At 34.4% G+C, this 121,896-nt stretch overlaps 9 protein-coding genes across 14 annotated transcripts; 4 read left to right on the top strand and 5 right to left on the bottom strand.

The window, feature by feature from the left end:
* Positions 1-591: 591 nt before the first annotated feature.
* LOC124540656 lies at positions 592-4,216 on the top strand. The gene is made up of 2 exons (XM_047118322.1): positions 592-1,082; positions 1,716-4,216. Exon 2 carries the CDS (start codon positions 1,724-1,726, stop codon positions 4,214-4,216), a length of 2,493 nt encoding a protein of 830 aa, XP_046974278.1. The 5' UTR covers positions 592-1,082; positions 1,716-1,723.
* Positions 4,217-6,171: 1,955 nt separating this feature from the next.
* Positions 6,172-32,721, bottom strand: LOC124540690 (heterogeneous nuclear ribonucleoprotein U-like protein 2). Of its 2 annotated transcripts, XM_047118360.1 has the most exons (28): positions 32,438-32,721; positions 30,688-30,818; positions 30,011-30,273; positions 29,357-29,415; positions 28,888-29,063; positions 26,777-26,911; positions 25,740-25,847; positions 25,296-25,377; positions 24,694-24,830; positions 23,594-23,699; positions 21,848-21,960; positions 20,695-20,852; positions 19,730-19,919; positions 19,445-19,636; positions 18,121-18,232; positions 17,518-17,596; positions 16,567-16,687; positions 15,218-15,340; positions 14,140-14,268; positions 13,588-13,756; positions 13,276-13,515; positions 12,812-12,980; positions 12,203-12,453; positions 11,356-11,447; positions 10,239-10,350; positions 9,394-9,596; positions 7,838-7,915; positions 6,172-6,988 (listed from the first exon to the last, which is right to left on the bottom strand). In XM_047118360.1, the coding sequence occupies exons 1-28, from the start codon at positions 32,565-32,567 to the stop codon at positions 6,926-6,928; spliced, it is 3,921 nt and encodes a 1,306-aa protein (XP_046974316.1). In that variant the 5' UTR covers positions 32,568-32,721; the 3' UTR covers positions 6,172-6,925. The 2 variants fall into 2 exon arrangements, with proteins under 2 accessions (XP_046974316.1, XP_046974318.1); XM_047118362.1 differs by lacking the exon at positions 25,740-25,847.
* A 177-nt stretch (positions 32,722-32,898) lies between these two features.
* Positions 32,899-42,640, top strand: LOC124540704 (dynein regulatory complex protein 8). Of its 2 annotated transcripts, none has more exons than XM_047118380.1 (6): positions 32,899-32,964; positions 33,044-33,157; positions 33,260-33,383; positions 34,020-34,146; positions 34,350-34,433; positions 42,546-42,640. In XM_047118380.1, the coding sequence occupies exons 1-6, from the start codon at positions 32,940-32,942 to the stop codon at positions 42,585-42,587; spliced, it is 516 nt and encodes a 171-aa protein (XP_046974336.1). In that variant the 5' UTR covers positions 32,899-32,939; the 3' UTR covers positions 42,588-42,640. The 2 variants fall into 2 exon arrangements, with proteins under 2 accessions (XP_046974336.1, XP_046974338.1); XM_047118382.1 differs by lacking the exon at positions 42,546-42,640 and adding an exon at positions 42,128-42,278.
* LOC124540703 lies at positions 36,082-42,041 on the bottom strand. The gene is made up of 8 exons (XM_047118379.1): positions 41,774-42,041; positions 40,461-40,547; positions 38,931-39,780; positions 38,358-38,431; positions 37,944-38,216; positions 37,436-37,861; positions 37,125-37,293; positions 36,082-37,038 (listed from the first exon to the last, which is right to left on the bottom strand). The coding sequence occupies exons 1-8, from the start codon at positions 41,849-41,851 to the stop codon at positions 36,314-36,316; spliced, it is 2,682 nt and encodes an 893-aa protein (XP_046974335.1). The 5' UTR covers positions 41,852-42,041; the 3' UTR covers positions 36,082-36,313.
* Positions 42,641-43,514: 874 nt separating the features above from the next.
* LOC124540613 (microtubule-associated protein futsch-like) lies at positions 43,515-60,047 on the bottom strand. Of its 4 annotated transcripts, XM_047118279.1 has the most exons (17): positions 59,694-60,047; positions 59,417-59,626; positions 58,805-59,041; positions 58,458-58,574; positions 57,691-57,813; positions 57,165-57,281; positions 56,306-57,035; positions 55,060-55,153; positions 54,060-54,159; positions 49,895-51,347; positions 49,619-49,678; positions 49,472-49,513; positions 45,666-45,937; positions 44,965-45,057; positions 44,818-44,877; positions 44,535-44,700; positions 43,515-44,449 (listed from the first exon to the last, which is right to left on the bottom strand). In XM_047118279.1, exons 1-17 carry the CDS (start codon positions 59,724-59,726, stop codon positions 43,665-43,667), a joined length of 4,692 nt encoding a protein of 1,563 aa, XP_046974235.1. In that variant the 5' UTR covers positions 59,727-60,047; the 3' UTR covers positions 43,515-43,664. The 4 variants fall into 4 exon arrangements, with proteins under 4 accessions (XP_046974235.1, XP_046974236.1, XP_046974234.1 ...); XM_047118280.1 differs by lacking the exon at positions 49,472-49,513; XM_047118278.1 differs by lacking the exons at positions 43,515-44,449; positions 44,535-44,700; positions 44,818-44,877; positions 44,965-45,057; positions 45,666-45,937 and adding an exon at positions 46,099-49,373 and having other exon boundaries at positions 56,306-57,032.
* Positions 60,048-60,702: 655 nt separating this feature from the next.
* LOC124540654 lies at positions 60,703-72,816 on the top strand. The gene is made up of 11 exons (XM_047118321.1): positions 60,703-60,870; positions 60,955-61,161; positions 61,665-61,841; positions 63,292-64,684; positions 66,724-66,864; positions 67,219-67,302; positions 67,906-67,923; positions 69,529-69,644; positions 70,057-70,197; positions 71,368-71,593; positions 71,841-72,816. Exons 1-11 carry the CDS (start codon positions 60,838-60,840, stop codon positions 72,491-72,493), a joined length of 3,189 nt encoding a protein of 1,062 aa, XP_046974277.1. The 5' UTR covers positions 60,703-60,837; the 3' UTR covers positions 72,494-72,816.
* LOC124540689 lies at positions 72,807-76,958 on the bottom strand. The gene is made up of 6 exons (XM_047118359.1): positions 76,660-76,958; positions 75,497-75,856; positions 75,321-75,410; positions 74,269-74,722; positions 73,381-73,718; positions 72,807-72,957 (listed from the first exon to the last, which is right to left on the bottom strand). The coding sequence occupies exons 1-6, from the start codon at positions 76,693-76,695 to the stop codon at positions 72,916-72,918; spliced, it is 1,320 nt and encodes a 439-aa protein (XP_046974315.1). The 5' UTR covers positions 76,696-76,958; the 3' UTR covers positions 72,807-72,915.
* A 349-nt stretch (positions 76,959-77,307) lies between these two features.
* Positions 77,308-89,937, top strand: LOC124540767. The gene is made up of 10 exons (XM_047118475.1): positions 77,308-77,503; positions 77,576-77,785; positions 81,491-81,574; positions 85,616-85,738; positions 86,109-86,319; positions 86,865-86,920; positions 87,532-87,651; positions 87,743-87,805; positions 88,821-88,983; positions 89,741-89,937. Exons 1-10 carry the CDS (start codon positions 77,468-77,470, stop codon positions 89,893-89,895), a joined length of 1,221 nt encoding a protein of 406 aa, XP_046974431.1. The 5' UTR covers positions 77,308-77,467; the 3' UTR covers positions 89,896-89,937.
* A 2,461-nt stretch (positions 89,938-92,398) lies between these two features.
* LOC124540653 (calpain-B-like) lies at positions 92,399-106,609 on the bottom strand. The gene is made up of 18 exons (XM_047118320.1): positions 106,223-106,609; positions 105,667-105,843; positions 104,625-104,743; positions 104,279-104,347; positions 103,330-103,464; positions 101,813-101,981; positions 100,963-101,144; positions 100,351-100,464; positions 100,132-100,238; positions 99,818-99,927; positions 99,442-99,638; positions 98,713-98,820; positions 98,095-98,137; positions 97,879-98,008; positions 95,129-95,256; positions 94,497-94,618; positions 93,646-93,731; positions 92,399-92,587 (listed from the first exon to the last, which is right to left on the bottom strand). Exons 1-17 carry the CDS (start codon positions 106,607-106,609, stop codon positions 93,647-93,649), a joined length of 2,382 nt encoding a protein of 793 aa, XP_046974276.1. The 3' UTR covers positions 92,399-92,587; position 93,646.
* Between the last annotated feature and the right edge of the window lie 15,287 nt (positions 106,610-121,896).

Genomic DNA, 121,896 nt, shown 5'->3' with positions numbered 1-121,896 from the left:
GGCAAGGGCACCGTGGCTGACACCGGCTCCAAATATACCAATAACTATAACTACATGATATAATCGTTAATCGACTTTTAAGTAGTCTAATATTTTTCATTTCATTTAACTTAGGAAGACTCTAAAAAATATGTTGAATACGCAATTATTTTTATTACTTTTTCGTGCATATTCATTTGTTTTAAAATAGTGTTTTGTTTGAAGTCGGTTTTTCTTTTTGTTAAAATTTTATTTATCGAAAGTAAAACTTGTGTTGAGACCATTACGCGATAAAAAAATAATCCGGATATCATACAAGAAACTCTGCAAACCTTCTCTTCCGTAATTCACGTAGGTATATATTGATATCGAATTTTGGCTTTTCCGTTAAAAATATTATTCAATTTTTTCAGCACCGTTTCAGCATTGATGTCAGTGCTGCGACTAAAAGCTACAAGACTAGTGTTTCTATGAAAAAAGTTAAAAATAAACCACTTTACGATCAAGTATATTATGTGGTTATATTGAATATTATTCTACAGGCTTCAGTTCCCCAAAGAGGACGTAGGATGCCTTGGGGATTTTCTGTGCCTTATCCAAAGCCTTTGGGTCAAAATCACCAAGGTGGAGAATTAGCTTTGCCAGGAAATAAATGTTAAAATTTAGTTTATTTAAGCAAATCGTTATTGTAAATATTACTTAACTCTGTTCATATTATCTGTACATAATATTTTATACAGGAAAAGTAAAGCACATTCATTATTATTCTAACAATTACCAACAAAAAATCATTTCGGGAACGCGTCCTTAATAGCAATCTTCAGAAACTAACTTTGTAAATATTCATAAAGTAAAATAAAATGAAAAGTTTTTCTTACTTAATGGCCTACAATTGTATCTTATATCAATTATTTATTGTTGTTATTAAAGAAAGAAAACAAATTAAAGAAAATCAATTGAAAATATTGTGTCCGGCAAAGTAAGCGTCATTTCAGTGAACGCAACTTAAATTCTCGGTAAAATTTCAGTTTTTGAACGTAACCTTTAGTTGTCTATGGTACAGTGATGTGAACGATGTAAATAAACGGTGTGTCGAGAGAGTTTTCGCCAAAACAATTGAAAATAAGTGGTAAGTATCTTTCAATTCAATAAATTAGAGAGCGTACATCAATACGTCATCATACCGGGAATGCGTTTCTCAACTTGGAATATTAAAAAATATGTTTTGTAGTGTTTTAAAACAAATAGTAACCTCAAATATTTTACAATAACAAAGCCAAACATGATGTCAAAGATGGTTGCCATCTAAAAAGGGCGCGTTTATTTAAAAAAGTCATTTCGGGAACGGTCATTTCGGGACCGTTCCTGGACTTGACGGAACGTTCTCGAAATGATGATTACGTTCCCGAAATGACTTTTTTTGAATAAACGCGCCCTGTTATAACAATAGTTAATAGGTTAGTTAATTCAGTAGATGTTGTGCTAACATATTTTATAATATAGGTACGTTTAATCTTTTTTAGCAATATGGAGTCTCCTGTGGCTGGTAAAAATAAAAAACTTCCGAAAAAGCAAGTTAAAAAAAATAGTTCGGCTTACTTACGTCAAAGAGAGAAAGCAAATGCCAGAAAAAGGAAATTTTTAAATAAGAATGACGGAGGAAGAGAGAGAAATAAAAAGAGCGAAGGATAGAGCGTATTATCAGAAAAAAAAAGCTGAAAAGAAAGTTAAAAATATTGATGAGATGACTGAGAGAGAAAAGCGAAAGCAGAGAAAAATTTGGAAAGAAGCTTCAAAAAAATACAGAGAAAAAAAGAAGGCAATATCGAGTATAGTAAACAATACTCCGCCTCATTCTGATGATGAATTAGCTGAAGCACGGTCTTTAGTAAGAAGAACAGTGGGAAGAAAAATTGTTCGGAAGGATAGAGCTAAAGCATACCGTATAATAAAAAAACAAGAGAAAACAATTGCTAACATAAAACGTAAGTATGAAACTTTAAAGAAAAGACTTAGAAGAAAAGAAAAAAGGGAACAGGAAAAAGTTCAGATACCAACAACTCCTAACAGCAAAGTTGACGCATTGATTAAAAATGTCGACGTGCCTCCAGAAGTGCGCAAGAATCTGTTATTTAACGAAGTTCTGACTACACAATTAAAAGAAAAGGTCTGTACTTTAAGAAAAAATTCCAAAGAGAGGGAAGTCTTCCAAAAATGTGTTAGCGGTAACATGCTACGGAAATATAAGTTGCTTCATATGGCTAAGACTTTTTTGCCAAAAGAGAGAACTAGTACATCGATTCTGAAGTCTGATACTAAAATACGTGAGGTTGTTTTGACGGCGGAAGTTCGTGAAAAAGTAAAAGATTTCTTCCAAAGAGATGATGTCAGCAGGATGTGCCCAGGCAAGAGAGATTTTGTGAAGAGAAACGGTGTTAAGAAGCAAAAACGCCTCCTTTTATACACAGTTAAAGAACTGACGTCAAAATTCGTTCAAGAAACTGGAGTAAATTTACCATATGCAACATTATTAAGAGCAAAACCGTTTTGGGTGGTAGCTCCAACATTCAGAGACAGAGAATCTTGTTTATGTGTCAAACACGAAAACTTCGAATTTAAACTGAACAAATTAAAAAACTTACAACAATTTGTTACTCACACGAGTGTAGAGAAAACCATCGAGGATTATAGTTGCGACATAACATCCTATGACTGCATGAATGGTATTTGTGATACTTGTAAAAATCCGAAGCTTGAGTCAGCTGATAATGCAGATTCTGTGACATATTTCCAATGGAAATCTGTTATTGAAGAAAAAATTGTAAAAGGCGAGAATAAGAAGTTCAAGATCACAAAAAAGGCTGCAATTTCAAGTACAGTGAATGAATTAAAAACGGCTTTTATTGAAGATATTCCAGTTATGAAAAAACATCTGTATGGCATTTATATTTATAACAAACTGAAAAAGGAGATGAAAGAAAATCTAACTGAAGAAGAGGTAATGATACAGATAGACTTTTCGGAGAATTATACCACTAAATACGCAAGTGAAATCCAGTCGACACATTTTGCAAAAAATCAATTGTCTATTCATACAGGTGTATATTATACACGCAACGTTGACAATGGTTTAAAATCCACATCTTTTGCTACCGTGAGTGAAAATTTGGATCATCAAGCCCATGCAGTATGGGCTCATATGATACCGATCCTACAAATAATATTGAAAAATAAACATATTAACACCATTCATATCTACTCTGATGGGCCAACGTCACAATACCGTAACCGAACTAACATACATCTCTGGCTACAAACATTAATAAAGGAATTCCAACAGATAACAAAAGCTACTTGGACATACAGTGAACCTGGCCATGGCAAAGGACCCATGGATGGCGTAGGTGGTACTCTTAAAAGGACTGCCGATAAGCGTGTGTTAATGGGACACGATATTAAAACATCCTCAGACTTAGTGGATTTGTTTAAGGAGTCTACTATACTGGTAAAAGAGATTCCTCATGATGACATTTCTACAGCAAAAGACTTGGTTCCGAAAATCATACCAGGTATCATGAATATTACAAAAATTACATGGCAAAGAGGACCGGAAGTTACGATTAAAACATACCGACACGACCGTTTTGAAAAGCAACTAAGAATGTCAGTATTATCTGGAAGTTTATATCCGAACTCTGAACCAAAAGACAAGGGAATACCTTCAAATAAGTCTCCAGAACTAAAAGAGCCAATAGATACAATTAATTTACAAGATTTGCTGCAATTGAAGAAAAGGAGCATTTACAACACCATTTACTCATCATCATCCGATGATGAGGAAGATTTAATGTCGATTTCTCTTCGTCAGCAGATTGCGCAAAAATCAATTACTGTTGAAGCTAGTACATCTTACAATCAAGACAAGGAAAACCTACACCCAAATTTAATATCCCCTGGAACCTTTGTTTTAGTTAAAGTACCTACACAAAAGAAAGCTCTAAATTACAGATATGTTGCCATCTGTAAGACAGGTGTTGAAGATGATGGAGAAATTCTAGTTACGTTCTTGAATTCGGTTTGTAATAATGCAAAAAAATTTAAACTAGATCCGAGTGATGTATCCTACGTTGCATTTGAGCAAATAATAAGTATTATTTCGACGCCATTTCTGAGAAAAGAAAATAATAGAGAGTATTATTACTTTGATACTGATATTGATGTTTATGAAAAATTCTAATGTTTGTTTCTTTTCATTTTATATATTTTATATTCTTGTGTTTATTTAATATTAGAATGCTTGTTTTGATTTAAAGTTTATTTAATATTAACTACGAAAAAGTATAATGTTTAGGTGGTTTGATTAATACCATCATAATAAAAGTTTAATATGATTACTAAGAATATCTAATCGGCTGTGAACAGCAAATTACAAGACTGTAAAGTGATTTAAGTTCCGTTTTTGTTAATTAAGAATCCTTATGCCAAAATTAATAAATAAGTACGACGTACACATTGCTCATTATTACCTAAACCTAAATTGTATCTATATCGTCATTTAGGGAACACACGCATCATTCCGAGAACACCTCATCATTTCCGGGAACATCACTAAAATCACAGATAATAAATTTATTATTCTAGGTATTAAAAAGGGCCCTGGTAAATAATAAAGTAAGGCGAACTTTTTAGACCTACATCATGTTAATTTATATATAAGACACTGATATTTCTCATATTTAGATAATTTATACAGAGAAATTGTCATAATAGATCCACTTTCACTATATTTTGCTTTTTGACGTCTTTGTTGGCAATTTCATTACATTTCTTTAGTTTTTAATAATAAATAACATATATACGCTATCGAACAAGGTAAAAAATAAATACTTATGTAATATTTTAATATTATTATAAACTTCACAAAAACGTTCCCGGAATGATTTTTTTCAGTGATAGCTCACTTTAAAAATAAAATTAAAAGAGTAGTAATCAATTATATGCTCTGCCAACGTAAATATTGTTAAAACACAAGTGTAGTGATCATTTAGGCTGATCATCAAAGTAATAGCTGCTAGGTCAATTTATCAAAAAATGGAATTTGGAATTCGCCACCTTGGTGATTTTGACCCCTTTGATTGTATTCAACATGAAACTTTAACACTATGGAATTAAGAGAATGTGCGCTCGACCTTCTGACTTCTTATCTTACCAATATAATTCAGAGGGTTGACGGTAAAGGGAAAAAGTTTCCTGGTGTCTCAGTTGGTATGAGGATCCCTCAGGGATCAATTCTTGGACCTTTTCTATTACTCTTATACATAAATGATTTACCCTTGGGAACAAATATGATATATTATTGTTGGAGATGATGTTCTTTGGTTTTTAAAATTAATAGAAAACCGGTACACAGTATGACGATGTAAACAATGCTATCTATGATATAATACACTGGTTTAGCGGGAATAACAAATAAAAAAAACTGTAAAATTTAGTACACCAAATGTGCAAAATGTTAAAGCTGATGACTTGGTGATCAATATGGGGATTCGATGGATCCGATTGAATCAACTGAATTTCTTAATTTTGAACTTGGAACAGAAGTTCTGTCTGTTCTGTCATTTTTGATCAAAACGTTAGTTTATTTACCGATATTGATATGGTTCGCTTTGTATATTTCAGTTACTTTCCCAGTATAATGTCCTACGGTTTTATGCTTTAGGGTAACACAGCCGCTATTCATACTATATTTACGCTGCAGAAATGGGTGGGTGGTACCTACCCAAGCGGGCTTGCACAAAGCCCTACCACCAAGTAAACTAGCTAACCAAACATTCTAGAAATCTCCTTATCTCCAAGCTCTAAATCAGATCTGCTCTATATTTACGTTCCGTGAAACTCCATCCATTTTCCATGGACGGATTTGTGATCAAAAAAGCAGGTTAAGTTATGAATATTAAAACTATATTAGTTGCAGCAAATGTTGATATTGGTACTTCAGGAATCTGCATATTGTAAACAAATCAATAAAAATTTAATGTTTTATTTAATATCATTTGGACGACTCATCAAATTGTTCATAATTATATACTATATAGATGGAATCAGGGTTTTACATACATTTATATTTGGTTGCAGTTCCTCGGTTTGAACTAGGAGACGTTCAAACACCAATGGTAGAAATAAAATAACAAGTGACTTATTACTATTTATTTATGAAAATTAAATCATTTTAAAGACATTCAACCTAATCCGAAGTAAACTAAATGTTTGTACACACATACTCCACTCCACTCGCGCGGTTACCTCGGTAACGCAGTCGTAAACAATTAAACCTTACTACGACTAACTAGGGATCAAAATGCTTCAGGTTACCTAGTTTACAAAACTTGTATAACAGTTCCATATATTTAAAAGATACAGAATGTGATATTTACAGTGTAATCGTATTTTCATACCAAACATTGTTTATAATTGTAGTTCAACAATAAAACGTACAATCGTGGCGAGTGCAAGATTCAATATAAAAATACTTCCTCAATTTGATTTCATCATTCTCACGACGTGTTCAAACTAACTAAGCTACTTAACTTTACGCTGACCCGGTTACAGACGAGGGCACACGGTATTAACAAATATACAACGAAATAATTTCTTTGCAACTGTCGCCGTTATATATTATATTATCTATTACATTTTATTTTATAAACAATATTCTATTTTAGAATAATATCGTCGCCTTAGCCTACGAGTTAATATGTGAACGTTCGTCAGCCGAGTGATACTTCGTCTCCGGGGGAGACATATTCACTATATTAAACTAATTCGAATAATTCCAAATTATAATTTGAAACAACAAAACAGTGGGTACTTTAATTCAGTCACTTCCATAAGTATTTCACGCAGTGGAGGCGAGAAGTTCCCTCGAGTGTGGGTCGGCCGGGTCGAGTCACTTCTTCTCGACGGCTGCGTTTGTTGCGTTTGTGTTGCCCGTGTTCGCGCCGCCGTAGTTCTGCAACGAAACGCATCGTCAGGAAAACACACAACACGACACAACAGCCTGTATATTTCCCACTGCTGGGCTAAAGGCCTCCTCTCCCTTCGAGGAGAAGGTTTTGTAAGATATTCCACCACGCTGTTTCAATGCTAGTTGGTGAAATACACATGTGGCAGAATTGCTATGAAATTTGTCACATGCAGGTTTCCTCACGATGTTTCCTTCACCGCTGAGCACGAGATGAATTATAAAGACAAATTAAGCACATGAATCAGCGGTGCTTGCCTGGGTTTGAACCCGCAATCATCGGTTAAGATGCACGCGTTCTAACCACTGGGCCATCTCGACTCTCACGACACAATAGCCTGTATATATCCCGCGGCCGGGCTAAGGCCTCCTCTCCGTTTGAGGAGACGGTTTGAAACATATTCCACCACGCTGTTTCAATGCGAGTTGGTGGAATGCACGTGTGACAGAATTTCGATGAAATTTGTCACATGCAGGTTTCCTCCAGATTTTTTCCTTAACAACCGAGCACGAGATGAATTATAAACAAAAATTAAGCACATGAATACTCAGATGTGCTTGTCTGTTTGTGGTTTGAACCTCAGTTAGTTCCGCTCTTTTTGCTATCTATAAAAAGTCGCAGCTTTAAGAACAAGACACACATACATGGATAACACACTCATTATATAACGGTATGTTTTGCTTCAAATCTATCGAATCACACGAAAGATACACAGGGGTTCTGAACGAAACCAACCTTTAGAGCCGAGAAATAAAATGACTACGTTAATAAAGTTACTAAGACTCTGAGGAGTTATCGCGCTTTCGCCAGCCATAATAACATGAAGATATTCGTACCTGATAGAATTGTGCCCAGGCTTGTGCCGCGTCGGCGGCATTCGTGTTGGTTTGCGGGTTCCCTTGCTGTTGCTGATACTGTAACAACATTATACATTCAATCACATCGAAATAACAAGTAACAGCCTGTAAATTTCCCACTGCTGAGATAAGACCTCTTCTTCCATTAAGGAGAGGGTTTGGAACATATTCCACCACGCTGTTCCAATGCGGGTTGGTGGAATGCACATGTGGCAGAATTTCCATGAAATTAGACACATTCAGGTTTCCTCACGATGTTTTCCTTCACCGCCGAGCACGAGATGAATTATAAACACAAATTAAGCACATATATATAGAGGTGCTTGCTTGGGTTTGAACCCGCAATCATCGATTAAGATGCACGCGTTCTAACCACTGGGCCATCTCGGCTCTCGGAAATAACAAGAATAACCAGAAACTCCACAGAAATTTGTACTTGGTAACAAACTTTATCGTTTCTTGTACAACTTTAGAAATAGCGCGCACTGGCAACTTTTGTCACGGTGACTCAATCAAAATCAAAATAAACTTTATTCAAGTAGGCTTTTATAAGCACTTTTGAATCGTCAATTTACAATTAAGTTTCGTCACTCTTGTCAAATCCGTGAATATGTACAGATGCAGACACAAATGCCACCCAATTGTCACGTCGTAACGTGCGCGCACCTCCATACATATTCATGAACAAGAGTGACGAAACAGTCACCGTGACAAAAGTTACCAGTGCGCGCTAGTTCTTATTGTACATTATATAACACTAATGGTAAATGTATAAAGGCTTTTAATAAACTAAACTAAATGATTAACTAACTAACTTTGAATGAGCACAGTGCTGTTTTAGACCCTTTTGGAGACTCATCAAACAAGTTTCACAAAAAAATATTGTCAAAATTGTCAGCTAACTAATTTTTTTTTTGTATGTTATTATTTTACTATTATTGTTAATTCTTGTCATTTTTAATTAACCTTGATTTACTAACAATTAATTATTTGTAAGTTCGTCATCTCCGACTGTATCTTTGCAAGTGGTATTCACCTTAATAGGTAATGCATTTAGTTTTAAGTTGTATTAAAATTGTATATAGTACGACACAACTTAGATGTCGCATCGGCAAAATTCGTAAAACCGATCACATCCGAATTGAGTACGCTATCCCAAATTATCAATATTTATTTCTCACGCGAATATAATCTTTGCACAAACGTAATAACTTGTAATATCGTATGACCTAATATATTCGTCAATTTGACGCGTCGATTTACATGCACTTGCTTTCTCTGACGCGTGAATCTATAGCGACGAATAGCGTCGAATGGCGCGATAGGGAGCTATTTCTATTGGTTGTGTAAATCAGCAGTAATCGGTTTTATTTTCATTCCATTGCATTTTCCGATGCTACATCTAATTTGTGTCTTACTATACCTTTGTAATGTATTTACCACTGGTGAATCTTAAATAAATAAATAAATAAATTAACTGCAACTCGACCAATAAGAATGCAACTCGACCAATAACAATCGGTATGTGTACAAACCCCTTGCCAGCCTTGCTGTTGTTGCCACTGTTGCCACTGGTACCACTGCTGTGCCGAGTAGCCTCCCCACTGGCCCTGTTGCCCCTGTTGCTGTTGCTGTTGCTGCTGTTGCTGTTGCTGTTGCTGAGGCTGCTGCTTGCCACCAGCGCCCTGAACCTGTTGCTGGTTGCCCCAGTTATTCCAGTTATTCCAATTGCCCCAGCCTGTTTTGAACAATTACATGTTATTAAATTGGAATAATAATGTCATAATGGCGAACATGGTTTGATCGAAATTTATAAGTTTCTAATCTATTCGAGCATAATACTTTTCGTGTAGTTAACTAATTCGGGCATGATTCATGTAGTTTTATTTAATATCTGTGCTCAGATGTGAAGCAACCTCTACCAAATGGGTATCCAACGTAAGAACCATACTGTTCTTTCATGGTAGAATAAGTTTCACAAAGAGATTTTTCCAAGTGACAAACCTTTACAAGCTGTTTCTTTTTTTGCACCACGAACCTTAGGAGCTAAGATGTAACGTCTCTTGTGCCTGTAATTACACCGGCTCATTCACCCTTCCAACACACCCTTCCAAACAATAGTAAGTATTGTTGTTTGGCGGTCGAATGTTTCAGTAGGTGGTACCTACCTAGACGGACTTACACTAAGCCTGCCATCATAAGTGGTTGACCACTTAAGACAAATAATTAAATAAGATTACTTTCATCAGACCTACTTAAGGAATTCGCATTCTTGCATTTATTACAATATGTGATCTATGTGCTGTAGTGACCACATAGGTTCCCAACCTTTGTAGGCACAAAGTTTAGCACAATTATAACACAGCACACACACACATACCTTGGTTCTGATTGTTCCAGTTGCCCCAACCTCCCCAGCCGCCGGCCCATTGGTTCCAGCCTTGCTGTTGATTCTGGTTCTGGTTTTGATTCTGAGGTTGATTTTGATTATCCTAGAAATATTCATATAATTCATTATAATATACCTTATTTTAAAAATTACGATGTGGCTCGGCTTTATTTAAATAGCCCATAGTACATGCAAAATCATCTCTATTGATGATGATTATAATCTCTATAATTATTAATTATTTTCTGTTTATATGATATTACTTTTTATTTAATGTATTAGATTTTTTTTTTTTTAATTGTAATTTACTTGCTCGCATTATTCTATGTATTATTTAATTGTGGAAACTTTATTGGTCAATGATTTATATTTTATGTTTTTTTTTTTTTTTAATTATGTTAATTTGTACTGTTTGTTTCCCGAATAAAATAAAAATAAAAATAAAATAAAAATAAAAAATAAAAATGATAATGTCCTTATCAGTTTTCAACACAACGGCTATTCTCAAAGGCGGCATCAATCTATCTGTGCAGGACATATTTTAGTGCACAAGTTTGAATGTGCACACATAATTGCACTTTATAATTTCTCACTCATAACTATAATACTAGCATAAAGAGTCCCAGCACAACCCACGAAGGGTTTTATACGTCCTTAGCCGAGGTTTGAACCAAGGACATAGAGGGTCTACAGCCTTATATGCTGCCAACTAGAGTTGTGTCATGAGTCAATTTTGATTATATTAGTACTTAAACGCCTAATACAATTTCGAGGAAGAATATAATCTTCTAAGAACGATCTTCCAAATTATTTCACTAGCAATCCACCCCAGCTTCGCACGGTTGCAATGCTGATACTAAATATACTACAGAATGTCTTATAACATTCACAGTTTATTAGACATTAGAAAATAAAAACCACTAAATCTGATCTGTATATTTCACTATATTGTGCATGTATTATACATATAAACCTTCCTCTTGAATAAATCTATCTATTAAAGATCTAAGCATACACAGGGACAGATAGCGGTAAGCGACTTTGCTTGCGAGATACAATCATACTGATATGTTTAAGGATTCATTATCATTGTGTGGTATATGTATACCTGTCTGCTGACTTGCTGTGCGGGTCGCGGGCCACGGGGCTGCTGCTGCGAGCCTCGCTGCCATGAACCGGAGCCTTGGTTGGCGCCTCCCCCTGTGACATACATTTTTGTTAAATTTATTTTTATAGGTTTTATTAAAATATTACCGACGTCTTTGTGACCGAATTTAGGCAACGGTGATGAATCTCGAGCAAGCAATGTAGCGTCGAATTTATTTAATAGTGCCAAGAAGTGTGCAGTTATGTACGCCACTTAACCTTCTTTTAGTGTTAGTGCTTACATAATGCACTAATGTATCCTGCATAAGTAGTATTTGTTCTCTAAATATCAAAACAACTTGCTAGATTGTTAATACATTTAACAATCTAGCTTAACAATTTAACCATATTACTCCAGTGGAAGAAATCCTAAAATGTATATAAATATAGCGTTTGAAAAAATCGTGTGAAATATACTAATGTATAATTATATAATCATACATAAATATCACATACACCATCTTATATCAAACATTACATACATTACTCTGATTCTAATGTAAGTAGCTAAAGCACTTGTGTTATGGAAATCAGAAGTAACGACGGTACCACAAACACCCAGACCCAAGACCACATAGAAAACTAATGGTTATCTACATCGAGTCGGCCGGGAATCGAACCCGGGAACTCGGAGTTTCGTACCCATGAAAACCAGTGTACACACCACTCGATCATGGTTTGGGTAAACAAATACCAGAAATAAGGTTTATTTTTAAGTGGATTCGATGGATAGAAATAGCTAACGCTTGGTTATATCAAAAACATACAGTACCTAAAGTAATATGAGTAATTATATTATAAGTAATTACCTTGGGGAGGTCCTTGTCTTTTGTCATTCTGATGAGGTGGTCCTCTGTTTTGATTTCTGTTGTCACGTTGAAACCGGTCGCCTCCCGGTGGACCTCTAGCTCCCGGCCCCCCTAGCCCTGGACCACCGGGGCCCGCGGGACCCCCTGGTCCACCAGGACCCCCAGGACCTCCAGGACCACGGTCCTGGCGAGGTCCGCCTGGACCACCACGGCCTCCACGGAAACTATCTCTGTCACGACCAAATTCGTTCCTGAAAGAATTTTAATAAATGTTTCATTGCTTTTTTGAAGTAAGTTAAAATTTTAATTTCATATATTTTGTTTTTTAGGCGTTTTAATGTTTTAATGTCTTCTAAAGCAGAGATCGTCATGATTATGCTACGTACTATATTAAACGGTACAAACATGTTATTGAAAGAAAGAAATTTATTATTCCTGATGACATGTTGAAACTATTAGGACGTTTAATGTTATTCTATTACATTAATATAGTTTCATTTGCTACCAACACCTGCTTTACTTCTTTTGTTTTATTGATTAAGTTGCCATTTAAAAATAATGTATGCAATTAATAAAACGGTCGGATTATCAAAGAGTGCTGAAGCTCACCGTGGCGGGGGCGGCGCCCACCCTCTGTCGAAGCGCGTAGGGCCGGGCCCCATGCCGCCACCTCGGTCGCGACCACCCCGGCGACCCCCTCGTCCACCGGAACCTCCGTGACCACCTCCCTGGCCGCTCGCTGGGCCCCACCGACTGCCGCCACCGCCCCACCTGTCCTCTATTCGAGAGTAATACAATAAACGTTAGTAGGGTGTACGTATGGGCGGCATGCGGGGCGTGAGGTACACTGACCGCGGTCTTCGAGAGTAATATACATGAGTAGGGTGTACGTATGGGCGGCATGCGGGGCGTGAGGTACACTGACCGCGGTCTTCGAGAGTAATATACATGAGTAGGGTGTACGTATGGGCGGCATGCGGGGCGTGAGGTACACTGACCGCGGTCTTCGAGAGTAATATACATGAGTAGGGCGCTCGTATGAGTACACATGTCGGGGCGTGAGGTACACTCACCGCGGTCGCGCGGGTGGTCGCGTCGGCGCTCGCGGCGGTCGCGGTCGGGCGAGCGCGCGCGCTTGGCGGGCGGCGCGTCGCGCGAGGCGGAGCGCGATCGCTTGTCCTTGTCGCGCACGGCGCCGGCGGCGGCGGCCTCGCGGTGGTAGGCCTCGACGACCTCGCGCGCCTCGGCCTCGCCCAGCTCGGCGTAGAGCACGTCGTCGAGCCAGGCGCCGCGCTCGGGCAGGCTGAAGTTGGCTGCGGACAGAGGGGGCGGGTGAGCGCGCTTGGCGGGGCGGGCGGGGCGGCGTCGCGGGGGCGGGCGCGAACCTTTCATGTCCAGCGCGGCGGGGTCGGGCACCTCCTTGCCGTCGGCGGCCTCGCGGGTGGCGGCGCGCGTGCGCTGCGTTTTCTCGTCGGCGACCAGCACGACGGCCACCCGGCGGTAGCCCTCGAACTCCCTTAGCTTGCGCCGCTGCGCCGACGGGTACACGTTGGTCTGCGCGTGCGCGTGCGCACAAAACGGGCGGTTATACACTGGCGCGCCGGGCAGACGACACCTCCGACAAGCTCAATAGAGATCCGAACGCGGTCACGAGACGCCGGCTACTTACGTGCGCTGCAGCGGCGGCCCGGGGACACCTAGACCGGTGTGCACTAAAGTAACAAAACAAAACGGAGACGCGGTAGCGTCGGCGCGACTACGGGCACACTTCGCCAACTTCCGGAGTCCAACTATTGCCTCGTGATTCGTCGTAAATGGTCATTTACGACTCATGGTTTGTTGCGGATATTGTTAGCGATCTCGATTGGTCCTGAGCGAAGTGCACTGCCCGGGAAGAGATACATCGATAAGTAAATAAGTAAGTAGTTTCGTCTCACCTGATCGAGTATAAAATTCCTGCGCCTTCCCTTGGCGATTTCCAACATTTTAATGACGCACTTGGCGCACTTAGAGACCATGGCGTCCCACTTGCCCTCGTAGCTGGAGCGGAAGGGCTTACAGTCCACCTAAGATTGACACAGCATACAGTCACACGTGCCCGAATCACGAGCTCAACTTAGCCTAGGCTTATCCTAATATTAATATAATGCAGGCGTATCGATACCAGGGACAATCCGTGATGTAAGGACTCGAATCTACGTCCTCTTCTTGCGTCGAGCCACTGGTATCTTTTTAATACACGGACCACGTGGGTCGGATAATTTTTTTTTTAATAACGCTTTTGATAGCAAATGTTGCTCATATTCACCCTGTTGAAAACACAGACTAACATTAGTATTGAATGCATAGATGGAGCTGAGTCACTCACTTTTCGATATATTTTTGGTATATTTGTTTGCAAACCTCATGGCTGAAAGAAAAATACATTATTTTTTTGTTTTTTGCGTGTATGTATGTATATGTGTGTGTGTATGTGTATTTATTGGAATTCAAAAGTTGTAACTGTCATAACGACTTTTTTAATAAGATTTCTTTTCATTTCATTTCATAAAATATTTCGACAGAAAACGTAAAAAAAAGACATTCACAACATTCATAATTGGCAAATATAAAAAAAATACTTACAAAACTAAAAATAAAGTTAAGCTAAAACTTTAAATTTAAAAATTCGTGTAGTATCCTAATAATTCATTCCATGTTCATTTGTTGATTAAACCATATTACTATCGCCCAATAAACAAGCTCATAAATACTATCATACTTACTTTCACAATCTTTAAAATAATGTCGAAATATTTTAGAGTGGGATTCATAAAAAAAAAAAAACGATTAAGAATTGTCAAGTTTTGAATTTCCAAGTTAGTGCATTATGTGGAATGTGTGTGTGTGAGGTGTCATCCAAAACTACAGCTTTGTGAGTATTTCATGTGTACTTGTTTCTGTATTTGTTTATTCAGAGTGCGTAAAGTGTGCACGCATGTGCGTGCGTGCGTGTCTGCGTGCGTGCGCGCTTACCTTCATCCGCTCGAACAGCGCCCCGGTGGAGAGAATGTTGTACCGGCGCTCGGGATGCTCGGCGCAGTGCTTCTTGGCCCAGAATGTCTTCCCGGAACCCGGCAGACCGACCATCAGGATGACCTAGGAAAACATACGCATATATAATAAGATACCGGAAAATATAACCAATTTACCATTTACAAAATTTAAATATATTATTAAGACTAAATCAATAAATAAATCATACTATTCATTAAAAGAGTACTTTTTAGAAAGAAACGCCTGGAGTTAGGCTCGGGTTCCATCGTAGGACGCTAATTACTGTCAATAACAGCATTGTAAATGTGTTTATTTGAAAAGAGCAACTATGCGAGTTTCTTGCCGTTTCTTCTCGCTAGAAGCTGCTTTCCGAAACGGTGGTAGTATTTGATTATTGACGATTCAAAAACGCTTCATTGTGAAGTTTAGTTGAATAAAATTGATTTGATTTGATCATCTGTTACAGGAACTGTCACCTCGCCAAAAATAATCGATAAGATTAAACGGTTATATTTTTTTTTTGTGGTATAGGTTGGCGGACGAGCATATGGGCCACCTGATGGTAAGTGGTCACCATCGCCCATAGACATTAACGCTGTAAGAATTATTAACCAAACCTTACATCGTCAATGCGCCACCAACCTTGGGAACTGAGATGTTATGTCCCTTGTGCCTGTAGTTACACTGGCTCACTCACCCTTCAGACCGGAACACAACAATACTGAATACTGTTGTTTGGCTGTAGAATAACTGATGTGTGGGTGGTACCTACCCAGACGGGCTTGCACAAAGCCCTACCACCGAGTGAATAATAATAATAACAATTTATTAACACCCAAGAAAAAATGTACACAATTTTGTTATCTAAACACAATGCTTATTATCTAAATCTAAGGTTATTACATTAGCATCTTTTGTATTTGACCTCTGACTCTAAAACTAATATGAATTGTGATATTAGAGTCAGCGATTCCTCAAGAATAAATTGCACACTAGATTTTTTAGAAACGGAATAAATAAATAATAAATATAAATAAATATGAGACAACATCACATACATTACTCTGATCCCAATGTAAGTAGCTAAAGCACTTGTGTTATGGAAAATCAGAAGTAACGAAGGTACCACAAACACCCAGACCCAAGACAACATAGAAAACTTATGGTAATCTACATCGACTCGGCCGGGAATCGAACCCGGGACCTCAGAGTGGCGTACCCATGAAAACCGGTGTACACACCACTCGACCACGGAGGTCGTCAAAAATGCTTTTAAAAGTGTTAGTAAAAAGAAAAGAATTCCACCAAGTGAATTCCGTGGGGCTCACCTCGCAGTCGGCGAGGCTTGCGGGGCGGCGCGGGCCGGGCGTAGGGCTCGCGTGCCCCAGCAGCGAGTAACCGGGCAGCATGCACACCTCCGCACCATCCAATTCCTCCTCCACCGTGTACCTGCCGGGGCAACGCACCCTTAGCTATGGCTACTCGCTAGCCCTCCCCGTATCATTGCCGTAAAAAGTAAAGTATAGTACGACACAACTTAGATGTCGCATCGGCAAAATTCGTAAAACCGATCACATCCGAATTGAGTACGCTATCTCAAATTATCAATATTTATTTCTCACGCGAATATGATCTTTGCACAAACGTAATAACTTGTAATATCATATGACCTAATATATTCGTCAATTTGACGCGTCGATTTACATGCACTTGCTTTCTCTGACGCGTGAATCTATAGCGACGAATAGCGTCGAATGGCGCGATAGGGAGCTATTTCTATTGGTTGTGTAAGTCGGCAGTAATCGGTTTTATTTTCATTCCATTTCATTTTCCGATGCTACATCTAATTTGTGTCTTACTATAACAGCCTGTAAATTTCCCACTGCTGATATAAGGACTCCTCTTCCATTAAGGAGAGGGTTTTGGAACATATTCCACCACGCTGTTCAAATGCGGGTTGGTGGTATGCACATGTGACAGAATTTCGATGAAATTAGACACATGCAGGTTTCCTCACGATGTTCTCCTTCACCGCCGAGCACGAGATGAATTAAAAACACAATTAAGCACATATATATATAGCGGTGCTTGCCTGGGTTTGAACCCGCAATCATCGGTTAAGATGCACGCGTTCTAACCACTGGGCCATCTCAGCTCACTGGGCCATCTCAGCTCATTGCCGTGTATGCTGCAATCTCGGGTATGGCGACACTTATATATTCACTGACCACGCGGTGGTAGCTCGGTATGGCGACACTGACCACACGGTGGTAGCTCACCTGATGACGAACTTTATCCTCTTGTCTAGCACGTGGCCGGTTAGCACCTGTTCCTCTGTGATTTCCTTGACGTCTTCCGCTGAAAACGAAAATAATAATCATAAGTGTGTTGTAATTAACAGTTTGCACAGTATCATAAATATTAAGTAAAAAATCATTTAAAACATCTACTCAGTTTACTAGCCCAGTATATAGTATCACCTATACAAGAAATGTAACATATCCTCTCAGAAGAATTATATTTAGTGTTTTAAACTTCAATTACTATATAAAACTATTCTTACAAGAACTCAAACAGGACCGAACGGAATCACATAAATACGGCAGAACGCTTAGTAACGGTTTAATGTTCGATTGTCTGTCGGTCGAGTCTGTTTGTATCGGTCGTGGTATTTACTGTTCTTACATACGTACACACTAACTAACCGTCTATGTATTGAAATATTCTTGTAACTGATTAAAGTTATGTAGTGATGGTAATTGTGTTCAATTATAAATAAATAAAGAACTGAAAAGTATAGATTAGTCATTTGTGTTATATTATTTTTTTATTTAATTAATCATAGGGTTTGTTAGACTATTATTATATAATCACACACTCACTCGGTTCCTCTTTAACCTCGCCGCTGTCTTTATCGACGGGCGTTTTCTCTTCCGTCTCCATTGGTTCACTTTTTACTTCTACAGGTGGATCATCTTGTTTTTCGCCATTTTCCTTGTAAAGATAAGATAAAACTTTTAAGTTAATATCATTAGTCCATTAGTTTCATGTTACAATATAATTATAGTAGCGGCACGCTATGATGGCCGTTTTGACGTTTGCCCGCTCATGAAGTTTCGTATTTAATAAATAATTACATCAAAGGAAATTGTTGTTCTTTATTGTCAAATGTGACGTGACGTTAGTCATAAAATTTATCGAATGTGATTTCTAAACTACAAATGTTAGGGTACCGCGAAGATAACTATTTTCTTTTGGTTTCTTTTTTGTATCAATATATTTCTTTTATATAATGTGTTTAAAAAGTTATTCATTCTAATTCCAATTTTTGATTTAAATTGATTTCGTTCGATTATATTACTTAAACTTATTTTATATTTTTTTTATTAAACCTTTTTAATCAGATACTACTTGCAACAAAAACTTGAATTAAATTATGTACTTGCATAAAAACAAAGATTTGAATATATTATATCGATAATAAATTTACATTTCACATCACTTTTTTAATGTATCAAAACGGCCATCGTATCTTGCCGCTAGAATAGTTATTGATAATGAACAAAAATATTAACCCTTCCTTATATTGTCAATGCATCAACGTTGGGAACTAAGTTGTTAAGTCACCTGTGTTACGGGTACACTGATCCTTCGCCCTTTACAAACTTTCAAGTTAAACAACAATACCAAGTATTATTTTTTAACAGTTGAATATGTGGGGATTGGATGTTACCACTCACACAAGACCCTATCACCAAGTCTATTAAGTCTATTATCAGTTGTACCATACAAACATGGTGCAATTCGATTTAACTACTTACATTTTATTTAATCTTACTTCCAATGAACCAATAAGAATCAATATGAATCCATAATGAATATCATCAATTCGTTTCATCTCGACCGTCAATCAAAGGTTTCTTTATACTTATTGTCATTTTGATTTAATACTTAAATCAAATTAACATATTTTCACAAATTTGGATTTAAGTGATATTAATTTTCCTTGCTGTTTTTTATTAGGAGGCAGCTTCACAATCTAAGTTATAGTATTATTGATAATTACAAAGTCTACGATATTGTCTATCAAATTGGCTAAGAATATTATGTATTAGTTGTCTTCGGTCTAAATAATATAATAAGTTTAACCTTTTGCTTTGTGCACATTAATGGGTTATTAGTTCTATTTTGCTCTAAGTCTCTTACCTTTGGCTCTTCCATCTTCTCTTCCTCTTTCGCTGCTTCTTGCACGTCATTTTCCATTTCCTCCTCTTTGTCCTTTTCCTTATCTTGTTTATCTTTATCTTCCTTTTCTTCGTCAACCTCCATACTATTATCTTTGTCTCTCTTGTCTTGAGCTGCTTTCTCTTTCCTCTCTTTCTCTAGTCTTTCTCTTTCCTTTAAGATAAAAATAGAATATTATATTTATTTTACTTTATTCAATTTAAATGAATTAATAATCTCCTTAAAAACATTAGTTTTCCAACTCACCTCTCGTTTCTTTTTCTGCCTTTCTTCTCTCTCTTTTTTCTCCCTTTCTCTCCTTTCCCGTTCTCTTCTCGCCGCCTCTTCCTTCTGTTTTTTTATTTCTTCCTCTCGTTTTCGTTTTTCTTCTAGAACTTGTTCTATTGGTATTTCTAACCGTTTCCGTACTATCTTTGTTTTTGTTAACATTGTATATCTACAATCAAAAAAATATTTTAATTAAATATACATGTTTTTCATGGTTCAATTTTAATTACGTGTAATTTAAAAGTACAAAGTATGAAATTTGTTATTTCGCTTGCGATCTTATACGAAACAGTATTCGCACGAGAGTAAATACGAAATATTAATATACCTGCTTCGTATTTGTTATTTGTATTAAAAAAATAACATTTTTAAAACTTTACAGGATTTCAATACGCTTATCAAATCGTTATAATAATTAATTATAGAATAGCTTTAGTACTCTTAGTGTACATGGGCAATGAACTACTTAAGAGAGGGTTCCTGATGAAAGGACTTTTAATCTGATTGGAAAAGAATGGAAGGTTCTTCAAGACTTGCTACCATTTTCAACGTCACACATTAAAATATAAGCACTGATAAATTAACAGCTCATGTAAGATTGTGTACAACAGAAGCAGCCTCAGTTACATGAAAAGGCCTCTGTCATTTCTGACATTATAAAATGTTCTGTCAACCAATACTATGCTATTACTACTATTAAACAAGAGTGGCCCCATTTTATCGGAACACACCAATACAAAGCTATTATTCTAATACACATACACATTCTAAATACACAAGCATAGATACTTTTTTAAACTGTTCAGATCATCATGTCCCTTTCTGACATCATTGACTTAACACTAGAGAGAAAGAGACACATTGCTTCTTGCTTAACTAATCACCCCTAAACAAAACAATATTTGTACATAAAGCCTAGTTAGCATATAAGTTAAAACATTCACCTGTCATATCCAAAGTTGACTTTGTAACAAACATTCTTAGTGAGGATGTGCGGGAACAGAGCTTTGCCTTCAAGCTTTTCCTTGTCAAACTCAAACGCTGTACCGAGTTCAATGCCGTTCAATGTGTAAGATATCTTGCAGGGTGACGATTCTAAATCCTGTAACAACATAAAGTTATTAAGTTTTTGTAAATCAAAAATGTTTTCTGATATATTGATTTTAAAAGGCAGACATTTCTTATTTTGATTATTACTAAAAATATATATGTATTGTATATGAAAAATTGATCCCACTGAGTTTCTTTCGCCGGTTCTTCTCAGGTCTGAGTTGTTAAATTGGTGCTAGATTTTTTGACTCTTAGACATTAAGTACCTTCAACATGCAACCTCATCCAATGGACCCATCCAAATCATTCTTGAAAGATAATAATATTGGTGTACACTGTACACAGATAAGTCTATGTAATACACTAATTAGTTGGGATAAACATACATACTAAACCCAATTAATTAGCAAAAAGATAATCAAATGATGATAATAGGAATGATAAATAGATTAAATAAATATGTTATTCTGCTTGCGATCTTATACACTAAAATAATGCACAAGAGTAAATACAGAACATTAATTTACCTACAAAATGTTTTTGTTACCTAATTATTAAGTAGCAATAATCATATTTTGTAGGAGACTTCTTATACTACTGTAACGAACCATTCAGTGGTCCACTGGAGTCATAGACTTGAGGTGTTTAAATGTCTCAAAAAAAATGATACAACAAACGACCATAAACAAACCAAAGATTATCGATATTTATTATATTGATAGACCAATTAAAGTTGAAACTCGTCTATTTGTCTTGATACAAGCTTTTATAATAACAAATTTAATTTTTACTAGCAACATTAGTGTGTATTTAAATTAGGAGTATTACTTTAAATATCAAATAAACGATAGTAGTTGTTATTTTAAACCACTTTAAACTTAGAACATCCATTTAATCATAAAACTGTCAAGCATAATTTATCTTAGTAACGAGACATACTAATCTTTCTTGACTGACGGACAGACTTGACTAACAGACAGAGATGGAAGATTTTTGACCATCAACTTCCATATTGAATAAAGATAAGACACACTATAGACCACTCACCAAGTATACTCCGAGGACGTCCTTTTCAGAAAACTGCTTCCCGTATTCCTTGAACTCACAGTTGTTGACAATGCGACCCGTACTCTCGTAACCCCAACTCAGTTCACCGTCACCTGTTTCATTTCATATCATATTAATGACATATAGACATATATTCTCTCGTCTTCGTCTCGTAAATTCAAATCGTTTATAAAAAATACATTGGTGAAAAAAGCGTATTATTCGATACAAGATTTTGTAGATGATAAAAAAGCGTGGAATTAATACCTGTTGACTTCCAGGCAGGATATATTAATTTAATAATTGTATTAACTTAAAAATTAACTAACATGACTGTATTTTTTTAAATGTTGAAAAAGAGTAACTACTGAGTTTCTTGCTGGTTCTTCTCGGTAGAATCTACTTTCCGAACCGGTGGTAGCTTCACTTTATTGTTAAATGACGATTCAAAAGTGCTTGTAAAAGCCCACTTGAATAAAGTATACTTTGATTTTGATTAAAGTTATTCATTTCGGGATATTTACAATGTTTTTTATTTTTGTTCGGTGGATCTCGATATTTCGACATTGTCTACGAATGTCTTGTTCACGAGACTCGTGTCACAAAAATAAAAAAAACATGGTAAATATCCCGAAATTAATAACTTTAGTAATAAAAATAACCATGTTAATTTAAAATCTTATATAGACATATAGTCAGGAGGACATATCCTAGTTGTGAACAAGTACAGTCAGAGTAAGAAAACCTTCGTCAGTTTTCAAATTCATTCCTTTATCAAGTCTTAAGCTCTTAGTACCTTTTGAATATAAACATCAAATCATCATCAGCGACGCAACGGTAAGATTATCGCTCATACTGAGCACACGAAAATATCTTAGATCTTAAGGTGACGAACCATTTTTGAATCCGACTGTACATTAGTACAAGTGTTAGTTTATTGACAGACTTGTCAATCTATATAGTGGCAAAAAAATCTCTTGACAATAAAGTTACATATTGTGTTTTTAGAACGAAAAATTCCTAATCTACGATTGGACTATTATCATTTGCAGTTATTTTTATTTTTTTTTATTTTTTTTATTTTATGGTATAGGTTGGCAGACGAGCATATGGGCCACGTGATGGTAAGTGGTCACCATAACCCATAGACAATGACGCTGTAAGAAATATTAACTATTCCTTACATCGTCAATGTGCCACCAACCTTGGGAACTAAGATGTTATGTCCCTTGTGCCTGTAGTTACACTGGCTCACTCACCCTTCAAACCGGAACACAACAATACTGAGTATTGTTATTTGGCGGTAGAATAACTGATGAGTGGGTGGTACCTACCCAGACGGGCTTGCACAAAGCCCTACCACCAAGAGGAAGTTAGTTATCTTCCTTGAAAATAAACAAGTTGCCAAACATGGTAGGCATACAATCTCTTTCCGAACAACTTTATTAGTATTTTCTATATTAATTATGTACAATACATATTAAAATTGATGGAAAACATTGAAAAGTTCAATGTATTTGTATCAAAAAGAATTTTATAATTCCGCTTGCGATCTCATACAGAAATATCCGCACGAGAGTAAATACGAAATATTATTATACCTGCTCAGTTTTCGTTATTCATTAAATAAATAACAAATTTAATACTTTACAGGATTCTGCGAACTTAATAAACTTCATTTCTATTTTTAGTTAATAAAGGATTTTTTTTTACTCATTTTAACATAGTATTTTATGATATTCTTACCGAGATGCAAACTGGAATCATCCGTGGACCAGCCGACCCGCAGTCCGCTCGCTACTGATTCTTTTTCCGTCGTTTCTGTCGTCGTCACTACGGAACCGACACGAACCTGTTGAATAAAAATGGACATTGTAACATAATACTCGAGACATCGACAGCAAGTAATGATGTAAGTTTTAAATCCCTCCCGTAGGACCCTCCGGTCCCTCCATGATAACTATTATAGACACTTGCTCACTACTACCACACCTGGAGCGCAGGCGCACGTCCGTCACGTATAGTACGACACAAATTAGATGTAGCATCGGAAAATGCAATGGAATGAAAATAAAACCGATTACTGCCGACTTACACAAACAATAGAAATAGCTCCCTATCGCGCCATTCGACGCTATTCGTCGCTATAGATTCACACGTCAGAGAAAGCAAGAGCATGTACATCGACGCGTCAAATTGACGAATATATTGGGTCATATGATATTACAAGTTATTACGTTTATGCAAAGATCATATTCGCGTGAGAAATAAATATTGATAATTTGAGGTAGAGTACTCAATTCGGATGTGATCGGTTTTACGAATTTTGCCGATGCGACATCTAAGTTGTGTCGTACTATACGTTGTTTGCAACACTACTCCCTGACAGTCTAGCTACCCCCACCAGTGTGGTACGTGAGACGGTGTATTATATCTACTGTATAGACACAAACACTACACCTCCTATTTACAATAATCGACGGGTCCCAAGAACAAAATCTTATGGAAAAATAAGACAAAATCGACTTTATTGTTAATTATTAATCAGTATAACATTAACTATACGGTAGTGTGTTTTTCTTTTAAATTAAGTGTTTACTTTTTTGAGATAACCAGTAGAACAATACCGTATATGAAAAACATAGTTTTACAAAACTTTAAGCCATCACACTGTAAAGTAGGAATTTGGCAGATACGATTTTGTTCTTGGGACCCGTCGTAATCATTAACCGAAACTAAGATGATGATGATGATGATGATGATGATGATGATGATGATGATGGTGAAGATGATGTATTTTTTTTTAAAGCAAAAGTAATAGAAAATTCGAATGAGGGTAGACTCACCTCGTATACGAGTCGGCCGGCGTCCACGCCGTGCGAGGCCCGCGCGCCCGCCCACGCGTGGGCGAAGGCGCCGTCGCTGAGCGGCACCACGCTGTTGAGCAGCGGTTGCTCCAGGTACTGGTTCAAGTCGCTGTCGTCTGCGAGACACATATTACGAATTTTAAATCGGAACATTACCAAGTTCGTAACTAAAAGCGTTCATCTACCCGCAGATGTAAAACTACCGTCCTACCGTCGAACTACCTACAAAAGCTTAATATATTCAGCCTATACTGAGATGAAACCCTTGCTACCTACACTGTATTCTTTAATTTTTTTTTTCTTCTGTATAATCTATGTTATGTATGTGTGTAGCAAAATAAATGGTTTAAAAGACTCAAAAGAAGTATATCTGGGTATGCAATGAAACAAAAAGTTACAGTCATCTTGTTATATCGGCTAAAACTAGTTTAGCATCTCCTAGTATTAACTTAAAACGAAATCGAGTATCAATTCTAATCATTATTCAAAACATATTTTCAAGTCAACCATGTCTCACTAAATGAAACACGCCGAATTGATTAATGGATAATAAAAAGTTAAAAAGACTCATTCCAACTTACACCAAGATAGCGTGACTTTGTTGTCGTCTAATTCAGGCTCCGGCTTGTGTTCAATCAAATCCTTTTTGTCTTTACTTGGCTCCTACGAGGACAAGAAAAAAACATTAAACACAATAAAAACATATACAGGTATATCGTATATCCGATATATACATATGACATTACTATTCAAGATCATAGCTGAATGGCAACGAAGGCATATTCGGCACTTTGTTGATATAAATAGTCGAGTCAAATATTTTTGCATCTGTACAGATCCTGCCATTGAAATCTACTTTAGACGTAATAAATGCATTAACATATGTTTGGGACGTTTTGACAGCCATATGATTTAAACTTTAAGTCAATTTCGACATATTATTATTATGATAATTGTAACTTGTTTTGTAATTCCGTTTCAATTAATTTAATCGTCGTTAAATATATATTGAAAGCAATATTCACTTCAACAGGAGCTAGCACTTCATTGGTGACTTCTATAGTCTTATAGAAGTTACTCCATCGAGCTTTTTTCTCTTGTTTCCGTTTCAACCGCTGCAATTTAATTGGATCCTGAAACAAGTTAAGATAGCTATACAAAACAAACTTCAGTTTATCATAGACGATCGCGCCATCTATAGATATCTGCTCTAGAGTGTTGTCTATTGTTGATAGCTATCTATGATCCTTTATGTGTGTGAACAGTGGCATGTCAAACTTTAATGAAAATTTGTTTTTTTTATATAAATTTATAATAAGTATTAATATTTATTAAATATTATGCAAGATAATTTCATTAATTTCATATTGGATTTTTAGATAGAAACCCTATTTAATATAAACTGTTTAGTGTTTTGATCAATTTGAAGTATTATTATAAAGAGTTTGTATATTTACATCTGCTAGCATATTTAAGTATTTTTTTCGTATAATCTAGTTATTAAGGTCGATTATACAACTATACTCCTCTTCAACTAAAAAGCTGAACACAATAAATATTAATCCTTTTGTTAAACTATCCCGCAATGGTGCTGTATGATTTTGAGTATAATCATATTATTCATATAGCCTACTCCAATTATAGGACTTAAGAAATACTAAGAACTTTTATATAAAATTTATATAATATTGTTAGTCAAGATGTCGACAAATATGGATATATTAATCAAGAAATATTTGTAGATCATAATATGGCAGAGTTATTAGTCAAATGTCATAATTTAACTACACTTACACTACACATTTAACTTGATAATAAACTAGCCATTCACCATTCGATTGGTATAAGCTATATTACAATACATGTATAATCCGATTGAACCGCTGAGTTTCTTTCGCCGGTTCTTCTCAGGTCAGGGTGTTCCTTTTTCCGAACCGGTGGTAGTGTTTATTTGACAATCAATAAGTAAGTGTAATGCTTTTATATTGAATAAAGGAGTTTGAGTTTGAGTTTTGAGTTTGAACGCAGTGGAACCGCTCGTGTAAGTACAAGTGTGGTTTACCTTGCTGATTTCTTCTAAGCGCTTGGCGTCTTCTTCTGCCTGTTGCTTTTCTCTCTCGAGTCTCTCTTGCTCCTTCTGTATGAGCCTCTCGTTGAGTTGTTCCCATTCTTCCTCTTCTGTCATTTCCCATCTCCGCTGTAATGTAGACAAATTATCTATAATTACTGGGATATTTTAATAATAAATAAATAAATATGAGACAAGAGTCGAGATGGCCCAGTGGTTAGAACGCGTGCATCTTAACCGATGATTGCGGGTTCAAACCCAGGCAAGCACCGCTGATTCATGTGCTTAATTTGTCTTTATAATTCATCTCGTGCTCAGCGGTGAAGGAAAACATCGTGAGGAAACCTGCATGTGACAAATTTCATAGAAATTCTGCCACATGTGTATTCCACCAACCCGCATTGGAACAGCGTGGTGGAATATGTTCCAAACCTTCTCCTCAAAGGGAGAGGAGGCCTTTAGCCCAGCAGTGGGAAATGTACAGGCTGATACTTTACTTCACTTTACTAAATATGAGACAACATCACATACATTACTCTGATTCCAATGTAAGTAGCTAAAGCACTTGTGTTATGGAAAATCAGAAGTGACGATGGTACCACAAACACCCAGACCCAAGACAACATAGAAAACTAATGGTAATCTACATAGACTCGGCCGGGAATCGAACCCGGGACCTCGGAGTGGCGTACCCATGAAAACCGGTGTACACACCACTCGACCACGGAGGTCGTCCTAATAGAAATATACTATTATTTTTTTGCTGACGCACACTAAAAGATCTTTTAAGCGCGCATTTCACTCTTGCACGCCGACAATGTAATGGGGAGACCTTTGTGAGTAAACAAATCTATACGTGCGGTACTTTTATATCGTCTATGCTAAGTACATTGCATTTACAAGTGAACGAACCCCAATATCTAAATTGTTTTATCTCTTCATCTGTTGCAGAGTTCTACATTTTTAATTATCTATTAAACAGATTTGTTATTGTACAAGATAAGTCAATTATATTGTATGAAAAACATGCATATAATTGTTTCAAACACAATATGTAAATCTAAAGGTTTATTATCTTTACTTATTCTCTGAATACAATATATTATATTTTCGTGTATTTAAGCAGCCCATTAATTAAAAAAACCTTTACTATCGTATCTATTCCATATAATATTGTCTGGTATCGATAGATCAAATCGATGATCTAGTGTCGATAGAAGAAATTAATCAATAGATAGAGGTATAAAATAATACTTTTATCAGGAAATTTACATTGCTTCTGTTATACTTTACGTATTAACGAAACGTCCGCAAAAAACGGTCAGGCGTATCATTGTAATACTAATTCAGTATTTATATTAGAAAACTAGAAATTGATTGAAGTATTTTGTTATTGATAGGCTATTTGACTGGTTTTTAAATTATTTAGAAGAGGATAAGGAACCCAGCAAAAGTAGATTTTTTTTATTTCTAGAACATATTTGTCGAACTATATCATTTTAAAAATTCCATATTTAAATAGCGTGCGAAAACGCTACTTGGACAATATGGCGATGCAATGGGGTCGGTTACGTCACTTGCCTGTATTTTCATCTTTATCATCTTTCAAGCAAGTAACTTCATTATAAGTCCGGCCAATCAGAAGCGTTTTGTGTCACGTGACAAACGTTTAAAATAATGCAACTTTATTTATGGATTTTTGAATAAATTAAGTATTATTTTCAACTTTCGTGAATAAATAACCATTTTTAAAATCATAACATATTGACACTATATTTCGCATTGTCAAATAGCCTATTATAATTATTTAATATTCTTGTAATAAAAAAATATTGAAAGTACTTTATTGTTCTTAATAAAATTGTAATTAATTTTGTATCCAATGGTAAAGGAGAACATTGTGAGGTTACCTACATGTTCGAAATGAAACTTTACCCCTATAACTAACTAAGACTTAGTGACTAAGCAGATTAGAGCATGGTGAATTAAACCTTATTGCTCTTCCTCGTGGTAGAGAATCTAAACCCAATAGTGGGCACTTACTGAAATTTTTAACAGTATATTTTCGCGAACTAAATAAAATAGATATTAAAAGGATTCCTTACACTTCGTTCTCTTTCTCCATTGTCACAGTTTTTATCTTTTGCATCATGGTCATCTTCACTTTGGTCCATTTTCTCATCGTCATTCCCTTCGGTCCTTTTAGTCGTCTCAGTTCTTTCAGTGTCTTCGGTTTGTTGATCCGTTTGCTTATCATTTGATTCTTCTTGAGGACTTGGTTCTAAAGAAAAAGGTTTCTTTAAAATATATAATAAAAGTTTCCGATCATATTACCAACAGTAAAAACTAACTTTGATTTAATATTTATTTTAAAACCTTTACAATAAATAAAATAATTTCATTAATTTTCTGTTTGAGTACTAAACCTATTAGTAAGATTACTAAAATTATATATTTTTTTGTGCTATTTATGAAGATATGTACTCACAAGATACATAAAAATTAAAAATTTGTGTTATTTTTGTTTCTATATCTACATAAATGTATTTACTATATTTTTAACAAATAATATACCTTGTTCCTCTTCCTCTGTACCCTCTGCATCTTGTTTGACTTCATCAGGAGAATCACTCCTAAAATAAATATTACAAATTAAAATCAAAACAATTTTAAGGATGTTACCAGTATTACATTAAATGTATCAACACTATTTATATGGACCGATCTTCAAGTTTTTTATAGTCATTTGTAATAAAAATTATCAAAGAGGTTTTTATTTAAAAAAAAATTATCAACTATGTGTCACTTATGTGACAAGAATTAATAAAACGTCAGGTCTTGTTACTGTAACTCAGTTAACATTTAATCATACTATTGATACATAACAATTTCGAAAATAATTATAGTGTCATCATCGAAAACTTTCTGAATTAATTAATGCTAGTAATATGTCTCTTGAAAAAAGCCAACTATAACATTTTGTTTAGAGCCCTTGTATGTGAAAAAACCAAAAGGGTACTCTCTATTCAAACCAATGGGACAGAAAATTTTAAAAACTTAATAACTTTTTACCAATCCAGCTTATCAAGAAGTGTGGTCTAATAAAGCTAGCCTATCATCCAAATTGGAAATCTATATAAAATTCAGTTGACATCTATTAATGAAGCATCAACATCATATACAACTACTATGTTATTTAGTAGTATAATGTTATTCAGTAATACTCACGGGTCATCTATGCTGTAAATATCGTCTTTTGATATTTCTTCCTTTGATTCCACTTCTGGTTCAGGTTTTTCAGTTTGTTGAGGCACTTCAGGTTCTTTGACTGGTTCTGGAACGGGTAGAGGTTCCGGTTCCTTTGCTGGTTCTGGCTCGGGTTCTGGTGGTGGTACCTCTTCCTTTGTCGGTACTTGTGGTACCTCCTTCTTTTTTGGTTCTTCCTCTTTTGGTTCTTCTTCTATTATTTGGGGGGTTTCTTCTCGAGGTAACTGTTGGAGTAAAATCGGTAAATAAGAGTATGTAATTGTAATTACAAATGATGTGTAGAAATAAACAAAAAATTAGTTGTTTATATTAAAAGATATTTCGAAAATGTAAAGATCAATATCCTTTTTAGGAAATATTTATAGTTCTGTCTGACTAGGTACCAACCACTTATCATATATTCTACTGCCAAACAAGTAAAACTTAGTTTTGTTGGTATTGATGAGTGAGTAATCTAGTTTACATACAAGTACATGGAACATTTCACCTTAGTTTCAAAGTTGGCACTAGAATTAAGGCATTAATATTACTTGAATTGCCAATATATATTGTATAGTAAAATCTGGCAGTAACTTACCATCATCGTCATTTGTTATCTATGACTATTTGCAATTTAAAAAAAAGTAAGGATGTATTACCTTGGCGGGAGTGGCGGCCAGTCTAGATGAGGATGACCTGCGAGTAGTTCTCGCGGCCGCAGATCGTCTGGGCGTCGCCGGTTCCTCCACTTCTTCGGATGATGTGTCTAAAATTGATGTATCAGCAAATGCTGAAAATAAACGAAAATAAAATTTATTAATTACAAGTATTCAAACTTTAATTTAACCTTTCAAAATAAGTGCAGCAATTCAGGATGAGACTAATAAATATGCAAAAAGATAAATTATAATACAAAAAAAAAAATTTTGAATTACTATTTATATGAAGATTAAAAAAGTAGTTTAATAAGGGTTAACAGATTATACACAACTTCTATTTCTCACATACATATTTGTATCATTGTACTAAAAAAGAATATTTTATGTAATTAATAGAACAGTAAAAGAATAACAGTACACATAACAAAAATAACTAATACAGTGGTTTTTTAAAAGCATGAACCTAGTTAAGTTGTAATCTTCAGTAAAATAAAAGTATATTTATTGCATTCCTTCCGCTGAACCCATAATACAAAGTATTTCCAATTGTTTAGTCATTGTGACTCAAACAATCTCTATAAGTCTGTAAGTTTGTAAGAACATGTTTAAGCTCAATAGCTTGAACTTTAACAGTAGACTTACCTGAGTAAATCTAATATAGTAGTATGTATAGATATTGTACTTAAAATTGTTGGAACTCAACTATTAGTATTAATAATTAAAACACTTTATGTATGTATGAGCTGGAACACATTATTGTTGCCTAAAATTTAAATCGCTGTGATTCTACAACTTTAAATAAACTATTAGAAATTTAGAATTTTTTGCAATTTGATATAGGGCTTGTGTTGCACAATTATTTTTACACTAAAATGAAATATATATCAATACCCTTGAAATTTTACTTTAAAAGTAATTACCACGCTGTATTACAGACAATATATATAATATATAATAAATAATCATAGAATAGATAATAAATATAGCATTTGGTATAAACCAACATGTTTCAATTTATTAAGTCTTACTCAATTAATATTGTGAAGTTATTTAAACTACATAACTTTAAGCTGAAGAATAAAATAACTAAAATATTTATCTAAGGCTGTTAATAGTAAAATCACATTTAATTGGGACTAGTTCAGATTAATGGAAGTCCCATTAATCTTCAGAGCAATAACAAGCAATGAACATAGAAAACTAATTAAAACTTTAATAAAGTATAGTCGTAGATAAGTCTAAACTTAGCAGTATCTCAAAATGCAATAAATACTTCTTGCTTGAGTTTAATTGAAGTGATATAAAATCCAATAATTCAAAATAAATAAAAATAAACAAAAAGTAAAACGAAATAAATACAGTTAGCGATTAAACAGCATTACAATGTATCCAAGGTTTCATTGAATTTATGTTGATGATACGGCACTCAATAAATGTTTGTGTTTATCAAACTGGAAATTTCTACGAATACGTACTATTAAGTTATTACCAAAATACGCTGTGCATCTTAACAAGATAAAATCTTTGTGTAATTTATACTGCATTTGAAATTAACCGTAAAATTACCAATTAAACCGTTAAATTATTTTTTTTATTTAAAAAAATCATGCAATACGTCATGCGTATAAACATGGCCAAATAAAACATGGTGGAAGCGGCGCTTTACACGTGCTATTGTCAAACCCAAACAACCGTTTTTAGCTTATCATATTTACACAATTTTACGATATTTAGAATATATAGTACTTACTTTTGCCTGATTTAGCTTCTAAAGCCTTCTTTAACCTTTCCACTAAAGCCGGTTTGTTACCCTTAGTATCCAAGCCTAGAGCGCCAAGCTCGGATCTTAGATCCACCACTTTCATCTTAGCTGGATCCATTTTAATTTAAACAAATAGTCACTGCACTACAGTCTACTAATTATAGATCACAATATAATCATATATATTCTTTAAAAACAGTCATTACTCGTAAAAATTAAGAATCACGGAGTGAGCGCCAAGCAAACCAATATGGCGGCGGTGCAATAACTACAGATTACGTCAGTCCTTAAGTTTATGGCAAAGAAATAAAATCATTCAGCCAGTTTGTGTCACAACAAGCATATTTTAACAAAAGCAAAATGATTTCACTTGTGTGGGTGCATCTTTATTATAAATAATAAGTTGCTAAGAAACCATACCGTATAGTACTTTTAGTTTTTAGATATTTTTTACATTTGATATTATTTTGAATCTCATTTTATAATTATAATGGCTAGAAAAGAAGAACCAAAAAGTATTAAAAATTATAGTATAAATATGTACAGGTTAAACACTATCATTCATAATAATTGTGAGCTTTAATTTACTTTCAGTTCAACCTAATAATGACTTAGAAAAAAAGATAATAGAAGCTTTTGAAGTATTCGATCATTCAGGCAAGCAAGTAGTTGATGTTAGAGAAATTGGAACAATCCTGCGCTCTTTAGGTGAGTTGTAAGAGATTAAATTACAAGTAACTACAAAAATCGTTAAAATATCTATTTTTTTTTTAAATTATAAATGTAATTTTTTTTTGAATACGATTGTAGGTTGTTGCCCTACAGAAGCTGAAATACAGGAAGTTATCCTTGCAACGGAAAATAAAGAAGCTACTGGAAATATTCCACTTGTGAACTTTCTTCCATATATGTGCAAGGCCATGACAGAACATAGGTTTGATTCATATTACTAATAAATTCTTATCTTCAGTCCTATAAAATATACAAATCAGAATTAAAAATAGTTACTCTATAATCGGGTGGAATAGGTGCAAGAATGCTATTACTGCATTTCACCTTTGAATCTATCTATCACCAGTGGAGGCGGAGTATTAACCTTTAATTAAGCTTTTTACAGATTTTAACTATTTTTTCTTAGTAAAATGAATATCAAGCAGCATGCCTGATATTTATTTTACAGGGTTACCTTTAATAAATAATTAGATAAAAATATTCCGCTTTATCATTAAAATAAAATGATTTTATTTAGTATGATAAACTCAAATATCCACTGATTTTTTCGATTTTCGAGACTTCATAAAGTTATTCATAGTTTTGACGACCTCCATGGTCGAGTAGTGTGTACGATTTTCGCGGGCACGCCACTCCGAGGTCCAGTGTTAGATTCCCGGCCGAGTCGATATAGAAAGAGTTCAATAGTTTTCTACGTCTTGGGTCTGAGTATTTGTGGTACCGTCGTTGCTTCTGATTTTCCAATTTTCCATAACACAAGTGCTTTAGCTACTTACATTGGGATCCGAGTAATGTATGTGATGTTGTCCAACAGTTATTTATTTATTACATTTTTTAGATTTTATCCAGCTAGTGCAGAAATGTTACTCGCAGCATTTCGTTATTTTGATAAAGAGCAACGTGGTTTCCTTACTAAGGAGAAATTTGCACAGCTCATGCTCGAGGAAGGAGAACCTTTTACCCAGGTTAATCATTATTTCAATTAAAATATTCCAAAGAATAATATAAAGCACTATCTACAGTTTGAGTTTTAGTTTTAAGTGATATGATTATTGAAATAAAATATAACTATATTGTTTTGACATATAAAATGTGATTTATTTTCTTTCATTTCTTTGATTTAATTCACGTAATTTTATGCTGTTACATATTTGAGTAATTTATACAGGAGGAGTTCGATGAAATGATGCAAACAGCGTTAGATCCAGTAACAGATACTATTACTTACGAATATTATATAAATCAACTTATGGTAAGTCAACGTTATTATTTTTATTCCCTTTACTTGGCTTCATTTGAAAAAGGTGCTTTTTAATATTAGTAATTTTCTTGCGCGTAAATAAATCGAATTTAAACATATCTCAGCGTTAACTTTGCATATTAAACAATTTAATTATTTATCACAAGTTTTAATTAGTTTTATGGGGCTAATTCTAGCTGATTACACACTAAATTATAGGACAATTTGTTGATGGGGCCTCGTGCACTCCTGTCTACCCATTCATCTCATCATCATTACACAAGGTTGTTTTATTGAAATCGAATACGAAGCGAATCGGAAAACTTGAGAACCCGAGTTTTCTAATTCAATTTGATTTCCAAAACATCAAAGAATTGAACACACGATTACCCTTGCTTGCTGCTTGCTTGCCTGAATCCATGATTCTAGTGATTAACGTACGACGGCGTATTTATTAGTACAGCTATACATACGTATAAGTAGATGTAACATTTTGGACGAACTCATAAAACTTCTGTTCGTGATGTACATCTTGTGTGAGAAAGACAATTTCATTCATCTTTCAATTAAATGCCGCCTGAAGGCGATCTTTTTATTTCCAAATTAGTTTACGCTCCCTTATTTAAAAGAGATCAATGTAGACACCATATCTGCATCGTCCCCAGTTGCTTGCGATAGGTTTGATACCTATGGTGACTCTGTACTCTCAGCATTTAATCTTAATTTCAACAATGCGTTCTCGCAGGTAGAACCGTAGGGAGTTCATCTCTCTGAGGATCTCTCTACTCATCTTTACTAGACTTTCTCTTACTGATTTTTATCTTCAAATTATACCATAGCCGTATCATACAAATTAAATTAAAATATTTTCATAAAGTAAGTGATCGCAAATTGTCCATAGGCTTTGTCACGCCGCAAAGTTAGGTATTGTTGAAATGTAATGTTTGTATAATATGCCGTCTAGCGGACTTGTTCAAAGCCTTGCGCGGGAATACCGCGCAATCGTATCGTGTACATTATCGAACGTAAATATAATTTTAATATTATTGGAGATTCTCCCGAAAACAAGAGGAATTAGGCAAAACAAACAACTTTGATATTTAAGTGACGCGACATAATTCACGAAAAGATAGCGTTATGTCGTAAGTTATCGGAACTTTGAAACTAAAATTAAAAGCGATGTACGTAGTTCAGAGGGAAAGTGTTGTGTAATAAATAACGAACTCTTAATCAAAAATATTTGTATAATCTATTCCAACCATAATAGGAGAAAATCCGAATAAACATTTGACAGCAAATTGCTACGATATCAGTGGCGAATTTTGAATAGACTATGATATTCTCTATAGATTTGCCGTTTGCGAAACTGGCGTTTTCAACGTGGACGAAACTATAATCAGAATTTTAGAGTATTATGTATGGTATTTTATAAAATAAAGATATTTTCACTACTTACTTTTAGAAGTGCAAAATGTAGCTTGTTAGCAAATCGCACGAAATACGTAAATCTAAGATTTATTGTTTCGTTATACACGTAAAGTGATAATAGTATTTTTTTAGTATTACAGAAATTTTAATTTATTTAACTCGTTTGAATCATATAATGGGAGATTATCTGTATGTACGGGAAATACAGCATGTATTTTAAAATTAAACATCATTAAAATGGGAATATTTTATTCATCTTAATTTAACTTAAAATAAGTTTTTAATGTCGAAATTTTTACCAAATTAATTTTATTTAATCACGTCTTTAAAAAAAGGAAACATGACTAAGGTATTCCAATAATTTCATTTAGTTTCAGAGATATTAAAAAGATTTAGATTATCTCTGATTTTAATAAATTAATCAAACATTAATCTCATGTTAAATAAAAATAAAGACGAGCATTTTAATTATTTTGTGCAAGTCGGCTAGCCCTCCTGGTTCTAATGGTACTTGGGGTAGAACTTGCTATGCGTGAGGAGCTCCTAGTAGGAGTGGCTCTTCCAGATTCCTTTAAAGTATCTTTCATCTTATCACCATCTGCTTTCTCTGGCAACCCGCTGATTTCAGTATTATTCTTTTGCTCCTCACTGAGTTCAGTAATCTTTTCTAGTTCTTTTTGGTTTTTGTCTTCCACTGGGGTTGTAATAACTTTGGTGTCGGTTATTGGTGTTGTATTTTGTTCCTTTTTCTTCTCCTCAGCTGTTTCAGATACTACTGCATCCTCACTTGTTTTTTCTTCATTATTCTCAACTTTGATTGTTTCATTAGCCTTAGCCGTATCAAGCTTTTCTTCAGCTTTAGCTGCGTCAGCACTTTCGTTAGTTTCAGCAGTATTGGTGTTCTCAGTTGTAGATTTAACATTGGCTTGTGTTTTCTCTATTTTTCCCGTTGCATCAATTTTATCACCACTTTTATTTGCATCAGAACCATCATCTGATTCATTAGCTTTCCTGATAGATGTCAATAAATCTGTTATCTGAGTTTCGAGATCTGAACCAAGCAGACTGTCATCTAACAAAGAATTGCTAGCAGACTTTGAAACACTTTCGTCGCCTTCCTCTTGTGATGGTGTAGATTGCTTTGTTTTGGTTACCTGTTCACTGGCTTTTATTAAGATTGTAGCATTGCCTGAAAAATAATTGTCAACATGTAATTTTAAAATGAAATAGGTAAACGATTTACTAAAGTAGCAATATAAATTATTAGTGTCTCACCAACAACAGATTCATTAACTTCAAGTATTTTATCATAGTCCTCCTTATTAGTGAATCCTATTACCAAAAGATTGTTGATACTTTTGTGTTTCTTGATTGACGCTGGTTTAAATTGCTTCAAGAAATCATATATTACAGCTCTGGCTGGCAAATTTGGGCGACTGATCAGCTGTAAATAATTGTATTGCATCAGTAATTACGAAAGATAATATTAAAATGATTCAAAAAGTTGCTTATCTAGATTTCTTATAAAATTTTCATCATTAAAAACTATTTAGCATTATATTTGTTACAGAAAGCAATTATATTACCTTAACATAATGTAAATCATCTGACTTTGGAGGTGTTTTAGGATTAGCTTGTTCCGTAGACGCGTTAGCAGACTCAGTAGTATTATTTGCTATGGCTTGTGGTGTTGCATTTGTAGGTGATTTAATAGGTGATGAGTGTGGGGGTGAAACTAAAGGTTTCCCTGCGTCAGTGGAGTTATCTGTTGGTAAAGCTTTAGTATCCGATAATTTTTCTACAGAAGAATCTGTAGAGGTTTCAGAAGTATTCATAGATTTTTTAACTGCAGCTTCGGGTGAAGATGTCGCAGTCGTATTCGGTGATGAGCTAGTAAATTCCACATCAATATCTTTATCAAAGCTTCTGTTCAGCTTTTTCTTCAATTGTGACATTATCATTGATTTTGTGACCAAAAACTCTTTGTCGGTGAGAATAATGGATAGAAGTGCCTGAAAGTTTAAATGATTTTTATATTATTATCAAATTGACATACATATAATATTATAATTATTATATATTTATAATACAAACATCTTTGAATTTTGGTAAGATTTTGGGCAGTCTTTGTTCAATAAGTTCATCCATGAACTCTCTATACATCTTGACTTTCTCTAATCTCTCATTTATTACTTTGACTGTGTCTCCTTCTCCGATAAGATTTTCCAAATTAATTTTTTCTTTGCCAGGATTGATATGTTCAGTACTTTGGTTCTGTGCTTTATCTTTGTCTACCTTTTTTGGTTCAGGCATATTTTTAATATATTCATCTAAATCTTTACCTTTATTTTGGTATAACTTTTCCAGCTGCAAGAAAATCAACAGATCAGAATTTTACCTTCTACAACTAATTCATTTGTCATTTATTTGCACTTACAATAAGTTTAATATTTAATTTTAAAGAAACAATACTACAAATATTAAGAAGAGTAAAACTTTGTGGCTTACATTCTCAAATATTTCTTCAAATTTGATGTAGAGTGCTTTCAACATATTTTTATTGTAAAAATCTTGGGGATCGTCTGAAAGAATTATATGTTAAATTAAACTGTCGTAGCAAATTACTAACAAATTGTAATTATAAGAGTGATTGTTACAAGCGACATTGTATAATCAAAATAAAGATGTTTCATTTTTTTTTTAAATATTTTATATATTATTTTTAATTTGTGAAATACATTAGTTCGCCAATATAAATAATATTATTTGTATGACAAAATAACTTTTTCACATGAAACGAAAACTTTCAAGTCTAAAATCTATTTTTCTCATCTTAAGTCTATTTTCTATGCCAATAAAATGCTATAGCATTCTAAGCTTAAAAATCCTTTAGTTTTATTACTTTATAAAGATATAAAATTAAACGATTTTACATATCGATTACGATACCATAGCAGACAGCATGTTTATGACTGATATTAATCAATCAACAAGTAATTTATTGACAAAAGTTTAAACATTAATTTAAACTTTTGAATAAATTATAATGAAATATAACTGGAAGAGATTTAATTATATCACCTGATTCTATAAGCTGTGCAACACCGATTGACTTTGAGCTTAAACTTTGGGCGTCTTTGGCTATTTGTACTAATTCAAGATCAGTTTCCTTCGGGAATTTCTTGCGGTATTTAGTAACAATGTCACTAAAGTTGCCAACAACCTGATCTATCATGACACTCCTTATACGTGTTCGAATGGCATGTTTTAACAGACGCTGTATAAATGGGGATTGGAAATGCTCAATGTCCTTTGGGTTAGCGCAATGTTCGTTCTTAATCTCTTTCATGATAGTGCCTAAGGCTAACTCGAGACGACCCTTCATCTGAACCGTAGGTGTTTTATCAACACGCAAGATCTGATCAGAATCAACTTTCTTATCAGCGGTATCTACTTGGGAAACTAATTTCTTAGTTTCCGCAACAGCATGAGCAGAAAGTTTGTTAGGAGCTTGATGAGGTTTAGGCTTAGTTACCTTAGACGGTTTGAAATCTTTACGTGGAACCTGACTTTTGTTTTGAATTCTTTGGCTTATGCCTGGCCGAATGCTCATAAGGGGTCTGATTGACCCACCGATATTACCATTACCAGTTTGAGACGGAAAGGTTTTTCGGATAGGAAATCCCGTTTCTTGACGGGGGTGCGAATTCTGCCAAGGGTTAATTTTTTGTGGAGCTGTGAAACGTTTGGGAGCAGTGGGGGGTTGCCAATATTGATTAGGTGTTTGGCGTTTAACTCCTTGGGGCCTGGTAAAATTACCAGAATTGCTAGGACCATCATATCTATTGGGAAAGTTATTGGTATTGAACTGACGATTATTGGATTCTTGTCGATCGTATGTGTTAGAGCGATGCTCGTAATCATACTGCCTCTGAAATTTAATTAGAAATTCAAATTATATAACAGATGGTATTTTATTGTAGGTATAAATGATTAATCAACTATTATGCCTCCATCAAGCCACTGTCATGGAATTTATGATATTTTTTTGATGGACTTATAATACATGAAAGTAAAATAAGCATCATAAAACATCATATTCTTGGCAATGATTTGTGATGGTGACATTACAAATCGTGGAAATATAACGGAAGGTTATATTTTAGTTAATTTATAAAGTATAGAAATTAAAATTAAATAACATAACATTCATGGCATTAACCTTATATAGGTAGGCCTAAATATAAAATAAAAACATATCATCTTGGGACAAGATTATATTAATGGGAACTTTAAGAAATATTATAACATGCTGAAAATAATGTCAATAAAAATCGAACTTTACTGATTGTTTAAAGATATGTTATTTCAGTTAGAATCATTACTAAAGTACAAAGCATTATAAAAAGCGAAAGTAACAAACATATGAGTTAATTATAAAATCTTCACATTGTAAATACATTAGATTTTTCAAAGAACTTTTTGACTGTTTTTATTATTTTTGCATCAATAAAAGGACTTTTATTAGTAATTTATAAGTTAATAATTTTATATACTTTTTAAAGGGTAAGATAGCAAATACTTTGAAATTATAAATAGCTATAAACCTACCTTTGATGAGAATCTGCTTAGCATTTCTTGTTCTTGTTGAATTATCTCTCGTTTACGTTTTAATAACTCCAATTCAATGTCCAAGTCCTTTAAAATGTTTAGCAATATTTTATTAAAAGAAATAAATACATTTCTAGGCTTGAAATTGTAATATAATTACAGCCTTATGATAAGTATGAGATTCCATATTAATTCAATTGTGTTTTGGTTAATTTAACACTTATACATAACAGAAAAAAAATAAATGCAAATTAAATGTTAAAGGAGAACTAAGTATGAAAGGTACACTTTATCCTGAAGAGATTACTTAGGGATGATTAATGAGAAAAAAAATTAAGACACATATAAAACGTAAAGAAGCAAGTAACATGAGTATTTCAATTAATATTTCATGGCTTTTAAAATTTACTTCAAGTTATTTCAAAGTATTTCTAATAGTCGTCCTTTGTTTATTAATCCTATGCAAAACCATCAGCAGTTGTTGTCTGTGATGAAATTTATAAATAAGTGATATTATATAATATTATATGATTTTTGGGTAAGGTATATATACCTTACCCAAAAATCACTGAAGTATTACATCAATATGTAGTAAAATTGATATTTGTCTACATTTTTTGTTATTACATTTTGTTTGTGGTTAATTTTAGTGTTATTGCTATAACACTTAAATTACATACAGTACTCAGTATTACTTACAGTACATTTTGATATATCAAATAATATTTATCACCATTCTACATAAGATATAATTGACATTCTAGTAACATTTTCCATGATGGTCAAAATGTTTGTATACTTATATTGTAAATATGAAAGTAACCGACTATTACGCTTTTACGGTAACACCACTGAATTATATTTAATGATTTTTTTTGTATGCAGCAAGCTTGAACCCCAGGAAACGCTACTTTTAAATCAAAAACAAACCTTTTTCCCCTAAAACTAGAAATCTATAAAAAGTTAACTTAAAGCTTGAACATTAAAATTTCGTAATAAAAAACGTTTGTTGAATTTTACATTAAAGGTGTTTAAAACGGTTTTATGTAAATACCTAAATCTTACTAATCAAAATTAAATATTGATGAAGACGATCAGTTGACTTCGTAATAATGGTTTTTCAATTATACAGTATGAGTATACTTGAAACAATAAATTAAAAAGATCATACAAGTATACACTTATGCCGTTATATAGATAAGGTTATAAGTGAATTAAGGGAATATGCGACATATTTAAGGAATTTATTATAAAAGGCACAATGAAGGCTGGCGTACGTTTTCTGTTATTGACCTATAATATTTTATACTTACTCGGAGATGATTAGTCATTAGAGGTCCACCGGGAGAAGGCTGATGGTGATTATTATCAAAGTCCCTGTTGCGTCTCATATTAAGTTTTATTCTGTCACAGCGGACCCTGCGTTATTAAATTTACACGAAATGAAATGGCCTATTTCTAAAATGAAACCGTTTATGTCAATAGTGTCAGTCAATGCAAAATGCTATCGATGGAAATTTAATGACGCCGCGTCACGGTCATTGACTGAGACTTGCAATTTGACAGACGGACAGCCATATTTGTATTTATTCATAGAGAATACGGTATTCAAAACCATAGATTAGATATTCTTAAACTCTTTCTATGCATAACTTAATTACATCTAGGTTGCTCCCAGAGATGTTTATAATATAGCGGATGAAGTGGAGCTTGAAAGAAAAAGAATAGAAGCCGCCGCTCCAAAGAAAAGACGGGCGTCTTCCCTTTTGAGAGCAACACAACTATAATCTTTTCAAACTTATGTAACTTTAAAATTGATTTGGTAGAATAATACACTATTACATCGAGTAATTTAGTATTTTTTTATGAAATTAGTTTTTCTTAATAACAATATAAGTATAAATTGATTAATTTATAGTCCATCGTAGCAGTTACCTAATTTTAGTACAATGACCGTATTTTGTTGAATGAATATCTGATATTATTAGGTTTTGTACCACTCATACAAATATATTTAATGTTCTCATTACTTTCAATATAAGATAACAGAGCTAAAGGTAATCGTAAACTAAAATTTTTTTGCAGGTTGACGACGAAGTTGTCGATACCGAGGAACCTCCAAAATAAGTACCATCCTTAAAATACTCAAATTAAACCTCTTCTTTGAAATACTCTTATGAAATTGTAAATGTAATGTAATGTATGTAAAATTTTTTTTCAATTAAATTTATTTTTTAATGTAACTTTAATTTTATTTAATGATTAACGGGTTTTATTTGTGTCAGCTAATACATATATATAAATATATTGTATATACATTTTGATAATGTCGAATCAAAAGTGATCTATAACTTACTAACTAAAGAATAATAAACTAATGTATTTGTTCTTTAACGCCACGAAAAGATAATTTTAATCAAGTTTTAGTCTAGCCGAGATGGCCCGCGAGCATCTTAACCGATGATTGGGGGTTCAAACCCAGGCAAGCACCGAGCATGAATATTCATGTGCTTAATTTGCGTACTCTGCGGTGAACGAAATCATCGTAAAGAAACCTGCATGAGTCAAATTTTATGGAAATTCTGTTACATGTGTATTCCACCAACCTGCATTGGAACAGCGTGGTGGAATGTTCCAAACCTCCTCCTCAAGGGAGAGGAGGTCTTTGCCCAGCAGTGGGAAATTTACAGACTGTTACTGAATAATCTATGAGTCATTATGGATTCGTGACGTAAAAGCTTTTTGAATGTCGGCGATGTTAACGAATCATCGGAAGTTACTTTAGTAAACAGTGTGGATTTATTTCGTGTTTGTGAAGTTCAATCGAGTATTAATATTAAAAACCAAGATATATTAAGATTGTAGTTCATATCCATGATAGCAGATTTATTAGCAAATCGCATGAAATATGTACTTAAATATGTCTATTTTTACACCTTTTACCCGTCTGAATGGAACAGTCTAGATATTTGTTAATTATGTGCATTTATTGGTGTATAATAAGTTTTATTATTAATAAATTGGGAACCCAGAAATATTATTAAAATAAAGTCATATTTGGAACATCACCTTTTATTTATCAACATGTAGTTTAAAAACAAATTACCTATTTATCAGTTTTCTTAGTTTAAAAATGTATCTTGTAATAATTTATTACTTCCTGAAGAATTTTTTTAATCCACTTTAAATCACTTTAAAGTAATGTTATTCATCATCGGAACCAATGCATTCGTCAACAATAACACCACCAGATATGAGAGCTAGTATTTCTTCATCGTTCATTTCATCATTTTCATCAAATTCATTGTTAATTTCAAAATCATTTATATCATCTTCATTAATATTCATATTTTGTTTTATAGCGGTCGCTTTAAGGGGTTTACTCAAAATTTTATCTCTGGAAGATTCTTTCGAAACAATCTTCGGTACCGGTTTAGCTATAGGCCTTTTGATTTTATTGTTTTCTTTTGGCTCTTTGAGTTTAGGTTTTATTTCAGAAGTAATAGCTTTAGTGGTTGGACATTTGATTGTTTTGTTTTCTACGATTTTAGTTTTCTTTCCAGAAATATCAAGTTTATCTGTAGAACTTTTCACTTTATTCATCTTATTAACTTCTTCGATTTTTGGATTATTTTCGGAAGTATGGGATTTTGTTACAACTGTCTTTTTTTGGATTACATTTTCTATTGCTTTGACTTTTTCAGGTAATATACTTTTTTGTGTCTGAGTTATTTCTGACGCCTCATTTTCTCCGATCTTATCTTGTAGCTTTTTCTCTTTAGGTGCATTAGTTATCTTTTCTTCTCGGGTATTTGATTCAAGAATTATTTTTTCTTTAGATGTGACTGCTTCCTTCTCATCATCCTCTATTTCATTTGTTTCATCTTTTTCAGTTCCAACTTGTTCATCTTTGTCCGCAAATATTGTATTGAGTTTCTTAGGACATTGTGAAAATCTATAACACGGTGATACAGTTATTTTCGCGCTTCCTGCAACAAAAGTACAATATGTTTATAAAATTCGTAATTACGTTTTTGTTTAACCTATTTTTAGATAATGATCTCGTTTACCCACCACAGCGGATATCTTTGGCAGAACAGATATTATCAAAGTCTGTTATTGAGGTAAGTCGCGCAGCAAATGTGTTGGTCTCTTTATGAATCCGTTTGAAACCCTTTATCTTGTAATCATCTAGGAATTTTGCGAGGCAGCCGCTCTCAGGTCGACAAGAAAAATGAATCTGTTAATAAAAAAAATTAACGTTTGTAAATGTAGCTATTACTAATACAATAAAGAAGAAAAATGTTCTTAAACTTAATTTTTCGTAAGTATTTATAGATAATTGTATGGCACTTACTTTGACAAAAAGTGGATTATAGACGTTAAGTAATCTTTTGGTAACATTGAGTCCAAGAACCTGTAAAAAGTTTGAGAATTTATTAAAATTTTACACACAAAAAAATATGAGAAGGGTGTTAATTCTTTTTCAATACAAAAGTCATACATTTCTTATTTCATCGCTGGCTTCGTTACGAAGTTTCTCCGCAACGAATCGTTCTGCCTCTGTCGGTGGATCATCTGGCAGTGCTTGCCAGACCTGACGAAAAACAAACATAAAATAACTAAGAGTCACAAATAAATGCCTCATATAATTTACTAGTTAATTGTAATTATTTAATTCGTTTGAATTTATTACGTGTTGTCATTTTATTCTTTAGCTATGAAACTTTTGTAATAAGTATTTTTTATTTTAATGTGTTTACTAAGGGCTAATTCAGAATTGAGAACGAATGATTACAAACGCTAATAGCGCAATGGCTTAGGGGTCGCCTAGCGACGTCAAACATCGCAGGATCGATCCTGACCCTTTGGGCTATTGCCATCCGCTCCTAGCACAAGTGCTTAATTTACATCACATTACAAAATTGGAATATCAGTTATTCCATAATCAATTTAGGGTATTGTTTTTTCTTTTAAATATTCCCTATCGCTACAAGTTACTTGCTCGTTAATACCCGGGGATGGTACTTGATACACAATTAAAAAATATTGTGACATATTATATCACATGAATAGTAACTGGGATAAAATTTCAAACTACTATTGCACAAATAATAGAAGGAATTCAGAAGGCTTCTAAGAAATACACAATCATCTAAGCGATAAGGATCGATGTTCAACTTTTACTTTAATTATAACTCGTACCTCAATCATAATAGTCTTCAACTCTTCTTCCAAGACTCTGGTCATCAGAGCATTCAGTTCAAATTGGCCGCCTTCTTGTTCTTCAGTTACTTCAGTTTCAACGTCGAGTTCTGGCTTTCTCGCTGGTACGGGACCCTTTACTTCTTTTTCGACTGTTTTTTGTTTCAAAGGTTTTGTTTCAGGCGATCTTTGAGTAACTTCCACAGAACGTTTTCTCTCAGAAACTGTATTCATTTTCGGCTTCAATGCTTCACGCTGACTAACGGGACGTTCTGGAATAATAAGAAGAACATTAATGATTTGGTGATATAAAAATGACTAGATCACATAATCATATTCATTTATAGTTTAATGTAGTGTAACGATGAGTTCACTTAATTAAACTTTCTTATAAGCAGAGAACGCTTTTTCAGACCGGCAGATAGGGACTCATGAAAACTGGGGACTGTCCAGTGGATAAAAATCGTAAAATCTATCTAATAATAGGGCGTTAAGTTACCGTGTGTTTATAATTCTTCTTCTGCTAAGTGAATGAAAACATCGTAAAGACACCTGTATATATGTAATGGAAAACATTCTGCCAGACGTATACACATTGGAGTAAAGTAGTGGAATAAGCTCTACAATTTCTCGATAAGAGTAAAAGACGCCTTTGCTTCAGAGGATAAGTTTTGCTTTAGCATTTTTATGATCCACAAATCCTAACCTGTAGAAAGGTTTATACATCTTCAGCTGTATAAACTACAACAAAACAATAATATTTGAATGACTGAAATTACCATATACGACCATATAGAACAGAGAGAATGAGAACTGACTGACAAAATCTGAAAATCCGACGTTTAAAAGACGTCAAATTGAACCAAAGCCAGTCCACAAAAACCGACTCAGCAATACTAAATTTAACTGATACTTAATATTAACAATAAGGAGCTGCGCAGAAACAGTAGAATAAATATTTACGTTTGGTAATTCGTATCCTAAATTATTTTAATCCTGGAAACAAAAGAAATATGTTGGTAGAAGATAGAAAGATCTGATGCAATGTTGATACAAACGAGGTCTAAGCCAAAGAAACTGAAGTTAGTATGAGGAATAACCATTATAAGACTTTTGTAGTATCCACAAACTGATAGCGCAGTGGTCAATGTTAAGCAATATAAAACTCAAAATTAATGTGATACCTAGTTTTTATACTAAAGACATTTTTTGTGAGTTATTTTAAAACTCGTAAACATTTAACAAGATTTGTAAAGCAATTGAGATGAGAAGGAAACTTCGATCAATACGAATGGATAATAAATGAATGTGTTAATACGGAAAACTCCATAAGATCTGATGGAATAAGTCATTGTATACTTCCATAATATTCAAACTAATAGACAATGAGGAGAATTTCTATCCTAATATAATGCAACTATTTAAAAAGATAGTTGAAAAATAAACAATAAGGGGATACAATCATGCAAATGACTAGCAAATATAATCATTAACAAGCCAAGGAAACATAACATGGAAGGTGTATATTATTACAGAAAGACAAGTAATGTTCTATAAGCTGTAAAATAAAATAAAGCATACGACAATCTTGATGAAACAAAACCCTAGAACAACTACCCAATCCGATACTTACAACATTGAAAACAATGCCGATACTGCAGACACAATCGAACCTGTCGGAACTAAAAAGTACGTAATATTGACAGCTAAAGAACCGCTTTTTTAACGCATATGATAAATTAAATTTGCTTTTCAATATTGGAATACCAAAAAAGGATACAGAGGATAAGGATTAAAACAAATATTCTTACCATTGAAGAATACACGAAGGATAACTCTTGAAAACTTGGTATTCTTCAACGCGTAAGAAAGATTTCAACTTTGTATCCAGTCATCCTGAAACTCTTTCTGACTCATCAACAACTGAAGAACTGAAAAATTTTGAAATAGAGATCTTAGATTGTTTTTATTTTTTAATAAAAAATGTAATATTTGTATTTACATACCTTTCGATGTATATCGACGATTACAGCATTTAAAATCAATAAGGAATACCAGTATTTATACTTTTTGTAAAAAGGTTTACGTTGCTGTTTTGGCTATTTAAATGCATATAAAATTTTTGATTTGAAGTCACGATTAACAAAAAAAAAAACAAGAAAACGGTTTACCAAATAAATCCTTTATTATTTAACATTAACAGGAAATGCACAGGACAAAGAGCAAAAAAATCGTATTAGTATCGTAGTGCTAATTCCGAAAATTAATCAAGACAAATAACTTCATCTTCTGAATCAGAAGACGCTAATTCCATATTTGCTACATCATACGTATCAGTCATCTCAGCTCTGTATTTAGCGATCATTTCTTCTACTTTAGACCTAGAAAATTCAGCGTCTACCGTCACACAATTAATGTCATGACCGTCCGCTACGTAATCTAATTGATAATTCATTTTAGAAATAGTTTCAACGGATTCCAAATCCATTTCAACTTGGAATATAACTTTCGCGTTATTTTTAACGATTTTTTGATTTTTCCATAAACTGAAATTAACTCCCTTTACACCTTGATTACTATGTCGTAAACGTTCGTATACAAGAGCTGTGTTAACAGCATAATCTCTAGGTATGAAAATATTCATTTTAAAATACATAGTCTTATTTTCGTCCGCTCCTACGACAACCAAAAACTGACGGTTTATTTTACCTAAATCAATCGAGGATATCCACTTTCTTGATTCTTCATTTTCTGGTAAAACACCAAGATATCCTGGTTGACAAAAACCATATTTAACAAAATCTGTCCTACTCTTACCCTCAAGCTGATGGTACCGAAACAATCTAAATATTATGAGATCTTTAATTCTTCTTGTTGTTACTAAGGACAATGGCTTATTGCCTTTCGCTGCAATTTTAACAATGTTGGGATCGTGGCCTAACGATGGCATAGGAAAGTTATCCGACAAAGGAGCAACTTTTAATGATGGTTCATTCAGACCCGCGTCGAAAGCGTCCTTGTCAATCGCAACCGCTTTGAGGAACACGTTCACTTTCTGGAGTTCGTAGCTCAACATCATCTTGTGTTTCTCTAGAGCCCGGGCAGAAGACGGCGGCATGTCCACGTACAAGCGGGTACCTTTCTCGGTGACAATCTTTTTGACAAACTTCCACTTACCTATATTGACGCCCTCCAATTTTTTATTTTGTAGCTTGAGCTTTGTTAAAGGGTCTATATTCTTACACCTGGAATGACCTGGCAACCAGATAGCTGCACGCTCATACCATAACTCCTCACTTGTATAGACGAGAACATTAAATGCGGTGAAATCACTAAAATCTAAACTTAAAAGCCAATCCCTCGACCGTTCGTCGCGGGTGATTACTTCGTTTCGGTACGTGCTGTTCTTGTTATTGAGAGTGAAGTCGGGAGCCCAACCCTCACATGTTTCCGTGACCTTTATTAGTTGTTGGATTAAAAAGTCCTTTAATTTATCCGTCTCGTAGTCTTCTATTGGCTGAAAATCGTCTCTACACAAATACAAACTGTAACCCTCCTTTTTATTCTCTTCGAAAATCGGTTGAGGCGCTTCCTGGTAAGTCGACAGAAATTGATACTGAGCGGGCAAAGGCACCATGAGAGAAGAATTCATAAAAATCCCTGGATTTGGCACATTAAGTGACATCATACCAACATTCCAATCTGGAACTAATAATAGAAATGTTGACTATACGTTTCCACACTTCACACAAGGTCAAGCTTAAGATGTAAATGATATTTTATACAGTTAAAATAATGGTACTTACTTTGTTGTCCATGTAATCTAGGCGGACTAGGCTCATGTTGATCTGTGAAAGTCAAATAAGCACACGTTTTTTATCATGAATACTCTTAGTTAAGTGAAGGCAAAGCATATACTGCTAAGTAATATTAGTGATAAGATTCTTTCTTACCTTTATTAAAGTTCGGTTCAGTTGATCGCCTAGAATTTTTAGCAGGAACATCAGAATCATCTGAAAGTTAATTATATTTATTATTAATTATATTTTAGATGTCATTTATTATTAGATTAATCATATTCTTAAAATAGGATTAATTATTATTCTATTTATTTTAAATGTATGCATTATATTATGGTTTAGAATACTTTAATATGAGAACATTTTTATTAAGTTTTCCTAGAATAAAAACAATTAAAATGTGAAAGTCGGAACCATTCTTATTCTTACCTTGGGCAACTCGTTTCATATTTCTATAGTGACTAGGCAAGCTAGATACTACTTCATCGAAAATATTTTCTTCGTCCTTCTGAGTGTGTTTTGCGTTAAACTTAATTACCATTTCTATGAAAGAAACATCCTTATCCCCGAATAGTTCATGAAGTTTCCGTCCGAGCGTCCATTTGAGTTCACTTTGAACCCGTTTCTTGATCTCGCTGGGCAAGGAACCGCCATATTTACACAAAATCTTTTCGGAGATTTCGTCGATTGCTTTGCTTCTCTTTGCTTTCATTGTCGGGCTTAGCGCGTGTCGTTTTTGTGCGACGTCAATTTCGAAACGTGGTTTTTGTGCAATGCTTTCGCTTGAGCTCTTAACGTCATCGTTCCTTGAGAATATTTCCTTAGAATATTCTTTACTTAGATCGTCACGATTGTGTCTTTCATCATAAGAATCTTGTTTATAACGTTGTTCGTAGTCGTTAGGAATGTGATCTTCGTCACGACGTCTATCACTACTGTAACCTTCTTTTTTGTGTTCGCCTTTCCTGTACATCACAGCTTTCTTTGTGAAATCGACGGCCCTCTTGTAAACTTCATCGATCTCCTTTTGCAGTTGCTCTTGCTTTTCTAATATTTCCTTTTTCTTTTCTTCTATGCGACCAGAGTATTCTTCTCGTTTGCGTGGTATGTCATCTCTCCGTTCATGATCGGATTTATAACGATTAACTTCACGGTCCTGCCGTTGATATCCTTTATCAACCCTGTCGGAATGTGATTTGCGGATGTCGCCTTCACGGATATAATCATGATGACCTTCGAAGTCTTTCCTCGTGTATTCCTTTTGTACACGACTCTTATCTTCTAAACGAGAAGATGATTCCTGAGGACTTGACAGAGGAAGGGGCTTCCATTTGCCAACATCTTTTCGAACTCTGATTTCTTCTTCAAAATCTCTTCTGTTGTCAGCGGGTGGGTAGTCATCGCGTTTTTTTTCTCTAGGTTCCCAGACGGCGACATGTTTTTCAATTTGACGGTCGTGAATTTTCGATCTTGTTTGATGTGAGTACTCTTCTCTCGCATCTTGTCCTGGCCAGACAGGAGGTGGTGGTGGGTCACGGGCTTCAGGGCTTCGTCGTTTCTCAAGGGCCCAAGATCGCCGAGGAGAGCGGGGCGATGGTGAATGACGTTTGTAACGATCCCGCAATGGCGATCTTTCGCGTCTAGGAGATCTAGAAGTACGAGACCTGGACCTCTTCGATTCCTGTTCTATTGGTCTTTGTTGATCCGACGCTCGTTGTATATCAAACTTTTGAAGTCTCGGTACATCTCTTCTATCTTCAATGACATTCTTAGGTGGAAACGCCTTTTCCCTATCTTGCCAATCTTGTCTTGATACAGGATATTGTGCGTCCTCGCGGACGGTGTGACGATAACCACCTGAGTATATAGCTTCGTCTGACGCCTGTAAATTGAAATATAATATGCAAACACGAAAATGACAGTCCTATTATACATTTTTAAATACGTACAGTATCATTAACATCATTTTATCCCTTCAAAAACATAAGAAACATTGGTACAGTAAAATGTGTACTTATTAAAAAAAATGTAACAATATTTCTAATTGATGTATGGGGTCAGTTCCGTTTTTTGTTCCATATCATTAAGTAAGGTTTTCCGAGTTCCTTTCTGCAGTACAATAATAAATGTACAAGTGGTTGTCAATAAGGTATCGTTTTCTTGCACAAATAATTAATTTAAAAATGGCCATCAAATTAAGTTATTTGGTTTTATATCTTCTCTATATTTAATACCTTTGACCATACTTACTAGTGTGGCTTCGTATAACACCTTCTTCAAAACACGAAACGAAGTGGGTAAACACAACACTTACTTAATCGCTTTGCGTAGTTCACAGACTTCAGATAAGATAAGTTAATCTGCTCATATTAGGGCTCCTTCTAATCAATTAATAAATAATAAATATCTTCATTTACCCTTTATTCGCAAATTTTAACTTTTTAATTAAGCTGTTCTTCAATCGAATCAGCACTATGTTGCCTCTGTGGATCTTGGTTCAATTTATTAAATTTATCTAATTATTTATTTCTTGTAAATTCTTTCTTGTGACGTTTTATCCAATTGGAAGTAAGGATTGTTCCAAACCTTTTCCACAAAGGGAGCGGAGGCCTTTAGCCCAGCAGTTGGCAGTTATTTTACAGGCATCTATTAAAATTAAGGGGAATTGGTACCATAATTGGTAATCAGAATGTGTTTACACTTTTCTCATTCTCGCCGAATGCAAACTATTCTTGAGGATATTTATTGCTGGTACATCGATTCTATGTCGCTACAATACAAGTATTTATTGCACATAGATGCTTTGTTGAGGAATATTTAGCACAATGCCCTTCCTTGTTGTGTCAATTTAGATCTTATGAGACACATATGTTCACATTGATTTGATTCTAATTGTCGTTTATAAAATATATAGTCCGCATTTCTTCTATTATGGTTTTATATTCGATTGTCAATTTTAAAGTCATACTTCCAAAATGAAGATAAATAGAAAAGTCATTGTGTCGTTATTAACTTTGAAGTAAAATATGTTTTAAATGAAGATTGTCATTATTTAAAATATTAATGGCGATTAATCGATGAATCACTTCTACGCTCTTGAAGCTGCACTTAATGAGATATACCAGAAGCATCAACGATAGTTATGTAGCCACAATACCATTGTCATTCGCCATAGATAAATAATCTTTGTGTATCATCATTGAGAACTGTGAGTTTTGCTAGTGCAGCAAAAGCTCCAAAATCCGTTGTATTTGGTATGGAATCGGTGAGATTGTTAAGCACGCCATGAGAAATGGCTTTATCTTAACAATGTCTAAGTACAGAACAATAGTGACAAGCGGGTCTATAAGGACTGATAGTAGACTCGTTAAGTTTAGATGTCAAGTGCTTCCATTACACAAGACACATTTTCACCATTATGAATAAGCAAATATTTTTGCAGAACACTTTTGATTTATTATTAGTCACTCAGTATTAATTAGTTAATAAATCACTTCAAGCTGATTGTATTAAATGTCCAAATGGTAGACTTAACCGTCTATATTTGAAATTGTATCCCTTCCATTTCTTTTTAATTCTCATGGTCACCATACTCTCAATAAATTGGCACCTTTGCAGGTATTTACCAATTTTAGACATCATTTAAAATCTCTTGAATTGTCTGATTTATTGTGAAATTATAACTATTCCTGTACCATCTATTTCTATGTATTGTGTTAATAACTCATTAATTATGAATTAACTGTTATAACAGTATTTCCCAAATTGTCAGGCAACGTCAACCCAATTGGTCTCAAAATGAAAAAAATCTATAATCCCTAGGACATTTCCCAAATTAAACTATACATATAATCAAATATTTCCAATTTCTCAGTACACTTTTTCATTTACTAAAAAATTATAATTGATTTAAATATTCCATTCATTCAGAACTTTACTAATAATAAAAATTATTAGAAAATAATCACCAAATGAATCTTCAAAAGCCTTCATCCTTTCCCCAATGAGCTTTATATTTTTATTAGCATTTCGTTTTCAAATAATATTATATCTATGATAATACTTTTAAAATAAATACAATTTTAGTATGCACAAGTAATCCATAGGAATTCTGCATCAACTCTTAAGTTCCTTGCGCTTTCATTATTTCAATATACATATATCCCAAAACGATAATCTAATAAACATTGCTTGACAGAATATTATCAACCAATTTCATCAGAAAACACCAAATTTTCCTCATCTCATTAATAATCTACTTTCATTTATTAAGCATTTATTCTTGACTGAAGAAAATATACATAGTTGTAATACTTGCTCATATTCTGGATAGATATTAAGATGCTTCTGAATAAAATCATCGGTAAGTATTCTCCCCAATTCTAAAGATTCCATCCTTCGTCTGCAATTTCTTGAATTCACAACAAACTAATTACACAAAACTTAACCCAATTTTCCTTTATTTAACTAATACCCACTTTCAATAATTATAAACAAACTCTGAAATACTAAATTTATTTTAACTTGATAGTTAATTGTTATAGTATATAGGTTGTCTGTTGAGGTTAAGTCGTACTCAATAACTTAGTCTTACTTGTGTTTGAGGCTCGTAGGCCGGTCTGACGCTCTTGATACTGGCTCGACGATCGTCCTGGTAGTCCTGAGTCTTGTCGGGGAGACGTGGAGGTGAGTACCTTCATGGAATTTTTTTTTTAATGTTATAGGTTGGTGGACGAGCATATGGGCCACCTGATGGTAAGTGGTCACCATCACCCATAGACAATGACGCTGTAAGAAATTATTATTAACTATTCCTTACATCGTCAATGTGCCACCAACCTTGGGAACTAAGATGGTATGTCCCTTGTGCCTGTAGTTACACTAGCTCACTCACCCTTCAAACCGAAACACAACAATACTGAGTACTGTTATTTGGCGGAAGAGTAACTGATGAGTGGGTGGTACCTACCCAGACGGGCTAGCACAAAGCCCTACCACCAAATACAGACATATAGCAAATAAAAGAAGAACAAAGAACGGCAAGAAAATTAGTTTAGTTAATTTTCGAATAAATCTATACAAACGAAGAGACACTCCAATTTTATTATATATAATAAAACTAGTTGTCGCCAGAGCGTTAGGTGGTCGGTTAACATGTGTTAGGCAAAAAAAGTATCCTATGTCCTTCCCCGGAGTTTAAATTTGAGTCATACTAAATTTCGTCAAATTCGGTTTATTGGCAGAGAAAGAGCGACAGACAGACGGACAGTTACTTTCACATTTATAATATTAGTAAAGACTGGAGTGTCTTTTTTGTTCTCTTTTTTGTAATATTAAAATAGCCGCTTTTTACTAAATGCATATGTATGTACCTTATACCAAAATAGCACTTTTATACCCAAAAGCTGAAGTCGATTATTTTTTCAAATACGCATATTAATCAAAAAATAGACCATTAGAGTAAAACTATCATTGGACTCTGAGACACGTTCGTAAGTTATTAAGAAAAGTCAAAGCAATGTTGTATTAATAATGATGTTTTTCAAAAAATCTTATACGTTTGGAAAATTGCACATATCCTGTAATATCCTCACCTTCCTTGCCTCCGAGGAGACTCCTGCCTGTGGGGCGCCACGCCTCTCGGAACGACTCGGCTCGGAGACGGGCGGCTGACGACTCGTCTGTCCACTGTTCAATTAGTAACACATTTAGTATAGAAACAAATAGACCGGGAGATGATAATGACAAAATATTTGGTCATCAAATATTGGTTTAATTACGTAAAGGCAAAAAGGAAAATGATGGTCATAGCGCTCGCACCGGCGGCCCAATCGCGTGGGCATTAATCGATGCGTAATGTAATGCGTAAGAAAAATAACGAGTGTCGAACGATTTGTTCCACAAAAATGCTTGTGTTTTCAGATAGTCGAAAAAAAAGAATGAAGGGGTAGCGTAATGCCATACTTCTCGGGTGTGGCTTGCAGACCGCCATACCGACGCGAATACATTAATTTTAATAAAACAATTCAACCATTTGTACCAGGCTAATTTTTGGATAGCTAATCATCGTCAAGTAGCCATTCACGAAAATCACCAATCTGCCATACTTTTCCGAGAGTTACCAATGTCTTATTAAACATATATACATTATAAACGGCATTATTATAACACATAAAATAAGATTTATATTAGTTATATTTTTATGGTATATACAAGCAGACGAACAAAAAACCCAATGGTATTATTTTTATTTCTGAGTTGTACACCACCTCTACCTCTTTCTAGATTTGTTTCTTTCCTCTACCTGAAGGTTGCACGGAAGAGATCGGACCGTGTTTAAGCGATAAGGTCGCCTCTTGTGCACCTTTCTTAAACTTGGCTAAACTACGAGTTTACTGGTAAAGTAAGATTTTGATTTGATTTGATTGTCAGTGGTCACCGTCGCCTATAGACAATGGTGCTGTAACAATAATTAACCATTCCTTACATAGCCAACTTTCGAAACTAAAATGTAGTCCCCCTTTTATTTGTAGTTACGGGCTTGCACAACGTACGAAAAAACATAACGACTTACGGTGTCAAAGTCTGTGGTTTTTTTTTTATTGTGTAGGTTGGCGGACGAGCATATGGGCCACCTGATGGTAAGTGGTCACTATCACCCAAGAAATATTAACTATTCCTTACATCGTCAATGTGCCACCAACCTTGGGAACTAAGATGTTATGTCCCTTGTTCCTGTTGTTACACTGGCTCACTCACCCTTCAAAAACATGACGTAAAAATACTAAAATATACATATTCTCAAAATGTTAATGTCGCGTAAAATATAAAGTTACTTACTGGGTGAGTGCGAAGGCGGGGAGACTCTTCTACCACGCGCATACTCTTCTTTTTTAACTTGCGGAGAATCCCTTCTATGAGATGGCGAAAGCTTCCTTATGGGAGACATTTTTCTGCCCGGAGACACTTGTCTGATTTGGGGAGGTTGCCTGCCGGTTGGTGAAAATCGTCTACTGTGCGGTGATATATGCCGTTCTGTGACCATAATAGGTCTGGTGGGCGGCGAAATTCGCCTACTAGGCGGCGACAGCCTCCTACCAGGTGACACGTGCCTTCCACTTGGAACAATATGTCTAGCGGATGGTGAGATTCTTCTTTCACTTGGGGATATGTCTCTGCTAGAATGCATAGCAGCCCGATTCGATGGCGAACTACGTCTTCCTGGTGAAACCCTTCGACCAGGCGAACGCCTATCCGCGTAGGCAGGTTGTCTGCCTGAAGGGGAAATTCTTCTTCCAGGCGATCTACGACCGGGCATAATATTCCTGCTTGAGTGTGAAACGTCTCTATCTGAGGGTGAAATTCGTCTCTCTGGTGCCGTGTCTCTGCCGTAACCTCTCCGTGGCGGCGAAAAATGCCTGCTCTTATCATATCCCTTGTAGGGGTCTTCTGATTTGGAAGGAATTTCCGGCACGGACTTCATTTGACTCACTTGGGGATACTTCCTATCTTCATATAACTTTTTATCATACGCAATCGTTGAGGGTTTTTCGAATTGCTTCTGTTGCTGCTATAAATAAAATTATTTACTTAAAAAGTATATAAATAATTTTATTATATATTTATTTCATTCAAAGTGATAAGAGATAAAAAATTTTTTTGCCTGTAACATTGTTATGATATATAATTTCTAAATTACCTGTGAGGCCCAGGGCGATGGTTGTATCTGCACGGGATAGTTTCCAGATCCTTGGCTATGAATAGCACCTACATTGTACTGATTGGGGCCTTGGAAGTTGTCTTTCATTATTGTTATCTGATAAATAAAAGCATAACTTTAAAATACGTTGTTCCTGGTGCCCAGTCGTTAGAACATTACATGTTTTAACGACTGGCCACCTGGCTAACTTAACAAACAAATGTAGGATCAAACTTCAAACCCAATAAGCACTACATTTCATAAACATCATTAATTTTAAAACAATCACCTCAAGCTTGGTGCTTGTATATCAATCAAACATAATTAGAACAGCACAGTGTAAAAGATTAATAAATTGACCAAATTAATAAAACAAAAATATATGGCCATTTTTGATGTTCACATCTCAATACAGCCAGACCCAAGACAACATAGAAAACTAATGAAAACCGGTGTACACACTACTCAAGGTCGTTAAATATATGATTGATAATAAAAGTAAATTATTTAATAATATTATACAAACCGGTTTCTCTGTCTGCATTTCATAGTTCTGAGTAGGGTATCTGCTGGACTGAATAGGTCGACTGGCCACCGGTATTTCTCTTAATGTAGATGGAATGTTCCTTTGGTGGTATGTTTCTTTAGGCTGGAAAATTGTTATTATATAACTATACAACTAAACTTCCCGTAGACTATATAGTAAATAAGTAGAAACTAATTATAGCAACTCAGAAAAAACATATTTATTGTGGATATATTAAATATACTCAAGAACCAAGACCTAGCAGCTATATTCCATATACCTTTGGTATATGCAATCAAACTATTATATAGGACTAATTAAGGAATAAAGCTATAGCATATTCCACAAACATGAGGATAAAAGAAAAACAAATTTTAATATTAAATTGATGTGATGAATGATTGAGATTTTGAATAATTATATGATGTTTATTTAAGATTATTGATAAAAATGGCCATTTGGAATATCAGAATAAGAAAATTATTAATTATTGAATCTTAAAACTTAAAACAAACATACATTTAATTATGTAGTATAGTGCTTTATTAAATATTTACTATATTAATATTTTCATTAAGATCTCTTTGTTATTTATAATATAAAACAATTTGTTTATATTCAATTCATTTGGATCAGAATATGCTCTTTATATTATAGCAATATTGTAATACTGATACACTGCTCATTTAACATGCCAAATATCTCATTTAAATAATTGCTAACAATGGTATCAATGCAAATAAAAAATATGTTTCAATTCTACTCACTCCTAAGCTAATTAGGTTGCTTTTAGTGTTATATCCATATGGTGGAGCCTCCTGAGGCCCACGGCCAGTAGGAACTGTGTCTCGAGATTCAAACTGCGGCTTCAGTGGTGGGTTTGTCTGAAAAAGACAATAATTCACATATAAATAAAATTCTTTTTAATTTTTTAATTAACTAAGAAATAATACCCTAACTTATAGTATAAATAACATATCACAATATTTATTAGACACATTTTGAAAATGAAAAAATATAAACAAAATACATAGTTGTATTCAAGAAGAAGAATTTAATTTATTAAGAAGTAAATATAGAAATATATGCATATTTCCATAATAATAACCCTTACTTGTGATCCGTAAGATGTATTTATCGGTGGTTGCTGTTGATAACTATAACTACTGGGTAATTGGGTTTGGACTGGCTGATTAGACGACCATTGATTGCTAACGGCCCATGGTGTTGGCCGAGCAGCTTCACCTAGTCTATTACTGTTCCTCTCATTAAACCCTTGGCTCGGGTACTCATTTCTTGCTTGGTAATTATCCCTTGTTTCAAATGAACTTTGTTGTGGAATATTTGAAGGCTGGTGTAAGTTACAAAATGTTATAATGTTAGCAAATATTATACTATCTATTTCAAGTGTTATTGTAACTGTAAGCTTATACCTTAGTTCTAATTTTAGAAGTGAGTATTAATTTAAAAAAAAAAACAATACTTTTATTTATTTATGTTAAAAAAATAATATTAAATATATTTTAATTAATTTAAAAAAAACATAATTTTTTAATTTATTTTTCATTCCAATCTTACTTTGCCTACAAAATTAGTGCAAACATTTGGCTACTATCAGAACTATGTCAATTTGGCAACAAAAAGTACATTGAACAAAAATAGTACTAATCCAAGCTATCTAGTAGTTAAAAAAAACAACACATGATTATGTCTCAAAATAACTTACAGCCGATTTCCCTACAGGAGTGAGTCTTAATGTATTTCCTGACATCCGATAACCGTTCAGGCATTTTATTATGTGATTTCCTTCAGAATCATTTGCAAGGCCGACACGAACTTTTTTTGTACCATCGTTTTCATTTACCAAGCAATCGAGAATAAAATCATTTATATTGCATTCTTGTTTTATAAGTATCTTTAAATCCTGATACTTCGTCTGAAACAAAATAATTTTATAACCAAAAAAATAATTATGTTATGATCGATTTTAGTCGTATACTTACAGTAACAGGCAATCCGTGAATTGTAATCATCATCTTAAAAGACTTTCAACTAAATATCATAAGAAAAGCCCTTCCTAGATATTTGCATTTTTTTAAATGAATGCTATTGGGAATACTGTGACAATAGCCAATGCAGGCTAAAACGTAGTGAGTGTAACACTAGATACATACAAAAAGTTTTCAATTAGGTACTAGGCTACTACGTTGTAGTTAAACTCTTTAAATTTTTTTTTAACAAATAGCACTTAACACCTATCCTGTCTAACAGAAATTAGTATTTAGTAACCATAGTAATATAATTCTTTATGAATAGACTCAAGACTGTAACAAGAGACAAGAGTAAACTTTGTCGAAGTGATATCAAAAGTCACAGATATCACAGAGTTATTGAGCACAGATACTTAAAATAATCATGTATGAATTTTTATCTCCCAATTCCCGAGAGCCAAGATGGCCTAGTGGTTAGAGTGCGTACATCATAACTGATGATTTCGATTCCAACCCAGGAAATTAACTGAATTTTCATGTGCTTAATTTGTGTTTATAATTCATCTCGAATTTGGCGGTGAAGGAAAACATCGTGAAGAAACATACATGTGTCGAATGACAACGGAATTTTGCCACAAACCCGCATGGAGCAGAATGGTGAAATACTCAATAAGAGAAGATTAGGGAACATTCTCCTCAAAGCTAGAGAAGGCCTTAGCCCAGCTGTGGGAAATTTACAGGCTGTTACTGTTATATATTGATTCTTGATTCATAGAGCACATCTTTCGGTAGGAAAGTTATTCTTATTTATTTAAGCAATGATTATTAATCACAAATAAAATTAAACTATATGGTAAGTGATATAACACTTGCCAAAGAAGAATAGAAAAAAAATAATGCAAAGAGTGTAATGTTTTTCTTAAAAAAACATAAATACACTTTGGTTTTGGGAATGTTAATTTCAAAATTTTATCAGTCAATTTAATAATATAATCTGCATCAATCTGTCATTCTAAAACTTTACAGTTTAATTCATAATTCTCTTTGGTCAGTCTCCAATCCTTTTAATTTTAACTTGTCTAATGTTTGTAAAATATAATATTCTTCGTATTTAGTTTTGTTTTCATTGATAGGAATTAAGACTACACGAATCAAGATGCTTTTGACCATACATAATTTACCTTCTCATGTTAGTATCCATATTATGATGTCTACTGCAATTATTAAATTAATCAATCTTTCACTACAGTTCTAAACGAATTTCAATTTTCAGGTGGGTTATTCCGACATAAAGAGTTTAATAAAAGAAAAATGCGGTCTGAGAGAGCTTATTTTGGATAACCTCGTCAATGAAGGCAAAACTAAGCGTGTTACTGTCGGATTAGCTGATGAAGGCGACGCCGTTTTACTTGTTAGAAAATTAAATGGCTTATTTTTAAATGGTCTTCAGTTGTATGTTGAAGACCTTCGTCAAAAAAAGGTAAATTTATTTTATTTACCTTATTTTTAATTTTTAATCAAAATTACTTAAATACTGGCTGGTCATAAGCAACAATTACGATAACTTTAAAATGTTAATGTTCTTTTAAGTTAGAGAGTTATAGTGCTCATGTCTTTGACATAATAAGCGAAAATATCAATTAACAAGATTATGGTAAAGATTGTTTTAAAACTTTTAATTTTTGTATGCTCTTGTTATTTAACTTGAATGCATGGAGAATTCAATTAAAGTAGTGCCTAAGTGCCTTTTACAATCTGAATAAGAAGGTATCAGCGTAGCTGCATCGCTGTGTTTATTTAAGCATTGATCTCTCTCATTGATTTACCACCTGATAGAGATATAGTATTATTAAAAATACATTATAAAATCATGCTCTAAATAAAAATTATACAAAAAAATGTCTGACAGTTGATGCCATGGTTAAGATTTTGTTATTCTTCAACTAATATTTAAGTAATCATTCATTAATATTATTATCTTAGCTATCGGACCAACCATATCGACCAATGCATGCATTACAAGAAAACCCGGCGAAGCAAAATGTGCAACCGAAATCACAATTTGACAAACAAAGGGAAATATTGATGCCAAACCAACTGCCACCTATGCCTGTACAGCCAACATACAGCAATATGCCATTTTATATGTCACCAGTACAGGTAAATTATAATTTTATTAAAAATTTAATTTAAGGAATGTGCTTATTTTCATTCAAAATATTAAATTTAAAATATTCATTATCAAAAACCACATTTGGTTTTTATACTGAATATCTGAATTTTCAAACGCTAAGATGCAAAATATTATGTCCTACTGTTAATGTTGATGGACTTTTAACATGATGCACATGACAACTGGCCAGGGTGGTTTCTATGATTGGATAATACCTATGATAGAAAATATGAGTCTTTTTTGGCAAGGAAACCGCCACATTGTCTAATGACCATTGCCCTTCAGATGCCACCACTGTTCTTGTCTAAATGCATCACACTTTTTAATTTATTGGGTTATTATATCTGCACATGTTAAACAAAGATTTGGACAAGCAGATATCAAATTTGCTTCCTATTTTATAGACTTTTAGGTACTACTGTAATTCTTTACTCAACAATTTTTTATATGTTATAATTACATGAAACATATTTTTGTGTGATAAAAAAATGTTAAAAATATACAAATTATTAACACAAATTATATGTTTATGTGTAATCCATAAAAAGTTCCATCAAAGAGTAGGCACTGTAAAAAGGCAATGTAAAAATACAGAGTTAAAGCTCTGTGTACTGAAGCTGTACCAACTTCCGTACAAGATGCAACTTTATAAGAAGTGCAAATAATCTTTCTTCAGGATAAAATAGAGCCTCGTCAATAAAGCAAAGTAAAAGCATCCAGAACATGTAATCATCTATTACAATGGCATTCTTTGCAGGGAGAAGACCATTGTAGACTTCTTTGGTACCTTACCAAAGTATAGTCACGTTTTTACCATGTGACTTACAGATGATTCTGTTGGTGCTGATGTATGCTTTGCTCTGACGCAAGAGTGTTCTTAATTTTATTTTTAAAAAAATAATGGACTCTTAAAATATTAAACTTGATGAAAGTGTCTGTAATGATTGGTAATCATAAGTACCTTCTTTACTGACTGTCGATAGCTGTGCATAGTAATGCACAGTGTGTTGTGTCCAGTAGGACACACCACCAAATTGCCTGCCCACTATCTAAGAACATTGTTTTGATTGTACCAGGTGTAACAGTGTGAGTTGGCCGATGTTTTTATAGGCATGAAAGACGTAAAATCTTAAAGTGACTAGATTTGTCTATGATGGCTTACTTTTAATGTATATTTAATTGAATACTGTAACATTCAAGGGTGCTGTAACATTTATAAGCCTACGTGAATAAAGGCTGTTTTGTTTTTGATTTTGTACATTTTTTGTTTTATTTGATTTATTTTCTGTACATTGTAAGCTTAAAAGATAGAAAGATTATTCCTTATATGGTAAATGCGAAGATAGTACTATGTCATAGTACTGTGATTCTATTTACCCTCTAGTGCACCCTTAAATACGTTTGATAAATGTAGCCTGTTACAATATTTGTCCACAGACTAACCATGTAAATTACAACAAGCAGGAACCACCGTCAACGAATCCACTCCAACAGGTTCCGTTTTATCAACAGAACATTACAAATTATCCATATCAACAACCCAATACTCAAAATCAATGGAGTAATCAAGTAATAACGTCATATCCTGACAAGTCACGTCTCTCTGCTATCAATGCATTGAATGTGACTGATCCTCAGTTTCAACGAAATCAAGATCAAAAAGGGGTTATGGGAGAAGATGCCTATAACCTCGGTGGACCCAGAGAAATTAATAGGCGTTCTGACAAAAATACATTCGGAACATCTAAGGGTAATAGGGACTTTCGTGATCAAGATTATGACAAATTGGATGGGAAAAGTTTTCATTCTATGAGATTTAAAGGGCAAGATGACAATTACAGACCACAGGGTTCTCCCCCGAGAACTCATGATAGATATGAAAATAGATCTGAGCGTAAGCAAGACACAAGACGCTCCAATGTCTTTGTCAATTCCAAATATTCATCTCGTTTCGATAGGCCAATGCCGCGCGATCGATCACCTCCACGTAATCGATCACCTCCAAGGAATCGATCACCTCCACGGAATCGATCACCTCCACGGAGTCGATCACCTCCTCGGAATCGATCGCCTCCTCGTGATCGATTTCGTAGACGTGAAAATCGTGGACAGCCAATTAATCATCCGCAAAAACCTCATAATTATTATGACCATCAGCATGAAATTTATGCTAATCACGGAGACACCCAAAATTTCGATCATCAGCATCATGATATCGACGATTTTAAACAAAATGTTGGACAAGGCATGATGAGGCAAAGAAATATTGCTACAAAAAGACCTAACCGCTTCGAGACCTACAGCAATGACCCAAATAACTCTACTTTTAGCAAATCGAATGTTAAAATCTTCGGTCAAAAAGGAACCAATGCAGGTTTTGCTATAAAAGGCAAAAAACGTGATGCTAGTTTTCACGGTCCGCCTGCAAAACTTCCGAGATTTAATAAGGGCCAAAAAAGTTTCGAGCCCCCTCATGCCAGGTTTACTGATTCGAACTCGATGACTCCTGCTGAGGACCCTACACTAACGATTAATGAAAAGCTAATGAAATATGGAACTTGGCGTAGAAACGCTGCAAAGTTTATTGCTTGTGAGGTTGTTGCAAATGCCCATGTTGGTAAAATGAAAAATTTTAACATTTTGGTGCGTAATTTAAAGAAATGTATATCGTCGAGAATTGATGTTATTGTTGGTGATGAAGTTGTGAACTCGTTGAAAGATATGGTCGATCGCTATCGCATGAAATTCAACGTCGACGACGATGTGGAATTTTACAAGGCTGTTCTGGAGAAAATGAAACGTGATCAGGACCAGGCTGCTGGGCGCCCAGGTAACGTTTTGAATTCAAATATTAATGATCAAAAAGGGACATTTTCGTCCCTAAGGTAAAGTTGAAGCTTCGTACTTTATCAGATAACTTTTGTCTGACTAGTATCGAAGGCTATTTTAACAAATGCCTATATTTTGTATTTTATAATTAATTGAGTTTTTGAATATATTTAATAATATATTTTGTTTTTCTCCAAAATACCATAGAGCTTAACTAAGCTTATTTTGGTCATTGATGTGTTAAAAAACTGGAGGAGGTCACGTTATGTGGAGTTATATATTATGATTTATCAAAAGCCTTAGTAGCGTGACATTGTGCACATCAAAGAACTAAATGACTATGGCAAGGGGTTTTGTGATTACGTCCATAAGGAACGAAATTTTAGAGGGTTTGTATGGACGAAAATGTATCTCTCGGGGTTTAAGTAAAGAAGTAATACTTGATTCAACTTGATTCTTTTCAATCATAAACGCTTGGTGTTTTAAAAAAATATATTTTTACTATCGAGCTGTCAAGTATTAATAAAGCAGTATTTAGCTTTAAAGGGGTGATGGACTTTGATTTACTTAACTTTAACGACATAATGAAGAAAGGTAAATAAGGGGGGGGGGGGGTCGTGTCGTCAGCGGGGAAGGTGTTTGTTTGTGGGGACGGGTTACGTCAGCAATATTTAGATTTGTATTTTTTTATGCAAAATACAGTTACAATACAGATTTGGATTTGAAAACATGGCGATCTTGTCTATGCTTAAAATCGAAAATCGTCTTCAGGGATTCCCCGAAATAATTGACTACATTGATATACTATAGCGTTGTATACTAAATTTATGTGTTTGCACATTTTCATACATTTTATAACTATAAAAGTATTGTAAAAGTGTCGCTTAGTTTATACAGATCTAATTAATTAGCTATTGCAGACAAAATTTTACTTTTAAATGTATAGACAATAAACCCAGTAAATGCTCGATTACAGCCAGGATATCTCTGTCAGATATACATGACTGTTTTACTATCAGATTAGAGTTTTATATGACGTGCGTTTTTTTTTTAAACTTATTTGATTATATAGCAATATTGTACGCTCTTTTCCTTTATAGTTAAATTTTGATCTTTGTCCGACAAAAGTGGAACATAGTCTTACTGAAGTCCATTAAGTTCAAAAATACCATATCTTAAGATGCAATACAAAATCGATAAAGTACTTGTTATAAATCTATTTTTAATTTAAAGTACATTGTTATACATACATGGTCCATTTTTAACGTGATTACTATCAAGCATATGTTTCGTGATGATGTGTTTCATCATTATGATGATACGCCCAAAAATTTCCTGTAGGAAAACTCGATTGTGGTAACTACGAAAAGTAGCAAAGATAAAATATGTCGTATACATGATTCCCAAAAATGGTTTCTATCTTTTGTGTGTAATCTCATAAGTATTTAAATTATTGAAAAAAAAACATTGCCATGCAAAATGTATGGTTACGTCACTATCAGACCCATCCAGTTTATAATAAAAGATCTTCCAATTATTTTTTCGAAGGAAATAAATACATTTTCTTGTGCGCAATTGCTTCTTTTTGAATTTACTTTAAATTATTTTATAGCGATAGCCTTATATACAGCTGTGTATAATATCATTCAAAGAGAAGTATTCCGTTATTTGATAAATTTAAGAAGCATAGATTTAAAACAAATGATCAAACTGTTCAAATAAATGTTACTAAAACTGTCGGGCCCTCACTGTCCAGACAGCTACTACTAGGAGTATTAGTATTAACGGGGATATTATATTTAGTATTAACGATTTTAGTCCATGTAGTCTGATCTCAATTCTTTCGCCAGAAAGAATTAATGTTATTTTTGTAAATGTATTAACATTAAGTATGATAATTGTCATTATTTTCACCTTTTGGGTATATTTCGGTTTGCCATTGCTATCAGTTCGGTCATAATACGAGAGTTTTTGTTGCACCAAAAAGGGTATTTTGCATTTGTGACTAAAAAACTTTATAAAAAAATAATCCTCTTTCAGACACAATGACCCAATTCACACCAGGTGCTTCGACGAAAAAGTATTTACCTCCAACGGTCAGACGAAAAGGCAATAAAAATGCAAAAAATAGATTTAAATCTTGTACAACGACAACCGCTTTTATTGGTGAGACGAATCAAGGTAAGCCTAATCAAGCAGTCTTTAGTTAGAAGTAGTTTTAACCTGGAAAGAGTTCTTAACCGTAACTTATATTTAATATTATGTACAATTAAATAGTTGATACTTATACTTAAAATAACTCAAAGTGGAAATGTATCTTTAATTTGTAAATCAAAATCAATAACTCTGTCAGCGCGCACTCTTTACAGACGTATTTGTTTTCATATATTATTGTTTCATTTATTTAAAGTCATAAAAAAGGGCAAAAAAGCAACATGAATTCTAAATCAATTGTATAGATTCAGTTTAAGAAAATATAATTATATTGATCAAATAAAAGTTTATTAATATATAAATTTGATGTGTTCTCGTTAGATGAATCCGAAGATGGATTAGACGATCCTTCAAATGATCCCATTGCTCAATCGTCTGGGAAATTACCGAAGTACCCAAATGCAAGTGAGTACAAGTACACTTAGTCATCTAGTCCTCTGCTTTTCAGCCATTTTGCCAACTGCTCAAAATTAAGCTACCAAGTTGTGTGCTATTTATATTAAGCTACCAAGTGCCTAACTTTGTCGTACCCTATTTCTTTGTATCGTACGTTGGTGATATAAATTGGTAATGTTTTTACAATTTTGTCTATATGTGATGTACCATCCATATGGGTAGTCCATATGTCATTCCGCCTACAACAACAACAACAACAACAACAGCTTGCAAATTTCCACTGCTGGCCTCCTCTCCCTTTGAGGAGAAGGTTTGGAACATATTCCACCACGCTGTTCCAATGCGGGTTAGTGGAATACACATGTGGCAGAATTTCTATGAAATTTGTCACATGCAGGTTTCCTCACGATGTTTTCCTTCACCGCTGAGCACGAGATGAATTATAAAGACAAATTAAGCACATGAATCAGCGGTGCTTGCCTGGGTTTAATAAACCCGCAATCATCGGTTAAGACGCACACGATCCAACCACTGGGCCATCTCGACTCTTGTATTATATATTAATGAAAGTTCTTTTGTACGGGTACTGATTTGAATTTTTATCTGTTTCAGATAAACAAGAGTATAAAGGTAAGTGAAATCATCGTGTTTAAGTTTGAGATTGACTAGCGCAATTACGGCAACTGGCTGCTTCTGCTCTTAGTCATCCTACTACTATTATAAAGGCGAAAGTTTGTATGTATGGATGTATGGATGTTTGTTACTCTTTCACGTAAAAACTACTGAATGGATTTGAATGAAACTTTACCACAATATAGCTTATACATCAGAATAACACATAGGCTACAATTTTTGAGGTTTCTAATGTGAGGTCGTAAAAAAACACATTTTTTGCGCTTACATTGCAAACGCTGACTGAATCCTACAAGATAGATCAAAACAATGTACTACAGTATTGCACAACTTAAAAAGGTCTACAAAAAAGTCTGTGATGGTATATGTTTATCTCTTAGGAATAACCCACAATAACCATTTTTTATCCTTTACTTTGTACGAGAAAAAATGGCTTATTTACGAAGCGATTTTAAGCGATTACTAGACTAGACGGGACGAACCTGAAGTCCACGCGAACGAAGTCGCGGGCAAAAGCTAGTATCTCATATATACATATATAATATAGTGTTTAATAACAATATCATACCTTACTCTCCAAATGTTAAAGATCTCGGACTGCACATTGATTCAACTTTGAGCTGGAAGGTGCACATTAATGAAGTTAGTCGCTCTGTCACCGCTACCTTAAGGTGTCTCAATAGATTTAGAAATTTTCTCCCTATTAAAACCAAAGTTTTGCTAGTGCAAGCCCTTATATATCCGATCATCGATTACGCTGATGTGTGTTATGTCGATCTCAATGAATTTCTTTTAAATAAACTCGATCGCCTCATAAATAATTCCCTGCGTTTCATCTTCTGCCTTCGAAAATTCGACCACATTTCCCATTGTCGAGCCGAACTCAAATGGCTCCCTATCCGCCAACGCAGGGATCTACGGCTACTGTGTACTCTTTTTTCTATTCTTTTTGACCCTCTTTCCCCTGATTACCTAAAGGATAAATTCAAATTTCTCTCTGACAATCACGATCGACAGCTACGCTCTATTGATTTTCTCCTTCTCTCTTTTCCCTGTCACTTCTCTGGTTTCGTAACTAACGCTTTCTCTGTCTAAGCTGTCAGATTATGGAATAAACTTCCGGTAGAAATTAGAAAGGCTCCTACTAAGGCATTTTTCAAGCGTCGTTTAGAGGATCATCTTATTAAAAACCTCTCTTAATTTTCTCTTTTTTTCTCACTACGCTGTGTTTTTATAATTTCTATTACGACTCTGTTATTTTATATCATATATAATTATAAATGTGTATTCTTATGCATATATACAATATTTTATCTATATTCTTGTTTTATTATTATTACTGTATTTATTATAAAATTTATTGTTACCGCCTTACTTTCTGTTTGGCCTAAAGGTTGACTGGTAGAGAATGCCTTCAGGCATTAAGTCCGCCTTTTGTCACAACTCATGTTGTTGGTCAATAAAGTATTTTAAATAAAATAAATGAATATATGTTGTAGATATATATCGTTATAGTATTTACAAGAGTTTATTGATGAGATTTGTTAAGTTGATGATTATAATTGAACGTTAAACTCATAATTTTAATGTTCAAATCGCCAGATCAAAAGAAAATACAGAAATTGGAGTTCGAAACAGAAGATCTATACGGTATGGATCCAGTTTTGCAAAAAGCTCTTGACGATGAAATGGCCGAACTGTGTAACGCGGTAAGCTGTGTTAATATATAGAATCTAAAATAATGATAAACAGAAATACTGTTTTAAATAAAGATAAGGAAATGGGTTTGCTTATAAGTCACAGGACATGCTAAATAAGTTTGGCGGCAATGATGTTCTAGTAAACAGATATGTTATTAACGCGCAAAAAGTGAAGACTAGAAAACGTCCTAATTGGGACGTTTTCCTTTAGTCGTTTTATGTAGTTAGTGTCGTATGTTATAATACGGTATAATACATCATAATTGCGTAGTAATACGTTTTGCGTAATTAAAACATCTAGTTATCCCTTTTACTTATTGTTTTTATCAAGCTATCCTTTTTACTTTTAACGAAACCGGTGCGGCACACTTTTTTCTGTTGTTTAGTATGGATATAACATATCTATTTATTAGAATATCATTGTTTGGCGGTATACAAAATGTTTCATAATATATTTGAGTCGGTTATGTTTTTATTTCAGTTTGTGAGTGCTTGCGATGAACTAAAGGATAAAAATGAAGAGGAAGTGCACGAAAGAATGACCAAGAAGGTTGTTAAGGATTTCAAAAAGGTAAAGTAATTTATTATCTAGAGTTTTTCTCATAAGGATCTCATCGATCGATTTCATTCTCCATCAATCTCTACGCTATTGATAGATTTTGGCCATTCTCAAGGGAGACAGGCCAATGGCGTATTACACATTATCTATACATATTAATATTATAAATGTTAAACGACGACCTCCGTGGTCGAGTGGTGTGTACACCGGTTTTCATGGGTACGCCACTCCGAGGTCCCGGGATCGATTCCCGGCCGAGTCGATGTAGATTATCATTAGTTGTCTATGTTGTCTTGGGTCTGGGTGTTTGTGGTACCGTCGTTACTTCTGATTTTCCATAACACGAGTGCTTTAGCTACTTACATTGGGATCAGAGTAATGTATGTGATGTTGTCTCATATTTATTTATTTATATTTATAAATGTGAAAGTAACTTTATCTATCTGCCGCTCTTTCACGACCGAACCGCTGAACCGAATTTAACGAAATTTGGTGTGAAGCAATCATGAACTCTTAAGAAATGACATAAGACTTTTGTGCTTAACACATGTATTAGTATGCGCGGACGACTATCAGTATTGCATATGGCTACTGGGGTTGTCCGTTTTCTCTAGTAGAGACTTACAAGATCACAGATCCCGAAGACTTTTTTGGATGTTATCGATAAATACTCAATAGAATACGTGCAGTGGTTAGAACGCGTGCATCTTAACCGATGATTGCGGGTTCAAACCCAGGCAAGCACCACTATATATATGTGCTTAATTGTGTTTATAATTCGTCTCGTGCTCGGCGGTGAAGGAAAACATTGTGAGGAAACCTGCATGTGTCTAATTTCATCGAAATTCTGTCACATGTGCATTCCACCAACCCGCATTGGAACAGCGTGGTGGAATATGTTCCAATCTCTCTCCGTAATGGAAGAGGAGGCTTTATCTCAGCAGTGGGAAATTTACAGGTTACTTTAGAATACGGCAGTCTATAAATCTACCATGATTTTATATTGAGTTATTATTTAAAATAATGAACGAAATTTGTTTTTAAAGGTTATTGATAAAACATTATTAAATTATAATTAACTTTGTTGATGTTGTTTACAGTTTTTATTTAAACAATTACGTAATTCATAAGATTTGAATATTCAATATTTATTTTATATTTATAGAATGTGAATTATTTCAGGTTGTAAAGGTTCACGCAACAAGGCGCTTATTGAATTTAACAACAAATCTAACCGTGCGTGTATTCGTTTCACCGAAATCGACTAAACCTGCCGTCTTGGAAAATTTCCTCAAAAGTCAAGGAGTCGTCACCTTCAAGAAATCTGAGAAAAATAAAATGTACCTAGCCAACTGTAGCAGTTTTGAAACCTTTGATAAGTTAGTGGCGTTAGGATCGACAAAGCTCGGTAAGTTTCAAGAAATTATTAAAAAATGGTACGAGTTGAGATATATCCAGCTCGAAGGACCATGTTATTTTTTAATAATTCAATCTGTGGATTTTAAATTTATTGAAAACAATAAAAAAAACTATATCCTAAAATGATATGTTAAATTGCAAAATTTTTGTCCAACATGAATTTTTAATCTCAATACATTTCAAAATTCATTCTCCTTTATATATGGCAGAAAATTAAACATGCAATTATTTAATAGGTGATGCTGTTGTGACTCTAAAGCCTTTGCATCTTGTTGGACCGCCTATTAAGAAGAATAAAAAATCTCAACAAAATGTCTCAAATGTAGAAGTTACTGTCAGTGATGATGAAGTTGCTGATGAAGCCACCACAGATAAAGATGAACATAATGTAAGCCTAGGCGATCAGGACGTAGTCGTAGTCGAGACTAAGAACGACGTTGTAGTTATTGAGGACGATCATAATATCAAAACTACTGATATAGACGATGTAAACACTGAGGTTGCAGATGTTAAATCGAATAATACTCCAAATAATGAAGATTTAATTATTAATGATGAAAATAAACATACAATTCCTTCTGAAAGTGCAGCTGTTATATCGAAAACTAACAGTGATACTCCAAATAATGGAACTACAGATTCTACATCTTTAGATAACGTATGCGAAGCAACATGTGACGATGAAGGCAATGAAAAGCAAGATAAAAGTTTAACTCCATCAAATGAAAATAAACTCGATGATGAATGCAATGAAAAGCAAGATAAAAGTTTAACTCTATTACATGAAAATAAACCCGATAAAAATTTAACTCCATCAGATGACATTAAACTCGTTGAAGACATTTTAGAATCTGTCGATGTAGCAGAAGATGACTTGGAAGACTTTTAAAGATTTCCAAATTTGGAAACTCACCATTTTCTATACTTTGTTTATCGACTGTTCAGTTAAATTGTGATCTCTCTCACCGTCATTTGGTCTAAATCTGCTACACAAGTTTAATAAGTAATGGCGTAAATCTTTACTGACTACATATTTTGATTATTTGTTTGGCAGATTCCTTAATCAGGAAATTTTTTATCAATATAATTTATTGCGATTCACAAAACATTATAAGATATTGTTTTAAGTATTGTTTATGTAACTTGCAACTTTTACTTTAATATGTAAGTTATAGTTAAGGGGAGTAAAATAAAATAAAATGTTACTTTTAATCTTTGTATTATTCCAAAAAACGTGACCTTCACTTGACAAAATATTACTTAACTCTTGTTGCTCACTTTTGTGTTGTGTGTTTGTTTTAAGTGATTTCTTTACTGTACGACTCCTGACAACGATTCTTCTGTCACTTCCTTCTGTAATTGCAAACACAACTAAATTAAACATTATTTGTAATATAATATAATTTTTGCTAAAAGTAGTATTGTGTTAGGAATTTATTAATTGGTTAGCAAATTTAAGTTTATTTCTAAACAATTACCAATAATAATAAGCCAGGAAAAGGGGCCATTCATTTATTACGTTAGATGATTCAGGGGGGGGGGGTCGACCATGTCTGGTCATTAAAATAGGGAGGAGGGGGTCAAAATATTCTAGTAGTCTTATGTAATAAATGAATGGTCCCTAAGCTTCATACATTACGTTAGCGAATTGGAATCATAGTTTGTTGAGTAAATATGATAATGAAATGATCAGATGTTGAATATAGAAAACGCCATAAGATTTTTGTGTTCTTTTGTTACCAAAATTTTATGCTTTAATTTCAATTGGTCAATTACCTTCGAATTATCGTCCTCCCATTCGTCGAAATCATTTTTCATATCAACAAAATCATCAATGTTTGTCAAATTCTTCAATGGAATTTCGTTAATTGAATCCTTTATTTTAATTTCATTTCCCGTGAGATCTTGTATGTCTGACTTATCTTTCTTTTCTATCACATCACATTTATCTAAGTTATCCTCTGCATCTATAACTATTATGGACTCTGACTCTTTATTTATTACAGCCTCTTCAATTTTTTTCACCTCTTCATTTTTTTCCATTTCTTCAATTGTATTCACCTCTTCATTTATTTCAGATTTTTCTGTCACATTATCTGGTTTAGCAGCTTTGTCTGTCCCAAAAGAAAGGATTACATTAAATTACGGATATTTGCTTAGGCTACACTGAGTTAGTTACAGATGTAAATGTCTCATTGTTGGGCTAAGACGTGTCGCTTAGAGGAGTGTATTTAAAGCTTATTTCATCACACTTCTCTGATGTAGTTTGGGAAAGAAATTAGATTTTTTTTTTTAATTATTTCATGTGTCTAAAATGCAGATTTCCTCAAAATATTTTACTGTTGTCCAAGATGAATCATGAAGAATCTTCACATGAGTGAGTGAACAGTTTTCACTCACTCATGTGCTACTAGTGCTAGATACTTCATGAATGAAATACCCAGTATTATTAAGAAAAAAATAAACTGGGATAGTAAGATAATTTTCTTGTAGATTGGTTCACTACTTTATTTTTACACATCTACTTAAAGCTTACTTTTATCACAGGTTCAAATCTGTGATAGCATTACACAATAATGGGCTTTTTGCATTAGAACTTAAAGAGTATTAATACTTGATAAGACATTATATATTTTCTTATAAAAGATATTAAAGTGACTATACCTGCATTATCACTTTTAGTCACATTTTGACCACTTCCACCATCATTTTTTGCATTTTTTTTTGGCCAACAGCTTTGATTGATAGTATTAGTCAATTCATGGAGTAAATCCTGATCTGTATTGTGAGGGTACCATACTCTATACATGTGTACGATATCTGAGGCTGGCATGAAAGTCTTGCCTCCCAGAGCAATAACTATTCTCTTCCTAATAGCTGAACCAACCAGCGACATTAGCATGTCATGGTTCTCTTCATTATCATATTTACAAAGTATATCTTTCATCTCGGACAGGATTATCTTGCAAGGTGTATTGAAATTTGGTAACTTTTTATTATTCTTTTTCTTTGTTTTCGGAGTCGGGCGTGCCATGATTTGACTAATCTCGGCTGGATTGTTATGACAACATGCTTTTTCATAAAGGGCCAATTGTTCAAAATCATTTGGTCCAATATTCTGCAAAAACAAAATGAAGAGACCCAAAGTATGTTTTAAATAAAATAATAATATTTTGAAAATAAGTCATATTGGGTGTAATAAATTCTTTTCATATATTATAATTGGGCAAATAATAAATTTTTAAAATCAGGTAACTAAAAATAATATGTTAAACTTTTCGTCTAGTCATAACCATTTCATACACTAATATAGATAAGCTTATTCAAAGCCAAGAAGAAGAATACGAAATCGCTTAATTTAAAAAAAATATTGGATTGAGTCCAATAACTCCAATCAAAATATACTTGATTCAACTAGGCTTTTTAATTTTGACTCATCATTTAACAACAATATTAAATGATGCTACCACGACTTCGGAAAGTAGATTCTTCAGAGAAGAACCGGCAAGAAACTTATTAGTTACTTGAATATGGGGTCTTCCCTTCTACAGTCCAAAAGTACCTTAGTTTTTAAATAAAAAGTCTTTATTTTTTACTGGAAATAGAATAATAGATCAATAAAACAAAACAATAAAAGATTAAGACAAGAAGACACAGATTTTCTACGATGCTAAAAAATCATTATCTTTTCATTATTAAAATGTATTATATCTTACCTGCAAAATTTCCAATTTCTTCTTCTCAAGTAGCAATTTATTTTCCTCTTCCATCAATAGCCTCTGCTTTTTAAGTAATTCGATTCTGAGCTATTATGACAAAAACAACAGTATTTTAGTAATTGGATTGAATAAAAAATATTCCTTTAAAGGCTATCAAGCATTCAATATATTACATCAATTCTTTCGAGTTCTTCCTTAATTCCAAATGAACTTGTCGAATGGTCAGGGCTAAGGGAATATCTTCCATTGGTTGATAATGCTTTGTTATTGTCACTGGGTCTTGCATCTCTGTCTCTTGAGTGTCCAAAGGTTTTTAATTCTTCATTCCAACATTCTAGAATATACTCTTTCCCACCATATGGATATGACAAGCCATTTAAATATCTACGAGTTTTACGTGCATCTTCTGACCTCATATTCAATGTAATGGACTTTAAAGACCCATCGATAGGAGCCGTTTTTGTTAATCTTACTTTCATACCATCCTCAAACAATGTCTTCTCTAGAAATGATATGAATTTTGGGACTTTCACCTGTAAAGCAAATATTTTATTGTTTTACTTGACCTTAAAATTTCAATATATATTAAATTATATAATAATATTTATTCAATATTCGTAAGGAAAAAATCTAAATAAACAACATTTGAGAGTCATCTATGATATTCGGTATAGGTTTGCAACTTATCGGATTTTCAAAGTAAAATTAAAGTGCAAGAAATGGTTAAGTGCAATAAATAAAAATAATGTTGTATTACAAATATTGGTATATTCATAAAAAGTTGTTGGCAACACACAATATATCCCAGTTATTAACAAATCACATGAAATATGTAAATCTAAAATTTCTTTATCCTTCTTCCTAGTTCCATTAGAATAGACTATAGTTATAGCGTTGTCTCACATACTTTAGCTGAGCATTGGAATGTTAACAGTAAAAAATCTTTAATTTTTTTACATTGTAACTCATCATAGGTCAGACTTACTCTTGATTATTAATCATATAGTTTTTTAAATAAAAAATTTAGTTAACTATTTATTACAAATAAGTCAGTTATAAAAAAAAAACAGAAGATATTAAACTATTTGTATCTACACATTTAATAAAATCGAAAGACGTATGGAAAATACACACTCATTATTATAAAGAACAACGTTAAATGCCTTACAAACGGCAATTGGAATTCCTGTCAGTATGTATAATGATTTATAACTTTAAACCTAATTACCAAAACTATGTAGCACCTATATGTATTTCGCAGGTCAATAAGATGTGTGATTTGCACTGCAATAAAGTGCTATGTACGAAACGCTTTATTTAAATGTAGTGTACTTACGTTTTTAGGCAGTCCCGCAATGACTACGTTGACCATGGTATATTAAATATTGATTTATATTAGTAAAACGTGTACAGGCTACACGGGTATTACTGTGTTTATCTTTTAAGTTGAGATAGTTGATTTAAGAACAATCTAAACGGTCATAACGTTATAACTAATAAATGTAGTTATATCGTAAATTATACTAATTTTATTTTTTAATAATAAATATTGAACTGTCCTACAATATTTGTATTATCAACGTTTTTAGAACATATAAATCAGAATTAAAACATTGAGTCTATTCGTATCATAAAGTTATAATACTCTATATAGATTATTAAATAATTCATGTGTCAAAAAAATGTCGTAGTTACCTATGTAAAGCCTATAGTACACGTTGAGGTAAACATGTACAGGATCGATTGCCATGTTAATACTATAATTTGCATCAAGCTTTGCTTGACCATCTAAATAATGTCGTTATTTTGCTTAAGGATTTACGCTCTACACCAAACATGTTTACCTTTTTGAAACAATAAATATTAACAGTTGTTATATTATTAAGTTGTTCCCTATATGTAACGGTACACTTCTCTTCTACCTCTACCTATCATATCAATAGAGCATTCTGTGCATAGATAATACATATAGACTGATTCTGTGATTGACGATTGTAAACAACCACAAGTTGTCACAGTTGTCAAGTTGTGGATTGTTATTACTGTTATTAGTAATAAGTACGTATACTATTGCTACAAACATTTAAATAAAGCTGTTAAAGTGAATAAAATTTAGCTTTATTTGAAATCCCATATTTGTTAAAATGTCTGTAATAGCAGTTGGAGGAGTTCCAATGAAAGTAAGTTATTTATTTTATGGTTATCGTCAAATAGTTTGGGTTTGAATAAATGTAAAATAATGTTTTTTGCAGTATAATTTAGTAAGAGTGATAAAATTAGTGGCACCGGCCATAAAAGGTCACTTTGAAGGATTAAATTTCGCTCCGGGCAGTAAAAATACGAAGATTTGCTACTTACGTCTATCTGAAAAGCTCGACCCTCTTCAAGTTGTGGAAAATATAAATTCAAAACCAATTGGAACCACGAAAATAAAAGCATTTATTCCAGACCATGTTCCGGATGTGAGTAGAAAATCGTTTTTTTTTTTTAATAAATTTCTAAACCTTTTTTGGATTTCTGAACAATATATTGGACATCTTGAACAGAAATGGCGGTACATATATCATGTTTTATTTTACAATACTGTATCTGATTTAACAGCACTGTATATGGATATTTATTAATTTTAGATTATTTATTTTTCAATAAATATATGATCATTAAAGGCTTTAGACGATGAAAGGATTAAAACTCCTTCTCTAGATATAATATAATATAGTATATGCATATACACATATATACATTAGTTTATCAATATGCAGATCTGTTCTATTTAAAATTGAAATCTTTAAATTGACTGCAGTTGCTTCAAAGGTACACATCAAACTAAAAATGTGTAATACACATAACAAACATAAATACATTCTTTTTTTATTTATTTTCACTCATATATAATTACATTTTTAAATATAAAATACAAACATAAAATATATTTAAAAATATAAAATACAGAGGCCAACCAGTGGCGGGAACAGGGTCCAAGCCACCGGTGGTCAGGGCTCCAAATAGAGGAACTTCCTCACAATACGCGCCGTGCCGAGGAGTACTGCCTTCTGCATCAGGCCCTTGACCCAGCTGCCTAACGAGAGCCTGTTAAGGTGTCGGTCGAGGCTCTTGGCCGTTAGGCCATTTGCTGAAACAACTATCGGCACAATAACTGCTATATCCACATCCCACATGTCGACAACCTTGTGAGCTAAGTCAAGATATTTTATTGGTTTATCCTTTTCAGCCTTCACAAGATTCTCTTCATGAGGGATGGTGACGTCAACAATTATCGTGCGGCGCTCTGACCGATCTATCACCACTAAATCAGGCTTGTTGGCGACAACAGTTCTGTCAGTGATTATAGATCGGTCCCAGTACAGCGTGATATGACCGTTCTCGAGAACTGGGTCGGGCACATACCTGTAGTATGGTACCTCTGATACAACAATACCGTATCGAAGTGCAAGTTGTTGGATAATCTTGGCCACTTATTATTATTATATCTGTGCAAATACTCTCCAACAAAACCTTCGGTTTCCAAATATGTTGCCGAACCGTAGCCAAGATACGGACGCCATAAAGTCCACATCGGGTCCATGGTCCATTTCTCTTTGCCTAAGGAGAGCGGTTTTAGCCCCTTGTCCATTATAACTACATCTCGGTACGTATCCAAGTCAGTGTGGACAAAATACTCCCTGAGTTCATATACCTCACTCACGGTCACGCCCACCACATCTCCGTGGGATATACAATCTCATCACCGAAGACCGAGGATGATACATCCGATATGCAGTCAGCAGGACACGGACTCTCCTATCCAAGGCGTCTAGTTCTTTTTGAGTCCACTTGAGTATGCCGAAAGAGTACATCAAGACCGGTATGACCCAACCATTGAAGGCGCGAACCTTATTGCCACCCTACAAAAGACTTTTGGGTACTTTTTTCAGGCACCAAAGAAACGCTCCTGCAGTGATTGTTTCATGTCGGTCACATTGATGCCTAACGCTTCCGACATACCCAAGGATCTTTATGAATCGTTTGCAGACAGTGATTTAAAGTTTATGGAATCTAAAAGTTGTAATCTGTCAGATTCCATAATCTCTCCTCGCTTTACATGCATAACCGCGCACTTGTCAACTCCAAATTCCATTCTAATAGTATCTCCATTAGTTGTGAACCTAAAGGTGCAAAGAGCTTTAAGTCGTCCATGTAAAGTAGGTGGGATATTACTTTACCTCCTCTCCGCAAACGATAGTCTAACCTTGAACTCTCCAATAAAGACTTAGAGGGTTTCAACACTAAACAAAATCACAATGGACTCAAACTATCGCCCTGGAATAATCTCCGCTCAATCCTTATTGTTTCGTCATTACGATGAAACGCTCGGCATCCTGGATAGTGAAGGACTGTCCGCCATTGCCCCATACGTAATCTCAAGAAACTGCATAGAGTTGTATCTAATTTATACAACTCCAGCACTCGCAAAAGCTATGAAGCCCATCCGGTCCCGGAGACTTCCAGTTTGGAACGGACCGAACTGCAGCGGCTACATCTTCAGAAGCGATGGAAATTTCTCCCATCGGTTCCAAAGGCTCGCTTGCCTGACCTCCCGCATCCAGTCACCTTCAAGGTGGTCGACGGGCACCGACCAGATTTTGCCTCAAAATGTATTCGTGGCATCATCATCTGTGCGACACCCATCGCTCACATCCTGGTCGAGGCGCTCCCACGTTCTGTACACCCACCTTTGATTGCTCTGGAACATGCGATTCAAGTAATAACGGTCCACTCGCCTCCTGTACCGACGGATGATGCTTGCCCATGCATAAACTTTTTGTTTTAGGAAGTCAATACGCTCCACGACATGGGATGGATATTCTTGCGGACTGATACCAGTCCCCAAGAACGCCCGCCTCACGAAACGCATTACACGTGGACGCGTATTCCCTTCCTTAAAACAACATAGTTTTCCAATGAGCACTCTAGTCTCATTAATGCGTTTCACAATCCTGCTCTGCCAGGCCGGTGCAACAGCCTTTGGTCGTGTAGACCATTCGGTGTCTTCAAATGTAACATCGGCTATACGACATGCTGCAACAGCCGCACAAAACAGAATTGAGTGCGTATTTCACTGCTCTCGAAATAATCTGCGAGCAGTGAATCCAAAGTGCACACTAGGTCTGTATTCCGTTTAGTCATGGGTAAATGTGGCAACCGTGGCCTAAGCTCAGCGGGGGTGTTACGATACTCCCGAATCGCATCCCCCAGTGCGCTTCTCAGTTAATCACTGTACTTACTTGTTGCAATAGCCATGACACCCTCGCCCTCATCATCATGATCTGGGCCCTGTGGTGTTGCAGGAAGTGGTCCCTGTACTGCGGGCTGTGACGGGGTGGAAGTGACACCGCCATTACACATTTCTGAGCGAACTCGATCAAGCACAGTGTCACTCAGCCTGTTGTTACGCAGAATGACTCGCACCTGATCCGACAGTCGTTGAGCGTTGGGGCTTGAACCAGAGAGAGCATCCTAACACGGTACGCCGTGAGGTTAGTCCCGCCCTCTGTAGCACCATAGTATGCGAGCATGACATTTTCATTAATGGATTGTGTCCATCGCATGCTCTGCACACCACCACCGGAAGCGGGGACCCCGTTTGAGACCGGTTGGTCTCTGGCTCCCAAGCCCGTCGGTGGCCGGCGTCTCCCCGCTCGACGTACAGGTGTTGGCGACGTCGGCGGGGAGAAGTACTCGAGAGACATCAGATTATTTTTTATTATTACCCTGTGCGGGGTCCTGTGCCTGTGAGGCGGAGCTGAGCGGCGGGTCCGGAGATGGATTGTTGTGCGCTCTTTGTCTGGCTCTTGTCAACATGTTCTTAGATTTTTTTACATTATTTATTGTGTTTTGACACTGTCACTTTAATTTTCGGCTGACTGTTGTTATATATTTGTTCATATTGGTATATACGCATATTTTATTACTGTTGGTCATAAAAGATCTGTTTTTTACTTTTTTAGGGTTAAAAATCAGATTTACACTATTTTAAATAAATTTCTTTGAATAATTATATCATTCTTTTTATTATTAATTTTACTAAAACTAATTTTTTCATAAAATCCTAAAGCCTAGGTTAATTTTTGGTAAAAAATCATCTCATTATTGTGTAATCATTTCAGTTGCCGCTCGCCTCTAAACTGAAACAAATTCCGCAGAAGTTGAGGAAGTCTTTAAGAATTCCACCAGAATTAACGCCACGACAGGTATAATATATAATATTTTTACACAAAAATCTGTTTGAGTAATTAATGAACATTACTTTTTAATATTTTTTATATTGGATAAATAGCTGGAAGCAGAGTTTGTATCAAGATAAATTTATCTTGCCTTATTAAAGTCTGCCTACTTATAATATGCAAAAAAAATATTACGTATGTTAGCTAAGTTGATTTCCAATGATAACTTCATTAACATTGGTAGTTAAGTGAAGGCGCATTTTCATTGGTCGATAAGTCGGTAGTTAGCCCGATTGCGGGGAGTACCCGCATGCGAGCTAACAACCAATGAAATCCACTGGTCGATAACTCGGTCGATTAAACGTGTGCGGGTGATATCCGCATTCGGGATAACGAAAATGAAACTAGTCAGTCGATAACTCGGTCGATACAAAGCATGCGGTGACTCGCCTCCGTTCAGTCATTTATTAGACGTCATAAATACTACGCGCATTATTTATATTATTAACGCTGTTTATTTACGCAGCGTGGGAGCAAAATGGCTGAACGGTTTTCGGATTCACAAATGCTAAAACTCGTAGAGATCTATCGAGACTACGAATGTTTGTGGAACGTAACGAGTGCTTTGTATAAAAATCACGACGCGAGACAAAGTGCGTACAAACAGATTGCGGAAAAGTTAAACATTAGTGGCATCTCAGGCAAAGATAAACCGAAAAAAATTAAAAACTTAAGGTCATCGTACTATCAAGAATTAAAAAAAATTTAAAACAGCACTCGATCCAGTAGCGACCGAGATTCTGTTTATAAACCGAAGGTGTCGTGGTTTTCAATTGCCGATGGGTTTTTAAGAGCATTTAAAAATAAAGAGAAGACATTTTCAAATGTAAGTATACAAACTTTATTTATGTCACCAAAGACAATCCTAATTAAGTAGGTTATTTAATATATATTTTTAATAAATACAATATTATATAAAATATCACTATTTTTTTTTATATTATATTATTTAGACATTTTTTGGAGTAACACGACACAATCTAATACACTTCTCATAAAAAAAAACATGTCGCGAGTTTGTTTTTTAAAGATTACTGAAAAAATGTGTGTTTAGGTTAGTAGTGATACCTGTGAGGTGTTCAATTAAAAATGTTAATGAATTGATGATCCAATTGAAATATTTTTTTTATATAGGTACTTCATATTTTATTATCATAAGTTAAATAAAAATCGAAATGTTTCGTTTTTTTCATGAGAAGTGTATTATTAAAGAAACAAGTGACGCGGGGCATAGTGGGTTCTGCCGCGGCGCTGTCCCTAGTGCAGTCTACCCTCAAATTGTTCCGGAATGTTAGTGAATAAATCTTGTTTGCCACGGCACTGCACCTTCACTACTGAAGTAATCAGCGAATCTATCCCGAATTGTTGTCCCATTTTCAGTTAAGGTATTATCTTCTCCCATTTTCTCGAAGTTTCGAAGAGGTACTTGTCTCTAGGAGCCTTTAATTGTTATACCAGTAGAGATATCTTCATAATCCGCAAGTTCAGGTTCAAGATAATTAGAATCATTTTTTCTTAGCCAATTATGAAGCGCGCAAGATGTCCTTGTTATTTTTATGGTATTCTTGACGTTGTTGGTTTATCTATTGGTTTTTCAAAAATTCGAAATCGGCCTGCCAATATACCGAACGCATTTTCTACAATTCGCCGAGCCCTTGAAAGACGGTAATTAAAAAAAATTTGCCGTGTCGTTAGATTATTTCCCGGGTATGGTTTCATTATATTATTTTGAAGCGGGAATGCAGCATACGCAACAATAACACTTCCTGCTGGAATATTCAGACTACTATCAATTGCTCGTTTTAAAGAACAATTAGTAAAAACTCCGCCGTCAGAATATCTGCCCTTTGCTCTAATATCAATATAAGTGAATGAATAATCATCATCTTGTGTCGACACAAGCTAGTAAAACAATGCTAAAGTTTTTTTATAATTGTAGAACTCAGATCCACTACAGACTGTAGCTCGCAAGTTTATATGTTTACCATCAATTGCCCCAATACATCCAGGAAAATTCCACTTTAACTGAAATCCAGTTTTTATATCCATCCATTTTCGTTCTGTGTTTGGGACCTGAAAAAAGAACATATAATCATGAATATTTTTTTATTTACAGATCGATGAAAATCGTCGGAAATAGCTACTGATACTGTTGATTTTGAAAATAATAATACGGTATTAGAAGAGAATGATAGAGATGAAAACTCAAATGCTGCGGATGAAATTATTGAAAATCGAGTTAAAGAACTAACCGAAACGTCTTCATCTACATTCACTGTGCCATCAAAACTAGCAACGAAGGAAAGGGGCAAATTAAATAAAAGACAGGACGAGGTACATGAAGCCATTGACAAAATAGATAAAATTGCCGAGAATGTTACTAAAAATACAACATCGTTACTACGAAATAAAGAAGATGAATTCGACATTTTTGGGAGATATATAGCCTCGATTGCAAAAACAGATATTCAAAAGGCTTTATCGGGAATTCAATTAAAAGCATTGAGACAGCAAACCAAATATTCGTTGTTGTCCTATGGTACCTCGACGTCCAATATCTCTGATCCAGAAAATCCAGGATGTTTAAGTTCCGCATCTGTGTCTAGTTTATCTAACTATGAAGACGATTTCAACAACATCAGTTTCAGAAACACATGAAGCAATTTTATATATTATTTATAATTATGCAACATCTATTTGCCTGGTAAGGCATTTTTATTGAATTTAATTATTTGATATTGATTAAATGATTACTACACTCGCGGACACCAAAATCGAACCACTTTGTAATCCACCAGACATTGAAATTTGAAACTAATCGCAATAAAGAAATATTTTGTTAGTCAATATTTAGAGATTGTTGTACACAATATCCGTACATCGGAGAAAACGATACTTTTTTGGTTATCAAATGAAAAAATGAAAAAAATTTAAATAAAACTATTTGAAAGAAAGAAAGAAAGATTTTTCGAGAGAAGAGAATAAAATTTCTTTCTTTTTTTCTTTCTTTCAAATAAAACTATTTCTAAGAACGTACATTTGAAAACAATATTTTGTAACCTAAATAAGTTTGTTAGGTATTCTGAAAAAATTATCATGATCTTCTACATCACATTCCAATGCCGGATTCAAGTTCACACACAACGTATTAGATGCACCGTGCATCTTTCTACTTTTAAGTAAATTTCGCATCCAAAATCTCTTTTTCTTTTTCTTCAAAGAAGTTATTAATTTCTTTTTTAATACACCGCAAACAGTCAAAATTGCTCCACAAAGCAATAATTGTTGTTCCATGGCGAGTACGTCTGCTTATCTCAAAATCTACTGCCAAACTGTAGGTACTTAATTCTCTCGCACTTCAAATGCGGGCTCTAACGACCTGGAAAATGGCTCCCCGCATGCGGGCCTTATCGCATGCGTTATAGAAATCACCCGCACACGGGGTGCGGGCTTTGACGACCATTGAAAACGAGAAACTCTTTGCGGGCCCTATGGCATGCGTTACAGAAATATCCCGCACCCCGAATGCGGGCCTTATCGACAAATGAAAATGCGCCCTGATAGTGGAAATGATTATTAAGTGGAATAAAATTAATACATAAATAAATATATATATATTTATAAAGAACTGTTGATCAGCAACAACATATTTGATGACCTCTGTGGTCGATTAGTGTGGACACTGGTATTCATGGTTACGCCACTCCGAGGTCCTGGGTTCGATTCCCAGTTGAGTCGATGTAGAAAAAATTATAACTTTTCTATGTTGTCTTGGGTCTGGCTGTTTGTGGTACCTTTGTTACTTCTGATTTTCCATAACACAAGAGCTTTAGCTATTTACATTGGGATCAGATTAATGTATGTGATGTCCAATATTTGTAAAAAAATAATAATTATAATATATTATGTTTATTTCAATTTATTTCATTTGCAATTGGAACATCATAAAATTATGCACAATAATAATTCATTACAATAGTCTTGTGTTAATTTGTAAAATTTATCCAGTTAATAGTTACAACTCATGGTCTGATCATGCAAGAGATGCAAGCAAAGTACACAGGATTATACAAGCTCAGCGCGAAAACTGGGAAGAAAGGAAATCACGAATTGCTCAATACAATCGGCCAGGTAATGTGTGATATATACAATATATATCTACTATTAATACAAATTGTTGATGTGCTATAGTGCTGGTGCAAGTAGGTAAAATATGCTCCATAATTATAAATAATGTGTCAATTTTTTACATCACATTAACAGCCTGTAAATTTCTCACTGCTGGCCTCTGGTATATATATATATATATATATATATATATATATATATATATATATATATATATATATATTTCCTGTTCCTGAATATTGGTACACAGTCCGCATCAAAGTTTGTTGTTCACAGCTATACCTATTATAGGCCTGATTCTGTATTTCTTAGCTGTATATATTTGTCCAAATACCAGAATTTGTTAGTAAGCTGTATCATTGTTTTATTTCAGGTGGTGTTTGATCGTCTCAATGAAATAATGAAGTCAGGTCCCCCAATCGATTCATGTTTCAAATTGAGCAATTCGTATCGCAAGAAACACCCTCACTTCGGTGATTTCCAGTTCATCCTGTCCACTCTGCATCAGCTGCAAGACGCTGAGGGGAAGCCACGGGAACAGATACAAGAGAATGAACTGACAGTTATTCCAGTTGAACGTTACAGTTGGTGCTATCTTTTTCACTCTTAGGAGATATATAAAAATATATATATATTTATTCATTCAGCTTATTTCGTCTAAACAGTAAAGGTTGGAGCCTTCTTTTAAGTGCAGCAGGGCACCTGTGCCATAAGCATATATTATAAGCGCGCGCGTGTGTGTGTGTGTGCGTGCGTGCGTGCCTGCGTGCGGGCGTGAGTGAGTGAGTGAGTGATTGAGTGAGGGAGTGAGTGAGTGAGTGATTGAGTGAGTGAGTGAGTGAGGGAGTGAGTGAGTGAATTAGTGAGTGAATGAGTAAGTTTGGGAGTGAGTGAGTGAGTGAATGAGTGAGTGAGCGAGCGTGTGTGTGTGTGTGTGTGTGTGCAGATTTTACTCAGGCCTGAGTATTACTAATTATTGTGGAAAAACACATAATAGTCTTGTATTTATCTAGATGTTGTAAGGAATATTTAGTACCTCTTCCAGTGCTAATTTATGGATTTTGGTGACCAGTTACCATCTGGTAGCATAGTTACCGCTATGCTATACTAACGAATATTATGATTTCAGATATTGACAGCATTCTAGCGACCTGCAATAAATATAATGATAAAATAATCAGCAAGGTATGTGATGATATACGTGTATTGCACATATTCTCGTCCTATATCTTTAATGATATGTAATAAAAATGTTTAATCTTTGTAAAGGAATTTCCGTGTCGAAACACAAAATATATATTTTTTTAAATTGGTTCTATTAACCATTTTCTTGACTGAGTATTCAATATAAGCGGCTCCTCTCGCTTTTTCGGTTCAGCGTTCTGCTTGTGAAAGATCGAAAGACAGACAAACTGACTTACTATCACATTTAAAATATTAATACAGATAAATATAGAGTATATTTTAACTACGACTTTGCTAATAAAAAATAATTTGTTAAAGTAAGTATTCGTGCGTTATTGGTGAGAAATTTTAAACTGATCTTGAGAATTAATTTGTAAAATCAGAGATACTTTCAGATTAGATGGCAGTTAATGATAAAGATTCCGTGTATTGTTTTGCCCCGCCATTAAAATCAGAATATCAAATATTCAATTCATGATCTAGTAGAAATAGAAATCAATCATGATGAAATCAATCATAGAAATCAATCATGTTTGCTATATTTTGAAGTTAACACAATTTTATTTACTTTGTGTTTGTTTTATTTATGAGAGTATATATTTTTTTACAAGATATTGGATCACGTGAATAATCTGAAAACGGAAGTGAATCCTGACAACGATTCCGCGGAGGAGGCGGCCAGGGTCAAGGTCAGGGAGCAACTTAAGAAACTGACACCTTATCTACCAAACGTAAGTGTATTCACATTTTTTCAATAGGATACTTGATTTATGTTCATTTATTTATTATAATTATAGAAACGTTTTTACATTCCCCTTTCAGATAATCAGACACACGGTCAATAAATACTTCGTTCCGCATCAGACGAGCAACGTCCTAGTTTGGGTGAGGGTTTGACATAATTTTTAATAAAAATTAAATTTATTTCAATTTCAAAAATGAATATCTTTGTACGGTTCTCAACTGAATGATTCCCCCCCCGGACGTGACGAAAGTAGGTTTGACTAATGACATTTCAAAAATGAATATGAATATCGGTCCACAACTGAATGATTAACCCCCCCCCCCCCGGACGTGACGAAAGTAGGTTTGACTAATGAGATTTCAAAAATGAATATGAATATCGGTCCACAACTGAATGATTAACCCCCCCCCCCGGACGTGACGAAAGTAGGTTTGACTAATGAGATTTCAAAAATGAATATGAATATCGGTCCACAACTGAATGATTAACCCCCCCCCGGACGTGACGAAAGTAGGTTTGACTAATGAGATTTCAAAAATGAATATGAATATCGGTCCACAACTGAATGATTAACCCCCCCCCGGACGTGACGAAAGTAGGTTTGACTAATGAGATTTCAAAAATGAATATGAATATCGGTCCACAACTGAATGATTCCCCCCCCCCCGGACGTGACGAAAGTAGGTTTGACTAATGAGATTTCAAAAATGAATATGAACATCGGTCCACAACTGAATGATTACCCCCCCCCCCCCGGACGTGACGAAAGTAGGTTTGACTAATGAGATTTCAAAAATGAATATGAATATCGGTCCACAACTGAATGATTAACCCCCCCCTCGGACGTGACGAAAGTAGGTTTGACTAATGAGATTTCAAAAATGAATATGAACATCGGTCCACAACTGAATGATTACCCCCCCCCCCCCCGGACGTGACGAAAGTAGGTTTGACTAATGAGATTTCAAAAATGAATATGAATATCGGTCCACAACTGAATGATTAACCCCCCCCTCGGACGTGACGAAAGTAGGTTTGACTAATGAGATTTTAAAAAATGAATATGAATATCGGTCCACAACTGAATGATTCCCCTACCCCCCCCCCCCCCCCGGACGTGCCGAAAGTAGGTTTGACTTATCAGCCTGCACCCAGGTGTACGGCGAGCCCTATCTGCCAAAGAAGGAGGTAATGGCGCCGTGGGCAAGTCGCCTCCGCGCTCACTCGGCGCGTGACCAGCGCATGTATAACATGCTCGTGCTGCGTGCGCCGCGACACGCACTGCCCGCTCTGCTCGCCGCCGACGGCACGCTCATCGGTGAGCCCCGTGTGTAAAAAAAAAAAAGAAAAAAAAAAAAAAAAATTATTAAAAATTTATTAAAAATTTCTCCCCTCTCGCTGCTCTCTGCTCGCTGCTCACTTTGTGTCAAAATCAAAATAAACTTTGAGATGAGATGGTCCAGTGGTTAGAACGCGTGCATCTTAACCGATGATTGCGGGTTCAAACCGAGGCAAGCACCACTATATATATGTGCTTAATTGTGTTTATAATTCATCTCGTGCTCGGCGGTGAAGGAGAACATCGTGAGGAAACCTGCATGTGTCTAATTTCATCGAAATTCTGTCACATGTGCATTCCACCAACCCGCATTGGAACAGCGTGGTGGAATATGTTCCAATCTCTCTCCTTAATGGAAGAGGAGGCCTTATCTCAGCAGTGGGAAATTTACAGGCTGTTACTTTACTTTACTTTACTTTTACTTTACAAGTAGGCTTTTATAAGCACTTTTGAATCGTCATTTTACAATTAAGTGAAGCTACCACCGTTTCGGAAAGTAGATTCTACCGAGAAGAACCGGCAAGAAACTCAGTAGTTACTCTTTTTTTAACATTTAAAAAAAATACAACGTCATGTTAATTAAATACAATTATTTCAATTAATGTATCCTGCTTGGAAGTCAACAGGTATTAACTATACGCTTATTTATCATCTACAAAATCTTGTATCGAATAGTATGCTTTTTCTACCAATGTATTTTTAACAAACGATTACATGGTCTTCGATTGCGTTTCAGGTGGTTCCAAGCTGGTGATAAGACCCTCGGATCTGCCGATGTTGAAAGTGCGTGTGGGATCGTTCGGCACCCAGGCGGGCGCGCCGAATGAGTCGATGAATGAGGCCATGGACGTCGATGCAGACTTCACCGAAGAGTGGAACGAGCAGTGGTAGTGTTTGTGACCATAGTATAGATATCAATAAATGATATATAAAAACATAAATTTATTATTTATTACTTCACTAGCTTTTGCCCGCGACTTCGTTCGCGTGGACTTCAGGTTCGTCCCGTCTAGTCTAGTAATCGCTTAAAATCGCTTCGTAAATAAGTCATTATTTCTCGTACAAAGTAAAGGATAAAATATGCGCAAAAAATGTGTTTTTTTACGACCTCACATTAGAAACCTCAAAAATTGTAGCCTATGTGTTATTCTGATGTATAAGCTAAATTGTGGTAAAGTTTCATTTAAATCCATTCAGTAGTTTTTACGTGAAAGAGTAACAAACATCCATACATACAAACTTTCGCTTTTATAATAGTAGTAGGATTTTATACGCAAGGACACCACATAATATTTATATATATAAAACTTAATGGTCATACTTGGTGGTAGGGATTTGTTCAAGACCGTCTGGGTAGGTACCACCCACTTACCAGTTATTCTACCGCCAAATAACAGTACTCAGTATTGTTGTATTCCAGTTTGAAGGGTGAGTCAGCCAGTGTAACTACAGGCACAAGGAGCATATCACCTTAGCTCCCAAGGTTGGTGGCACATTGACGATGTAAGGAATAATAAATATTTCTTACAGCGTCATTGTCTATGGATTATGGTGACCACTTACCATCAGGTGGCCCATGTGCTCGTTCGCCAACCTATACCATAAAAAAATGTCATCACATGGCGATAATCTACTTTAGAGCTAGCGCGCACCGGTGATTTTTGTCACGATGACTGTTTCGTCACTCTTGTCAAGTCCGTGAATATGTATGGAGTTGCGCGCATGTTACGACGTGACAATTGTGTACGCCGACCGGCGAACAAGCCCGTGACGAAACTGTCAGCGTCTTTACGTTTTTTTCATAGCAATGCGCGCACTAGTAACAAATTTGTCATTCTAGTCGTCAGTCTTTCGCTATCTGCACTTTGACTGCCGACTTTGGCGCGCGCAAAATGGCGTCACCATCTATTCAAAACGTAAACATTCGTGAAGACAATACTGATAATGATGTTCCAATAGAAGAAGTGGAAAGGAGACCAGCTCTTTATGATAAAACATTTAAAGAGTATTTAGATATTCACGTGAAAATTAAAGCGTGGGAAGGAATTAGTACCCAGTATTCTCTTCGCTTTCTTTTTCTGCTGAGTCTCACGAGTTCGCAGAGAACGATCGTCTTTTCGAAATCCATAGTGGCAAATGACACTTCGATTTCGAAAATGTTTTGTCACTGTCTCTATTAATGAGCGCACTCCAACTTGGAAACGTGACAATGACAAACACTTTAAAGTCGCCGTGACAAAAATCACCGGTGCGCGCTAGCTTTTACCGATCGATAATGCAGAAAATATTGCGTTGTAATGATTTGATGTTTAGATTCAAAAGGTACTAAGTTTTTACGATTTGATCAAGTAATTAATTTGAAAATTAACGAAAGTTTTCTTACTCTGACCGTACATTATAATAAGAAATCCACTAAGGTTATAGCTCGCGTCACGTAAAAAGAACGCTGGCTGTCAACCTGCGCACTAGACTATTTATCGGTCTATTTGGTGGTATGAGGTGCGGCGGGTCAAGCGCCGCATGCTTGCCGGTGCGCTATTGGTTCGTCAGTCGCCCTTTGCTATCCACGCCGTGTCCACGTTACGTTTGTTCCCAAAATACCATCACGCAAAAAAGTTTTTATTACGAAATGGTTTTACATAGGAAAGAAAGAAATAATATTTATGACGTAAATTTTTTTATGAAGAGAGAGGCTGATATTAATGCAGTTGATAATAATTTATAACAATCTGTAAAATGGTGGTCCGTTTTATAGATTGGCTACAAAATGGTTCGAATCTAAATTTTAAAAGGTTCAAAAGATTCGGAATTTCTTACTGTCTTTCTAACTAGCGGCAAAAATAAAAGAACTGTATAAAAAACCAATAACAGACATTGAAATCGAAAAAGGATTCTACCACACCTTTAATTTTGTAATTAGATTAAATATTCTATCTTTAATCAAACACGTTTTTATTTATATTTAATTATATTCTGTCCAGTAAATTTTTCGGCGTGCCTATCAATATTTAATTTGCAAACCCGCGAGCGAGGCTCCTTCAAAAATAAACAATATGCCTAGTACTTTGTTGCTCGATTGTACCTATGCGCAAGCACACCCCCTCCGCTTTCTTCCAGCGTTCTTTTTACACGACGCGGTCTATACAGATAGATAAATTGTCTATTAATGGGATTTATATATTTTCACCAAAGATTAATTATGGTGAGAGGGATAAAATAATAAATAACAGCTCTAGGAAATACATTTATTCAGAATTAATTGGATTAAAAAAAACATAATAGACGTAAAAATATATCACATAGGTCAAACACTTTCAAAAAATTTCATTTAGACACAATTTAGTAATTTAACATATTTGATAATATATATTATATACGAATTTTGTATCCACGATGCTCCTCCAACTTTAGACTGATTACATTTGTGATTTTGTTGCGAAAGGTCAAATTGACAGTTCTAACTATAAGAGTTACATCACAGTTATAACATACACTTGTAAAATATCTTCTGCATAAAAATAACTGCGCGATTCATTCCTCATGGGATAAGATGGCGTAGTCACCCGAAGACTTTTAAAGGTTTCTGAAACAATTTAATATTGTAATGGATATTTGAAATCAGAAAGTATATGAATGTGTCAATATGCCGATGTGAAAGGGATACTATTTTTGATGAAGCCTAGAAATTTGTTAGCTCGTAATACAGGGAACGTAAATAAGTGAATAAACTCTATAGTACGACACAACTTAGATGTAGCATCGGCAAAATTCCTAAAACCGATCACATCCGAAATAGGTACGCTATCTCAAATTATCAATACTTATTTCTTATGTGAATATGATCTTTACACAAACGTAATAACTTGTAATATCATATAACCTAATATATTCGTCAATAGGACACGTCAATTTACATGCACTTGCTTTCTCGAGTTGAACTGGCGTGAGAATCTATAGCGACGAATAGCGACAATTGGCGCGATAGGGAGCTATTTCTATTGGTTGTATAAATCGTCAGTAATCGGTTTTATTGAATTAGCCGATGCTAAATCAGTTGTGTTGCACTATACTTACTTTTTTTTCTAATGTGTATGCAAGTTTATTGAGCGCGAAATACATAGTTCTGCCAATGTCACTCATAATAGTTGACACATAAAAATTAATTCGTTTAAAATTTTGAAATATTTAATAAGTTTGAATATAAACTATGTATTACAATAGATGTTTAGAACAATATTATAATTAAATGCGAACTCTTTTATGAGAAATATAGTTATTTATCAACCGACTTCAAAAAGGAGGCGGCAATGATATTCTAATAAATAGATATGTTATACCCATACTAAACAACAGAAAAAAGTGTGCCGCGCCGGGGACCGTTTATTTTACATTTCGTTACAAGTAAAAAGGATAGCTTGATAAAAACAATAAGTAAAAGGGATAACTAGATGTTTTAATAACACAAAATGTATTACTACGTAATTATGATGTATTTTAACGTATTACTACGTAAAACGACATAAGACAAACGTCCCAATTAGGACGTTTTCTAATCTTTAATTTTTGCGCGTTAATAACATATCTGTTTACTAGAACATAATTGGGAGGCGGTTAACAACTCGTCTGTATTTTTTTTTTTACCTTATGCTGTCTTTCCGATCTTGGTTTTGAGTCGAACAAGGCACAATATAAACTCGACGAACTTTATTCCATGGCTTGAGCTGTGTCTGTACATATAGAAACAAATTGTGTATTAAATCAAGAAGAGAAAATCAAAGAATTTCCTACAAATTGTAACATTCATACTTTCACAATCAGGAACAAATAAAAACATAGAACAGAATAGTTGAAGAGTAATTATACGATTTCAAAACAGGAACAGATAATATTAGGTAAAATTTATTTTTAACATTTTTAGTAATGACTTTTTGAGGATTGGAACGAAGGATACCCAAATCGAGACAGACTTAAATAACAATATAAACTTCTAAAAAGATTATAACCTCGGTGAAATTACAGTTTCGAGGCCTCTTTGGTTTCTGAGGTATTTCAAACCGACGGTACATTTTTATCAACACGCAGCACAATATCTGATATTGAGATCGAGACTAAACATAAAAAGAATGAGAATAAAAACGTATTTACGAACGTGTGCCCGGTCGAGTGCATTGTGAGCGTTAGTGTATGTATCCGATATATCGAAACTAATCTAAAATCAGATGTCTACGGAACATCAGAAGTTATCGATTTGATGTTGACGAATAAATGTTTTCAGTTTTCACTGCATCTAAAGAACTATGAATATCGTTCTGGAATGTCAAAGCATCCAAAGTACATTAACTATAATGTTCGCCCTATCTTTTTTTAACATTACATTAACCTATCTGTAAGAAAGAGATGAAGCGAATGTTAAATCGCCTTCAATGTCACATCCGTTTCGTCTCTTTCTTACATAATTGCTGTTTAATTTTCATTTAGTTTAAGTGACGTACCTGTGCGTGAGTACGTTGACAGTATGCGCGTTGACCGTGTACCCGGCCGAGTGCAGCGCGTCACGCAAGTGTTTCTGCGGGACGGCGTTGTGACCCTCGGTGTCGTACAGGCGAAACACCGCCTGTAACGGACACGACATCTGGCGTTATAGTAGGAATATATCACAACGGCTTTTACTGATATCGATGATTCATTTATTACATTTAATGTCACTTAGTGAACAATAAAGACCTTCCCGTAAACATACATTGTCCCTGTCCATAAGGAACATAACATATTAGTCCCCAAGATGACTTTGGTGTTATGTGGAATGATTAATGTTTCTTGCGGTATCAACATGTCTATTTGTAGTCTTGATCACCAATCAGATCGACCATTTAATAAACCTTATGATGGTTTTCCATTTATGTTTCCTTTCCTAAGTAACTATAATCAATTCAATAACTAGAACAACTCAAAATATAATAGTACAATATACACAGATTATGATCACTCTTCTGAGTTGTCAGCCTCGTTCCTGTACAACGAGTAGGAATTTTGCTTTTTGGTATTTGCTAAAAAAACTAGATCGATCCAGTTTGTTAGCTTCATATATGTAGGCATTGTAATGATAATATAATTATTGTTTTACCCGCCACTGCCTCAGATCAATCCACAGAGATTTAAACTCTTTGAAGCCGAGACTTCCGGAAGCATCCTTATCCAGCATCTCGATCATCCTCTTGCAGACATTCTCGGAGAAACCTTCACCTTGGAGTTCTGCAACATTCGATACACATACTTATATAAAGAATCTTCAAAATTAAGATATAATTAAAAGGCGAAAACAGATTAGCTGCTCTCTTTGTTATTATTTTTCTTATTTGCGTTGATTAATTTATATTTGCTATTTGTTAAGTGTAATATTGTAATTTGTAGAAAATTTGTCTTTAGTCTATCTCTTAAATCAAGTGATTTAAAAGATAGATATATATATATGGCGTTTACCATCGTACCGATTTTACTGTAAAGGAAAACAAGACTTGGATCCAGACTCCTAAGTCCCAAAATTCATCTCATAAGGCCTAAGGCCAGGCCTAAAGAGCTAAGCCAGCTCTGTATCTGTGTTAATTACTTTAAAGTTATCCGGCACAGAATCGTTTAATAGATTACTATCAAACTAAACAAAGAAATCAAGAATTCAGTTATCCAATTAAATACTACTTTCTAACTAGTTTGACATATTCCAAATCACAGCACGCAAAAATATGTCAGAGTTTTTCTTAAGTTAAAAGTTCCATAAACATTTACTCAAACAAATTACACCTACTACTAATATTTCTTATGCACAAAACGTTAGTTATCCAGCCAACCGCACGATGGATATTGTAGTACAAGAGTGAGTGCAAACACAACCTGCACGTTGCACACACTCCTATGCAGGATGGTTTTATGACTTTTTCAAGGTACGAGCGTGTAAACAGTAAAATCTTCCAAATAACGTTTTTTACTTAATCACAATCAAACGACGGGACAAATCGCAATTAGTTATATCCTGGACAGATAATACTTCCTTGATAATAAATAATTTATAACAGGTTACAGCTCTTATCAGGCTTCTTGTAATATCTTTATCATGAGATATTAATACATATCTCAGAAAATACACGAAACAAGAACATTCGCTACCTCGCAGCTTTGGTTAGTTGAGAAGGACCTGTTCCTGTTGCAATGACCCTGGTTCCTGCTCTTCATGTATCAGGTTCCGTAATTTGTCGATGCCGCTTTCCTGATAGATGTTAGTGCATAGAGTACATGCACAAACATCTATCAGAATAGCGGAATAGCATAGAGCACTTTTGGATTCCTTCTATTATTTTCTGAAAATTCTTCCAACATATAAGTGATTTCTTTGCTTTTTCTTCTGTGTCAAGGTATTTGTGTACTATCGGTCTTGGCTTATTTCAGCGTTGAGGCAGATTTACATATTTGCAATACTATCCATTCTTCTTACTACGATCAATCAATCACAAAATCAATAACAAAGTTTTCAACTAACTTGTAAATTTTATCGATAGATTTCATCAACAAATTATGTCGCAAGAACTGAGAACTCAGATTTTAGGGGGCAAACGAGCTGGAGGAACCTAACGGAAAGTGTTTACCACCGCCCGTGGACATCTGCAACACCTGGGTCGGGATTAATCCGAATTATTCTTCGGAAGGTTATCCGTGAAAAATCCAGTTGAAATTGATATATTAATCACAAATTATGTACTCTTCGAGACTTAAGCCCCATAACAAGACCTCGTTGGTCTTGTTATGAGGCTGCCTTCTGATAGCGTCGCATAATATGGAGGTGTTATATTAAAAACATTCCTACAGCCTATCCGATCTGTGACGAAAATGGCCATCGCAGTAGTTTTAATAGATACATAAGTACCGTAAAGCAGCGTTAGTTAGGGGTCTCTGAATACATTTTTGAAGTTTAAAAAAATAGCTGTAAGACTGAAGAGCTCTAGAGTCAGAGTTAAAACTCTCTGTCGCATTATTAAAGTAATTATGTTTTTCTATCCAAAAACTTTTTAGGATTTTCAGGTACCGACCGTCTGGGACTGACCCGCCCATTTATCAAATATTCTAACGCCAATCAGTAATACTTAGTCATGTTGTGTTTTGGTTACAAATGTGAGTCATTGTAACTACAGGCATAAGGGATGTCTTCGTTCTAACGATTGGCAATGACGAACATAGTAAACCTTACACTTGCACTTTCTTGCCTACTATAATAATATTGGACACCAACAGGATTTTGGTGGGTTTCATTGCCCAATCGGACCATAAGCGTGAAGGAAAAGAAAATTTATCTGTGTTTGCGCAAATACTTCTAATATGTACAATCACCCACGCAGATCTCTCAGCTCTTTTTCGAAAACTTGTTTGAGGCCAAAATTGGTCTCAAAAGCAAAAAAAAAAGCAATAGGTAAAAGAATTTTAAAACGTGTCTTATATATTACAAAATGTTTGCAAATTAAATATTATGCCGGAGTTACAAAGAAGTTTCATTACACTTCCGTATCCAGTACCCGTGCTTTTTAAGATTCAATTATAGATAAGACCATTAAAAAATATATTATACATTTTTTTATATATTATACGATTTTCACTTTACTTCACGTAAAGTGAAAATCATCACATAATATAAAACCGTTACACTTCCTAACATGGTTCGGAAAAATTAAACGCACTCACATGAGAAGTAATAAAAGAAACTCACAATGAATTTACGAGCATATTATTCATGTACAATATTTATATTTCATATTCATATACATACAATAATATATCAATATTTAATCGAGATTGGTTTGGAATAAACTCTATCATACTGAGCGCACTTACCCTCCCTCATAGCATAGTCCAGAATCTCCTTTAACTCCTGCCAGTCTACCTCCCCATCTGCTTTGGCTAAGCTGTTGAATAAGGCTCGAATGGGATCCGCTGGTTCAGGATTTAGAGCCATTTTTTTTACCTGAATGAACAATATTTTTATGGTTATATTATTGCGATTTATATTACCTTGTCCAAAGAATATTGTATTTTTTCATTTCAACTTACCCTGTCGTCAAGATCGCTCATAAAGACATCTTCGTCGTTTTCACTAAAAATAACAGATTATTAGTATAGGCTATCTTTCAAAATTCAAAATAGACGATAGTTTTGTGTTTATTAGTAGTAAATATGTTATAATTATGACGTCCTGACTGATTCCAGCCAAGACGGCAAATCCCAAGGAGATTAATAAACTACGCAGGACATATTGTATGCGCGAGCGCGTAGGCGAGTGTGTAATACAGTATCACTTCCGCTATCTGATGGGACAGGAAATCTGACTAGAAAGAGTTCAGGCGCAGGAAGGCTTTACGGGCTTTATGAGGCACGGGAGTGTACTTGCAACTTACAGACTCGATCCCGAAAAGTTTTTGCTAGGCAACTTTATCGATTCGATCGGTTTTGTCAGGTTTGTTTGGGGTCTGCAGCCATGAATCTAGCCAATCAAGCAACGAGACAGTTAATTATAATAATCTAAATCAACAAAATGATACATATACATAGGTTTCTTTAAATAACAGTAGCATATTAGTGCTTAAGCTGTGATTCCTTTCTATTTACGATTATATTTACTGCCTATATGTTCATGTGTGAATTTATAAATAGATAATAAGATTTACATACGTCATATTATTGCTCTTTTCAGAGAACACACGTAGGAGGAATTCTCCTTCTTCATTGGGCATGAAGGTTGAAGGCACGATTAGATAGGAGCCCGGTTCCAACTGGTAACTGCAGCACATTTATGAAAATAATATAAAACGAAATTAATGAAAGAGTAAAATTAGTCTGTGATTACAAATTAAGTGATGTAATAATCAGAAACAAATTGTTTATTCTATGCTAAAAAAGGAGGGTAATTACTGAATTGCCAAACTAAAAAAACTACTAAATTAACACACACACATTTTTGTATGTGATACAAAAATGTGTGTGTGTTAATACCAGGTGATGCAGTGCGTTTTGGAAAAAGTTTTCGTATAAAAGATTGTTATATAAGAAGTTGTACTTTGAGGTTTCATCTGCGTTTATTCTATAAACATTTCTGATCTTGTGAAAATAATCAAATGTGACTGACTATTGCATACTAAAGAATTTCACCAATTTTAAATGAACGATTCGTTTTGCTTACGTGTACTAAATATAGAATAACTAAACTCGTTTGCGAGCTTCGTACATTTACCCTACTACTCGTTGTTCGTAGTCGACGGATCCATCAGTAGTAAGCCTATTATTTTCATTTCTTTTTTTTTTCGGTAATATCCAATATTTTTGTTAGTATTTTCATTTACTGATAAAGTACATAATCACTTCGAACTGACTTTGTTTTATACTATGTAATGATTTTCTTACCGCTGCCAGACTTCTCTTTTATTATGAAAAGAATTAGTATATCCCACGCAATCATTGTAGTTAATGGAGTTCCATTCGAACGACTCCTGAACATCATAGTGCTCTGGGAGACGGAAAACTGCAAATCCTATGAAGAGTAAGCTCAGGCCCCGGTGACGTTGGGAGCAACAGTTCTTCTGCATGAGAGATACGATGATCTAGAAGATGACGCCGACATTAATGTTCTATACTACAAGTAAAAGTAAATGCGCCAGAGTTGGCAAATCCAAGAATATAGCAGTGTTTACATCCAAAACTTTACTCAAACCATATTTAATTATGTGTTACGATTTTATTGTGTAAGAAAATACGTAAATTAATAACAAATATCACTCACGGTACATTTGTTCTCTTCATCATCTTCGTCCGGATCTTTTAAGGTGACGGTATAATGAGGGTTTTTCCAGAAGGTATCGCGATGCATCACGTAACCACCAGCCGAAATATCTGGGAATAATAATTATCATTGTTTTAATGATCAATATTTTATGTAATTATAGTACGAGACAACTTAGATGTAGCATTAGCAAAATTCGTAAGGCCGATTACTCCCATGGACAGTAATCGGTTCTATTGAATTTTGTAAGTTTGTTTAAGGTTAAGTTTGTACCACGAGCTCTAAGCAACAACGGAGTAATCGATGTTACATACCTTTCACCCATTTTCCCTCAAAAACAGACATCTCCCATTTCTTTGTACAGCCTTCGGGGCACTCCTTGATGTTGAAGGAGTCCGGATTCAGGTTACACATTTCGATTCTGTCATGAAATATAACACACACAATAATTATAAAAGAAAGGTCACTGGTATGAAAAACATTTCGACATCTTTTATATAATTATTACAACATAATAAAATATTATTTCATACCTATCAAAGTGACTGACTAAATCCTTCAAAGACATCCAGAACTCGCCGTCATGACTGAAAGTCAAGTCCATGTCTTCCCGTTCTGACTTTGGTATGAATTGCCATTCCGAAGACCTAGGGAAAGAATTTATTAAGACTTTGTGATAGGGCTTCGTACAAGTCCTCATGGATATGGGTACACTACCCATGTGGAATTATTTGAATTCGTTTGAACTTAATTTTGCATCATTATATCTAACGCAAATATTTAGATTGTGTTCTGGTTTAAAGGGTAAGTAAGCCAGTGTAACAAGAGATGTCTATATATCTAATATTTTTTAAATATCTTGTAAGCAAGGTTCCCAAGACGTATTATCGATGAAAGGAATTGTTAATACTTCAAAGCCAATTTCTGTTGATTAATGTCTAAAATAAGGGTTATTCACACCGCTGATTTTATAGCAGGTATTTAAGCATAGTCAGCGTGGACGAGTCTCACACAACGCCTAGGTAATAGTTTTATTACGATCCCGACACATGTCTGTTGCTCATAGTGTTGGTTTTAGCCAAGTCTATATAGCATATTATTGGTACAGAGAACACAGACTTGTCGCTCATCATCGTCATACTCACTTGTCGCTCCAGGCGCCCTTCCATTCGTCCTCGTTTCCCCAGGGGTTCCTCAGACGCAGTAGTGGTATCTTCTCGGCTCGGCCGCGCTTCTTGAAGTCCACGTACTTGACGCACGTTACGGAGTAGCCGTGGCCGCGGATCAGGCCGGTCGGTGTCTTCGCCTCCACCACCTTGGGGTCCGGCTGTAACAAACGACATTCTTATTACTATTATGTTGTTTATTTTAATTTCAGATTGTTTGGTGTTGTAAGAAACGTTTTCACAGACAGATAAATTAGGCTCGCCATTTTTTTTTATTTTAAATGACGTCACCAATAAAGTAAACGCAACACGAAATGCAAAGCAATCCAACAAGTTGTTAAACCGAGATTTAGGTATAGGTTCCGATCTTCTAACTGATTAAGCAGGATTACTAAATTTGCGGTCGGTCATCTGCGAAGTTTTCTGACCAGACTATCTGATGGTAAATAGTTGCCAACATCTATACGAGTATATCTTGGCACTCTGAGAAATATAAACCATCTCCTACATCGCCCAATGCGCCACCGGTCATGTTTATTGTACCTCTATTTGCTCTGGTTTACTCACGGAAGTTAGGATAGACTGGTGGTACCCATCCAGGCGGGCTTAAAATGAGCTGTCGGTGTATCTTATCCAAGCGACAAACTCGACTGAATAAAAAATTTACATTTACTTAATTAATTGATTCCACATGTTTTGTTATAGATTTTAGGTATATATTTTTTATTCACTACTGAATGTTCAGACAAATAAGTTCAAATAAGGTAGCGGCATTCTAAAATGATTATAAAATTACAGTATTAGATATAATTTGGTAAGACAATATTACATTGATGCTGCAACACAGAAGCGAGTTTCTCTCATACGCCTTCAAGAGTATGGTAAAGAAGTTGTCAGGGAGTGACGTCATTTGATAGGACTCAGTGACGCCCCCAGTGAAGTCCACCATTGCTTCGCATGTTATACCACCACTGAGTGCATCGTAGGAACCGTGTAATCTGAAACAAAGACAAATAATTACAGGTCTAGATATATTATTGGAGCCTCGAGGTATGTGAGGTAGTAGTGGCGCACCCTTGAAGAGATGGATAGGGCATCCCCGGTTTTTTTAGTGGGTATTCCTGTGCCCTCGGAGCTGGTGAGTTACCATTTACCCCTGCGTTGTGCGCGTAAATGTGTTACTTCAGTGATATAAAAAATGTAACGTATTTGAACGTTCCTTCTTTATATCGTTGATGTAACCCAAAGTGTAGGTGATAAAAATCAATTGGTTTATTCATTTCAAATACAAATTTGCTTTGGCTTTACTAAAAATTAAAAGTCAGCCGTTGTTCCAAGGAGACTTTATTGTTTAATGTTTTAGTTAAAGACCCACAGACGTAACCGGTATACTCTTGTTTAAATTATTTTTAAAATTAATATATATTTTATTATAACTAACATGAACATAAATATTGGACATAACAAGAGATAAAACACCAAACAGACTAAACTCGATAACAAATGAAGATAACGATTGAGTACATAAAGAATGTAAATATTGTTATTAATTAATAAACAGTCAAGAGCAAGTGCTCAAAATTCGATGTTAATGAGCTTGGTTAGTCTATCCTGTCTCGACCGTATTCGGCCACAGCGACTGGGATCTGACTATTAAGAAATAGGTACTGTCGTGTGTTCTTAAGTGACTGTCTTAGACATTCAATGCAAGATTATACGGACGATATAAAAGTAAGACCTTAATACATGTTGACTTCCAGGCAGGATATATTACATACTTGAAATGTAATTAACCAACATGACTGTATTTTTAAATGTTCAAAAACAACATGTGTCGACACCCGTTCGCATTATTTATAATGAATGGTAGCATTCGGGCGGTAAGCTCGTCCCCTTTTGCATCGAGCTTTTCTTTCAGTCTCTTCTCAAAAGCAAACACCTTAGTGGTCACGATATGCCTCCAAATTTGCAATCGCAATCCTGACTGGTAGATTAAGTATCGCGTTCATAGCTAGGTTTTTTCTTTTTTATTCTCCCTTCATAGGGAAATCACTACAGACTAGTGACGACAGGAAAAGGGTTGTGACGTCAACTAAACACGGCTTAAAGCGCTCCTCATAACACTGACTACATTCTGAGTAGACGAGCGTTCTCATAGGGCAGGACGAATGTCCGAGAGGGCTCATACTTCAGAGCTGAGTCTCACGCCCGGTGTCCATGTAAGGGCCAGTAGTACCAACAAGATATTACACACACCAAACACACAAACACAAGTCTAATTGCGTACTGATCGTATTTTTTTTAAATTGATTCCTCTTCTGATTTCTTATAGTATACATTACTCACTTAGCATAGGCTTTCTCCAGCAAAGGACCCCAGAATTCATTCTTTTCGGAGGAACGCAGGTAATGGAGATTCCCTCTGTAAGTGGGGAGACGATCATCTACCACGACGTCCACCCAGCGACCGTACTGCCAGAACCTGGAACACATATTACAGTTATTATCGCGCTATCAAACAAGAAAATAATCCTCAACAAAGTAAAAAAAAACAAATCAAATAAATAACCATGGCATTTCTAAGGGTTGACCTACTACATGCAATTTTGTTTTATTTTCACTAGGACAACCAACAGCAGATACAATATCACAACCAATATAAAAAATAAATTCACCCCCACCCGACGACCATACTGCCAGACCCTTAAACATGTAATGTAGTAGACTTATTAATAAACACTACACATAAGGAGCAGGCGCATAGGTCTTCTTTAACCTTTACCATCCCTATAGTGGTGGGAACCAAACTAATAGTACAATGGAATTATGTTTTAAAAACGGGTCTTTAGACGAACACATTATTTTGCTAAATCTTTTCCAATCAGTTTAGACAGTATAAGTTCCAAAAATGCAGTTGAAATGACTACATGATGCTTAAATATTTATATAGCCATAATAAAACTGTAATGTGTTTGTCATTATAAATTACTAGCGACCCGCCCCGGCTTCGCACGGGTGAAATGATATGACATCACAGTAAAAACTTCTAAAATTAACAGTGTTTCTTTACGAATTAGTCCATGTATTTTATATATAAAAACTCCTTCTCGTATCACTCTATCTATTAAAAAAAAACCGCAACAAAATCCGTTGCGTACACACACAAACAGAAAAATTAAAAAGTGACTTCATATTATACTATGTAATGATATTCCATTCAAAGAAGATTTAGAATCAGCATAGAACGTTAACTCACAGGTATACAAGGGTTCTCTTACAATAAAGACACAACTTACCGGAAATGGAAGATACCGGCATAATCCTTATCGAAACTTTGGTCATTTGGTACCACTTGGTAGAACAGACTGAAACAATATTTTATTTTTTAATGGTATGTAATAGCTGTAATATGTAACTATTGTTTTAGTTTTAACGGTATTTTCTTTGTTTTGGTTTTTAATCATAACCACGACTGATATAGTTGAACACATCATCATGTAAATTTACATTCAATCGCTTTCAAACCGGTACAAATCAATGATTTCTGGCGTAAGAAAATTTGATACTCCATTAGCTTTCGCTAAATATCATCTGCTTTTTCCTTTATTTTTGTTCATACAAAAAATCCAAAACTATACTAACTTTCTATGCAAGGTGAGGGTGGAGACCGCGGCCAGCAGCCAGCAGTCGCCCAGCTGTCCTTGCTGGACGTCGAAGCGACTGTAGCCCTCTACGAACAGTTGTGGATTTTCGCAAATTTCCTGTGACGATAAAAATAATAATCAAAAAGGCGATTCCCCCTTTCAAAATGGGATTAAAATAAATTGCAAATTTTCTGATGTATCCTAATATGGGCCACCTGATGATAAGTGGTCGCCATCACCCATAGACAATGACGCTTTAAGAAATATTAACTATTCCTTACATCGTCAATGTGCCACCAACCTTGGGAACTAAGATGTTATGTCCCTTGTGCCTGCAGTTACACTGGCCCACTCACCCTTCAAACCGGAACACAACAATACTGAGTACTGTTATTTGGCGGTAGAATAACTGATGAGTGGGTGGTACCTACCCAGACGGGCTTGCACAAAGCCCTACCACTAAGTTATAATGTAGAATGTTATTCTTTTGATCTTTAATAACAAGGGGAAAGGAGGAAGCTCAAAGAGACGATCTTTTTGAAATTTTCGAACGGACAGACAGGGCATTGATTATTATTAAGGTTTGCGTTTTTAGATCTATAAAACCTAACATAAAAACTTTATACGGTTAATTGTAAAGTAAGTCTCTATTGTTAATATGACAGTATCTGAAATAAGTGAAGAGTTCTATAGATTAGATTTAGGGTGGAGCTACGATAGAGATTAAGAGTTATCAAATATTTACTAATTATTATTTTAAAAGATTAAAATTCAAATTTTATGTTAATCCATAATAGAATTATACATCACCACGCCTCTGTTGTTCTAAGACTTTCACCGTTTTGTGGCCCCAGGGCTTCCAGACCTTTAAATCCGACTATTCTATAGTATTCCATCACTATCGTTTTATATGGTTGCAAATATAGTTGTAAAGTGTTGTAAAGAAGAGATCTTACATCAATTTAATATTTTAAGTTAATTTCATATTTTTTACGGGACCAAAGCCGCGGGTTACGTCTAGTATAATATATGTATCTCACCTTAGGTCGGAGCCATTTCAGCTTTTTACCCGATCGTTGTTTGTTGTACAAACTGCGAAATGCAGCTGGAAACTCCGGATCTTCGAACAATTTGCCGTCAGCCAAACACTGGGACCTAATTTCTTTGAAATCTTGATACGAAGCGGTGTCTGATGCAGATGGATGAGTTTCACCCAGCTACAAATATTTTACATCTATTATAGTAAAGCGCGGTACACTAATTCTTCTATATATATTTTAGGCATAATTATGATATTTTTCAATCACTAAATTAAAAGAAAGTTAATTTGCAAGAAATTATAGGTATATACTTTCGTCCTGGTAAATGGCACCGTTGTAAATACTACTTGATTATAAATCATAAGTATTGTGTATGATAGAATATATAAATATAAATGCAATTCAAGGTTTAGTATATATACTACGAGAACATTTGTGAGGATGGATTGGATAAATGTAACTCTTACGCAAAAAGGTCTGGACGCTTGCTAAGTCTTTGGCAAAAGTTTTATAATTATAATAATATAATATATAATAATCTTGCATTTTGACAAACCCAGAATATCTGCTCGCCCGTCGGCATGAACATTTGGCTTCCTTTATAATTATCTGGTACATTTAACTTATGAACTTTGCTTGGCACTACTAAAGGTGTTTCATTTAATGGCGATTTTTGTAATCTGTCTTTTGGCGTTCCACTTTTTGGAACCACAGTGTTTTCTGATTTATTTGGTTTACGAAAACGTCCTCTACTGGCAATGTTTTCTGATTCTACATGAGATTGAACTTCAGCATTTTTAATATCAGTCTTTCCTGAATCATTACTTTCTCCTATTTCAGCGTTGGTCGATAGATTTCGGGATCCTGAGGGAACTATATCTTCTTGCACTGTATTCTCAACGGCCGGACTTGGGAAAGTAGTTGTTGCCGTAACATCCTCCATTTTCAGCTTAATAAATTCGTCTTCTTCTTATCGAAATTACTAATTTTTTTTTAATATTCAACGAAAATATGTATTCAAATTTAGTACACGCGTATAGATTGGTAAGAATGACCGTTTGTAACAAACTGAAGTAATTGAACGGGAAAGGACGAAAGCTACTGCATCGATTTATGTTATTGTCATTTCCTAATGGTTTATTTGTAATCATTAACTTTATAATTAGAAACTATTTAATCATTAAGTAATAGATTATTAATAATTGAAATACAATTATAGTAATCGTTTTAACTTTGATTATAGTATTTATTTAGTTTTGGCTAAAACAACCGAAATATTTAAAATATTCTATGATTTTGTTCAATCAGAATACAAATACAAAAATATGAAACTCACAGAACTAGTACTTTCTGATGATTCACTGTTTTTTTTTAGGTATTTATTTATTAAAGAACCACCAACAAAATTACGCATGGATATTTTATATAAAAAATATCAATCCTTAAGTTGCAATTATACATATATGTAATTCCATTTACATGTAGTTACAGCTTGCATAAAACGTAAAACTATACGAAAACATATAAGGCTAAAATTAAAATTCAAACTAGGACTATAAAGTCATATTTAAGTAGATATGGATTTACAAAACATAAGTTAAGTGATAAAAATAGACTAACTTAAAAAAGAACAACAAACAAAACTGATGAGTCAATAATAGAAACAATCACGAATCTCTAAAACAACAACACAGCTACAGTCACGACTAAACACAGCAGAAGGCAGGTGACAATCGATTAAGAATGCTATTGCAAATCTTTGACTTAAATTCTGCTAAACTGGCCCAAAACAAATCGATGGAACAATCCTTTTCACAATTTTTTCCATACTGCCTACACATCCTAGGTATTACGCAAGATTTGTCCTGTACCGTTTATGTTTGAGCAATGAGATGGGATGCCGTGGCAAACGAGATGGTACACGGAGGGATAACTGGCTCAGCAATTCGGTGCTATCAATGGTTCCTTTTAACAGCTTAAATAGATAAGACATGTCAGCAAGTTTACGTCTATCAGATAATGAGCTAATAGAGAATCTATTCAACCTCACATCGTAGGGTAGTTTTCAACCGACTGCAAAAAGGATGAGGTTATCAATTCGTCTGTATATTTTTTTGTTTTTTTCTTTTTTTTTTTATTTTTGTTACCTCATAAATTTAGCACACGCGTTTTGATAATTTTTTTTTGTTCGAAAGGTAAAGCTTCCCGTAGGGTCCCATTTTAGTTTTATTTTTTTCCGATGATGGTATCCGTATGAAAACGACATAAGTCTTAAATTTGCATTATGTATATGCGCGACAAATAGGTGAATAACTGAAAATCACGTTAACCAATTTTGATGATTCTTTTTTTATTATAAAATATATACTTCAAGGGTAGTTTGGTGAAAGTTTGGTAAGGTTCTGAGCATAGGATCTATGACAGTAGTAATGGAAGTAAGTAACGGAACGGAACGGTTCAATTCTGAGGAGCACGTTAGCGATCCACGGCCGAATCTTTTATTTATATGTTATTTGGATATTTGAGTCACTTTCCGTAGCGTGGTTATGTTCATGTAATAGTCATAGTCGAATGTTATAGTAAACTAGTGACCCGCCCCGGCTTCGCACGTGTGCAATACTGATACTAAATATACTACAGAATTTGTTTAATTACGACATCATATTGCAAACTTCTAAAATTATTAGTGTTTCTTTATTATGTTGTTCATGTATTATATAAACAAACCTTCCCCTTGAATCACACTATCTATTAAAAAAAATCGCATCAAAATCCTTTGCGTAGTTTTAAAGATATAGGGACAGAGAACGCGACTTTGTTTTATACGATGTAGTGATGGAACTCCTAAACGGCTTACAGTTAGGGTGCGATTTGGGGCAGAATTTCTTACTATCTTTAATCAAATTTTCTGTATATGAAGTAATGCCATATGATGTACGACATATATTAGCTCTTTTGCAAAAATTTTTACTGAGGTCGATTACAGCTCTTTCGAGGGTTTGTAGTTTATGCCGCATGACGTATTAAAGCCGCATTTTCGAAAGTCTATTTTTGATTTATTCGAAAGTTTCTTTTGAAATTGTCCCCGAATTAGTTTCTGATTCATATTTATAAACGGCACACTTAATCTATCCATATTAAGAAAAAATAGTTAGTCTACATCAGCTTCACTTAAAATCAAAAAAAAAAAAAATAATTTGATTTGATTGACTTCAAACAAAACACTATTTTAAAACAAATAAAAATGCTCTAAAAAGCTATAAAAATAATTGAACTATGAAAATGAAATGAACAATATTAGACTACTTAAAAGTCGATTTACGATTATATAATGTAGTTATAATTATTGCTATATTTGGAGTCGGTGTCAGCCAAGAAAACCCTTTAGTATATAGAAAATATATATATATATATATATATATATATATATAATAAAATTTTAACAATAAGAAAAACCGACTTCAAACAAAACACTACTTTAAAACAAATCGTATCGCTTCTTTCTTTTGATTGTTGAGGCGTGTGCCCGTGGCTGACACCGACAAATATAGCAATAATTAGAGAGAGAAATGCTTGAAGTGATAGAATTAATAAAAATTGAAAAGAGTAAAGGAGATAAGCCACCTAGAGGAACCCCTGCCTGAACATCACACCATGAGGAGAAAGATTATTACAACAATACAAATTAAGATTATTATACATTATGACGAATTCGATGTCGTCGGCCTTCGAGGTAACTTTGATCAATCTACCACTGATAGATATATGTTAAAAGAACCTAACAAACTCAAAAGGATGTCATGATCAACACAATTAATGCGTTGCTAAAATCCAATAAAATTAAAATTGTGAGTTGTTTATTATGCATGGCTGCACGAATGTCATCAGTCACCTTCACCAGAGGAGAGACCGTACGTGACCTGCGCGGAAGCCGGATTGGAGAGAGTTGAGGATGGAGTGATTATAAACACTATTAAGTTATTAATCTTGTTTAATTGCTATTTAATATATAAAGGTAATTATTATAACAGAGTTTTACGGTTTAACCCATATTTTCTTCTGTCATACTGTAAAATGATATATTATATATAGAAACATATAATTTCTAAATAATCAAGAGCCTAGGTAACTGTAGTAACTAAACAAGAGTAAGAAGTGTTTGTAGTGATCCGAGATGGCCCAGCGGTTAGAACGCATGGATCTTGACCGTTGATTGTGGGTTAAAAACCAGGCAAGCACCACTGAATATTCATGTGCTTAATTTGTGTTTATAATAATTCTACTCGTGCTCGGCGAAAAAGAAGAAAAACATCGTGAGGAAACCTGCATATGTCTTATTTCATAGAAATTCTGCCACATGTGTATTCCACCAACCCGCATTTCAACACCGTGATGGAATATGTTCCAAACCTTCTCCTCAAAGGGAGAGGAGGCCTTAGACCAGCAGTGGAAAATATACAGGTTGTTGTTGTAGTGTTTTTAACGCGACAGCATTTTTTAATGGATTACATTTATATGATGCATTCAGCGTAATATGATTCTTAAAATTTACTATTAATTAATATCCAATTAGAGATACATTATAATTAAACTTCTACTTTAAGAAACAATTAAGATACACTTTTGTTCTGTACACCATTATGATAACATTAATCGTCGACTGTTGATTAACGACCTCCATAGTAGTGTGTACACCAGTTTTCACCATGGATAAACGAAAACAATGGTTAATGCTAGTACTAGTGACTAAAACTGACCAATATTATAAAATCTGCGATCGTCAGAACGCACTAATCTTGCCTATCTTTTGATACGAATGTTAAAGATTATCCCGTGTAGATCGGTTCGTAATAATTATATAGCAACTTTCACTTTTCACTTTGCGTGTAAGGGTCCGCTTCCAATATAAACAAATGTCGAAGCTGCAGCTAGAGATACGAACTGTTATACCCCTACTTAGTAAGTGGTAACGCAGAGCCACTGAGTTGCAGCTGCAATTTCAGCAGTAAAGGCAGTAACAGTCAACATCAGATCAGTTCTCTTCCAACTTATATCCGCGACGGCTGCCTAAAGATCAGTCTATTTCTTACTTTAATTCTATATCCAATAAATATTCAATAAATGTTTAATTCTATTTATTTATTTATTTAATATGGAACTCCAACACAGGTACACATGTAATACAAAAAAAACAAGTTTAGACAATAAAATATTAAATGTACCTCCAATTATAGGAGAACACAAAATGCACTTATAAAGTATTGAAGTCTAAAACAAAACTTAAGAAAAAAAAATAAAAGAAAAAAAAAACTAAAACTAATTATTACAAAACAATGAAATAAAATAATTTATCGAAAAGTATTAACAAATCTAAACTAAACAAAATGTAGACTAAACAAAATGAAAATAAGTTCAGAATCAAATTTACTTTGACTAACAATTTGCATTAAAGGCATAACATTTCTTTTTGAAAGTGCTAAAAGTATTTGGGCTAATGGTGAATTTTTCCCAAGATTGGTTCTATTCTTACTCATTTTGAACAATGGACATGGTATCCGAGGGGGTCTTCGTGGCACGTTTATATTAAGTTTTTCGAGCAAATGTTTACTGTCCACTTTATTATGAAAAAGCTTATACAAAAAGGCTTAATGTATTTATTTGTTTGTTTGTTTGTTTGTTTGTTTGTTTGTTTGTTTGTTTGTTTGTTTGTTTGTTTGTTTGTTTGTTTGTTTGTTTGTTTGTTTGTTTGTTTGTTTGTTTGTTTGTTTGTTTGTTTGTTTGTTTGTTTGTTTGTTTGTTTGTTTGTTTGTTTGTTTGTTTGTTTGTTTGTTTGTTTGTTTGTTTGTTTGTTTGTTTGTTTGTTTGTTTGTTTGTTTGTTTGTTTGTTTGTTTGTTTGTTTGTTTGTTTGTTTGTTTGTTTGTTTGTTTGTTTGTTTGTTTGTTTGTTTGTTTGTTTGTTTGTTTGTTTGTTTGTTTGTTTGTTTGTTTGTTTGTTTGTTTGTTTGTTTGTTTGTTTGTTTGTTTGTTTGTTTGTTTGTTTGTTTGTTTGTTTGTTTGTTTGTTTGTTTGTTTGTTTGTTTGTTTGTTTGTTTGTTTGTTTGTTTGTTTGTTTGTTTGTTTGTTTGTTTGTTTGTTTGTTTGTTTGTTTGTTTGTTTGTTTGTTTGTTTGTTTGTTTGTTTGTTTGTTTGTTTGTTTGTTTGTTTGTTTGTTTGTTTGTTTGTTTGTTTGTTTGTTTGTTTGTTTGTTTGTTTGTTTGTTTGTTTGTTTGTTTGTTTGTTTGTTTGTTTGTTTGTTTGTTTGTTTGTTTGTTTGTTTGTTTGTTTGTTTGTTTGTTTGTTTGTTTGTTTGTTTGTTTGTTTGTTTGTTTGTTTGTTTGTTTGTTTGTTTGTTTGTTTGTTTGTTTGTTTGTTTGTTTGTTTGTTTGTTTGTTTGTTTGTTTGTTTGTTTGTTTGTTTGTTTGTTTGTTTGTTTGTTTGTTTGTTTGTTTGTTTGTTTGTTTGTTTGTTTGTTTGTTTGTTTGTTTGTTTGTTTGTTTGTTTGTTTGTTTGTTTGTTTGTTTGTTTGTTTGTTTGTTTGTTTGTTTGTTTGTTTGTTTGTTTGTTTGTTTGTTTGTTTGTTTGTTTGTTTGTTTGTTTGTTTGTTTGTTTGTTTGTTTGTTTGTTTGTTTGTTTGTTTGTTTGTTTGTTTGTTTGTTTGTTTGTTTGTTTGTTTGTTTGTTTGTTTGTTTGTTTGTTTGTTTGTTTGTTTGTTTGTTTGTTTGTTTGTTTGTTTGTTTGTTTGTTTGTTTGTTTGTTTGTTTGTTTGTTTGTTTGTTTGTTTGTTTGTTTGTTTGTTTGTTTGTTTGTTTGTTTGTTTGTTTGTTTGTTTGTTTGTTTGTTTGTTTGTTTGTTTGTTTGTTTGTTTGTTTGTTTGTTTGTTTGTTTGTTTGTTTGTTTGTTTGTTTGTTTGTTTGTTTGTTTGTTTGTTTGTTTGTTTGTTTGTTTGTTTGTTTGTTTGTTTGTTTGTTTGTTTGTTTGTTTGTTTGTTTGTTTGTTTGTTTGTTTGTTTGTTTGTTTGTTTGTTTGTTTGTTTGTTTGTTTGTTTGTTTGTTTGTTTGTTTGTTTGTTTGTTTGTTTGTTTGTTTGTTTGTTTGTTTGTTTGTTTGTTTGTTTGTTTGTTTGTTTGTTTGTTTGTTTGTTTGTTTGTTTGTTTGTTTGTTTGTTTGTTTGTTTGTTTGTTTGTTTGTTTGTTTGTTTGTTTGTTTGTTTGTTTGTTTGTTTGTTTGTTTGTTTGTTTGTTTGTTTGTTTGTTTGTTTGTTTGTTTGTTTGTACAATACAAAAGTATTAACAAAAGGCGGGCTTAATGCTACTGCATTCTCTACCAGCCAACCTTAGGATGTACAAGAAAGAACATGATATAGGTGTACAAAAAACATAAGATAGCCTTAAAAAATTAAACGATAACATAATATCATATAATATAATATAATATAATATAATATAATATAATATAATATAATATAATATAATATAATATAATATAATATAATATAATATAATATAATATAATATAATATAATATAATATAATATAATATGAGTACATACGTCCCTCAAAATCTAGCTTCACGTCCGGCATGACCACCTTTGCCACGTGAGGGACGGACATTGGTAACTTTTAAGTTCACTAACCAATGGCTAACGGAGCTCTAGTAACCCGAGAAGGAGATATGGAAGCACATTCAAGAAATACACGTATAGGGTCGCTTCCCGGGGGCGATCGCCGGGGCACGTCTGTAGCTGGCGTCAGGCGTGACAGAATGCGAGCCAGTGACTCCCGGCTTGCCGGTTGGACGGGAGTCGGGGATAGGGGGGTTAGGGGAAGATCCTCAAGGACTACAACCGATGAACAAAGCGATACAGATGATACTTTGCAGAGCAGGGAGGTGTCTCCCGTAAGCTCGGCCGGTACATCTGAAACGACCACAGAATCACAATATGAAGATGCAAGAAAGAAGTGGTCACTCGTAGAGTTAGAAGAACTTATGTTTTGTTATTTTAAAGCCAGAGCCGGAGGGCCTGGTTACCTAAAAAGATTACAGACTCTTTTCAAGGAGAGAAATCCTGACAATCCTAAAGTTAGTAAATTCACTGGTAACGGGTTATCAAATCAGGCACGCAGAATCATAAAACAAAATGTACTATCTAAAGATAAATTAGAAACAATACAAAGAAATGCAGAAAATATAGCACAACTCCAAATAAACGCTGTACCCTCTAACGCAGAAAACTCAGACATACAATCACCAATCACTTCAATATCATCTCTAACGACTCCAACATTTAATGATTTAGAACAAAATAGTAGTGGAGTATCTCAAACTGACTTAGCCACAAACTACAATAACGATAAAAGAAGGAAATGGACACATCAGGAACAGGAAGAACTAATGTTTTGCTACTTCATAGCGAAACGGGAAGGTACTGCCTATATTAGTAAACTAGAAAGAACTTTTAAAAACCGAAACCCAGATAATCCTAAAATTCATAGATTCAACGGAAACACACTATCTAACCAAGCACGCAGAATTTTGAAACAAAATCTCATTTCTCACGAACTATTGAACCGAATCAAACAGCGAGCTGATAGCCAGATACTACATTCTCATCGAACCGATTCAAACACACAACCAAATGCAATATCTGCGGCAGTGTTAGACAATATTGCAGAAGAAATTATTGAAGAAGATACGGTTAATGTTGATAATAGAAACGAACAAGAGTCTCCAACAGGTCAATTTCAAATCGAAGATGAAAATCCCATTATACTCGAATTCCTTCAAATTTTTGCGGAAGTAAAAGAAATACCTATCGAAGAGCGCACTTACTTACCAAAAGCCAAAATAAATAAGCAATTTATAGATAATCTAGCAATAATTAATAATTATTTACCCAATATTTTGGCAAGTAATTGTACTCTCCGAGACATGAATGATTTAATCTATGCAGCAGCAAAAACACTTATTATTAATAACAAACAATCTCCTTACTTACCTAAAGAAGTTTTAAAGCCTCACACAGATCCCCCATGGAAGAAGAGAATAAAAATAAAAATTGAACGCTTAAGGAAAGAATTAGGACAAATGGTAGAAATTTCGAGAGGAGTTTCATCACGAAAAATGATAAAAGTCAAAGAAAAAATTTACACGAAATACAAAATACAGAATGAAACAGACCACAAAAGTACAGAAGAAATATTGAAACAAAAAATAAAAGCACTAGCAGGTAGAATAAAAAGATACGATATCATAAATAATAAGAAACAACAGAATAAAATATTCGTTGAAGACGAACATAGGTTATACAGAAGTTTAAATACAAAACAGGAGCATGTAGATATAAAAATACCAAACAAGCAATGTACCGAGGAATTTTGGAGTAATATTTTATCAAAACCGATAACATACAACCATGAAGCAGAATGGATCACTAGTATAGAAAAAGACAATAATAACTTAAATACGAGCAAGTTTGAAGAAATTACTGTTGAACATATTAAACAATCTGTAGGTAAATTACTTAATTGGAAAGCGCCAGGGCAAGACAAAATTCAAAATTACTATCTAAAATATCTCACAAATATACATGGCCACTTAGCACTATTATTCACCAAACTTCTAAAAGACGAAGAACCGTTAGAAGATTGGCTTACAACTGGTAAGGTATTTTTAATACCGAAAAATCAAGATACCGAAGATCCGAAAAATTGGCGTCCCATCGCATGTTTACCTAGCATGTATAAGCTTCTCACATCGATACTATCCGAACAACTGTACACTCATTGTCAAGTCAACAACATTATGGCCCCAGAACAAAGAGGATGTCGACGTGGTGCCCGTGGATGTAAAGATCATTTAATGGTAAATAAAGCTATCCTGGAAGATGCGCATAAATCTCAAAGGAATTTAAGCATGAGCTGGATCGACTATAAAAAAGCATTCGATAGTATATCTCATGAGTGGCTATTGCGTGTACTTGATATTTATAAATGTCCACCTATCATTAAGTATTTTCTTGAAAGAGCTATGCTTAAATGGAAAGTTATAATGACGGCTAAGGGTTCTACAGAATCTTATACTACTGAACCGATTCATATTCGACGGGGCATATTTCAAGGAGATTCCTTATCTCCGTTGCTCTTCTGCTTAGCTCTTAACCCGATCTCAACATTGCTAGGTAAGTATGAAACTAAGGGATATAAATTGCACGATAAAATATGGATAAATCATCTAATATATATGGACGATATAAAAGTTTATGCAAATAATAGAAATAATCTAAAAATTTTACTCGACAGTATTGAAATATTTACGGCAGATATAGGCATGACCTTTGGTTTAGATAAATGTAACACACTTCACTTAACAGCTGGACATAGGAATTACACGGATGGTAACGAGCACGTACTGCTTAATGGAGATACATTTAAACAGTTAGAAATAGACCAAAATTATAAGTATCTAGGTATTAATGAATCAGGAAAAATTATTCATAGTGATATAAGAGATCAATTAACTAAAGAATATTTCAGACGAATAAAAAAAATAACAAACTCTTTCTTAAATGGACGTAATTTAATAAAGGGGATAAACACATATGCCGTTCCAGTTTTGTTGTATTCTTTTGGTGTCATTAACTACAAAAACAGCGACCTTAAGCGGATTGATACTAGAACACGAAAATTATTAGCAATAAAAAATGCCCACCAACAAAAAGCAGATGTTGATAGACTGTACTTACCTCTAGGTAAAGGAGGTAGAGGACTAATTAATTTAGAAAATTTATATAAAGCCCATATTTTAAAGTATAAGCAATATTTAGAACAAAAAAATGACTACCTAATTGAAGCAATAGTACAACAGGATCAAAAAAGAGAAAAATATTCCATATTTAAAGAAGCCAAAAATATAGAAGAAGAGTTGAAATTACCGAGCGGCAGACACACCGATTTAGAAATAAAAAAGAGCATAATACAGAAGCAAAGCGAATCCTGGCGAAATAAGACCCTGCATGGCCAATTCCCAAAAAAAGTCCTTGACTTGGCTAATGTGGACACTGAACAGACATTCAGGTGGCTGAAGAAACGACCTATTTCAGCTTCACTGGAATCATCTTTATTTGCGATACAAGATCAAGCGGTATTAACTCGTCAGCACGAACGCGATGTACTGAAACGAAGCGTAGATGGTAAATGCCGTTTGTGTGCAACTAAAGACGAAACAGTTCAACACCTTCTCGCAGGATGTGAAAAACTAGCTGGAACATATTATGTTCGAAGACATAACAACTTGGTTCAGTATATATATTGGTGCTTGGCAAGAAAAAATAAAATAGAAGTTAATAAGTTATGGTGGAAAGAAGAACTCAAGCAGCCCTTTGTAAAGGAAAATAGTACAGCCAAATTAATGTGGGAAATCCCAATACAAACAGACGTCACAATCACTCACAATAGACCGGACCTTATATACATAGATAAAACCAACAATAAAACTTACCTAATTGATGTTGCGGTACCATCCGACTATAACATTGGAGCAAAGGATATAGAAAAAATGAGCAAATATCATCCGCTGAAAGTAGAACTCTCAAGATTATGGAAAACCACAGTCATAATGATCCCAATTGTAGTGGGAGCTACGGGCACCGTGACAAAGAACTTGAAGCGGTACTGCGAGAAGCTAGAAACACACGTCAATATCCACATCCTCCAAACACAAGCTTCACTTCACTCATCCACAATAATCAGCAAAGTTCTCGGAGACACAGTATTTGTCACTCATTCACAACACGCAAACAACACATAGACACACACATATTAACAGTTTGGTACACTTATATTATCTACTCACAACAATCAATCCTTTTACTTTATTGAACTGAATATGCTGTGAACCCAAAATTGAAAAGTAGTCTGTAATCATTTATTTTTAATTTTGAAGTATGCTTAGATGTTACTTGTTATTTAATATTAAGAAAAATATACTTAGAAACAAAAAAAAAAATAAAATAAAAACATTAATAAAAAAATAAAAAAATGAATAAAAATATTAAAAAAAAAAAAATAAAAAAAAAATTATAACTATGTATTAGGTTTTAAATATAAAATAGGAAGGGAGATAAATACTCTTTTTCCTGAAGATCGGGACGGAGTATTTATTAAAACCGACTCAAACGTCGAGAATGTACAGACGTGAGTACATACATATAATGAAGATTCCAAAAATCAACCATTATTGCTTTGATTTAGGTAGTATTTTTTCAGAGCAATTTTAAAAGTGATTCGCGAAGGAGATTTCCTAATTTTTTCTGGTAAGCTGTTCCATAAACGAATAGCAGTCACAGTAAACGACATCGACATAAAGCCTGAATGGTGCGGTGGAAATGACAACAACAGGTTTTCCGTGGAGCGAAGCGATCTGTCATGTGCGTCAGCCCTTAGCACGAATTTGGATACCAAATACTGGGGATAATTTGGATCATTCAGAATTGAGTATAGCGTGCCAAGAATTCTGCATGACCTACGATCACGTATCGAGAGCCAATTTAATTGCGACCGGTAGTAAGAAACGTGATCATACTTCCGCAAATTAAATACAAATCGAATGGCAGTATTAAGGAGTCGCTCGAGTTTATTTACTAGATCTTCATTTGCATCCAGATAACAAATGTCACCATAGTCAATTATTGGTAGTAACAGTGTATTGACAAGTTGTATTTTCGTTTTAGTTGGTAACATATGTTTTAAGCGCATCATATTATGCATTGTACAGTAAAACTTTCGCGACACCTCCCCCACCTGGTCAGACCAGCTTAAGTGTTTATCCAAAATCACTCCAAGATCTTTAACGGTATCGGAAAACGGAATTAGACAATTATTGTAAAATAGTTTATAATTCGAAGTGTCAATCTTTGCGTGCTGTTTACGACTACCAATGATTATAGCCTGACACTTTGCCGGATTCACCGAGATACCATAGCGAGCAGACCACAGAGATATCTGTGATAGGTCCGTATTAAGCGCAGCAATAGCATCAGACAAACAATCAGAAGTAGCGTGTCTATAAAGCTGCAAGTCATCTGCATAAAGATGGTAGCTTGACGAGATACAGGAAGTAACGGAGTTTATAAACAAAGAGAAAAGCAGAGGAGAAAGTATACCGCCTTGAGGAACGCCTGCATTCAAGCAGCACCAGTCAGAATAATCCTGACCTATGCGGATTGCCTGCTGGCGCCCTCGAAGATAAGATGAGAACCATTGCATAGCGGAGTCTGAAACATTTACCTGAGCCAGAAAAGCAAGAAGCAAGTCATGGTCCACAGCATTAAAAGCATTACTAAAATCAATGAGGACAAGAACTGTGACGCGCTTATTTTCCATTGCTTCTCTTATATCCTCAGTTACTTTTAGCAACGCCGCAGTAGTACTGTGCCCCGCTCTAAAGCCCGATTGTAACGGATTCAATAAGTTGTAAGATGAGAGGAACTGTGATAATTGCTGGTAAACAATGGACTCCAGTACTTTGGACAGGAAAGGTAAGATTGAAATTGGACGATAATGCTTAGGCAGAGAGGGATTTGATATTTTAGGAAGTGGGAGAACAAATGCCTTACGCCACAAGTCCGGAAAGGTGTTTGTTGATAGAGAAAAATTAATAATATGGGAAATTATATAAAGGAGAGAGTCTAATAGATGAGATATCATGATACAACTTATGTCATCGCAACCTATGGCCTTAGAGGAGAACGACAGTATACATTTTTTAATTTTAGCTCCGCCAACAGAAGAAAAATTAAAAGGATAAGGATGTTTTGGCAAACTATTTATTTCACTCAAAGTCGAAAATTTAGTTTGAACATCAAGTACTTCTGATGAAGCAAAGTATATGTTTAAATTGTTCAAATTAATATTATAGCTGGTATCGGTATGAGAGGGTTTGCCGATTCCAATGGTTTTTAAAAAATTATAGGTACTGGATGAAGAAGGAGAATTAGCTAATTGATTAAAGATATATTGGCGTTTTAGATTCCTACACATCTTGTTGCATCGATTCTTTGCAGCCTTATAAATTGTCCAATTCTTCTCCGTTCGGTCTTTTTTGTATTTGCGAAAAGCCCGATCTCGTTTTACCCTCGCTCTGCGAAGTTCGTCATTGAACCACGGACACCCTCTGTGATTAAGTTTAACATCACGTATCGGAGCATGTCGATCAAATAAATTTAAAATTTCACTACGCAAGCACTCGACCTTTTCATCCACCGTCTCCATATTCAATAATGCGGTCCAGTCAATAATTGAGGCGTCATACCGAAGCTTATCCAAATCAATTCCAGAGTAGTTTCTAGAGCTTTAAGGTCTTTTTCTTAAGCTTCGGTACTTTGATCCTGTAGGAAGCAAAAATTAAATCATGGAGAGAGAATGCTGGAGCAGAGTACTGTCCATATTTAGCAATAAGGTTCGCTTCAGATACAATGATTAAATCGAGTACACATAGATAGTATAGAGTAAGGTATCAGAAGTATTAGTGCGATGAGTGGGTTGTAATGGCAAACAATTAATATTTAAAGAATTAAAAATAGTGATTATCGGTCACATAAATTAATTTATGTGACCGATAATCACTTTTCAGCATACAAGTATTTAAGTCACCCATGAATATGACATGAGTGTAGTTAAAAATAATATTCTCAAATATAAGCTCTAGTTGATTAAAGTAATCGATATTAGGTGGGCAGTAAATCACACCGACAGCTATTTTGATACCTAAGTTAATTTAAATAAATAAGTATTCGGCTGCTGAGCTGTAAGTGGAGGGAGATTGATCAATTACCTTAAAATGTATGCTACTTTTTAAATAAATTGCCACTCCACCACCACGTTTACCGATGCGGTCATTCCTTATAAGTATAAAACCAGGAATACAAAAAGAAGACGGCTGTAAGGAAGGCTTTAACCACGTCTCAGATATTAAGAGAGCGTGCAATTTTTTTTAAATTAAAAGTGTCGTGTATATCCGAAAAATGACTCGGTACACTTTGTGCATTGATATGACAGATGTTAAAATTATGAGAATAAGGCGATAAATCATTCATTAGATGTTCACCTAAAGTTAGACCATCATTATCTATGGAACAGAAAGAAATATCACTCGTGGCTGAATGGAACGAATCATCACTGGAGCTCATAATTATATAAATATATCTAATAAAATAATATATAAATATATGTAATAAAATAATATATAATATATAAATATTATATAAAAAGAAATAAATATGTCAAAATATTCAAAAATAGATAAAATTGGACCTGTATGCTCTTAGTTGCACATCCTGCTGGCTAAAAAAAAACACTTTATACAATAAAAAAAATCAAAGTAATGCACACAAAACAACTACAAAGTTATTTTACATCATAAAAGAAATGAAATAAAAAAATCTAAACTAATGACACTAATCCCATGGTATAGTAAAAAAAAAATAAAATGAACTAAAATAAATCACTAAAAGTATAATATACACAAATTTTATAATTATTTATACAATATTTTACAAAATAATAGATATTTATCTAATAAAAAAAAAAAAAAAAAAAAAATACATATCTATATCTAACATCCGTACCAAAAGAGTGGCGTCCATATCAATAAAATCAGAAGTTGTCACAACAAACGTGACAGCTGATAAGTTAATAACAAATTTCGCATCAAATATCAAGTTTTTTTTTTCGCTTGCGTTAGCTTTGGTTGACACACGTGTTAGTGAGATATCTGTGTTTTTATATTAATTCTGTGTAACTTCTTTATGAATTTTCACTGCAAATAGTTTAATTTTATGGTTTCTGGGTTTTACTAACATAATTCGGTTTCGGTAAGTGTTATTTTTCTTTTGATTACAGTTATAGTATATTAGTTAAGTTACAGTAGTTAGTTTATAATGGATGTCGATCCACCTCCCGAACCTCCTGATTGGACAGTTTGACATTCTGAACCCCCGGGGATCCTCCAACATCCTCTTCTCGCAAACGCTCCGGCGATATGTCTTCTTGCTCTCCTGATTCCTCTTAAAAAAAAAACAGTTATCCACCCTTCTACCGCTAGTGCCTCTATCCAGAATGTTTATGTTAATCCTTCCTTTATTGATGGCCCAAAAAGTTACACGGATGACGACAAAGGTCCCTTCATTGTCCATGTC

Source organism: Vanessa cardui, chromosome 26 (assembly GCF_905220365.1).
Source record: "Vanessa cardui chromosome 26, ilVanCard2.1, whole genome shotgun sequence".
NCBI classification, from domain to species: domain Eukaryota; kingdom Metazoa; phylum Arthropoda; class Insecta; order Lepidoptera; family Nymphalidae; genus Vanessa; species Vanessa cardui.
Note: the sequence above shows the minus strand (reverse complement) of the source record. Positions and strands in the feature narration are given on the sequence as shown.

Bases quoted from the DNA above. Each gene is read 5' to 3' on its own strand.
- LOC124540656 (XM_047118322.1), top strand. From the start codon at position 1,724: ATGACTGAGAGAGAAAAGCGAAAGCAGAGAAAAATTTGGAAAGAAGCT.
- LOC124540690 (XM_047118360.1), bottom strand. From the start codon at position 32,567: ATGGATCCAGCTAAGATGAAAGTGGTGGATCTAAGATCCGAGCTTGGC. The intron at 13,757-14,139 runs GTGAGACGAAAC...GCGCACGCGCAG, and splicing joins GGAATTTTATACTCGATCAG to ACCAACGTGTACCCGTCGGC. The intron at 13,516-13,587 runs GTTCGCGCCCGC...CTCTGTCCGCAG, and splicing joins CGCCGCGCTGGACATGAAAG to CCAACTTCAGCCTGCCCGAG.
- LOC124540704 (XM_047118382.1), top strand. From the start codon at position 32,940: ATGGCTAGAAAAGAAGAACCAAAAA. The intron at 32,965-33,043 runs GTATTAAAAATT...ATTTACTTTCAG, and splicing joins TAGAAAAGAAGAACCAAAAA to TTCAACCTAATAATGACTTA. The intron at 34,434-42,127 runs GTAAGTCAACGT...AATTACATCTAG, and splicing joins ATTATATAAATCAACTTATG to GTTGCTCCCAGAGATGTTTA.
- LOC124540703 (XM_047118379.1), bottom strand. From the start codon at position 41,851: ATGAGACGCAACAGGGACTTTGATAATAATCACCATCAGCCTTCTCCC. The intron at 40,548-41,773 runs GTAAGTATAAAA...AACATTTTAAAG, and splicing joins TAATGACTAATCATCTCCGA to GACTTGGACATTGAATTGGA. The intron at 38,432-38,930 runs GTGATATAATTA...TAATTCTTTCAG, and splicing joins TGCACAGCTTATAGAATCAG to ACGATCCCCAAGATTTTTAC.
- LOC124540613 (XM_047118277.1), bottom strand. From the start codon at position 59,726: ATGATGATTACAATTCACGGATTGCCTGTTACT. The intron at 59,042-59,416 runs GTAAGTTATTTT...AACTTACACCAG, and splicing joins CTCCTGTAGGGAAATCGGCT to CCTTCAAATATTCCACAACA. The intron at 57,036-57,164 runs GTAATTTAGAAA...TTTTATTTATAG, and splicing joins CATCGCCCTGGGCCTCACAG to CAGCAACAGAAGCAATTCGA.
- LOC124540654 (XM_047118321.1), top strand. From the start codon at position 60,838: ATGCTTTTGACCATACATAATTTACCTTCTCAT. The intron at 61,842-63,291 runs GTAAATTATAAT...ATTTGTCCACAG, and splicing joins TTTATATGTCACCAGTACAG to ACTAACCATGTAAATTACAA. The intron at 66,865-67,218 runs GTAAGCCTAATC...TGTTCTCGTTAG, and splicing joins TATTGGTGAGACGAATCAAG to ATGAATCCGAAGATGGATTA.
- LOC124540689 (XM_047118359.1), bottom strand. From the start codon at position 76,695: ATGGTCAACGTAGTCATTGCGGGACTGCCTAAAAAC. The intron at 74,723-75,320 runs GTAAGATATAAT...TTGTTTTTGCAG, and splicing joins AGAAATTGGAAATTTTGCAG to AATATTGGACCAAATGATTT. The intron at 72,958-73,380 runs GTAATTGACCAA...TTGCAATTACAG, and splicing joins GGGAGGACGATAATTCGAAG to AAGGAAGTGACAGAAGAATC.
- LOC124540767 (XM_047118475.1), top strand. From the start codon at position 77,468: ATGTCTGTAATAGCAGTTGGAGGAGTTCCAATGAAA. The intron at 77,504-77,575 runs GTAAGTTATTTA...TGTTTTTTGCAG, and splicing joins TTGGAGGAGTTCCAATGAAA to TATAATTTAGTAAGAGTGAT. The intron at 77,786-81,490 runs GTGAGTAGAAAA...TAATCATTTCAG, and splicing joins TTCCAGACCATGTTCCGGAT to TTGCCGCTCGCCTCTAAACT.
- LOC124540653 (XM_047118320.1), bottom strand. From the start codon at position 106,609: ATGGAGGATGTTACGGCAACAACTACTTTCCCAAGTCCGGCCGTTGAG. The intron at 99,928-100,131 runs GTATGTAACATC...TATTATTCCCAG, and splicing joins TGAGGGAAAATGGGTGAAAG to ATATTTCGGCTGGTGGTTAC. The intron at 98,009-98,094 runs GTAAGTTGAAAT...TTGTTCATTCAG, and splicing joins TGAGCGATCTTGACGACAGG to GTAAAAAAAATGGCTCTAAA.